General features: G+C 29.2%; 13 protein-coding genes across 23 annotated transcripts in view; 9 read left to right on the plus strand and 4 right to left on the minus strand.

Annotated features, from left to right (window-relative positions):
• The window catches only part of LOC114190962 (secoisolariciresinol dehydrogenase-like), a 1,881-nt gene extending 933 nt beyond the window's left edge, over nt 1-948 (plus strand). Inside the window, exon 3 of the mRNA XM_028080062.1 lies at nt 1-948. This exon is cut by the window's left edge and continues 77 nt beyond it. Within this exon, the coding sequence (XP_027935863.1) occupies nt 1-755 (755 nt within the window). The 3' untranslated portion in view covers nt 756-948.
• A 5,814-nt stretch (nt 949-6,762) lies between these two features.
• On the minus strand, nt 6,763-11,329 carry LOC114177641 (TLD domain-containing protein 1). 2 transcript variants are annotated; one of them, XM_028063109.1, is made up of 8 exons: nt 11,110-11,329; nt 10,934-11,036; nt 10,734-10,838; nt 10,537-10,622; nt 9,934-10,175; nt 8,470-8,659; nt 7,692-7,875; nt 6,763-7,185 (listed from the first exon to the last, which is right to left on the minus strand). In XM_028063109.1, the coding sequence occupies exons 1-8, from the start codon at nt 11,163-11,165 to the stop codon at nt 6,883-6,885; spliced, it is 1,269 nt and encodes a 422-aa protein (XP_027918910.1). In that variant the 5' UTR covers nt 11,166-11,329; the 3' UTR covers nt 6,763-6,882. The 2 variants fall into 2 exon arrangements, with proteins under 2 accessions (XP_027918910.1, XP_027918981.1); XM_028063180.1 differs by having other exon boundaries at nt 10,934-11,020; nt 11,110-11,239.
• Nucleotides 11,330-29,727: 18,398 nt separating this feature from the next.
• On the plus strand, nt 29,728-31,105 carry LOC114179755. Its single transcript, XM_028066200.1, has 2 exons — nt 29,728-30,164; nt 30,288-31,105. Exon 2 carries the CDS (start codon nt 30,297-30,299, stop codon nt 30,624-30,626), a length of 330 nt encoding a protein of 109 aa, XP_027922001.1. The 5' UTR covers nt 29,728-30,164; nt 30,288-30,296; the 3' UTR covers nt 30,627-31,105.
• Nucleotides 31,106-41,025: 9,920 nt separating this feature from the next.
• On the plus strand, nt 41,026-44,990 carry LOC114192113 (ubiquitin-conjugating enzyme E2 variant 1D-like). 2 transcript variants are annotated; one of them, XM_028082741.1, is made up of 5 exons: nt 41,026-41,107; nt 41,224-41,299; nt 42,666-42,805; nt 43,468-43,593; nt 44,610-44,990. In XM_028082741.1, the coding sequence occupies exons 2-5, from the start codon at nt 41,266-41,268 to the stop codon at nt 44,748-44,750; spliced, it is 441 nt and encodes a 146-aa protein (XP_027938542.1). In that variant the 5' UTR covers nt 41,026-41,107; nt 41,224-41,265; the 3' UTR covers nt 44,751-44,990. The 2 variants fall into 2 exon arrangements, with proteins under 2 accessions (XP_027938542.1, XP_027937895.1); XM_028082094.1 differs by having other exon boundaries at nt 41,085-41,107; nt 41,207-41,299.
• A 7,176-nt stretch (nt 44,991-52,166) lies between these two features.
• On the plus strand, nt 52,167-53,439 carry LOC114181817 (probable CCR4-associated factor 1 homolog 9). The gene has a single exon (XM_028068431.1). It carries the CDS (start codon nt 52,340-52,342, stop codon nt 53,162-53,164), a length of 825 nt encoding a protein of 274 aa, XP_027924232.1. The 5' UTR covers nt 52,167-52,339; the 3' UTR covers nt 53,165-53,439.
• Nucleotides 53,440-61,695: 8,256 nt separating this feature from the next.
• On the plus strand, nt 61,696-63,074 carry LOC114179778 (transcription repressor OFP13-like). The gene has a single exon (XM_028066236.1). It carries the CDS (start codon nt 61,877-61,879, stop codon nt 62,720-62,722), a length of 846 nt encoding a protein of 281 aa, XP_027922037.1. The 5' UTR covers nt 61,696-61,876; the 3' UTR covers nt 62,723-63,074.
• A 15,364-nt stretch (nt 63,075-78,438) lies between these two features.
• On the minus strand, nt 78,439-83,066 carry LOC114174928 (lipid droplet-associated hydrolase). 6 transcript variants are annotated; one of them, XM_028059695.1, is made up of 14 exons: nt 82,962-82,993; nt 82,822-82,880; nt 82,553-82,660; nt 82,395-82,468; nt 82,233-82,304; nt 82,106-82,137; nt 81,981-82,031; nt 81,333-81,383; nt 80,601-80,660; nt 80,419-80,501; nt 79,980-80,127; nt 79,708-79,758; nt 79,288-79,395; nt 78,439-78,851 (listed from the first exon to the last, which is right to left on the minus strand). In XM_028059695.1, coding segments are annotated over exons 2-14 (987 nt in total). In that variant the 5' UTR covers nt 82,824-82,880; nt 82,962-82,993; the 3' UTR covers nt 78,439-78,704. The 6 variants fall into 6 exon arrangements, with proteins under 6 accessions (XP_027915496.1, XP_027915472.1, XP_027915465.1 ...); XM_028059671.1 differs by lacking the exon at nt 82,822-82,880 and having other exon boundaries at nt 82,106-82,134; nt 82,962-83,066; XM_028059664.1 differs by lacking the exon at nt 82,822-82,880 and having other exon boundaries at nt 82,962-83,066.
• A 6,182-nt stretch (nt 83,067-89,248) lies between these two features.
• Nucleotides 89,249-91,830, plus strand: LOC114165316 (HVA22-like protein i). Its single transcript, XM_028049967.1, has 7 exons — nt 89,249-89,483; nt 89,635-89,698; nt 89,784-89,882; nt 90,413-90,469; nt 90,593-90,656; nt 91,007-91,222; nt 91,560-91,830. The coding sequence occupies exons 2-7, from the start codon at nt 89,667-89,669 to the stop codon at nt 91,674-91,676; spliced, it is 585 nt and encodes a 194-aa protein (XP_027905768.1). The 5' UTR covers nt 89,249-89,483; nt 89,635-89,666; the 3' UTR covers nt 91,677-91,830.
• On the minus strand, nt 91,802-92,780 carry LOC114165322. The gene has a single exon (XM_028049972.1). The coding sequence runs from the start codon at nt 92,502-92,504 to the stop codon at nt 92,022-92,024; it is 483 nt and encodes a 160-aa protein (XP_027905773.1). The 5' UTR covers nt 92,505-92,780; the 3' UTR covers nt 91,802-92,021.
• A 5,622-nt stretch (nt 92,781-98,402) lies between these two features.
• Nucleotides 98,403-101,350, plus strand: LOC114186082 (2-Cys peroxiredoxin BAS1, chloroplastic-like). The gene is made up of 7 exons (XM_028074100.1): nt 98,403-98,699; nt 99,271-99,345; nt 99,444-99,525; nt 99,602-99,681; nt 100,381-100,506; nt 100,729-100,842; nt 100,982-101,350. The coding sequence occupies exons 1-7, from the start codon at nt 98,508-98,510 to the stop codon at nt 101,096-101,098; spliced, it is 786 nt and encodes a 261-aa protein (XP_027929901.1). The 5' UTR covers nt 98,403-98,507; the 3' UTR covers nt 101,099-101,350.
• A 1,088-nt stretch (nt 101,351-102,438) lies between these two features.
• Nucleotides 102,439-105,279, plus strand: LOC114186091 (2-Cys peroxiredoxin BAS1, chloroplastic). Its single transcript, XM_028074112.1, has 7 exons — nt 102,439-102,707; nt 103,321-103,395; nt 103,469-103,550; nt 103,634-103,713; nt 104,382-104,507; nt 104,731-104,844; nt 104,984-105,279. Exons 1-7 carry the CDS (start codon nt 102,519-102,521, stop codon nt 105,098-105,100), a joined length of 783 nt encoding a protein of 260 aa, XP_027929913.1. The 5' UTR covers nt 102,439-102,518; the 3' UTR covers nt 105,101-105,279.
• Nucleotides 105,280-106,167: 888 nt separating this feature from the next.
• On the plus strand, nt 106,168-109,627 carry LOC114177504. 3 transcript variants are annotated; one of them, XR_003603138.1, is made up of 5 exons: nt 106,180-106,638; nt 106,727-106,848; nt 106,962-107,025; nt 107,814-107,971; nt 108,833-109,627. XR_003603138.1 is itself a non-coding variant. In XM_028062894.1 (4 exons), exons 1-3 carry the CDS (start codon nt 106,338-106,340, stop codon nt 106,981-106,983), a joined length of 399 nt encoding a protein of 132 aa, XP_027918695.1. In that variant the 5' UTR covers nt 106,168-106,337; the 3' UTR covers nt 106,984-107,025; nt 107,814-108,039. The 3 variants fall into 3 exon arrangements, 2 of the variants coding, with proteins under 2 accessions (XP_027918695.1, XP_027918683.1); XM_028062894.1 differs by lacking the exon at nt 108,833-109,627 and having other exon boundaries at nt 106,168-106,638; nt 106,773-106,848; nt 107,814-108,039; XM_028062882.1 differs by lacking the exon at nt 108,833-109,627 and having other exon boundaries at nt 107,814-108,076.
• A 6,912-nt stretch (nt 109,628-116,539) lies between these two features.
• On the minus strand, nt 116,540-120,640 carry LOC114195870 (cytokinin riboside 5'-monophosphate phosphoribohydrolase LOG7-like). Of its 2 annotated transcripts, XM_028086292.1 has the most exons (8): nt 120,432-120,507; nt 119,577-119,693; nt 119,275-119,372; nt 118,188-118,218; nt 117,984-118,083; nt 117,569-117,639; nt 116,811-116,954; nt 116,553-116,642 (listed from the first exon to the last, which is right to left on the minus strand). In XM_028086292.1, exons 2-8 carry the CDS (start codon nt 119,577-119,579, stop codon nt 116,553-116,555), a joined length of 537 nt encoding a protein of 178 aa, XP_027942093.1. In that variant the 5' UTR covers nt 119,580-119,693; nt 120,432-120,507. The 2 variants fall into 2 exon arrangements, with proteins under 2 accessions (XP_027942103.1, XP_027942093.1); XM_028086302.1 differs by lacking the exon at nt 119,577-119,693 and having other exon boundaries at nt 116,540-116,642; nt 120,432-120,640.
• Between the last annotated feature and the right edge of the window lie 1,256 nt (nt 120,641-121,896).

Below are 121,896 nucleotides of genomic sequence, written 5' to 3' on the forward strand. Positions count from 1 at the left end.
ACGGTGCCATAGTGATCATTGCAGACGTGCAAGACGCGTTAGGTCACTCCCTCTGCAAAACCTTCAGCACGAACACTCCCATTCACTACCTTCACTGCGACGTAACAAGCGATTCAGACGTAAAAAACGTGGTCGAAGTCGCCATAACGAAATACGGAAAACTCGACATAATGTTCAACAATGCCGGAATCTCGGGAGACTCGAACAGATCCATAGCAGAATCCGACGAGGAAGATTTCAAAAGAGTTTTCGACGTTAATGTGTACGGAGCTTTCTTGGGCTCCAAGCATGCGGCGAGGTTCATGGTTCCAGCGAAGAGAGGGGTGATTCTCTTCACTTCGAGCATTGCTTCGCTTCTGGGAGGCGAAACGGCGCATGCTTACGCCGTTTCAAAGCACGCGGTGGTGGGGCTGATGAAGAACCTGTGCGTTGAACTGGGGCAGCATGGGATCAGAGTGAATTGCGTTTGTCCAGGTGGCATTCCCACTCCGATGCTGAACAAGGCGTTGAAGATGAACAAGAAGGAGACGCAGGAACTGCTGTGCAAGGTTGCGGTGTTGAAAGGGACGGTTCTTGAAGCTGAAGACATAGCAAAAGCTGCGTTATTTTTGTGCAGCGACGAGGCGAAGTTCGTGAATGGAGTTAACCTTGTTCTGGACGGTGGTTACAGCACCACCAACATGTCATTCACTTCAGTGCTGGATGGTGTTATGGATAACTACACCGACAACATCAACAGCAACAACCATGCTTAATCATGGCTACCAGAATCACTTTCTGCATTTTCTGCTTCTACTGATATATATGATGAAATAATTAAGCTATAGTTTATCTATTTTCTCAGTGCTTTCTGGTTTTTCTACTAGATCATGAACACAGTTTCCTCTCTAACGCAACAATGTAGTACTGGCTAGCTAGGCCTTTTCTTAAATGGAAATGTGTGTTGTACTGTTGGGTGTAAAGCTACATTTTTTAAATTTGAGAATTGATGATGGAACAATTGTCCAAAAGGACACAGACCGTTCAAATAAGAAAAAAATCTTTCAAAATAATTTTATTTTTAAAACACGTAATAATATATTTATTTTAATTAAAATAACAACATTCTTAATTAAACTATAATAGTTAATTAACATTTTAAATGTATGTTGGTGATCAATACTACCAATAAATATATTCTCGTAGGAAATATAAGTGTCATAAAAGATATATGAAGTTGCTACATACATTTTTTTTAAAATATTTTTCTTATTTACGTTAAAATTATGTATGGCTTTGATTTTTTAATAAGGTTTTAATTGAAAAATAAAAACTACAGTTACTTTTTAATTGTAAAATAAAATTTAAACATTTTCTTAATCTCTCGAAATAAAATATTCACTTTTAGTCTTGAAAGTTTAAAATGTGCTTTGTTTTTCTAGAAGTTAACTTATCTCAGCCTAACATGCATTGGGTTAGATGATGTAGCTACCATTTTAAGACATTATTGTTTCAATACACAACAAGACCTAATGGTACCACGTCATATATGTAAGAGATATTAAAATCAAACTTTTACATGTTTATGAGTATTAACTAAATTAAGCTATACATATATAGCAATATATTTTTATTAATCTTCCAATTTGTTTTGTAAAGTAAGATTTTTTTATTCTGGACAATTTTATAAAAAATTGTAAAGATTAGTAGTTGAAGAAATTATAAAAGGACATAATATTACCCTAACAAAATATTTTAATGAATTACTCAAACTCAATTCTCCAAATCAAATGTCACGAGCAAGATTTATGCATTCAAAGTGACATTATTGCATACAGCAATAGTTAGCTAAATGGGTATGTTCCTTGTCTTTTTCTTTATAATTAATAAATGAAAGGTTAAATGAAGAATAATAAATATATTTGAACAATTGTTAATCTGTTGTCGAATTTTCGAAATTCTTTAAGAAAATAATAAAAGCTACATTTATTAGTTTTGCATCATTAATTAATTGTATTCCGACCTTATCTACTTCAGCGAACAATGACAAGATTGACATAAATAGTTCCCATTTAAATACAATGTTTTAAATTAAAAAAAATAAAATGAGTAGTACAATATATAATTGTCATTTTTTTATCAGATAAAAAAAATTTATAAATATAATAACACAAAAATATTCTTACAAAATATCATTTTAAAAAACTTTAAATCTAACTTAATCCTAAAAAATCAATTTGTAAGGTTAGATTTGCACTCACCTATATTCTAAATTTGTCTTATATTCAATCAATGTGGAATTTTAGCATACCTCCTCACGTCAGGCTGAGGTATATACATCTCGTACGTGACACTAGATATGATTAGGTAACCCCAATAGCAGTGGAATAACATTTAAAAAAATTCGCTAAAATAGATTCTAACAATAGTCTTGATACCATATTGAATATAATGAAAATTGGTCTTATCTGTAATCAATGTAAGACTTCCAACATATCTCTTCACGTCACGTTGAGGTATATACATTTCGTACGTGAGACTAAATATTATTAGGTGATCCCAATAACAGATGGTATAACAAATCTAAAAAATTTCGTTAAGATAGATTCTAATAATGGTCTTCATACCATATTAAATATAATAAAAATATGTTTGAAATTAATCTTTCGTGTAAAAAATACACATAAGATATTTCATTTATAATAAAGGAAACGCGAGTTAAGTCCAATACACAAAATAAAAAATAATAACAAATAAAACTAGAAATAAAAGATAATGATAATTAATATATTTGCTCCTATAAATACTAATATATATCGACCATTACATTGTTTTTAGTTTTTTGAAAGCATTATACCCCTTTTAAAGTTACAAAGAATAAGTTTTAGATATTTTTATTTGAAGCTAGAGCAAGCAGAGACGTTATTGTCAATTATATATTTATTTAAATAAAAATATGTATTATATATATATATATATATATATATATATATATATATATATATATATATATATATATATATATATTGATGTCTAGTATATGATTTAATGAAGTGGTATTTTTCATTACGTTTTCTTATTACTATATGTATAATACGATGGTGATTTTGAAATTTAAAATGTTGACATTTTAAAATATAATAAAAAAATGAATTGTATAAATCCAATCCAAAAATCCATTATATGTTGACATAGATTATAAGTAGACATGTAATGAGGATAGAAGCAAAGCAAAAATAAATTCCAAAATAATCTTCCTAAAATGTATTTTCCATTTAAAATTGCATAGTCCTATCTCAAATCTATAAAAAAATTCATGATGAGATTGGTCTATTTAATCTTTTAAGAGTATAAGATATTTTAATTCGTTTACTTATTAACTTCCACTTTCATTTTCTTTATACATTCTCTTTCTTTTATTTATTTTTTCTCTTAAACAAATAAAATTCACAAAACTGGAAAAAGTATTAGATACTGACTGGGCATATTTCTATATTTATTTTTGGAAAAAATAGATTACAATGCATAAAAAAAATTAATGCTATTATCAATTATAGTGCTATCATACATAAAAAGTTTGTTGATTTTTACCGATATTTGCCTAGAATATTAAAAATGTTTTCTAATTAATTGGAAATATCAAAGTTTTCATAGTGCTGGTGTATACATCCATTAAATTATTTGTTCGATGACAATTTTTTTAAATCATTTCAGAAAAAGAGTTTATACGAATTCTCTTAGTTAACATTTATGGAGTTATTTTGAGGTTAATTAATGCGCTGTATTTTAACTCTTGCATGTTTTAATTTATTATTACCGTCAACTACGGGATTATGTAGGCCCAAAGGATTAAGATATCACGTGATTGTGTTGGGCCTTTTAAAGAGCCCATTTTGTTAGGTATAATTAAGGAAGATGTGTACAACGAAAATAGCAAAATAAGGACTTTCTTTTATCATTATAAAATAAACCCATATATTCCATATCCATCAAATATAAGTTGGTGTTCCCTCTCCTGCAAATGATACTTTTTTTATACAGTATAATAAATCATATGTATAGCTTTTTTCAATTTATCTTTTTCTATAATGAAATTGTAGATAACTTACATTTAAATTATTGATGATTAAAAATCAAATGTACGGTTTGGTATTGATCTTAATCATTGCTATTGTTACCATAAATAAATTTAATTCTCTGAAAGTTTAAACTATTAAAATTAAGAAAATAATAGTGTAAAAGGAAACTTCATTCATGGTTTGCTTAATATTTTCTAGAATTTATTTAATATCTCTTTTATTAAGGAATTTGAAATTCCACAAGTTGTGATGAAAAATGTCCACAAGTTTGTTCATATCGATTTTCAGTTCTGGCTGAATCATCTTGACATTAAGTCTCAGCCGACTTGACTCAATTATGAGTTTGGATTAACTTTATTTGACCTTTATTAAAGTAAAAAGTCAAGTCGACTAGGCTTGGGCCAATAGTTGGGCATGATGAACCCGAGCCTAAGGTTGAGTCAAGCCGACCTCGACCCAAGATTGAGTCAAGCCCTTCAGAGCTCATGCCAAAGGTTGAGCCGAGTCAATCTGAACTGAAGGTTGAGCTAACCTAGGCGAAAGGTCAAGCTGAGTCACATAGATTAAAGGTGGAGCTGATTTGGCCTGGACTGAATTTGAGATCAATTGTCCCGGATCAAAGGTTGAGCTAACTCAACTCGGGTTTAGGGATGAAGTTGAGTCTGGTTTAAAATAGAAATTAAATTGCTTTATCCAAACAAGAAGGTTAAAATCTAAAATATTTAATTATTTCATCTACACAAACTATTTAAGAAACGAAGATAATTCAATTATAAATAATTCAAATATTATATATTTTACTTTCTTTAAATTATCGAAATCTCTTGTTTAAACGCAAGTTAAACTTAAATATATTTAAATATAAAAAAGTTAACTTTTTTAAATTATAATAATCTTTTAGGCTACTCATTGTGTGTCGATTTTAGTGATCCATGTACAAAATGATAGGATGTTGAGCATATGAATGAAGGGGCAGTGTTATCGTCACATACCCTCTTTATCTCCACCCATTTCACATTTTCATATAGGAACAACATTTTTAAAATATGAATTTATAAATTGAAATTAATTTGTACTTAACTCAAAAATTAAAATTACAGAAATTATACCAAATATTTTTAATGTGAAAAAATTGTGATAGATAAAACTCCAATATTTAAATAAAATCTAAGACAATTTTTTTCCTGTTATTATTCTTTAATAGTCAAGAACTATTAAAAATTCAGAAATAAATGGATCTACCCAAAGTTATAATTTAAAAAATGTTTCAATAATTTTTGTTCTTACTTTTGTTATCAACAAGAAATAATAATATTTAAATAAAATATTTGGAATTAGGATTGTTAAAATGGAATTGATTCTGCATATGATTCAAATTAGATTAGAATTTTTTTAAATGACTTAGATAAAAATGTGGAAGTGTTTGAAAATTTGATAAAATTATTTAAATTTGTAGTTGTATTTTGATGAGATTATGTTTTGGTGTGAATAGTTGATAGTTAACTGTATACTACGCTTTAATTCGTTAATTTAGATAGAAATGAATGAAGCATCGCTTTAATTGGTTATTTTAGATAGAAATTAATGGAGCATAATGTAAGTAATGAATAGTTGGATTTGATTCTTTTAAGATTGTGTATAATGTTGTTAGTTTGAATTAATTTAATCTTTATTGGGTTAACAAATTGTTGGCTTACTTATAACATGTTAGTTTTGGATAGAGCTTTCAAGATGGGTTGGAATCTGTGAGCCAATCCGGCTCACCACGAGTTCAGGTCGGATTTGGTTGAAATTTTTTTACAAATTTTAACACGGGTTAATTTTTGACTTGACTCACCTAGAACCCGACTCAAGTATTTTTTGTTAAGTTAAATTTTGTATTTGGGTTAGGTTGTCTTGTTTATCCAACACATAAATAATTTGTATTTTTGTGATTTTGGTTTGTATTTGGATTGTATTAAAATTTATTTAGATTTTAATTAGAATTATAATCTTGTTTTGACTCAAAAAAAAATTTAAAAAAATTGTATTTTTTTAATTAAGTGAGTTTGTGAGTCAACCCTTTTAACCCACAAACCCGCATTGGGCCGGGTGGGGTTGAAAATTTTTTGACTTGCTAATAAGTAATCCAGATTGGGTTGGCTCACTAAGTGATCAACCTGTGGTGGATTGAGTCAGGTCGGACTGGATTAACAGCTCTAGTTTTGGATATATCAATTTGACACAAATCTTGCATATTTACATATATTTAGCTAACCTTGTCTATCATAAATAAATGGACTTAAAAACATAGGTGTATATTAATATTTCAAAGGTTTGGATCCTATGAAATTAGTTGTTTGCATATGAGCTTGTTTTTCTTATAGGATTACAAACAATATGCTTTTCAAAACCATGGGCCTCACGAGGGCTGCAGTGCAGTTTTTCTTGATTCATCTATTTTCAAAACCATGGTATTGCTAAGCCTCTCAATTCTGCAATACACTTTGTTTATTAGTTAAAATTTACTAAAAATTATAAAATCATGAGTGTTTCTCATGTGATATTAATAAAACTTATGATTTTCAATAAAATTCAGTTATTGTTAAAAGTGTGTAATAATAGGTAAGTTACTCCCATTTCTCATTACAAATTGTTAGCATCATTAATTTTTAATTAGCAAAGAGAGGGTGAAGAAAGTTTAGAGGCAAGTGACAGAGGTATCTACTGCGGGTACAAAAAAGAATAACAAAAGAACAAATTCACAATATGTTATTTAACAAAGATTTGGTGCATAAATTTGTTTTTGTGATGACATGAACAATGATGACAGTGATGCAATAATCTACTCGCTGGAATTTGCAAGGCCAACCATTTTAAGCATATTGCGATCTTCCTTGAACCTCTCGAGAACAGTGCCTTTGACAGCATCGTGCTTGTCTTGTGTTGCAACTTGAGTCACTCCCCAGCATTCTATTACTTCTGGCAATATACGATTAGTCTTGGAGAGGCAAGGGCTACCAAACGTTGTACAAGAAAATGTATGTCCTTGATCAAAGTTTGCTGATACAAACAAACCAAAGTGATTCACTCGTCCCCCAAAACCAATGCCATTTGGAATGTCCTCTGAACTGAAGTTCATAGCACACTACAATACAGTGTCATTAAGAGTTAAATAAGAATATATAAACTGTTTTAAATACACTACCAATTAGCTATCTAAACTCAACTCAATAAAATCCAATGGTGTGATCACTGTTCTGCCTTGGAGTGAATGGAATATGTTCAAGCCTTTTATAAGTCATGTAGAATTCAGGACTTATTTCCCTTGTTCAAATTGCAGCATCAATGTTACTTAGAGTTTTATTAGATAGATTTCATAAGTTTAGTATATATTGTAATGCTTTTGAAGAAGTTAGATGAATGAACTCTTATAAAAATTGGACCAAATAAGTTTGTTTTAACTTATAAATACCTTCTTATTTTCTTTTCCTTTTAATATTTGCTGAAAATTTTAACCAGAAACAGAACCTTAACCAAATTTTTAATGCCAATAAAAAATACAGACACAGTTTAACAATTAGAGTTCAAATATAATAAAGGGACGTTAAGACTATGATTCTAGAATCTTTGATTCAAGTAGACAATAGTTACCCATTGTAGATTATTGTTTGCTCCAGTCGGCCTGAATATAGAAGCCACTGGATTTAGTTGAAAAAGGTAACATTTCATGTCTCCATAAAAATCAGCATGTCGCTCCCATGGTTGAGAAGCATACCCTCCATATATATAACCCTCTGTGTCCTTAATAATTAACACAGTTGGGCCTGCATGATTTCTGCAATTAAAATTAAAAGTCAAATATGGATTTCAAATTTCCAATCCTACATAGTGATTAGTTCGACTAGCACAGAAACTGAAATGAATCTAACTGGAATTTTTAGCATTAACAACCTCAGAAAACAACAGAAATCAGTAAATTGATAAACTATGCCTCTTTTTGTTCATTCTTATATTTATAATAAAAGTTTAGCTATAAGTTAATTCGGACCCTTTAACTTTATATTGTAATAACAAAGCTACTTTTTAATACTAAAACCTATACATAACTATTGGCTTGTAAATCTAATAATAAACCAATTATATAGTCCATTAGTAGTACCGAATGCTTGCAGTATTTTAGATATCTCAAATGAACACTTTCTTAGGAATATACTGCATGAAAAGCACTAAACGAAGTAGAAGTACAACCAGCACACAGCCCGTAACACTTCAATATTTAAAGATACTGGAGATGTTATTATAGTGAAAAAGCCAAGCCATTCACAATCCGCTCTGGCAAATTTCCACATTTTTTTTATGTGCTAAGTGTCTAGGAATCTACTAATTTAGAGCAGTAGGATGCTTCAAAGGCAAAAAACGATATACTTACGAAATGTTGCCCAAGAATGTATTAAAACTAAGACCATTAACAGAACTATGATACAAAAGATTCCAATCTTCCAGGTCATGCTGAGAGAGTGCGCCTCCAATATGCCAAGCATATTCCTTTCTTAAAAGTATAATGTTAGAATCAATAGCCGTTGAAGTTAATAGTTTGGGAATCTGAGAACCAGGCCGTCCTAGAAAAAAGAAAAACATTGGAATAAGATATGCTAATCATACACGTTGAACTTTACTGAAAACTAATTCAGTAGCATTTGATCTTAGAAAATGGTAATGAAATGAATACAGTCTAAATGTGAAGCCAATAGTTTAATGAAATTGCATGTGTCTGTATAACAGTCTAACAGATACATTTGAGTTGTGCAAACAGTTAGCAAAATAAGATTTACAAGTTACATAAAAGTGTTTTTGGAAACTATCAGAACATTTTCCAAAATTACATATCAGGCAAAGAATTGTTCTTAGGTCACCAGTAGCCATTTAGCCAAGCTTCTCAAGTATGCTGCACAGATCATCACCATTAATTGCTATTTATATCTAACATTACTCAATAGCTATTCTAACAGAAGAAAGATCATTATTTTAGTCAAAACGTTTCGTTTGAGGTAGGCCAAATAATTTGCACTGAAAAAATGGCAGATAATGAGAAGACTATCACAACTACAATTACAATATAAATAACATCAACTAAGCTTTATCCCACCAAATGGGGTTTGTCAGATGAATCAATAAATAGCATTGGGCTCTACAAACACCAAAATTCTAGTGAATCGTTATAACCTTTGCAATAGTTTCTCCCCCTTACATTCCCCACACCATTCTGTCAAATCTTAATCAACAATGCTACCCACCCTATTTCTTCTTCTAACTTTACCTTACCTATGAACCAGATATAGATCTTGACATCTAATATGCAGCATTTTTTTAGTCCCACATGATTTTTGAAGGTATATGTAGTTAATCCTCATAATCATGGTGTCAACTACTTCACCTATAGGAGTTCCAGTATTTCAAGTTCTGAAACAAATCATATTTTATGACACATCAAGGAAAAAAAACACACTATTTAAATCTGGATGCTACATGGCTAACATTTAACAAAACTTTAGCTTAATCCATACAAAGCATACTTAAAAGTAACAACCTAACACTACATTAGTTGTATCATTGACCCATGACACAAATGGTTAGACAAAGTATTACATTGGGTGTTGACTGCCCAGCACAGCTTCCTCTTTTGTCCCATCTTCAGGACTGACATTGTACAATTTGGGGGAGGGAAAATCATAAACAACGGGAAAGTTCAATTTGCATGAAACATACAACCCAACCAGTCTGCCGTCCATCTTCTCATAACTCCGTGATAATGATCTCGTTATGTCATTTTTCAGATAAAATTGTAAGAAAATAAGCCAATAACAAAAAAGTTGGAAATTAAGTGCTGCAATACCTGAACCAGGTGGCAATAGTAGGCTTCCAAGAAGCTTCTTCACAGACGGGAGATGAGTACACCAGTTTCTGAAATCTTCAAAAGACATGGTTTCCTCAGTGCCCCCTTCATTATGCATGGAGAATTTTGCAGCATTCAGAAATATGTTAACAATATCTTCATGTGAACTTGATCTATCCTGAGAATCTTTTATGCATAATATATTGTTAAAAATGGCGATCATAACAGTTTTCAAATCAGACCTGCATATCGAATGTATATACATGAATTTAAGGGTGGATAGCAAAAGCAAAATAACTTTTAAAATCGAATTTCAAATGGATGAACCCTATCCTTAAACATAAAATTCACACATTTTATAATCTATTGTCCGTAGTTATAAACATAAACAGAACACCAACCAGGCTGAAAAAATAACTTCAAAAGAAATATCAATTGTAGAACTGAATCAAAACGAGAGATGTCTATATATAAAGTGACTAAAGTTTACTTACCCGCGAAGAAAAATATGTGAATTTAAACTAGCAGATAGGCAAACTAGCTTCAATACATAATTATTTTGAACTAAATGGAGGTTTGTATATGATCAGACCTGCATCCTACCTCGTTATAAAACTATCTCCAGATACATCTAATAGGCGATAGATGAATTCTTCAATTTCATCTTTTGTCCCTTTCTCATAAGTAGCCTGCAACATGAAAAACCAACCCAACATATATTGGATGCATGACACCACGATAAATGTGTCCTAGTTTTGAGACAACACCAACAAAAAACGATGATGAAAACCAGAACTCACTTTAGCAACAACGAGGTCCTCAAAGGTTAACCTCTGATCCTTGCGCTCTTGAGTAACTAAATCAAACATCCTCTCCCCAATAGGTCCATGAAGTCCAAAATATGACTGCAACCCCCAAAAACAAAACTTTTATGGGTTTTAGGGATAATATAACAAGTGGGCTATTACAAAGAAATTAATCATTGGATTGCAAAAGGAACCTGAAAAACGGAGGGAGAGATGCATTTGGCGTTAGTCTGTGATTGAGCTGCCAGATGATTGAACAGAGACCTCAAGTCTTCAAGTTCCTTTTTAGTAAAAGCTCTGCAAAGCTTTTGGAGATCAATCTATGGAAATGAATTTGTGTAATTAAGTGTGGTGAAAGAAAAAGAGGAACCTGGCTGCTGAAACATATCGAGGATCATTGTTGGAAGGTGATTGAGCGTTGCCCATTGCTGCCTTTGCCACCAAAATTGTTGCAATTTCAGTCCAAAACTCGTGGGTTCTGCAAAGTTTCTTAGTTCCACCTTCCCCTTTCACGCTATTTTTCTCTACGGAATCCTCGTCATCAAGTTTCTAGATTTCTGAGAATAATAAACTGCTGTATACGTAATTTTCCATTATTGGTATTGTTGTGTTCCTGTGCATATAAAGTGGGAAGAGGACATTTTCATTCAAAGTTTAATATTTTAAGAATTTGTAATGTTAATTGTAAATAATTATTTGGTATGAGTATTTGAGATGATAATTGTACAAACAAATAAAGACATTATTCACAATAGATTTGTAAATAAAATGTAGACTAAAAATTATTAATACTGTGAGTATACGTACTATTTTTCAATATTTAATACTATTAATATAACTTTATTAACAAACTTGATTTACTCATTTTTAGTTATTATCATTTTACAAATATTTAATTATCATCTTAAAGGAAATAGACACTGTAAAAGTATATTATATTCAATAAGTTTGATATTCATTTAATCATTAATATAACTAAATTTAACAAATGAAATTCATACACGAATAAAACATAATTAGGTGCTATAATATTATAGGCTGTATAACATCTCAATTTTTTAAGCATTTTGGCTTTCTTATTAGTTGCAACAATAATTAAGTTTGGGGTCATTTATTAAGTTTAGAAAGATTACTTTTCGATGCAACTTTTATTTTATATTTATAAATTATGTTTTAATTTTAAATTTTTTATGTTTTTAGATACAATTTTAAAACACTGTTAAATATTTTTCTTCAAAAATAAATTTCAAATATATGGACTTGAGAGGGGTTAATCTCACTAAAAGTCACTTTGAATCCCGGCAACTCTTCCCTTTTGTTGTTGTGTATTATGTGACTTTATGTTTCTTAATGAATTTAAGTTGTTTATCAGTTAATTTTGTATTGTTTGAAATAAGACTAAAATAGAATAGTGTAAATTTGGTAAATTTGAATAAGGAAAAAGAAAAGAACCAAAGAGGGAAATCAAGGAGGATAGAAGAAACTTTATGAAATTATCATTTTGTAGAGACTAGAGTCTAAATTCATGGAATGTGTCTAATTTTATATCATTATGTCCTTTTTAGACAGTGATATAATTTTAGCTCTACTTAGACTGATTTTTTGTTAAATTTTTGTAAAAAAATATATTTGTATAAATTAAGAAACTAAATAAGTTATATGAGAAAAGCATAAATTAATTTTAGTTTATCAAAAAATTGAATTTTTAAATTATGGGTATAACAGTTCTATTTTACTAAGTATTCACTTAATAATTATATATCATAGTTTAACACTAGTAATATCAATAACTATAATTAAATTTAGCTTCATTATAGTTCTCAAACCAAAAAACATTACATTTTAAAAATACGATCAACATAACTCGAAACTCAAAAATGTGAACCAAGAGGTTAATATAATTTTTTAAAAGACAATAAAAACAACATCTAACATATTTCAATACTACTCCTTTAGTGACTCGTTCTAATTTTAATGCTATTATCATCATCAACTCTTATATTTAGGTTAATCATTGACTAATAATAGATCCAAAATATTTTTCAAATTCAAACTCACTAATCTTAATCACTAACATCTGTATCCCCTAATGGTTTTAAACATTTATATCAACAATTATTTTCTCAAGATGATCCATTATTTTCTAAGATAATCTAGATTTTCTTTTAGAGGTGGAGAAGTTTCTTCTGTTATAAAAAAACTAAAATTTACTTTTTAATGGAATAAAAAAAAATATTTATAATATATATATATATATATATATATATATTTGGGTGCTCATAATGGGAAGTATTATTTAATATATAATTAATAAAAAAAACCTAATACAAAATTATTTATAGTATGTACACAATCTTAATACCATCAACAAATTAAAAACCTAGAAGCTATTGTAGGAGATGTGATTTTCAAGGAGTTCATTGTGTGTTTGGTAATTCATTTTAGATATAATTTTTTACGTACCAAAGTCATGTCGGTAAATCATGATTAGAATTTTATACTACAGATAAGATTAATTTTACAATATATAAGTGTGTACAAATATCGTGTTATAAGTCAGTTTTATAAGTTTAAAGTTCATTCTTTTAACATGATATTATGATTAGAGCGTATTTGGCAAAGTTCATTGTTTATTATGTCTATTGTATATCAGATCACTTATTAATATTTAACCTTAAATTCAAGATATATATACCTCGACGTGAAAAAATGTATTAAAATTCATATTGATTAAAGACAAAGTCAAATTACTCCGGGAATCATGATCAGCAACAAATCAGAAAATATATATTCTCTTTTAAAATTATTAATCTAGATTCATAGAAGTTCATAATCTAGGTTACTTAAGGAGTAGCTTAGTTTTGGTTGAGAGTTTTAAAAGAGCGATATATAGAGATAGAAAAATAGAATTGCATATGCATATAGATACGTAGTGACATAATAGAGGACACAGTGGAGCAACATTAATTGAATGTACTAAAAAACTTGAAGCATCTTAAAATGCGAGTTAATGTTTTAGGCGTAGGCTAAGTTGTCTATAATAATATCTGCAAGGTGGAGAATCTAATGTCACGTGAAAGGGTGGATCTCGGAATCTGTCAAAACAATTTTATGCTTACTGCGTTTAATGTTGGCATTGAAGAAATGGTCATTGAAAAGTGCGACTTGAATTAAAGTTGAATGTGATGAAGGTATTTGATTTTGATGAGAGGTTTCTGGTGAGTTTGGTTGGCACATGAAATGGATCTGTTAATGGCGTTTCAATGCTGCACTCTGTTCCGTAAGAGTAATCAAAGAAAAGTGGGAACAGATACCTTCTCTCTCTTTCTCTGGCTCCATATTTAGAGGCTAATCTGTAGCTATGCAACTAAATGCTTCGCATGCATTTCAATGAGGGGTTGAGAATTCAATTCACACTTTCATCAATAGGGTATTAAAATTTATGGCTTCGATCTGCTTCGATTGTACTATACTATATCTGTGTAAATGCACCAATTTTGATTCCATTTCATTCTTCTTAATCCACACTAATTTTGCATTTCAGTTTTCCACCTATGCACAAATCAACTCTTCTTCCTTCAATTTTTCATCCACCAAATTCTTCACACTCATTATTCTTTTTATTATTTTTTATTTTCTATAATTAATATTTACTGTCACCTGTAGTTACAAAATCTTCTTCTTATTTATGACATAAACAAAAAAATACCAAATATGGTAAGTTCAGTTTTAATTTTTCATCTACCAGCAATACAGAAATGATGGAAGAGATAAAGTAAATGCCTGAACGAGTGTGCAGAAATATTAGTTAATAAAATCAAATGTAGACTGCGACGCTCATATCTTTGACTTTCATTCATGAAGGTTTTGGTGTGTCGTTTTATGGTTTATTTACATAAGAGAAAACCAAAATGTTTAAATTTTCATTTTAAATCATATTTTCAAAGTTTTAGAAATGCTTCAGAAAAATTTTCATTATGGAAATAAATGAATAAACAACACTAGTAATGACACTATATTAAATTTGCTCGGTGGTGTTTGTTAATAAATAATGATGTAATAACTAACTTAAAATTTAAATCTGACATGAGCATTTGTCTAAGGTATTTCTTCTTTTAATCTGAATTTTTGTACTAACTAACGAAAATATTTAATATAATTTTGCTTTAGTAATTATATTTAAAAAAAATTAAAAAGTATTATTCATTTAAATTTGAAATTAGAAAATTTGTTAAAACATGATAACTGATAATATTTTCATAACATAGTATTAAACAGAATGTAAATAATTACATTTTCTTTATATATTTTTTTTTAAGTTTTTCTTCTTCTTAAAACTCAATCCATAAAAATATATTATATTTGAATGAAACAACAATGATCTATACAAATAGTAGAAAATTGTGTTTTTTAACTAAAATATGTAAAGATAGATTATTGGTGATGTCACTTTGGCTTGTTGAATAAATCATATTGAAACAAAATGATTTTTTTTTTGCTAAATTTGCAATATTTTGACATTGATTAAGGAATTTCGAGTTAAATTTATCTATATATATATATATATATATATATATATATATATATATATATATATATATATATATATATATATATATATATATATATATATATATATGATACCACTTTAAAAAAAAAAAGGTATGAATATAATTTTCTCACGGTTTTACCTTTATTATTATAATGATTATAATAATTGATATGTTATTTGTGGTAACTATTTTCTTAAGTAATATTACTTATATTTTTCTAATTGTATAACAAAAAATGTAAACTCACGTGGCACATATATTTTCACTTTTAAAATTAAAAAAAAATATTAAAAAATAATCAATTAAAATTCTGTATTATTTATATCCATATATAGAAAAAAATCATTTTGGTGTCCCACTCCTTTTTTTTCATTTTCACTCTTTAAGTTATTATTTTATTTAAATTTAACTATTTTTTTTAAACTTAACCATTTTCTTTAAATTTAAATATTCTTTTAAATTGAATAAATAAAAATTATTTAATTGTAAAATTTATTTATAATTATTTTTATAATTATAATTTTATTATTTTTTGTTATAAAAGAAAATGAAAACGTACATGTATATATAAAACGAATATGGAAGTGAAATATAAGAAAAAAAGTAAAGAAATAATAAATTTGTCATCCTATTTTTGTGGTGCATAGACATGTGTATAGATTATATAAGTGAGTAGTTTGAGATGTTACATATTGCGGAAGTGTAAGTGTGAAAATAATTTATCAGCGAAAGAGTTGTGACAGATACATTTGAGTTGTCAGAGTTCCAAAACGCAAAGATACTGGGACATACGTACATACATAAGATTAAATGTGAGTAATAAAAGAGGTATTGTATGAAAGTGAATACTGTGAAACCCATCTTCGATCTTGTTTCTCTACTGCATTCAATAAGCCCTAAATTCTCCTTTAAAAGCTGCCACCCAATCTCCTTTATCCACAACACAACATTGGACTTTCAATTAATTATACCAACAACTTCTAAATTAATTCAATTATTTATTTCGCTTTAAACATACTATATATTTTTCATAAAATATTAATTGAACAAGATACATGCAGAGATGACAAAAATATGTGTTTAAAAGTTATGCTGATAAAATCTACGACAAATAATTGATATTTATTATTTGTAGATTGTTGATAACAAAACTTTTAATACTCAAATATATTGGGTATGAGTGTCATATTATTTGTATCGTGAGTATTTATTATTCACAAAAATTAGAATTAAATTAAATTAATATTTTATTAAATTAAATTTAATTAAAATTAAAATTTAATCTATATTTTTTTAAATTAAATTTAATTAAAATGAAATTTTTATTTATATTTTTTATAATTTTATTTAAATTTTAATATAACAAGTTATAAAATATTTTTTTTAAATATCTGTATGCATTTATAAATATTCATGAGTTTTAAAAATCTATATATATTTTTTAAATGAATATCCGATAAGTAATAAAATGAGTAATAGATGAATTCTTTTTATTATAATTCAGATTATGGATAAAAACTATCCATATCCGACGGATCTTTTATTATAATTATCATCTTTATTAACAAGAGGCTTTTACAAAATTTCATCTCGCACAAATAGTTAATTTTTAATACACTTTTCAATTTTTTTATTATTCTCATATACATTTATATGTCATTATAATTTTCTTTATATTATTAATTAGTCTTTAAATCTTTATACTAACTAATTTAAAAGTATAATTATAAAGATAATGTAATCTTGAAAATGAAAAGAATTGAATATAAAGAAAAACCGATCATTAAAAACAGCGGAGTAAATTTAAAAAAAAAATTGAAAATAATTTAAAACATGTTTTCCTTGATTTTCTAATGTATAAAATATTTTGGAAAAGATTTAAAAGGATCGGAAGGACAGAATATATGAGGCAGATAAGGTACGTGATTTTTCATTATCAGTATAAAGCTGGATACGCATGCATGTGTTATATATTTATTTCACGTTCTTTTGCTGGTACATATTTATGAGTCGTGTGAAAATTAGACACAAACTTGCAGCAATGAATCAAGAAGCCGGATACAAATAATTAACATGAATTAATATTTAAATGATCATGATACTGTTTGAGTTCGAGTTTTAATAAAAATAATTTTTTTTCAGAACTTATTCATCTTCAATATTGTTCTTATATTGTTCTTATAGATCAAGTTGTACTCTACAAGTCTGAATAACTCTAGTACCTGGTTATTGGCTTGATGTCTTCCTACCCCGATGTAGTTTTGATGACGGTGCATGAGTGTTTGTAAAAGACACTTTAATGCTTAAGTTAGCACTAGACCACGGGTGATGTCAGGATTCAGGTGTTGCTTATTAAGTGTATTTGAAATGTTTTTGATGATGTCCATAATAGCATGACAATGGCTAACATGACATGTGTGTGATAATCTGAAAATGTTAATTTGCTGCCCCGATAGTCGACTAGCCAATTAATGTAGTCGACTATGTTCGTGCCTGATAGCAGCTGTTATATAAAAATAGTTTTTGCACTTCCCGATAGTCGACTAGCCAACTAATGTAGTCGACTAGGTTCGTGCCTGATTGCAACTGTTATATAAAAACAGATTTTGCACTTTCTCAAGAATACCTTGTTGAATCAAAAGAAAGAAATAGAAGTGTGAAATAGGTTCTTGGAGCTATCTTGGAAGGTCTTCTTGAAGAATTCTATCAAGACACATTCAATTTTGACTTGGCAAGAAGAAGAAATTTCAGTCTTGGAAAAGGTGTACTCAATCCATTTTGTAGGCTTTGTTCTTGTGTTTTGATACAGTTTGAAACTGTTTGTTTTTGTTGTTTTCTGTCTAAAGCAAGTGTGTGTGATAGCCTTGCTGTTGTGTGGTTGTGCAAGTGTGTGGATGTCTTGCGTTTGTGTTCCTTTATCTTAGAATTTAGATTTATCAAGTATATTTGTAAATCTTGAAATTCTTGTGATATAGTGAATATATCTAGTTGTGGTTTGCTAGATGAACTGGATGTAGATTCTTAAGAATCGAACCAGTATAAAAATTATGTGTGCTTTATCTCTTTCTCTCTTTCTCTTGTCATAGTATAAATGCTTCATACATTAAGCATCAAACCATACTATTTCAATTGATTCAAAAGCAAAGGTTATTATCAAAACAATTTCAAAAGTGTTAAAACTGGGCAAAATTTGTTAATACCAATTTACCCCCCTCTTGGTTGTGAAATATTGGAGCATCAATTCTAACAAGTGGCACCAGAGCTGGTTAGTCGAATACATAGTCGACTAGATCCTGACAGATGGCCAATATTTCACAAATGTTTTCTGAAGGGCCTTCAATCGATAGACCACCACTGTTTGCTGGAGAAAACTATCTTTTCTGGAAAATAAGAATGAAAATCTTTTTAGAATCCATTGACATGGGTGTTTGGGATGCTATTGTAAATGGACCATTTATTCCTATGCATACTATTAATAATGTGCAGGTTGAGAAAGACTTCAATTTGTGGACTGCGGATGAGAACAAGAAAGTGCAATATGATGTTAGAGCTAGATACATCATCTCCTCAGCATTCACCATGGAAGAATTCTACAAATTTTCTACATGTAAGAATGCAAAAGAAATGTGGGAAACCTTGGAGAAAGCTCAAGAGAGCATTGAAGAACATGGTCATAACAATTCAAAAAGCAACATCAGGAAATATTTTAATGCGTAATCAATGCATAGAACAATGTGTTATTTATACCTTTTTTACTTGTGGTCCTACCTAGAATGGGCTTTTGGCCCAAAATACCTCTTTTAATTATTTCAGGACCTAGTGTAGTGAATGAAATTACAAGAAGAACCCTCAATAATTGTTGGTAGACAGCTTGTGAGTCAATAAGGACGGATTCCGCATACTTTATGGGAGATCCTAAGTATGCAGTATCCGGTAAACGGACATGCAGGTTCGGAGGGCTGGGCACTCTTGGGCCGCTTAGTTGAGGTTGCCTACTGTGTACTGGTGTCTTCCCCAATGTATGGTAAATATAAGTGTTGATGGTTGCTTACTCTGTATTAAGGGGTTCCTTAGTACTATGCGATCTTGAAGGTTGTTGATGGCCGCTTACTCTGTACCAAGGGATTCTTTAGTACAGAGTAATCGGCATTGAAGGTTGTTGATGACCACTTACTGTGTACTAAGGGATTCCTTAGTACAAAGTAAGTAGCCTTGAGGATTGTTGATGGTCTCTTATTGTGCACTAAGGAATTCTTTAGTACAAAGTAAGCGGCCTTGAAGATTGTCGATAGCCGCTTACTGTGTGATGTGTACCTGATTCATGGTATAGTTGGGACAAACATCACTAGTACAATATATGTAAAATGATTAGACAGATAAATTGTAGTTATTAAAAAATCTATATTAAAACAATGGCATTTTAAAAATTAATATTAAAAATAAACTATAATTCAACTAAAATCATAATCTATCTCATTATAAAGTACAATCTCTTAAACGGTAGTCTACACTATCTTGAATAATTTAAATTTCTTAATTTACTCTATTCATGAAAGTTCTTCATCTCTTCTTCTTCTTCTTGCTTTAGCTTGGCATCCCCAATTGTTCACCGTTCAAATTTAATTTTACTCCTCATTTTTTTCCTTCTTCATTTGTTTTTTTCTTCTCTTGATCCTATATAAACCCATTCAAGTTTGGTTATTTGTGTTACAGTGACCACCCACATTATGGTTACCCTTACGTGTAACTTTGTTGCTACCCATATTAGTGTTACTCACATTCTCTTCAAACATGCTTATTGATTTGCATTCTTTTCTTCACTATTTTAATGCCTCTACAAAATTTGTATATGATAATAATTTTTATTTATTTTTTAATTATAATATGTTATTGAGATTATTTATTGTTTGAATATTTTTTAGTATAATTTTTCTATAATTGATGTATGGTACATATTAATTCGGTTTCTTTGATGTTGAGATTAAGTTGTTGTTGTATAAAGTGAATCTTAATTTTCCGTTTCACATCCAAAACAAAATTTATGTAATTTCATTTTTGTATAAATGGACCCTAACAAGTGTCTTCTTTTAATTTATAGTTCGAACATAATAAGTTGACAAACCAACTAAGATCCACCGATTATAGTTCTATCTCTGTCGAGTTTACTTGATTAGGAATATAGAAACTATAAAGAAATAAATATTAAAAAAAACTCCAAAATAATTATGGTTTATAAGTGATAATAGACTACGATTATTAAAAGAATTTTAGTCTATAAATGATAATAGACTAGTAAACTATGATTATTAGGAGAATCGTATTCTAAGTAAAAATAGACTACAGTTTCAATTGTAATATAACATGCTTGTTTAGACTATGTGATAGACTATGATTTTATAAGTATCGAGAAAACCATAAAATAACTGCACTTTATGACCTTTATTGCACCGGTACCAGTAATATTAGTACTAAACAATATTAAGATTTAAATAACGTCTCAACAATTGTCTATTGAATTTGATGGAAAAACATATTTTAATTATTTACACTTTGTTTCCAAAGCTTACGATGAATGTCTCTCTTCTTTGATCTCACACAATCTTGTTAAAGAATATCTCAAACTTAGTACAACAAAAAAATTTTACAAAGGAAAGAAAGCAACGTCCAACCAGAAATATCGCAAATCAAAATATAAATTTATAGAAAAAAATATTTTCAAAAATAGAAAGTTCAAGAATGAGTTTATTCTTAATAGATGCAAGCAAAATGTAGGCAATCTATTAGCAAACTAAATAAATAAAATACTGATGAAATTTATTTCCAAAATTACCATAAAGAATAAAAGACTTGATATTATAAGAATGTAAAAACACCCCCACAAAAAAATGAATTTTGCCTACGAAGAAGAGAAACATCGTTAAAAGGTAAGTCATACATTTTATTTTGCATTGTCTGGTGTCATTCCTAATAAAGAACCACACAAACACACTAATATGAAAGGATTGAAATTCATTTAGGTACCTAAGTAAAAAATAATTATTCTTTTAGATATGATTAACAACTACAAGAAAACACTTATCATGGCACCTAAGCATTGGATACTCACAACATATAACAAAAAAAAATGATTATGTTCTAATACCAAAAGAGCAGGAAAAGAAGAAGAGTCGCATTTGGAGAAAACTAGAAAGAAAGAAAGAATAATTTGAGTTATTAAAATAGGTATGAAACTTTCACTTTCTATCAATAACATTCTTTTAATATAAATTTAAAACATAATTTGTCTAACATATGTCGATTTGACTAGATATACATTTTTTGACAAAATTCAATGTATAGAAAAAAATTATAAAAAAACGATTAGAAATTCAAGTGTGAGTTTAAGTTTCACATTAATTAGAAATGTGGAGGTGTAACACTATATAAGAATAAAAACTCATAAATCTATTGTTTTAAGATTTTTTGTTAAGAATGATATAAATGTCTTAAGTAATCAGATCTCATTGATATTATATCTGGCGATAAACATATTATTGTCTGTCCCTCAGTGTCACTATTCACCGGTCAGCCACCGAGACGTTTACCTAATCACCATCTCTTTTCTTTGCCCATAACCACCAAATTGCAGCTTCTTATTTCTACTCTTTCCTTTTTAGAAGATTACGGGTCAAATCACACCCTGTTTAAGATTTTACCACCCACCCATTTACAGAATAATCTTTCAACTTTGAACATCAAAATTCCTTCATAGATTCCAACAAAATTGAATTCCACCAACCCAAACATATGCATAATGCATCCAATTGAGATTGGTAGATCCACAAAACTAGGGTCAAATTTGAATAATAAACCCCAATTCATGCCCTTGGAAGCGTCAAAAGTCACAGTTTTAATATATTTGGTTTACAAATGTGTGACTTAATTTTTGGTTGCAACTAGAATAACAATTAATAAGAACACATAGAGACGTGGCATTTCTTTAAAACAAAAATGAACTCAGTGTTGGATTAGTTCATCCTCAAAGTACGGCACATTAATTGCAACTTGTGTGATCAAACCGAGTTTAATTCCCACCTAGAAGACTCACATGAATTTTGTAAACAATGCCTCAGGATATTCATTTATTAGTCTAGGTTCACATTTCAACAAATACATGTTCAATTTGCAGACAAATACCTCCTTTTACAGAGGAATAGACTTCTTCCTATAATTTAAATAATTTAAAAAAAATTACTTTAACATTATGTTATTTTCATCATTCAAAATATTTTTGAATGTACATTGCTTTAATGAAATTAAAATTAATTTATAAATATAAGCTATATATAATTATTTGAGATAAATTATATTTTAAATAAATTAGTAAAAATAAAAAATGGAAAAAAAATTAGCAACTTATTATCTCACGCTTTAACATTTTGCTATTTTCACTATTCAAAATATTTTAAAAATATACACTACTTTAATGAAATTAAAGTTAATTTATAAATATAAAATTATCTAACAAGATATATCTATCTATTTGAGGTAAAATTATATTTTAAATAAATTAATGAAAACTAAAATGAAAAAAAAATAGCAACTTATCATCTCACTTACTTATATGAGCCATAAATAGTTTGTAAGTTTATGAATATCTTGTAAAAAAAAATTGGTAACACTAATTTATAACTAAGCTAATAGTTTAAAATTATACATGAATCCGTAAAACTAACTTATATGCTAATTGATAATATACAATAACATAGAAAAATATTTAACTTTTTAGAGAAAAAATAATTCTCTTCTATTAAGAATACAAAATTCACCGACTACAAGTTAATCCTTTTAGTAAGTTAGTATATGTTGAAGAAGTAATTAAAACAAGTCATAAAAGTTATAAATTAGTGAAATAATTTTGTAGGATAAGCTTAATTTGGAAAAAAACAAGCCTATAATAAATTAATGAGTATGAATGATAAATAAATTTGTCCTCGTTTGGTTATGGGGAATCTCCAGACTTTTTCAATTGGGTATGAAGATGTACATATCTGCTCTGTCCCAATCCTTGTACATGTCATAATACATGTCCCGCCATATCTCCATTTAAATTATTAAACTATTCACAATTAATTAAGTAACCATGTATATATAACTATATATATATATATATATATATATATATATATATTATTACACACTTTCTAGTTTTTATTTCTTCTAATGATTTTGATTTGTCATGAAATTCATTTACATTTCTAATACACATTTCATCATACCATAACCTTTATAAAATTATGTTCAAACAGTGTATGTCTATATATATATATATATATATATATATATATATATATATATATATATTATTACACACTTTCTAGTTTTTATTTTTTCTAATGGTTTTGATTTGTCATGAAATTCATTTACAATTCTAATACACATTTCATCATACCATAACCTTTATAAAATTATGTTCAAACAGTGTATGTCAATTATATATTTGTTATGTCTCACATTTAAATATTTATATTCTTTTTTAATATTTTTATTTATTATATATTTTCCTTTCGCATGATAATCTTTAACACTCTATTTTTAATTTTTTAATAGCATAAATCTTTCTTTTATTAGGTAACATAAAATATTTGTATTATTTACTCTATTATTATTAATTTTTATTTCATTTAAAAAAAAATTGTTTGCTAAAACAATTTTCGTTATTTCTCAATTATTGACTATGTTGATATTTGAAAAGTTTTTTTTAGATTTCTAACGTATTTTTTATCTTATCTTACGCTTAATTATACATTTATTTTTCTTTGTGCGATTTCATTGGATAGTCTCTCAAGTTGTTTCTAAAACACACATTTTATAATTTTTTTTTATATTTTTATTTGTTGTTTATTTTTATTACGTAAAATACTATTTTGATATATTTATATAAACTTTTTTTCTAACTCATGATCAATCATATTATAATTTTGTCACTATATTTGTATAAGTAAATTTTTTATTTACTATAAAATAAAAATATAATATAATTGCCATGAATTTTTTTAGCACCATCTAACACATATTGAAGTTATAAGATATTGGATCCATGTTAAAATTTTATAATTATTAGTTCAATATTTGTTCTTTGAGCGATTTTGATTAAGTGATATATTATAACTTTAATTAGTGTATAAAAAACATATTCATTAGAATTTTAAAAATTTAAGTAATCTATGTTAAAATTTTATTATTATTAGTTTAATATTTGTTCTTTGCATAGATTTAATTAAGTGATGTATTATAACTTTTATTAATATATAAAAAAAGATACATTAGAATTTAAAAATGTTAAGTAATTTATGTTAAAGTTTTATTATTATTACATATGGATCTTCGTTATCTTATAGGGGCATGGCCCCTCCAAAATTTTTATTTATTTTTTAAATATGTTTAGTATATATATATATATATATATATATATATATTATATTATATTATATTGATAATTAAATTAGATAATTTTTTTATTTTTTTATAAAATATAATATTTAATGTTAGTAAATAATAAAATTTAAAATTAAATATAATAAGGAATAAAAATATTTATTGAGATTTTTTGTTCTTTCTTATTATCTTTTAAGTTTCTCAAATATTGTAATAATATATTCCTCTTGCTTGTCTTTTTTTGTTTCTAAAAAAAAGTATAAATCTATTCCTCTTACTTGTCTTCTTTTGTTTCTAAAAAAAGTAGAAATTTAAACACAATTTCATTCTTTCTACTCTTATTTCTCATCAATTGTCTTCCACTTTTTAAAATAATAAAAAAAATATCTCTTATCTCTTGATTGTGAAATATTAGTTTAATATTTGGTATTTTTTTTTTCAATCTCATAATTCTTTTTGTATGAATATAAAAGGTAAATTTATGTACTATATGTTTTTTCATAACCATCTTTTAATTAGGACTTGATTATCATCAATTTTTCTCTTTGTAATTAGGTTTCTCAATTTTCAATTACATTTTAATAAGTTATATCTTAGTCTTAATTTTTGTTAAGAAAATAGATATATTGATTAAGAATAAAATAGTAGATTCATTTTTTTAAAGTAATAAAAGGAAAGGTTTCGTGAAGATGAATTACGTACAGATTGAAAGTTTCATATGAATTATTTGGAACTTATTTCAAGAAAACATTCTCAAATATGAAAATATTTAATGAGTGAAAGATAAAAAATTAGACAAACTTATTTAAATGAGTTTCATATAAAATACAACTTCAAAATTATAATTTTTGCTAAGCAGAAACATACAAGAAAATTTCAAAACTAAAATTATATATAATGTTGTTATATTAGTGACAATAATTAAATATATAAATTCTGAGTATATTATTTTGGTCCTTTCACACATTTTTGTCAAGATTTGCCACTGATTATTATTAATTTAATATTTGTTATTTGCCTGAGTTTAATTAAGGGATGTATTATAACTCTTATTATTATATAAAAAAGAGATTCATTAGAATTTAAAAATTTGAATTAAACAAACATTTAAAATATATTTTAATTTGAATATTTGTTTTCTTTTTATATTTTTTTAAAATATTTTAAAATTTTATCAACTAGGTTCCATTAATATTTGCAAATTTAGTAAATCTTTTGGTTCTCATCAAAATTTATTTAGTATTATAATTTGAGATGTATACAATTATAATTTCTTTATAAATATTTGATATCAAAGAAACAATTATGTTCTTAGGATTGAATATTTGATAATATTATGTTTCCTTTACTATAATCTTTTATTATTTTATAAAAAATAATTATATTATTTTATAAAAAATAATTATATTATTTTATAAAAAATAATTAATTAATATTGAAACAATAAAAAAAATAAATATAAATATGGGTAAAAAATATACCCATTTCGGTGAAGATAAAAATGAGACAAAAATTTACTATCATTAAATTTAGAGATGAAAATGAGAATACCTTTCTTCTATAAAAATGTGTATAGAATAACAATAACGTCAGCGTAACCTAGAAAAGTGACTTACCAAACACATTTTTAAACTTCGTAAAACTGTTTTTATGCTTGTGGATATAATGGAATAGCATATCGTACATAAGAAAACAAAAATAAAATATATCTAGATTTTGTGATAAATGGACCCTATAAGAACAAGACCTACAGTAATTAATTAATTATGATTTAATTGAAACAATTTTAAAAAATAATTGAAAATCTACTCAAACAAACCGGTGAATTTGACAAAAATATGTTTTTAATTCGTAAACATTTTTATTAGAAGTTATATATATATATATATATATATGAACCACAAGAGTTAATAAATGATTTGATAATCTTATTACTGATTTAAGTGTTTACCAATCTATATTAAAACATTATATATTTATTATCTAGAGGTTCTAATATTAGTAGTTCTACTTTTCTTCTTTCAGGAAAATGATAATTTAACAAAGTTTATTTATACAAACTTTGACAAACTACCTATTTAAGTAAGATAGTAATATTTTATTACTTTATTTTAATTAACAAATAAAAAATTAATTTATTTTAATTCTATTTATAAAAATTCTGTCAAATTTATTAAAATAAAATTTGTCAAAAAATAAATTTTATTTTTTATCTTATTTATACGCACATGTCGTTTATATTAATTTATCAACTAACTTATTAATTAATTTATTAAATATGTTTAACTTAATTAATTACTTTATAAATTACTTTATAACTTTTTAGCTTTTCAATTCCTAATTTATATTTAAGCGCGTTTAACTAATTTATAACTTACTATTTATTTTTTACAACACACGTTGAGTTAAAAGTTTGTTTACACAACACCTTTTAACATTTTAAAAACATTTTATTATAAACTTGTTCAATGTCTAATATTTGAGTCTATTCCTTAGTTCCAAAGATTGTTTTTTAATTTAAATTAAATTTTATGAATAGCTAAATTTCAGTGAAAACAAATAATTGCAAAGGATACGCAGATATTTGAAAGCAAAAGGGTAAATTTTAACATTGAAAAATAAGTCATTATTTAGCTACAATTTAGCACTTTTAAATGTTAAAGTGAAAAGGAAATTTTAATGTAAAAATTAAAAATACTTACTAATATGAGAATATTGATAAAAATATAAAAGATAATGGTAATTAATTGTTTGACAAAAGAAGAAATAGAGTATGGCATTGCACTTTTAATATTGTTATTTGGTGATTTCACAGGGATGCAGTGAAACTTATAGGTTTTTTTTTTTTTTACAGAATAATAACAAAATGATTTGAAGAAAAAAATATGATATTTATTTTATCAGTAAATACAAAAAGTAAAAGCTATTTTGAATTTTTTTTAGTAACACTTATAAAAAAATTAAGACATATTTTAAAGGGTAAAATTTGTTACCAAAAGAACACGAGAAAGAGAGATAAATTGTTTATAATTTAGTTAGTCAAAACCATCGAAGACTAAGCTTGTCGAGCATTATTCAAGACATTATTAGTAAAAAAATATGAGTATTATTTTTCTTCGTTTCCTTGAATAATTTTCTTAATTAACTTTTTAGAATAATCTTTTTAAGTTTTGTATTTTGATTAAATAAAAAGATAATGTGAATCAAATACTTTAAATAAATATAATATTATAAGTTTTTTTTTTTCGCATTCATTTTTATAATCTTGTTTCGTTTCATTTTTTTCCATGAATATCATGGATCTCCTATTGGTATACTTATGTATTCTATAAACGTTAGCTCTTTTTTCAATAGTTTAGTTTTTCCTACTATTTCTATCAATTATTTTATTAGAAATAATTGATCATTAAGCGTTAGTGCTTATTTATCTCAATTATAATCATGTTTTAATCTTACATATATATTACAGGTAAAACACTTGTGTTATCTAATTAATTTGTTATTTGTGTATTAGTTATTGGATTATTGTCATGGCTTAACTTTCTCCTCTATTATAAAGTGATTGAGATGATTTTGTAAGAACATTTCTATTAATAGTTTATCAAAATTTGTAATTATAAAGCCATTAATTATAATATATATAATTATAAAAATGAAAAACAAGAAGTAATCCAAATGAGTAAAAACAGAAATATTGAAAAGAGTGATACATTATAAAAACTAAAAGTTTATTTAACCCATAAATAAATGAAGAAAGTTATATTGAAAAAAAAGAAGATAATAGGTGAAAATAATGAGACATATATTATTTATCACCGAAAGTGATAAGTGTTTTTGTTTTGAATGATTTGTTGATTTTGAATTGTAATGAAGGAACGATTGGTCAAATGGTTCAATCGTAGATCCACATTCTTGTTATCTATATGTCAAGATGCTGAATTTTAAAGAATGGGAGTGTCTATTTATAGCAAGTAGAAATGCATCATTTAAAGCATGTTTCATGAATATATGCCACGTTGACCACAAAATTCTACATATGGAAAATAATACTGCCCTTTTACAAATCATTTTCTTTCTTCATCACATTTCATCATTTCCTTGACCTAGCACACTTTCTTCTGTTTCCAAATCATGCTGCGATAATAATCAGATCTATTCACATGCAATGCAACCTTTTTACATTCTGTCCTTTTAAGTTTTTAATTAATTAAATAAATCAAACTTTTTATTTTTATCTTTTTTATCCAGCACTACTATTTTTTAAAGCTCATATCATTCATTGCGTAAAATAAAACCATTTCCCTATTTGCCGAAGAATGAGGTCAGAAGCAATTCAAAACTTTACAACATACAGAATATACTGATATAATTAAAAATAGAGTATGAAAAAATATGATTAGTTTTTAGTTTGAGAAACATTTGATATAAAATAATATATGGTGTTTTTATGAATTTAAAAGTGAGAATCTGAAAAATGAAGTTGAAAGTATGGTGGTAGTATATGATGAGTAAATGTTCCACAGGTCTCTTCCCGGCTCTGTGGTTGCATTGTCAAATCACGATCAAGTTGATGACAGAAAGTATTCTTTACTTGGTTTTAATGGTGACAATAATGTCTTCAGAAGAATCAATGGTGGCGTGACAATAACACCACGAGATCCTGTAATGTCTGTTGGACGATGGACATGGATCGTACTTTCCAAGGTATGAATGAGAGAAGAGAAGAAGTTTGTTTCTTAAGAATCTCAGAACATGAGAACAGGGAGGGAACGAAGAGTGAAGAAGAGTGATGAAGATGGAAGATTTAAACATTTTCATTTAATTTGGTTTCCTTTTCTCGGGGCACTGTTGAATGCTACTGGTAATATTTATTTAAAATGGGGTTGGGAGGAATTAATAAAGAAAAAAGGGTTGGGTTTATTACTAGATGGATGGTATTAAATTTTGTTGGTGAGGGGTTGGATTTTTAAATAAGGGGTTTAGCTTTAAAAGCCGTTGGATTTCTCTTGCGCTGTGTTGCTCGGAGACTTAAAACACCGACTCTTCCTCAAGCAATGAATGAAGAAAGGCCCTCCTTCTGCACTTTGTAATTGCAATATTTACTCCAAATTTCCCCTTCCTGCATACTTCTTGGGATTTTTCCAAACAATTAATACATTTCCTGGCCTCAATTTACACTCTCCTTCTACCCAATACTTCAATTCAATTCAATTCAATCCAATCCCATCGCTCTCTTTCTCTCTCCTCTCCTCTCCTCTCTCACTCTTTCTCTCTCTACACCCTACCCCCCTCCACCTCTCTCTCTCAATTAAATTAACCCTTAAATCACTCCCTTCATTTTCCTTATATAAAACGCCCATGAACCTCCACCATTTCTTGCAACAACAAAGATCACCAACACTTTGCTGGTGCCACTCTTTCTCACCACCCCTTTTCCTCTTCCAACAACCTTAAAGTAAACTCACTCCTCCCTCTTCTTCTTCTTCTTCTTCTTTTTCTTCCTCTTCCTCTTTCAATTCTGATTACCTCCTCTTTCTCACCACTGCTATCTTCTTCTTTTTTTCCTTTCTGCTTGCAGAACACAGCCATGAGCCGCAGAAATGGAAGTGGTCCGCAGCTTGACTTGAAGCTCAACCTGTCCCCGCCCAGGGTCGACCGGAGACTCGACTCGCCCACACGATCGGCCACCGCATCGCCGACTTCGCCGCCCAGCTCCTGCGTCTCGTCGGAGCTCAACCAAGAGGACAAGAATTACTCCAACAGCCCTGAAGCCACCTCCATGGTGCTCGTCGGGTGTCCTCGCTGCCTCATGTATGTCATGCTCTCCGAAGATGATCCCAAGTGCCCCAAATGCAAAAGCACCGTTTTGCTAGATTTCCTGCACGACACCAAAAACCCCACCATAAGGAGGAGTTAGAGTCATAGAGTTAGGATCCCCCGTTTCCTAGCTCTGTTTTCTTCGCTTCCTAGCCCTGTTTTTCTCTGTTCCTAATAGTAGGACATATCATTATATTATATTATATCATATTATATTAGCTAGTAATGCTTAGGAATTAATCTTCTTTCTTTCTTTTTTTTACCCTTTTACTGTTTTAACTATTCCCCCTTCTGTGGGTAGTGCTATGTGCGCTCCACTTTTACCCTCTCTCCCAACAATTTTGTCAAAGCAGGGGATGCATATTTGCAGAGACAGAAAGAGACAGAGTGGAGCGTGAATAGCACTACTTGAATCATCTATAGAAAAGAAAAAAAAAGTTACTGGGCAATTCGGGAATGTTAGGTATCTATTATATAGGAGCTGGGTGCTCTTTAGCGGTTAAGAAAGTGTAATAGGGCTTATAACCTCAGGTGCCCTCTTAGTTTGTTTGTTGAAATCCAACCTCGGTTTTCCTTTGACTCTCTTTTTCTCTGCATCATCCACCATGTTAATGTTAATATTAATGTTAAGGTTAAGGTTAATGTTAATGTTAATGTTACTGTTTCATCCAACGGCACACACATGCTGTTATTGTCGACGTTAACCACCACAAAAGGTAAATAAAAGAAGTGAATAAAAATAGGCGCAGCAACGCAACAAAAGCAAACTTGTAAGACAGAATGTAGATCTTCTGTACTTTGTGTTAACAGTTGAAATGGTTGGAAGGATAAGGCCCACCAAACCGGTGTTAACTGCTGCATCATCTACTGCACTCTGTGGAGTTGAACCACTCATGTGCTTAAAAAAAAAAAAAACTGAAAAGAAGGGGGGTGTGTGTTTGTGAGGTTAAATTAAATCTGAGTTGACTTTGTTGTAGATTTTGTTGGAGGAATTGATGATTGAAAAATGAGTTGTGTAATTTTGATTGAGATCCCGTCCTGACACGAGGGAATGGAAAGTTTTGCATGCGATAATGACTTGATTAAAAAAAAGAAGAAAGATGGTTCGAAGTTGCATGTTACAAAATTGAAGTGTCCACGAGTATAATGAGAGCAATGGCGTGAAAGAAAGTCGTATGTCGTGTAGTATAAGAAAATTATGTTGTGGGTTTATGAGGAGATGAAGGATGAGTGAATCAAGGGATGGTAGAGGGTGGGTTGGGTAGTTCCGAGCATTGAAAAAAAAAGGCCATTCTATTAAGGCCATTTAAATCACATAAATGCAAGAGTAATTGAGACGGTTGAGAATAATGTGCGAGATATTACGTCAGATGATAAATGTTCAATTTTCTTTTTCCACCTATTTTATCAAACACTTTCTTCTGTTTCCATTTCTTCTCCTTCTTCATCCTCTCTTCATCTTTCATCTCTGTTCATATCCATTTTCCTATACGCAGAGGCCATAATTGCAGCAACTAAGGCTCTCCTTTTGTCAGTAAATTCACATTCAAGGTGTGACAGAGCATTAATCCCTAATTTATAACCATTACATTCAAAACTTCAAAATCCGAACCATTATGATTCACCCTTAGATATGTAAATTTTGTAGGTTAGATCAGGTGAGAACCGTCGTGGGAAATGGCACAATTAATTGTGTGTGTCATCAATAAAATAAGGGCAACTTGAAGAAGGTGCACAGCTCATGGACAGAAAGAGATCCCTCATCAAGATGAGGGTCCTTACACTCAATTCAAACCCCAGAAAACATCACTGTTAGGGTTGGATAAAGGGTCATCAACCCCTTGATTCGAACAATACAAAGAGAAAAAAAAATGGTAATAAAAGCACATGAAAAGAATACACATAGCATGATAGGAACAAACCAGAGTTAAAAATAAGAAACTTTGAGTGAATCCGATGATCTTAAGACCTAGTGCTATGCATGTCGTCCCTTGTTCTATTACATATACCATATCAAAAGAATTAGTTTAATTAATTACGTTAGACATTTTTAATTGAACTATTTCTTTTTCATTAGTTAAAGTAATTTAATTATCTAGGTTGGGTGTTTATTACACTGAAAAAATACTTATTAATAGAATTAATCATTCTATTTTTTTTAACTATAATTGATACATAAAATTATCTATTAGGAATGTCTAGTTGTCAATCTTTTATGGAGAAATGAATGAAAAATAAACTTTTGTTCTTAAAAACATAAGAGGGTTGTCATTTGTTACATATATGCAATGAAATTGTTAATATAATGAGGCGATACAAGTTTTGAGTATTATTAATTATTATTATTATAATAATAACTTTGGTTATTATCCAACATTTATTGCAATTACCAGTTTTCCTTTTGCTACTTCTCAACACCATCCATGTCTTGCATCACATGGAACAAAGTACTTAATTAATCATTATATTTTTTTTTCTTTTTTTATAGTTGACTATATCTTCATAACAAGGCATCTTCGTTGTCTTAAAAAAATAAAATAAATAAATAAAGTAATATACGAGACACACATCAATCATGTTAATCATAAACCTAATTTGGACCAAGTATTAAAGTCTTAATCACACTTTTTTAAAACCTGGTGGTGGGAAGTATCAAGTTCATCTTAACACGCATGTTAAGTCAAGCAAATTAAGCTTACTTATGCATATTTTAAGTTTAACAAAAAAATCCTAAACATCCTCTTTTAATATAAACATCTTACTCTGTTAAACTTGATTTAATCTCTTTTTAGATTTTCCAATCAGTAACCATAGTAGTTTTTTTTTTTTTTATAACTTGGTCCAGAATAAAAGGTTGTTCCCTCCATGACAATGATTTAGCATAAGACCAAATACTCCATGCATAAAAAACACGTTTTTTTTTTATCTTCATCACTGAATTATTATATTGAATCTTAGACCACAAATGATAAAAATTGCCAGACTCCTAAAAGATTGTTAATAACATTCTACATATAAAATTAGTTCTGACACAAATGACTAAAAACACAATCACATCATATATGAAAAATATTCTCTAATCAATTTTTGCATAGTAGGTGAACAAATGGACCACATACAAAGAAACTCTATCTTATATAACACTTTTAACTTTCGTATTCTCTCCAACTACCTTTCACTCTAGACCTATAAAATCATCGTAGTTATGTGAAAAATAAATATATTTAAAAATAATTATGTATGATTTCTTTTAATTAACTATATTTACTTACTATTTAAATTTTAATGTTTTGCACTAAACTTTAACAATCATTATTATATATCATCTAATTTTATTTTATTTCAATTATTTATTTATTATACTTTATTTTCTAATTATTTGAATCTTATAGTTCTTAATTATTTTATTTTATTTTTATATAAAATAAAAATATATAAAATTTACATTTTATAACGTATATATATTTAATTTAAGGATATATATATATATATATATATATGACTTAAATCACTATATTACAATAATTAAATCCATTTTTATTAATTTTATAATATAATAATTGCTCGAATATGAACTTTCTCTTCCTTCCTCTATGTATAGATATATATTAAAAATACATCTAATTTAATTCATAGATATCATAGTTTTTAATAAAATTTAGTATATAATTACAATTATTAGTTTGTAATAAAATTATATATAATTTAAACACACAAATAAATGAATAATATATGTCAAAGATTATTAGAATGAACAATTAATTTAAAATGGTATTGATATATATTTTATATTTTTATTATAGTATTTTTAATTTCTATGAAATAACTTATATAATTTTTTCAATATTATTTTAAAATAAAGGAATAAATTAAATGAAATTATAAAGTAAATTTTAAATTTTATTTATCAAATAATATATATTACTTATAACATATAAATATTAAAATTATTTTCATATGATAAAATAAAAGCCTTTAAATTCTTTATCAAGAACTTTTTACCGAATAACTTTTCAATTATATACTCTTTTACTGTTCATTACAAATTATCCAATTTATTTTTTTACAAATATAACTTTTAGATAACATTATATTTAATATACTTATATCTATCTATCTATATCTTAAAAATAAAATAAAATAAAATGATAAATATATTATAATTTTTGAAAAAAAAAATGTACACCTAAATGATGACCGAATATTTTACTTCTAATTATATCAATATTTTAATCAATATACCATAATTGAGTGAATATATTTAAAATAAAATGTAAAAAGAAAATCTTAAAAGTATTTTAAAGATAGAAAGGAATATCTCTTTTTGTAAATAATTATATTGTAATGTTAATATAGAAAATAAATTTATATTTTCTAAAAATAAAAGTATAATGACGAAAAAAAAATATTTTGAAAATTGTATATAAAACATGTAAAAATAACTGTTATTTTTTTTAAAAATGAATATATAATTTATTCTAAAGAAATAAAATAAAAATACTAATTGCGGATACAAAAAATACTTTTATATATAGCTATGAATATATATAATTATAGATAATTACTTCAAATTTAAAAAAAAAATTACATATATTTCTATTTTGTAATAACAATAAATAAGAATTATTTTCAGTGTCATATTCATATTCATGTATACATGTGGACAAATAACTATATATAATTATTTTTAAAATAAAAATAGAAAAGTACAAATTATTTTATATTATTTTAAGTGATATCAGTAAAATCAAATTAAATCAAATTTATTCAGTAGAGAAGTTTTAAATTATAAATGTTTAATAACTTGAAAAAGGTGTGTATCATATATTCAATGATAATTTATTTTATTTTTCGTTTTTGTTGAAAAGAAAATTAAGAAGAAGAAAAAGTCACGGTCTTTCAATTATTGCAATTAATTTGGGTCATATAATTGCAAAATAACTATTGCAAAAGACAAAAATACTATTTCAAAATAATACTTTTACACACACAAATAAATAATTATATATATGTGAAAGTTTTTTAATTTGTTAATAATTTATTTTAAATTTGTAGAATTTACTTATTTTCATATATAAAAAATAGAATATTAATTATTCTTAGAAACATGTGAAGTTATTAACCCCATTGCTTCATTTAAATTTAGATTATTTTTTTCTTATTAACTCAATTATCATATGCTATTTTGTGAAATAATTATAAGTTAAAGTACACTTTATTCAAAAATATATAAATAATTTTTTAAAATACATAAATTTAATTAAAAATATATACATAACCCATATACAATAAAATATTTAAAATATTATTATTTAATTTTGCAAAATAAAATATTGATAAAAAATCTTAATTATATTTTTATTAATTGTAATTTGCGTAATAAAGATATCTTTACCACATGTTAAATTGAAATAATAAATCGTATATAAGTTTTCCTAAACTCTCCCAAACTCTAATACTCTATAATATTCTCTTATAAGTTTTGAATGTAATTTAATGCCTGGGTTAAAATAGTAATATGAACAATATATAATTAAAAATACTCATTATCTTCTTGTCTTAAAATATTTTAAATATTTAGTCATACGATATATTTTTATTCTTATGTATTTTTCTTAATTAATTATATTTTAAATATAATTAATTTGGTCTCTTCCTTTAAATAACTATTAAAAATATTTGAAAGTGCTAAAATTATCTTTTGTCCCTAAACTTTAGAGTTGTCAAAACGGGTCATCCGACCCAACCCGGCTCGGCTCACGACGGGTTGGCTACTTAGTGAATCAACCTAATCCAACTTACTTATTAGCGAGCCAGAAAAATTAGAACCTGACCCGACCCACCACGGGTTGGCGAGTTAAACGGGTTGGCTCACTTAATTAAAAAAAAAACACAATTTTTTTTTCTTCAATCCAAGAAAAATAAATTATAATTCCAATTAAAATCTAAATAAACTTTAATACAATCCAAATAAAATCTCAAATTATGTTAAACTACAAATACAAACCAAAATCACACAAATATAAATTACTATCTAACATCAAATCATTATTGTCATTTATCAAACTATAGTATTAGAGTCTTGAATGGATAAATCCACGACATTTTTATCTCTTGAAACATCTTTTTTATCCCCATCTACAATAAAACAAGAAAAAAAGAATATTAACTAATAATATTAAAAGATTAAGTATTAAATAATTAAATTAATTTTACAGTATTAACAATAATGTTATCTATTAGTTCAAAATCATGCAACCAATATAAAAAAATATAAAAGAAAATTCACAAACTGGACCATGTTTATGACAAATATAATACGAAAAAAAATTCTGGAAGGTATTAATAAGTTTGGATCTTCTCCACGTAACTTGACAACTTCATCTCATTAAAATATAATCTTTGAGTGTAAGGATTGATTGCAATATTGATAAGCCTGAATTAGTATTTTCGGCCCCAATCACCACATTTTCAATAATATATCTTTTTATCATGAAACAGGGGCTACAAAAATTGAAACGAACACACGGACCGCAAAAATAGAAACCGGTGGGTTAGGAAAATTTGTTTTCAAAGGGGCTTTAGCCAATTAAAAATATTTTTCAGGTTTCAAAATAAATTATGAAGTGAAAGTGAGGGAGAAAGATGAGAGATAGAAATTAGAACAATGAAAATGATGAACAATCAAATAATGTGAAGTCTAGAAGCAACGGTTTTAATATGACAACAGCAAACAAAAGATGCAATGGTGAATTAAAGAGGATAACATTTAGGTTTAGAGTTTTAATTTTTTAATATTATATATATATATATATATATATATATAAATTTAATATTTAAAATTTATTGGCAGGTTGGCTCACCAATCCGGCTCATCACGGGTTCTACCCGAATGAGCCGGATTCTTAATGGGTTGGGTTCATTTTTAACCCGTACTGAAATTTGTAATTTGTTTTCAACCCAACCCGGCCCGAACCCGTAATGAGTCGGGTTGGCTCACGGGTTATAACCCATTTTGACGGCTCTACTCAACTTTATAGTTTGACATATGTACCGATATTTCAACTTGGGTCACGTATCCGTATCCGATACGTCTTGTGTCCGATACTTTAGGATACTTTAACGATACTTATCAATGAAAAATATATAATTTATAAAGTAGTAGTACACTACAATAAAATTTTTGAATAGTAACTAATTTTAGTGACAAAAAATAATTAGTCACTATATAATGACCAAATTGATAAATAAAGCAGTTCCAAAAAATTATAATCGGTCTCTAAATTGATAATTAAAATAGTTTCAATGATGAATTAATTTTTAAATTAATCACTAACATTAGTTACAAAGTTTTGACTACCAAAATAATTGGTTTCTAATTAAAAAATTTGGATTTACACATTAACAATCATATATTTATTATGTTTGTAAAAATTATTGTATACTTTTAATTATTCATATATCACGTATCTTTCACGTATCATATCCTATTATTTTAAAAATAAATGTATCGACGTATCAGATACGTGTCGTATCCGATACAGTATCTTTACATCATATGATATATCATAAATTTTGACACGTCTTTAAAATTTTAACATATAATTTTAAATATTGTTAACAATAATTTAATACAAATGATCAAATTAACTTTTGACTTTTGTGAATAAATGTTGAGACTCAATCGAGTTAAAAAATATTAGAGCAAAGTCTTGAACCTGAATATAATATAAGATAAATAACTAATTAAGTATATTTAAATTTAGAACCTCGTTTTAGTCTTATAAATATAAATTCATTCATTAATAATCTAAATCAAAAATATGCTATTCATAATACTTTTATTATATTCAATTTTGTTTTCTAAAAAGGTTATATGTAAAAAAATTATTGATCTTAGATTTCAAGCTGAAAATATAAAATATTTTAAAACTTAAAGTGATGAATTGTATATTTTGTAAGTACTATTATTGAAATGACAGTTGTACTTTTTTTTTCTTTATAAATCCAAGTCCTTCGTAAATAGGAGAAAGTTATAACTAATAAGTTAATTTAAGTAAAAGTAGACGCTTGTTTGTAATTTTATTTTTAAAAATTTCTATTATTCGATACTCATGAGAGGAAAAAATGATTTAAAGTTGTCGTTGTTCATGTACTAAGATTATTAATGAATGATATTTTAGTCAACAAATAATAAATTAACAGAATAATTAAAGTGTAATTGTAAAAATTGAAGACCTCTTTATTACGAGAAGAAATATTGTCACTGATTGATTGATAAAGAATTTGTAATAGGAATTTTTTCTTCTTAAGTTGTTTTGATCCCTTGTTTAAGATTGACAATTAATGAAATGAGCCAATTCATTATTGATGGAATTAAATTTTCCGGCGACATGTCAGTTCACATTAAAATGAATGGTGTAAGATTAATAATACTGTCATACAATATTAAAAATGTAATAAATATACTATATAATATAAGCAAAATATTACTTTTTAATAAAATTATTACAAAATAAAAAATAATAAAGTGGATCAATATTATAACCCTCCTATCAATCGCAGACCAGCCTCTCGTTGGACCATAAAGTATACGAGACATGCTCAGCTTTCTTTAAAAAATTGTATATTATATATATGTAGAGTATAAAACAATGAAAATACTATAATTCAAAGATTATAATTTTTGTTGTGTAAAATAAGTTAATTGATTTTTTTTATATTATAAATTTGTTTATAAATTTATGATAGGTAACACAGTGAATATTGACATCTTTTTAGGCTGATATTTCAAAATTTAACAATCATATATTATAACATAATATTTATTTTTATAAAATTTGAACCAATAATCATGGTAATGCATTGTTACAGATTAAGAGTTGGACTAATAAAAATTACTGTCATATATAGACAATTTTTTATCCGCTATTCATTGCTATAATACGATATATATTATTTTGTGTAATTGTATAGGAAATTTCTTTCTGCACCCTTTATTTTCTTCCTGAATTTTCATATTTTATAACATTTTGATCATGTTCCTACAAAATTTAATAGAAAAGGTTAATGTATGATTTTTTGTTTTGTTTTTCAATTATAATTTCTTATTGCAAAATTCGTAGATATTTTAAACTGTACAATCAGTGATACAAATTTACATTTCAAATTAATAATTTGGAATTTAAATTGCATCTAGATTGTATAATATTTAATGTAAATTATCATTTCAAATTGTATAATTTATAATGTAAATTTGAAAGACAATCTGAAATATGAATAATATTTTGAATTTTACGATAACTAATCAAATTCACATTTTGGATCGCAGAATTTGTAATATAAGTTTAAAAGATAGTTTAAAGTGTAAATTAAATTTGAATTGTATAATTCATATTGTAAACTTGAAAAATAAAATAAAAATTTAAAATACATTTCGTATTATATAATCCATAATATAAATTCATAATGCAAACTTACAAGAAAATTCATAATGCAAAATAGATTTGGAACTATAGAATCTGTGATGCAAATTTGGAAGACAACTTATGGCTGAATTTTTTTTAATTAAGGTAGTTAAGTCAATTTACTAAGAATATGGCAGTGCAGGAAAAAAATCATGGGCTGCAGAAAGAAATTTACCTTAAAAATAATAAATTTACTGTATTTGGGCCCATATTTGCACTATAGGCCTACAAGCTGGATACAGACAAACCTGAAATGGACCAAATATATCAATATCTGTGGGGTAACAAAATAAGGTATTAGATATTGATATCTGTTGAAAAAAAACTTGAAATTAGTTGAAGAGAAAAAAAAAATAATAATTTTTAATTGAACGGCAAAGTTAGAATTTAAAAAAATTTTGAAGGTGAAAAAAAAAAGTATTTTGGGATGCAAGGAGAAGCCTTATTTAAATCATATATGACAATTTCTTTCTGCAGCTCCCTGATTTTCATAGTCCTCTCTTACCGTTACCGTTAAATGGCTAATTGGTGTTTGTCTCTCCCTTTATTCTCCCACCGCATGCACCCATCTTCTTACAAATATGTCATCACTAATTACATTATTATAAACAAATAAAATATATATATTTTTACCATCTTTATACATCTTGCACAAACTCGTCAGTTAAAACTCTATTATTTTTTAACAATAATAAAATCTTAAAAAAACTATGCAAAAATTAAATTTAATTCTTCTATGAATTTATTTTAAAGAACAAATTAGTAGTCTAACTTTCCAAAATCAAGTGGATTGACAAGTTACACAAAAAATACAAAAACAAGTTAAATTAAATTATTTAATTTGACTTATTATTCACTGATGCATCTTCAAAAAAATTATTCGAAGTGTAAAAAAAAAATGTATAAGTCCCCCCTTAATTAATTTTGTTGTTGCTACATTCATTAATATTTGCTTAAAATTATAAGGATATTTTAATTACCGTTAAAATGGTAATTAAGATAAGAAAATTATGTATTTTTGATCTTAAACGTGAGAAGATGTTACGTAATACAAACAGTGCGTTTGGTGGTGACAGGAGAAGGGTGGACTGAGAACACGTGTGGTGTAATTGAGGTATTACTTTTCCCTATTCGACCAAATCGCTGTTGTGTCCGTTTCTTTTTCTTTCTTCATTATTAGTCCGAAATTTGCCTTCGATTTTTGCTTACGCAGATTCCCCTTTTCGTCAGACATTTCGATACTTTGATCAGATCCACCACAATTGCTCATCCATGACGCTTGGCTCTGCGGGATCCAGTGTCGTGGGTTAGTTTCTCAGATATCATATTTCTCATCTATTTCTTTTTCATCGAAATTTATTTTCAGGAATACTCGTGCTTTTTCTGTTAGTTTCTTGTTGCCTTGACTTGTCGCCCGTCATGAACTTGAAAATTGCTTGTTTGTTTCATTTTTATTGTGGTTAAAGTTTTGTTGATGGAAACAAGGTGAGGTTTTTAATCCATAACGATGTTTGGAATGGGGAATTTTATTGGTTTTCTTTTTTGTTTGTTTTGGATACCCTAATTATAATTTGAATCAATTTACCTTGTTATCACTCGTGTTTTTCATTCTACGCTTCTTTTGAAATTCATATCTCATTTCTACTGCTTTCTCTTGTTAAAAAGCCCAGGTGAGTGAGTTGGCTTAATAGTCACTGTTTGGCATATTTTTTCCCTTTTCCGTTTATCCAGTCCTCTGTTGTTTCTCAATGAATTGAAGCATGTTCACGATAACTACATGACACACATTTGTATATGTTACCATGAAAGAAGAAAGACTCTTTTTATAATTTTAGGTGTAATATTCTACTAAATTTCTAACATTCAAAGACTTGATTTTAGCTTTGGAAATGTAGGCTAGGACCTTTTATATCACTTCTCTTAGGAAAATTGAGTAATAATTACCAGATTCCTAAGCATAATTTCCTAGAGTGCAACTTACTTGAATCCATTCTCAAAATGCATTTTTTGATACTTACTCCCAACCCAATTCCATTAGTAATCTTAGGGACTTACAAAATTCAACCCTTTAAGTAGTATCATAAATCAGATATAACAAACTCCTTGCAAATACAAACCACAAAATTAGATAAATTATCTTACATTTGTGAAGTTATAAACCAATTATTTGTTATATTTTTTTTCCTGCTCCTGCATGAACATGCCATGTGAACAAAGAAATGTGTCAAGCCATCAGCTGGATGAAGAAATATGGAACATTTTCTCTGGCTCTGATCCTTGTGTTCATGACTATAAAGTAGTGCGTTATGAGCCTAGAATTGATATGGGGAAAAAGAAAATAAATATTTTATTAATTGAATAAATTAGGCAGAACTATAGAGAGAAATCTCTCCTTTAAGGATTTCCCGTTCCACACAAAGTTAATGTTAATGTTTACATTTGATACCTAACAAAATGAACCTCGTCCCTCACATTCTCATATTTATATATAATTAACCCCTTTAACTAATTAACCACTCTAACTATTGCTAAATGTTTTTCCATTCTCTCCTAACTCCAAACATCGTGACTAGTATTTGGTGAAAGGATAACATATATAACTATATTTTACATTTATTGAATATACAATACAATATGAGTGTGTAGTTAAAGGGGTTTGCACCTTAATGTAGTTCCGAGGAACTTCAGATTGCTGGAGGAACTTGAAAAGGGAGAAAAAGGAATTGGAGATGGCACAGTTAGCTACGGAATGGATGATGGTGATGATATTTACATGCGCTCTTGGACTGGCACCATTATTGGCCCCTATAATGTAAATATTTATCCATCGGCACCTTGATTTTCTTTTTACAAATATGTGTTTGTGCAATGAGCTAAATTATATTTGGAGTAGTGAATTTTCATGTAGCAATTGATTTAACTTTATAAGAACCATTTCAATAGTGGAAGTAATGCATTCTAAAATGGACTTTTTACTTTTCGGGTAATAAAAATTGACCATGTTAGTAGTCCTTAAATACATTTTTGTGTCTCAATATGTGTATACTGGTATAGTGTTCACGTTCATGTTCAAACAGTCCAATTTTAAGAATTAAGTTATATAACAGTACGAAGTTCCATATATTTTTACGTATGTACTTTATCATTATACTACTTTACTGGGAATAATATCAACAACTTTTAAAATTAATTTTGAAAATGTTATGCTTCTGAAATTTATCTGATGATTTTAATGAGAACGTTTTTGGCTTTCTATTATGATCTTCTAGTAGTCTTCTGAATCTTTATTTGACTTGATTAATGTAGCTTCCTAGCTTAATTTTCAAAAAATCTGAAGTATGAATCGCTGTACCCTTAAACCAGAGAATTGAGTCATATTATCGTTTTCCCAAATAATGTATTTTTTTATTTACTGTCTAATATAATGGACTATTTTTTGGTTCAGTAATTGTGTTTTTTCTGTTTTTCTGCCAGACTGTACACGAAGGAAGAATTTATCAATTGAAGTTGTTTTGTGATAAAGATTACCCAGAAAAGCCTCCAACTGTTCGGTTTCATTCCCGGATCAATATGACTTGTGTTAATCATGAAACTGGAGTGGTACAATTCATAGTTTTTCTCATGCTGTTTTTTACATGTTTTAATGCAATAGGTGATAGTGTCGGAGAGAGGTAGTATACAAAATGCGAACAAAGTATTTTTTTATTCGATTTGTTAATTGGTGTTGGGAATATATATGAGATGTACGTTAGAGAAATGTATTCAAGAGTGTTGCCAAAATAATGAAAATAAGTGGTGGTAACCCTTACTCCATGAGCTAGCTTTGAAGACTAGTTAGGTTGAAACTCAAATTCTTAGTATTAGAATTTAACGTAATGGTTGTTGTTGGATCTAATGATCTATGGGGTCATTTGTTATCGTGATATTATTGAACCATCTATAATGTCTTGTAAACTCTAATTGTCTAGTTACTGATGTGAAAAGTGTGGGTTGGAGATACGGACTCAAATGGTATATAATATGACCCTATGAGCTAGATTTTGGTGTTGAGTCAAGTTCGAACTGAAATTCTAGGAGAGTGATCTGGGTTCTAAGAAGGGGATATACGTAGAAGAGTGCTAGGAAAACAATTTCTAACACATTCTTTCTAATGCTCTCTGACCATGCCCTGATGAAAAAAATACAGGGTTGTTTCAACTACATATCATTACCATCTCATTTTTCTTATAACAGCATAAAACTTGGTCGATACATCCTTATTCCAAATGTACTGGAAAATTGGAACTTTGAAAGAGTAAGCACGTGTTGAACTTGGATGGGAAGTGGAATGCGGTTGGATCATATACCCAAAAATAAATAAGGTTAGGTGAGAAAGGAGCATAGGGTGAAGAGGTTAGGCAAAACTGCAAGATTCGAGTACTTTGGCATTTGGAACCCTTTCTTTATTTTCTCTTGTTCATTTACTTTGTAGCTATGCATTTTAACAGACCTCCTTTTGTACCCAGGAACTAGTTTTCCAATAGACATCTATGTTTTTACCCTTCATCCTATCATTGGTCCATTTTGCAAACTTGATAAATTACCTAACTAAATTTATGGATTTGCTATTGAAACAGGTTGAATCAAAGAAATTTGGTCTTCTTGCAAACTGGCAACGAAGGTTTACCATGGAAGATATATTGACCCAAATGAAGAAGGAAATGGCAGCTTCACATAACCGCAAGCTTATCCAGCCTCCCGAAGGTACTTGCTATTAGTGTCCAATCCAAGATCATACCAGTATTAGGTCATATTGCACTTGCAGTGTGCAATATACAGTATGTAATACTCTGGATCCTTCTATGTTCAACAACATACAGGGAATGTCCAAATGAGCTTAATCTTTACCTCCGTAGCTTGAGTTGTTTCGTTGCCTTACATTCATACATTATCGACTATGTTGAACTCTTCTATTGATGCTAAATATTGAAAGCAACTCTTTAAGTAGTATTTTCTAATTAGTGCTTCCCATTTTGATCTTTTTTTTCTTCTTTAATTCACTTGCTTTTTAAATTTAGCGGGAAGCTATATTAAAAATGTGACAAATGTTATTTATTTGGGTGTGTGCATTGACTTCAGTTGGTGTTTGATGTGTTCCATATTAGAGTTTGAATTAAATATTGCTGCTAACAGAAGTGTCAAATATGTCGGCGCACTATTTAATAGAGATCGAAGTTGTAAATCGGTCAATCAAGTTAAAATAGATTGAGGGTCTTCTTCATCTCTCTTATTATAAAGAGTAGACTATCCAGTCAGTCTGCTAATTTTTCTAACTTTTAAATATATATATATATATATATATATATATATATATATATATATATATATATATTAAAAGTATTCTTAATTGATTCAAATGTTTTTTAAAGTGTTAAGTAGTTAATTCATACAGATAGACATGAAAAAATTCTTACTTTTATATATTAAATTATTTCATTATAGCTAATATAATTTTAAAAGAATATTTGTTTGATATAAGACCGGATTACAAATCTCTATTATCAGTAAGTTGAAAAAAGATTCATTTTACCATGAATGATTTACAGTGCCTACAAAAATTATGTATGATAATTATTATTAAATTTATCGGGTAAACTCTTTAATCAGTTTAGTTTTGTACTATGTTGTAGACAACATCTGTATGATTTGTTCTCAGACATTTTGTTTAATGGTCTGTTCATGACTACAATGACCAAACTTTTCATGATTAGATATCAAGTAAGTCCCATATTACTCACTTTTTATGGGTTCCATATTCAGAGACATTGTGCATCAACTTGAATGAAATAGACTTATTTCTTATGCAAAAATTTGGATATAATTGGGACCTCTATTTGAGCTTCTTAATGGGTGAACATTTGAATGATTGTTTGAACCTTTAGGATTCTATCAATAGTGTTTTTTTTTTTCTCTATCTTTAAACCACAATGTGCTTGGTAAAATAGAACTATAATGAATTATAGTAAACTTTTAAACACTTTAAACTAAATTTAATGAGTTTACATTTACAAATATGTTTAATGTGTAACGTGGACATATTTGTAATTTTCACAATAGGAATAACTTCTATAACTTTTCTGATTAGATTAACGTGAAATCTCTCTTTTTATATTATTAGTGCGCAGACTACTTCTTTCTATACATTGAGTTTTTCGATTTGATTTAGTATCTTATATTAATTTATGAATATTTTTATACAAAGAAAATATTATATTAATTTAGGAATATTTTTATACAAAGATGAATTAGAAAAAACTGTATCGGCTTAATCAACAACATATTACATAATGTATATCACGATTAAAACATAGATATATTGTCATATAGATATTTATCATGATCGCTTGATGATTTTGATAACAATGATTTATTTATCCTCTTATATATAAAGATGTTATGTGGTTCAACAGTTATAAAAATATTTAAATCATTAATATCTATAATTTATTTATCCCATCTTACTCAAATACTCAAAACTATTTTTTGATGAATCTAAATTTTGAAAGTGTTTATTACATTGAAGATAGAAACACTTCTTGATGGACATTGAATTTAGTCTTTTTAAAGTAGAATTTTAAGTTGAGCGTTATGAATGGTGAAAAGAAAAAATATGATTAGGAAGAGAAATTGGTAGTTTTTTGAAATGATGAAAAGTTAAAGAATGTAAAAGAAAAAATGAAGTTATTTAAATTAGTAAAAAAAATATAGAGTTGTGAATATTTTTTAGGATTGGTTTAATATGAATGAAAAAAAGAATTTAAATGTTTTATTTTTGTAAACTCCAAATTTTTCTCATAGAGGTTTCTTAAAATTGTGAACATGTTTGGAAGAAAATGGTAATGAATAAAATCTGATTTTATACAATGGAAATATTGAACTTTAAATTAATGTTATAATTGTTGATGTATCAGTACACCCACTACCCAATGTTGCTGTCCTAACTATTTCAAACTCATGAGATATGATTATATTTTGCTTATTAAATCTATATAAGAGTCTTCAACGTCTTAATAGAAATTTTTTTCTTGAAAAATAAACCGAAAATTAAATAATAAATGTGTTATATTGACACCATAATATTTCAAAATCCTAAAATGAAATCATTCATAAAATTCTATATCAATTTAAAAAAGTCATCGCACATTCAATTTCATAACCAAAGGCCTTAGTTCAAAAAACAAATTGACTACTTAATTCAAATATTCAATATAATAATAAAACCAACTGCAAGTCTAAAAATTATATAAATCCTATATGTATCTTCCAATATGCTTCCACTATATAAACTTAATGTCATTATAATATATCCACTTGAATTTATCTAAATCCACCATCATTATACTCATTTATCAATAAAATAAATCAATACAACACTAGTATCAATTATCTAATGCCATCACTATTATACTCATTTATCAATTAAAAATAATCAATACGACACCAACAATAATAAATCAGTGCAATTTATTTGTCCCCAAATACAACCGAGTACTATGATGCAAATCCGCACTTTCCTTTTTTACCCCCTTATTTGTCCTCGCAACTTGAACAAACATATAAAATAATGCAATTCAGAGACTCAAGTCTATAAAAAAAAAAAAAACATTGTAGAGGTTTGTTTCAAGGTTCGCATTATTCTTTGATTTCCATGGGCCTAAAAAGTTGAAAAAGTTGAAGAGGAGATAAATGATTAAAAAATATAGGGTTAAATATGTTTTTAATCCCTCAAGTTTCAGCGAAAATTAGAATTAGTCACTCATCAAAATTTTTGACTAATTTAGTCCTTTATCTTTCAAAATGCATGAATTTATTCCTTTTAACCAAATTTTGTTAAGTTTTTTTTGACGTTTCAAGCGCATTTCATTATAGTATTTAAATTATTTACACTGTTTGACACATTTTTGTTTCAATGTTAACTTAAATACTATCATGAAATGCGCTTGAAACGTTCAATAAACTTAACAAAATTTGGTTAAAATGACTAAATTCACGCATTTTGAAATATGAAGGACTAAATTGGTATAAAGTTTTAATGATGGACTAATTCCAAAATTCACTAAAACTTGAGGGACCAAAAACATATTTAACCCAAAAATATATTTTAAATCTAATTCAATCTTACATAACAAACTTGTAAAATGAGATTTGCACTCACATATATAAATTAACCTTAGATATAGTTTAAATATAATCGATGTGAGACTTCCAATATCTTCTTCATGCTAAACTATATATACCTCAAGTGTGAGACTAAACATGAATAGATGATTCGATAACGAGTAAAACAATACACCCAAGAAATATCAAATTTTGTTATGATAGACTCTAAATAACTTTAATATCATGTTAAAAAGTGAATTTTAAGTCTAACTTAACCCTACAAAACTGATAATATGAAACTTAATCTTATCTCTAGTTAATGTGAGACTCCCAACACAAATTTTTATAGTATATTTATAGTATATGCTCGTTTATAGCATGATTTCCGTATTATCTTCAATTTTAACTTTTACTGAACATTTTATATATATATATATATATATATATATATGTATGTATATTATAATTTCGTAAACAAAAATGTTACTGCTTTCATAAGAAAAAAAATTAGAGTGCACATATTACCCTTTTATTAATTTAGGCTGTTAATTTAAAATGAAATAGAAGGTTCAAATTAAAAATAACGCATTCAATGCTTTTTAATAAATTATATTAAAAACAATTCAATTTTTTTTTCATAAAGTTTAATAGGGTGATATTAAGAAATTAATTTGATACTGCTAAAATTATGAAAGATTATTCAATATTTGAAAAAGCATTGAACTTGACTTAGATTTTTTAGAATATATTTTGAAATAGAAAATTTAAAAACATAAATATCTTAAATATTATTATTGTAACATTTAGAAAACGTTTTAAGTCTTCTATTGTGAAGAAGTTGTTCAACTAATAATTGTTTTATTAACTAACTTTGTCTTGTGAATTGGTTGTACACATACATATTTACTTTTCAAATCAAATATATTTGATGAGAATCTATTCTATAACAATAAACGGGATTCCTCTTTTTTATCTATATTTTATAATATCCGTTTTACTTTTAGTTATTTTAAAAATTAATTATCTATCTATAACAATAAAGGGGATTCCTCTTTTTGTGTCCACATTTCATAATACCCGTTTTACCCTTAGTTATTTTAAAAATTAATTATTTTATAAATAATTTATTTTTAATCTATATCTATATCTATATCTATCTTCTATAACAATAAAGGGGATTCCTCTTTTTGTGTTCACATTTCATAATACCCGTTTTACCCTTAGTTATTTTAAAAATTAATTATTTTCTATAACAATAAAGGGGATTCCTCTTTTTGTGTCCACATTTCATAATACCCGTTTTACCCTTAGTTATTTTAAAAATTAATTATTTTATAAATAATTTATTTTTAATCATTTATTCCTCTTTTTGTGTTCACATTTCATAATACCCGTTTTACCCTTAGTTATTTTAAAAATTAATTATTTTATAAATAATTTATTTTTAATCTATATCTATAACAATAAAGGGGATTCCTCTTTTTGTGTCCACATTTCATAATACCCGTTTTACCCTTAGTTATTTTAAAAATTAATTATTTTATAAATAATTTATGTTTAATCATTTTTCTAACAATAAAGGGGATTCCTCTTTTTGTGTCCATATTTCATAATACCCGTTTTACCCTTAGTTATTTTAAAAATTAATTATTTTATAAATAATTTACTTTTAATCATTTTTCTACAAATCTCTTTTGTCTTAAATCATCATTTAAATTTTCTTTTTACATATCTTATTTTTTTTATAATTTTATATCTAATAACTATTTTAAAAATTATATATTTGTTATTGATCTTAACTTTCTTGAAAATTAAAAAATGTAAATACACAGACACGACTTATCGCGCCTGTTTGTTCGCTAGTGATTTGAACGATTTGAGGCCAACAATGTTTAGCATTATCTTAATAATCAATTTAACTAAACAAAATAAATCTTCAATAATTCTTGAAACAAAAACTTTAGTTTTTTTTTTTACCAAATTCATCTATAGAAATATGATTCTTATTAGTGAATTATGCACAAAGGTCTATACCTATAGTTTTATGCATAATTTTGTCTTCATGTATTGAATATATTACATAGGTATATATTTACTTTTTCTGTGAAATTAATTTAAGGAAAATGTTTTCATTTAGTGATTTTAGCTAAGAAAAAAATAAATATGTACTCATTAGACAAATTTCACTCAACAAAATAGTCCTTACTTTGTATGAATTGAGAAATGGTTTCTATAAGATTAAAGATTTTAGAAATTACTATAAATATTGTAAATGAGAATAATTCATATCATTGTAAATTATTAAAGAAAGGAAATTATAAAACATATTTGTTAAAATTTATAGAACTTAAAGAATAGTGAGGTTACCTTAACTAAATAATCTTGTCAGGATGTGAAATTTCTAAAGGTTAAATCCTTTAGAAATTGTAAATATTAAGAGACACATATCAAACTAATATTAAACCATAATGAGAATAAAGGAAAAATTAAAAAGGATTCATATTATTTATAACCTAAATTTATTAAATTTAATAAATAATAATACAGTACAGTTCAATTTACTTTATTTTTTCTGCTTACTAAGCATGTCTAAAGTACACCTACAATTATGGCTTTTTAGGAAAGCATGTTATAGTTAACACAATAAAAGCAAAAGTAAACTTTTTTGCTTTACATATAGCTCTTCAAATGGTTTAATTTTTTATTGCTTCATATAACTTTTGTATGTATATAACTCACTGGTATTAAGTAATTTTTTCATGTAACAAATAATTTACCATTTTTTTTTACTCGTTTATCCTAGAAGCATTAAAGTATAAAAATTGGTTAAATATATTTTTTGTCCTCAAATTTTAATGAATTTTGGAATTAGTCCCTTTTCGAAATTTCATATCAATTTAGTTATTTATCTTGATGCATGAGTTTAATACTCTTTATCAAAATTTGTTAAGTGTCAAGTTTATTTGACATTTTAAACGCATTTTATGATAATATTTGAGTTAACATTGAAACGAAAATGTATAAAATGTATAAACAATTCAAATACTATCATGAAATGTGTTTGAAACGTCAGATAAACTTAACAAAATTTGGTTAAAAGAATTAAATTCACACATTTATAAAGATTAATGACTAAATTAGTTAAAAGTTAGAAGATAGACTAATTCCAAATTTTACTGAAACTTGAGGGATAAAAACATATTTAACCTATAAAAATTACCTACATTATTTTAAATATTTATGTCTTAATTAATTTTATTGTTTATATATTTAATTATATATGTTACAACAAAGTTCTTTCATACGTTCTGTTCATCAAATGAAGTCATTTATTTCTAAAATAAAATGACGAATCAATAATATTTTTAATTTTTATTATAAGTAATTTTTATTTATTTTATAAATAATTTTCTAATTAAAAAAATAATTGAGTTAAAAAATTATCAAATTAAAACATGGTAAAATTAATAAAATAGTTATTTCTATTTAAATAATAAATTTGGAAAATAAATATAAAAAAAGAATTTTTTTTATATATAAGTCTGTCTAAATATTTATTTCATCATTAATTTTATTATTTATATATTTAATTATATTTGTTACAACTATATTCTTTGAGCACATTCGATTCTGGCCATCAAATGAAGTCATTTATTTCTAAAATAAATGGCGAATAAATTAAATTAAAACCTAAAACAGTTATATTATAGATCTACAAGGAGTGAAAAATTACACCAGGAGATAGTAATCTTTTTAATTTAGAATCTGCAGGAATCTCATTCCTTAATATCAAATATTTCTGAATATGTAAAAATACTGTATTAAAAAAACTAATTTAGTAAAATAAATAAATATAGTATTGATTAGCAGCATTGAGATAATGAATTTGTGAAATTCAAAAGCAATCTCACTCCCTCTTCTCTCTCTGTAAAGAGCCAAAATTTAACCTAACTTGCTTTCCAAGTCCAAATCAAATGGCAATTATTCCTGTATTTATGTTATTCTTTTTCATCGTTATCGCCAAAAAAATAAATAAAAAGACGAACGAGAAAACGAAACCTTTCATCACTGTGTTGTATAAAAAGTAGTTGTTAGCAGTGGCTTTTTCTCTCATGCGAATCTTTCTTCTTCTTCTTCTTTTCTTTTCATTCACCCAAACCCTAAATAAGATTCGTAACTGCAAAACCAAAACAAAAACCCTAAAGGAATGGCCCTATCCCGTGGATCCATCGTCACTCGATCAGTGTGGTCCTCTAATTTGGAATCGGAGTTCGAGTTAATCCGATCCGTCATAGACTCTTTCCCTCTTATATCGATGGACACCGAGTTCCCCGGTGTGGTTGTGCGCCCCGACACCGGTGACCCCTCTTTTCGCCACCGAGAACCAGCCGCGCACTACGCCGTGCTTAAAGCCAACGTCGACCGCCTCCACCTGATCCAGATCGGTCTTACTCTCTCCGATCAAGTGGGAAACCTTCCCACACTCGGCACCTCCAACGGCTTCGTCTGGGAGTTCAACTTCCGAGACTTCGACGTCTCGCGTGACGCCCATGCTCACGACTCCGTCGAGTTGCTACGGCGTCAGGGCATCGATTTTGAGAAGAATCGGGAGTTTGGGATCGACTCGGTCCGGTTCGCCGAGCTTATGATGTCCTCTGGTCTGGTCTGTGATGACCCAGTTAGTTGGGTGACGTTTCACAGTGCATATGATTTCGGGTACCTGGTGAAATTGTTGACCCAGCGCGCTCTGCCGGAGGAATTGGCAGAATTTCTCCGCCTGGTGAGGGTTTTTTTCGGTGACAGAGTTTTTGATGTGAAACACTTGATGAAGTTCTGCTCAAATCTTCATGGAGGTTTGGACCGAGTATGCCAATCGCTGAATGTGGAAAGAGTTGTGGGGAAAAGCCACCAGGCTGGTTCCGATAGCTTGCTCACCCTGCACGCTTTTCAGAATATAAGGGAGGTTTATTTTGGCAAGGCTGATGGACTTATTCAGTATGCTGGTGTCTTGTATGGTTTGGAGGTTTTCTAATTTTCTCGTATGAAATAATATATCAGCTTGGTGTAGGTTGCTTTTTCATCGTTAGTTGTAAAGCTTACATATTATGGTTTATCAATGTCATTAGGAGTTATTAATTTTTTTTTTTTGGGTTCTGTTTCACCTGCATGTATTAGTAGGAGGCAACGCATTGTTGACTGAGTGTGTTAACATATAGAATTAGAGTATGGTCTTTGATTAGATAATATATACAAGTCTTAATTTCTGAACGGAGTGATAATTTTGCATCTCCCTCCTTATCTATTTTCTGTTGATAGTAAGTGGTTCTAATATTTACTCGGAATGTTTGTGTTCAAAGTGTGCTTGGTTAATGTTCATTGATTCAGTTGCAAATTGTCAATCATGTGGCTGTCATTCCTATCAAAAGGTATGGATAAGGGATACACCCCTCATGTTTCCTCCATTAGCTTAGACCCTTTTATCATTCCAATGATTTATTTCATTGGGTTGCAAAAAAGTATAGAATGAATGGTAGATCTTAAATGAATCTGTACTGTTTCTACTATTTTTTGTTGTTGTTTCCTGTGTTATATATTTCATTTTAACGGCAGGAAAGCCTTTTCTCTCTCACATACTCACTGGCATTTACTTGGTTGAAATGGATTTGGAATTGTTTTTTGAGTTCGTGTGGAGAAGACTTGTAGTAATCTCAACAAAGATTAGATCAAATAGAGGGTAATTCAATCCTTAACGTAGATTTTGGTTTGAGGGAAGTGAAGGGGAGGAAGAGGGAGGGATCTTTATGAATTTTTGTTGTTTGATTCATTTTTTCAAAGGGATGGAGGCTTAGCAAAACCCCTCATATAATTTGTAGAAATGATTAAAAAACATTTCTACATATGTTTTGAAATTTAAAATTACAAGATAGCTAAGTAGATTAATTTTAAGGTCCCTCTGCATCCCTGTTACAAAAAAAAAATGTTTACTTCCCCTCCATTAAAATACTTCCTCTTCCTTGTCTCAACCAAACATAATGTCTAATCAAAATCACTCTCCTACCTTTCCCCCTCCATTAAAATCCCTCCCTTCTCCATTCTTCCCGTGCATCAAACTGTCGCGAGAGGCAAAGGAGGCCGTAGAAAACTAAGGTGAAACAATCAAGGATTCAAGACCAGTATTTTATCTGTAAACATGATTTACTACAACATACTATTGAATTGCTTGAACCATGTAGTCCACTCCATTTACTGAAAAAGGCTTTGAGGTGGTTGTTGTTCGTATTGCATGCATTTATATTAAGTATTGAAAGGTTGGGGTCAATTTGAGACTTAAACTAAGATGACTATTGCCCTTGATATTACTGGGAGTTGGGTTGTTGAAAATTAATGTTCTGGATAACATTTACTCGTTCTTGTAGGTCATTAGGAATTGGAGTTTATGATATTTGTTAGTTTGCTAGAGGTTTGTGAGTTGGGTAACTTAGAGAATGTAAGGGGGAAGGAGGCATTTTATTTTTTCTATCAGTATAGAGTGAGATTTTGTGATTTGGGAATGAGGAAATCCATTTTGAAGGGGAAATAATATCCCTAGGAGAGGAGTCCTTTTTTGAATTGTGTTCAATTTTACTCAATAAAACAGTATTTTGACTCTTTAACAATTGTCCAACTTGCTGGTTCCAAATTCGGAGTAGAAGGAAAGTAATCCCGAGGATGGAGGATTTGGAGTTGGGAATCAACAGCCCTTGTATATATGGTGGAATTTCTCAACAAGATGATTGATGAAATTCAAGAGATCAAACAAATGCTAGAACAGTTGAAGAAACAAAGCATTATTGTTGAGTCAGGAATGGAGGATAGATGCCTAGCTAATTGGAGTAGACTTTGCAGCTAATGAAAGGAATTCAAAGACAGGATTTGGGGGCTGATACATAAACCTGAGAACATAAAAAGGGATTTTGAGAAAATGTGGTCAAAAAGGGTTTAGGGATGAATGTAGCAGAACACCGAGTCAGGAGAAGAAGACAAATACCCTGCTGATTAGACTTGACTTTGCCACTAATGGAAAGGATTCAAAGAAACGCTTATGAAACTAAGAACATAAAGAAGAATCTTGAGAAAAGGTGATCACAAAGGGTTTAGGGATGAATGTAATAGAACAACAAGATTGTTACTTTTTGTCAAAAGAAGATTCTGTTACCCAATTCCAATAGCGGTTCAGGTAAAATGAAGGGAAGTTCTTGTACCAAGGTTCCTGTTTTTACGCATGGATGGTTGAATTGCTCAATTTCAATGTTAATGATGATTTGGAATATGAGCTGCTGGATTCTTCGTGGTGAAGCTGCCAGAGGAGGTATTAAAACAATCCAATAGATCGTCAAGGCTGAGAACGGGTATCGAATAGAAAAGGTGGAAAGCTAGGTTGAAGTGTTGATGTTTCCACAGCTTTTGAAGGTTATTTGTCTGTAAATTGAGAAAGCAAAAACTGTGGGGAACATATTTGTGAATAAAGGTGGGTGAAGCATGAATGACCTCCCAAATTTGGAGGTTGAAATGGTTGGCCAAGTCTTTTTATCTGGGATGCATGCAAGATTATGAAGCATAATCAGGACTTTGCTACGGGACCTTGGACATCAGGATTATATGAAGTTTGACTGTGCCACAACCACAAGCAGAATCAGGACTTTGCTGCGGTGACCTTGGACATCAGGATTATATAAAGTATGACCGTGCCACGATCACTAGCAGAATCAGGACTTCGCTGTGGTGGTGACCTTGGACATCAGGATTATATGAAGTTTGACTGTACCACGACCACAGTAGCTGCTGGATGCAAGCCCACCACAGTAGTGAAAACATTGCTTTGCCCAGAAATACTTTTGCAGAGAATAAATAATAGGATAAGGGTTGCCTTTGCAATCTTCAGAGTAGGTCAGATTCATGACATGCAGCACGCAACCCAATTGGTCAATTGAATTCATTGAGCAAGGCAGGAATGAAAAGTAGATCCTAAAATGTGAACGGGGTAACCGAACTTTTTTTTGGACTTAATGAATCACATAATAATGCAGAGAATGGAGGACTCATAATCATTCCCTTTGGGTTCTAACAATAGGAAGCATAATATCATATTATTATTGAGTTGCTAGTATTAAAATTGGCCTGTGTTATCAGGATGGGTTTCTGTAAGGGGTTTAGTGTTGTCTTTACTGGGGTCGAGCTATAACCCCATTCAGTATTAGGAGCTTTTGAATACAATTGCTTGTCCTCTTTAAACCAGAAGTATTTGCTATATTTTCTACTTTTCAGATCCCAAACTTGGGAGAATAAGGTTGAAATTTTGAAGGGGATGTTATTGTTAGTATAAAGGAAGGTTGGTTCAGGATATAAGTTAGTTATGGGCTAGTAAGATAAATAGAGTGTGTTAGGGGAAGGAGGTCGTTTATCTTGTTATTCTGCAGTTTCTTTAAAAAGATAAATCCTTCGAGAAAGATAATCAATCCTTTTAAGAGAAGGAATAAGATAAAATTAGTGTTTTGGTTAGTAACAATTGGAATCCTTGTGCTGTTTGTCCACTTTTCCCTTATTTGTATTTATGCCCTGAGTAAACAGTATAGCTCCCCTTCCCAAATATCCAAACAAAGTTCATAATACCTTGTGCTTTTTATTATCTCTATTGTTTTTTCAATAAATCGACGACATTATATTTAAAATTAAATTTCTCGTGTAAGTTCTAACTACTGAAATTGAGCTGTCTGATGCTATCCTCAGACTTCATTTCAATTGGTGATTGATTGATGAATATGGATAGACAACCAACACCTGATCTAAATCTAGATGAAATATGACTAATAAGGAAGGGTTTTTACGTTTAAAATCTGATTGTAATGTTTGAGGATCTAGCAGGTCTATTCTTATGCATATGCTCCGGTTATTGCATGCATATTGATTGGTAAGCTGAGAACAGCAAAGAGGTCATTGTTTGAGAAGGTGTACTTATATGTTGAATTTGACTAACCATGTCTCTATTTGAGTAAAGTTATTGCGATTATAAATCTGACTACAACTTTGATTCAGACAATGTTGTTTTGCATGCTTGAGTGAATGTTAAGATGTATTAGAAATGGATTATGAATTCATACATTCATGTGGTACAATAAAGGAAACTTGAAAATGATATTAGTATGTCACATTCAGAGTGGGTCAGTGTGTCATAATCCTGCATTCATCAATCCTCATGCTCCATGAACTATGACACTGTCAAATATCAATAGCGAGTGGTCCTTCGTCTAGTGCGGTCCACCATTTTATTCTTCCTCCCATTGTATTTGTTTTGACACCCCGACCACGTGATGACATTAGCTTGAGAATGTTTCACGCACTTTCGTTGTTAAGATGGTAAGATCCTTAAAATTATTTATAGCCAACTGGACTCAGAAAACATAATATATAAACTCCAATCCTGCTTCCAATGATGTGACATTCTATTTCAAATGCAGAAGAAAATATTACCAAAGTAATCATCAAAATTTTACTAAAATTAGGGATTGACATTCTTTTTACAAGAGAATCACATTTTATTTAACTACTCAACAACTAAGTACATAATTATTTTATTTTAAAATTACCAAAATACAATGTCATTATTTAAAAAAATGGAAAAAGGTAATCTTGTTTTAGAAGTAGATGAGTGTTAAAATATAATCATTTGTCGTCCAATGGTTGTTTCTGTTTCAATTTATGTCCAAATTTCAACAACTACAATGAGATGTTTCAAAATCCAGTACTAAAAAATATAAACCTTTTGGGTATGTTTCAAATTGTAGGATTGAATAATGAAGAGACAGGAAAAATATAAGTACTCAGAGATGCTAGTACAGTTGCAAATAATAGTATCCATAAAAATTTGTAGGAGGTGGTGGGGACTGGATATACATAAATTTTCTCTTCGCTTTTGTTTCATTGCAGTGTGGATAGGATTCCAGAAAAATAATATGATTCATGCTCTTTCATTTAGAAGTTAAAAAAGAATATGAGGTCCCCACTATTATCTTCTATCGAAACAACATTACAATTTAATCAAAATAGAAGATAGGGTAGGATCATGGTCCAGTACATTGATTACACGTCCACACAAACCATATACATTAACAATTGTTTAACCACAATGGATTCGCATGCATTGGTCAACTCCATAGACATAAACACCATAATTTAAACTGTGTTGGATTTACTGAAAAATAAAAAGTAATGTTTGGATGGTTGAGACAGACCCAAAAATATTAATTGGGAGAGAAACTTTGTTTAGTATCAATCAGTTCATCTATTTGCAGTTCTGTGACTTTGTCTCAAGGGTCTCCATCTACTCTCTGGACCTTTTTCGTGAGACACGTGAATATAGCTCTATCATAACAACTTACATAATATTGTCGATCCCCACATGCATCTTATTATTTATGAACCAACTATCCTTTTCTATATATATATTTTTTAATTTTTTTAAATTTAATTTTATAAATTTTAATACTTATTTATATAATTTTATTGGAAGAGAAATAAATACATTTTTTTTATAAAATCTCATCACGTGAAAATTTAATTCTTAGAACCTGACACGCGTGCAACCATCTTTTTTCTCGCATCAGATTATATAGCGCCGCTGAACAGTTTTATTGATGCGTGTGAGTTTACATTAAATGTGATCATAAATTATATATATAATATTAAAATAGTAATTTGACATTGGAGGAGGAAGGAATTTCTTTTAAGAGGAGAAATGTATATGGGTAGAACTACCTTTTGGAAGTATTTTATTTATGAGAAATTTAGATGTTTTTAATTAGAAAAAACATATAATTTGCATAATACAACTTTTATATTTATTAATATATAATTTTATACTACTTAAGTTAATGGAAAAATTTTAACTGAAAATTTATAGATATATATGTGTATGTAAAATTTATTGTAAAGGATTTAATATTTTTTAGTTAAAAGTATTTGTTAAGATAATTTGTTATCATCCATAAACAAATATTTTACTGATAATTGCTTTTGAGATAATAGTTAGGAAATTAGAATTTAATCAAAATATATTGACAGTATATTTATTTTTTCTCACTACTACATAGATATATAAATAATTGTATGATGTAAAATGATAGTTGATTTTAAAATCATGTTATATGTCTTTTATTTAGTTGATAAAATTTTTAAAAAAATATGTTTAAGTTGTAAAGAATTAATATATTTAAAATTCCCTGTTCTTGGTTTAATTTATATATTATTTGACAATGGCAAAGGATAATCATTCCTGTGAGTTGACAATCTATATTGATGGAAGTCATGATCTGGGAAAAGAAATGATGAAGAATTGAGAAGAGTTTATTATAGTAAATAAAAAATATAATTGGCATACTTTTTTGAAAGTCTACAAGGTTAAATTAGTGTAAGACTTGTTGATATTAATTATAAAGGTGAAACAAGAAGAAGGAGATATTAAATAAATGATTCAAAAATATACCTAGAAAATACATTTGCATAGAAAATATTAGAAACCATATATTCTATTAGCCTTATGTTATTTAGTTTATGAGGAATTTCAGAGATTTTTATATATTATTGAGTGATTAATAAGCTATCATGAAGAAGGTACAAATATCTATAGTTGATATGATTTACAGGTTAATGAGTGATAGAATGATTTACAATATATATATATATATATATGGTAAATCAGGCACAAGTGATGAAGTATTATAATTAAATAATTTTTGTTTGTGCTATGTGTGTGCGAATAGAACGAATCTAGACCTATGTAATTTGGAATGAAGTTTGTCTTTAATACTTATTTATTATAAATTTCTCTTTTATTAGTTGAGTATATTAATAGTAGTCTTCAATTTTTACTCTGTTACCATTGTTTTTTTATTTTTTTACAATTATTCAATCCTATGATTAAAAATTTCAGACTAAATGTTCTCTCCTCATTCATTTATATCTCTTCGCTTAAAAAGTTTTTATAATTATTTTTTTATATATATATATATATATAAAGAGGTGAAATTACATAACTGTAAATAAATGTGACATTGGTACACATCTTTGAATTGAGTAATAATTTTTACAATTGAATGATAATTTCTTTTGATATTTTATGTATATGAATTAAAACTATTGTATTATTTTGAAATGCACTCATTTGTTAAAAATAATAAATAATTTTTAAACTCCATTTGAATGAAACTAAGCATGAGTAAAAATAAAGTATGACGAAAACATGATAAATACATAAAAGTTAAAATAATATTTTAAAATATTATGGCATAAAGAGATTTTCTCTTAAAACTTTGATATCTCGTGTTATCTTATACAAATGATTGAAAAATGATTGTTGTAAATCCTATATATCTTCTTGATAGATGTGAGATAAAAATATCTTCTACAACATAATGAAATAAGCATAATGGTATAAAGTTAGCTTAAATTTATGTTTTTATTGGTTGAGTTAGATTTCACTTAGTGGAGTAAAATCTAACAAATGTTATTACATATCTTGAGAAAAACACTCACTATCCTACTAGATTTATTATTTAAAAAAAAAACTTATCTCTTTTAGACAAAACGCTCTAATGATTTATATTTTGTTATATACTTAGTCAAAATTAATAACAATCTCTTAAACCTTATTCTAATCATTATACTTAAGATATTTATTTTTTCTTAAACTAGTTCCACTAAAAAAGGATTTCAACAAAGTGTACAACTAAGATGATTGGATTCTATCAGAGTTATAAGTTTTCTATAATATGACATAAGTATTTTTAAGAAGAAAAAATATAATATTTATTTTATAAACTATAATTAACTTTTACATAAGTTGAAAATTTGTGTTAAAGAAATTTGCACTTCAAAATTTTTTATTCTTTTTTTTTTAAAAGTTAAAAATATCTGATGTTGAAAAGAACTAGACAAAATAAATAATTTGTATACTGTTTTTTGTGGACTCAGTAATAGCTTATGGTAAAAATATGTTTTTTACTAGAAAACGCATTGTGATGATCCTTGATATAACAACCGGCTACCGAAAAACAAAACAGAACCCTTTTAAAAACATTTAAAAAATTTAGAGCCACAAGAAAAACACTTATTTTAAGTTATAATATTTTAAAGTTTTTATCATTAATCCGGATAAGTTATCTGTATGCAATTCTAAAGTTTTGATGAAGGAAAGATGAATATATGAAAAACGTAATCTCCAAATTTCTCACAAGAAAAAAAGATGTACCTTATTTTTTTTACAAAGGACAGGTGAGTTAGTGAATCAGCATTTTCACAAATAAAGTCAGTTTTGATGATGGCAGAAATGAGAAGAGTTATATACTTGGTTAAGAAAAAATAAAATATATCAGATTTTAAGATTTAAAATAAAATAGAATCGTAATGTTATTGATTTTCTGGTGGAGATTTATTTATGTTTTTCATACATAAAGTAATTGTTTTTATTTGATTAATTGGTGAAGGATTTTAAAAAGTAATAATAATAATAATAATATGAGAAGGGAAGTAGCAGAAAATATTGCTTTCTAAAATTGACCCACCACTCCTTTAAAATCTTCCCACCCAAACCCACACACCACCGAACCACATCTCTGACTTCCCATTAATGCCCTCAACCCAACACAACACCAACCTTCATCTCTGAAAAAACTCCCAAATTCATTTCATTTGAATCTTCATTTCATTTTCCATGGGCAAGAAACTGAAGCTTCCTTCCCTCCTCCCCAAGAACTCACACCCCAAACCTTCTTCCACTTCATGGCCATGGCCTTCTTGCCACCAACCAAGAACCCTCTCTTTTCGAGACCAAAACGACGTCGCTTTCAAAACCATCAACCCCGCCTACTTCGACATGCCCGAGAGCTCCCGCTCCTTCTTCACTGTCTCCCCTGACTCCGGAAGCTTCTCCACCGCTTCAGAAGAAGATTCTAGAAGACCCGATTCCCTCGAGACCCTCATTCGCCCCTTGCGTTCCGACCGTTTCTTCTTCCACCCCGACCAGACAAGTTCCATATTAGAGTCCAAAGCAGGAACAGGAACATCGACATCGACATCAACACCAACACCAACAACAGAAGCAACTACAACACCAACAACAGAAAAACCTACAGCAGCAACAGCAACAACAACAACGTTGTTGCCCTTCAAAGACAGCGTGGTTATGTCTGTGGAGTCTCAGGACCCTTACGTGGACTTCCTCAGGTCCATGGAAGAGATGGTGGAAGCCCAGTGCGTTAAAGACTTTGATGGTCTCCAAGAGCTTCTATGTTGGTATTTGAAAGTCAATGGAAAAAGCAACCATGGTTATATTGTTGGCGCTTTCATTGATTTATTGGTGGCTTTTTCTGATATAAACTCTCATTCTCCTTCTTCCCCTTTATCATTCTACAGCTCCTCTCTTTCCTCCTCTTGCAGCACTCACTGCGTTTCATGTTTCGGAGCTGAGGATGAAATTGATACAACTACCCCTAATTCTTCTTTCTTGTTAGAACAAGTTAGGGAAGACCACACTTCATCTTCATCCTCTTTGAATTAAATACTCATTAGGCCAAAATATTAGTTATTGTATTTGTACCCTATCATACTTGCCACTTTATGTTTATAGTTAGTATTTTTTTTTTTTGTTTGATGGCACCTCCATGGTTCTTTTTCTACTGTATAATCTGTGTTTATGGGAGTCACACTTATGCAGGAAATGCAACCATACCAGGAAAATGGAGCTAGGTTGTCAATTTTTGTTTCCTTAACTGCATAAGAAGCCAAGGATTAGAAATTTCTTAATTTATCTTAAATTATATTATTATGCTTACAAAGATTTGTAATGTCATTATCTTTTATTTTTGCTAAATGACATTAAATCTCTCTATTGCTTTCATTGAGATAGACAATCTTTTTTCTTTTCTCCATCTGAACATAGTTCTTAGTAAAATCTTAAAGTTGTTTATGGTAAGTAATTAATGAATATGGACAAGTATTTTTCAAATCCAGTAAATTGATGACATTATACGGAACGAGGTTAGCGGGTTAGGTTTGCTTCCTTCAAGAGTATTATACGAATTTATTATGTACGACCAACTTATTGTCAAGTGCAAATCAACCTTCCTTAGCTGAACTGCAAAAAGCATAGAAAAATGTTAATATATTGATCAAAATAGGTTCAAAACAAATATTATAAAAAATAGTACTATAATTAAAAATACAAAATAGTACTATATGAATATACTCTCTTCTTCGGTTTAATATTTATCAATTTTGAATTAATATAAAGAACTTCTTACACATATGTGAACCAATAATTGAATTTGGCGGAAAAAGTAATGTTGAGTAGAGACAATTCTCAGATACCAAAACAAAAAAGAAATTCTATATAAATCACTTAATTCCCCGTCTTGAAAAATAATTGATGTGTTCAACAATCTTACACAATGAAGGTGTCCTTAATATTCTAATGACATCACTTAATATATGTTTAAAAGAAAGTATGTATGAATTAATTTATGTAACATGACATTAAAAATATAATATAATATAATATGAGTGATGAAAACCTACATGTGTATAGTTGTTCCTCTAGTGAGATATGGACCCTTAGATATGTTGCAGTTGAGTTGATCAGAGAACTGACACAGTTAGGGAGATCAGAGCCGTTAGTTTTTGAATTAGGCAGTCATTATCAAATGATGGGTACAAATCCAGCGCAGAATTTTGGCGTGGTCCTGCTGAACTTATATCCTGTGTGCCTGCACCAAGCTGCATTATCATGGTGTTTTTTGGCCAGAGAACTGAAAACATTAATACATGTAAGTTTATCTATCTACATATCATATGTTTGTGTTGGAAAATATTGTCTTTATAGCCATTTTTCTATAATAGCTCTAAAATTGGAATGTTATTCGTGTTTTCGAATCCAATATTAGCTGTATGCAAAAGATTCTACTACAGTACAAAAAAAAATCACTTTAACTTTGCAATTGCTAAAATTAATAAATTATTCACATTCGATCTTTACAAAACTCATGTTCTCACAATAAATGTTTGTGTTTTTTTCTTCATCTATAAGAGATCTTAATCTCTTGTAAACCACCAAACCTAACCGTACAAAAGAACTTAGATCGTTGTCACTCACTTTCAACGATACCCATGGTTGTTGAAAAAAACAAGAGGTGACATGAAGACATGTTGAGGACGAAGAGAATGTTAAAAATGCACCACAATTTATAGTTCCTAACAAATCAAGAGTAACAAATGAAAAATTTTATCTTGAATCCGGCACTACACATGTTCCTATCCTTAACATTGGTCCCAACCACCTCGAAATGGTAAAATAATAAAGTAGGAAATATGAACATTGTTGAACATCAGAAAATGGAAAAATGGAAAAGTAGTTCGGCAACATATAATCAATTCAACTTTCTGTTACTTATTAAAAAATAGTTACTACTAGAAACATTAAAAAATATTTAAAAAATATATAACTATTATGAGTATATTTCAATTTGTAAATATAATAATAAACTTTTGTCCTTTGAAAAAAAATTTAAAATAGATAACATTTTTCTGACTTTAAAACTAATGTAATTATAGACTGTAACATCAGAAATTAACATGATACATTATTCTTACTTAACTAAACTAATATGTTGTTTCTATAATTCATTAAAATGTCACTTAAAAAACCTACACAGAATTGGGCTGGACAACCTTCTCAATACCTCCATTGCAGCATGTTACAAAGAAGTGGTTATGATTTTTATTTAGGGTTTTGATTATCTCCACTTGTTTCATTAAAAAAAAAAAAAAAAAAACCAGAAACCTTTGTCTCGAAGTACTAGATAATGAAGAGGGTTGGGACCAATTTGGGAAGAGTCAAACTTTATAATAGTAGGTTGCTAGCTGTAACTACTGATATCAGTAATAGGTTGCTAAATTCAAACACTCATGGAAGCTTGAAGGAGCTGCCTTAAACTTGCTTTGTTTTGAAGTAAAAAAACACACTTTACAAAGATAGAGTTTGATAACAATGAAGCATAGATTCCTCCCCTATGACTCTTTTTTGTCTAGAGAAGCTTCTAAACCTGACTCATTTTAAATTTTCATTTCCCGGATAACCAAGTAAACATAGGTTTTTAGCATGGTAGATTCTGGTATCCCGTGAGAGAGACACAACTTTAAATATTTCATGTTCAGTGTTATATATTATTATTGAGTTGTTAGATAGGATAAGTTAATCACCCTCACTAGGTTAGCCTAATACAAACCTATAGAAGTTTGAAACATTTTTCAAATATATTATTCATCTTAAAACTCATTAATTACTCCTCCTAATGTTTGAATCTTGCCATATATATATATATATATATATATATATATATTATAAAATACTCAAATTTAATTAGTCTCCAAGAACTAGGAAATAAAAATTCACCCCCTACAACTCTATTATTGGTATGGGACTTGTGTAAATTAATAATTAGATTTATTATCACCTTAAACCCTAATCCCAAAAAGTTTATTTTTAAACATACATGCCATTTTTTAAAGTAATTTTGATGGATTTTTTTTTTAAATTAGGATTAAAGTTATATCCTGCTATCTCCTCTTTTCTAGCTTTTTTCTTTTATAATTTATTGAACTTAATAAAATATTTATAAACTTATTTTTATTTATCTGTTTCTACATCATAATAAATGTGTATATTCAAATTAATTAAAAAAATGATGAATAAGTGTCTGATTAAAAAATCATATTATTTTTGAATTGGAAACAGAAAACTTTAAACAATATACCAGTTAACAAGTGATTGAAAGAGTAATAATTTATATTAACCTCTTTATCCTTGACAAAACCAATAAACAGACACACTGGTTTTTACTTCCCTGCGAAAGAGGGAAAAAAACATGAAGATGCAAACTTTAAGAAGAAAATCAATGTTGGGTGAGTATTTAGTGAGATAATGACCTCACAGTGATTAATTAATTACCTTCATTTTCCGAGAAATTAAATGTGCATAAGAAATGTGAAAATGGTTAAAGAAACAGAAATGTTTGAGAAGTTGGTGTTCATTGCTTTCTGTGGCATTGCATTAAATGCAGGTCAGAAGTGTTGAGGAGGATCGCCATTTTCTGGGTTTTGGAAAACGTGCAGCAGAACTTGGCTCCTCAAGTTGCAGTGCATTACTTCTTCTTCAAATATGCATATAACAACACGAAACAACATATGTTAGAAGACAAGTCTCGAGGCTACAATTTACTTCTGTGTTATAAAAAGAGTATGGCACTTTTCTAGAAAAGGTATTTCAAATTTTTTGCTTTTGAGATTTTTTGCAGTTACTTTTTCTATTTTTAAGATAGTGCCACTGATTGGAGTTAGAAAAAAATATTGTAATTTTCTTTTTTTAGTAAAATTATATTATTCTTTATTATTTGATTTGTTATTTTCTTAAGTTTGGGTTTCTGTATTTTACTTTGATATCTAATGATAGTACTTGGCTTCTCACTATATTAGAATAGTGGTATAGAAAAAATATTATTTGTGATTAGAGTTAGAATGATTTCCTATTATAAAATAATTATTCTTGTTAGTAAATCCAGTATGCTGGTTGAAAGACTTGATATTTAACTTTATTTATTAGTTAGTGATTTACTTTTCTTTTTTTTTTGGTAATTTACTTAGTGCATTAGTTTATGGTCTATTTTTCCTCTTCAGGTAGATAATATTATTCATAATGAAAAATGCTTTGATTTTAAAGCCATCATGACAAAATATGAAACAAATAAGTTTAATGAGAATATTTTGTATATACAATTCGAGAAAGATTTTCAAGTGGAAGAATATGAGAAGAGAAAAATCTCAAATTGGGAGAGAATTTACTTTTATTCTTTGTTCTCGTTTATAAAAGAGCACAAAGTTTGTTTAGGAAATCCCCCAACATCTCTTCATTTTATTTTCTAACACTTTAGTGCTTGAGAGATTAAATTAAGAATTTACTTCAAATGATGAGTTTGAGAATAAGTGAATCGATGAATTTGAGAAAACAGAAAGGGAATTATGATGTTGTTTGTTTTAGATTTAATTACTCCATTAATTATTGTTTTTGGTTAAGAAGTGTCAGTCACTCTTTTAATTTATTTTTTTGTCTTAAATTAGTCATAACTTTTTTAATAGGAATCAATTTGGTTATGATTATTTTAAAAGTTATTTTATTTGGTCTTTGTTATTCATTTTTCACAAAATGATATTAAAGTCAGTGTCTCGTGTCAATTTGTAGTGTTTTTTAAATTTTATTTTTACATATGTCATTTCACAAGTGTAGCACATGATATGGTCAGTATGATACGAGGATAAAGTTCAATTTGATTCTTACATTTATTCTTTTTTTTATTCAATTTAATCATAATTTTTGTAAAAATAAAATAATATTATTTCTCTTTAAATTAAAACATTTTTTTTATAAATTTTATGCTGATATTTTTATTAAAATTAATATTTTATTAAATATTTTAAAATTTATACAAGATATTTAAGACAATCGACATGAATTATATAAAATTAATACTTAAATCTTAAAAAATTATATTATTAACAAAAAAGATTTAAAAAAACTACATATCGACACATATCAATAACTTAAATTTTAAAAATATATCTACATTTGTTTAATTTTGTAAGTTTCCGCTGAGTCAAGTAATTACTGTTCATTTAAAAATGGACTTCACTAAACAAACTAATATAAATTTTTAAGTTGTGAATAATAGATGTTGACGATCCAACTCTTTTAACCATTGTAATTCAACAATTTAAACAAAACATAGATACGGAGAGATTGCAGAAAGTAAGAACAAAGAATGCCCTTATTAGCATCTATTAAGAATCTGTTTTCAATAAAAAGACAATGATCTATGCATCAAAAAACTTTCTGAAAAAGAAAAAAACATCGATGGTGATCTTTCAAGTCATGCTGACGGTGACTTTCTCACTTCCCAAACCAAATTTTATATATCTTCCTCAATTGCTTTATAAAGAAATTTCTGATTTTCTAAACAACAATTTTCTATACGGAATAAAGTGCCTTTTGCTTTTAAATGCACTGTCAGAATCATACTTAACCTTATGTGATATATGAACACGACTTCAAATTTTTTGAGTTTTTTTACTTTATTATCATTCTCTTGTATTAAAATTTTCTTTAATATATTTTAAAATAATAAAATTAATATTTATCACCATATTTTAATTATTTCTGTCACTTATAACATCATAGCAGGAGTTTGAAATGCATAAATGATGCCAAGTTTCAGAACTGATATAATTTGGACATGTCATAGTTCATATCTTAAAATTCCAATTTTACCAGTAACATTCTTAAGATAAGATTTGGGTAAATTAAAATGTTGCAGGAAAGACAATTTCACGAGAGACTTACTTAATACTCTGTCATCACATTTAAGATATTTGTGTACATGAAAATAAAATTCACTGATAACGCAGAAGAAGAAAAACAAGTTCCTTCATCAGGAACTCAATTCGTCTATAACTTTTTTTGGGCTTGTTCGTTGTACGGCAGCCCAAAACAGATTAAATTGGCCCGCTTAAAGTCTCACACTGGACAATGGGACGTAAGTCTTTGTCAAATTGGCCCATAATTTTTTTCACTCTACCCATCAAATCAATATTATTTTTTTAAATAGTTAGTAAGAAATTCAAGCTAGCATTTGGACGACATTGTACGACATTGTAAAAAGATTTTGATGATTAAGAATGATGTGAGCACGAGAGTCCGAAAGCATTAGTGTGGGTATGATTAAAGATTGTGATGATAGTCTTGACCAATAAAAAGGATAATAAAGTATTGTGGTAACACAACTTAACATATCTCCATGCCTACAACCTTCATTGTTTCCCATATATTCCACATAAGACATCAAATCTCTCATTCATACTTCACAACCACACTGAAGAAGGACCAGGTTCCAAATATTTAATTCACGTGTAATTATTTAATTTGTTTTATCAAATCAGTGGTCATTAATTAAAACATTTAACTCATTCTTGAAAAATAAAATACTTCAAGATGTGAACACTTTCCTTATCGCATAATGAGACATTTGTTGATGCTTATTCTAAAACCATGTTTGTTTAGTAAAATAAACACATTTCAATTTTTTTAGATGTTTGTGTATTTACTTATTTTTAAAATAAGTAATTTTCTGTTTTTTCTTGATAAACAAATGTTATCTACTTCTTAGCTAAATAACTTTTCCCTTAAAAAAAATATTTATTTTATGTTTAAACAATCTAGTCAATATTTGTATTAAAGCGGTTAGATATAACTTGCACCACATAAATCATAGTTGTGTTTCAACTTTATTTAAAATATAGCATTAATGCAAAGAAGAGTATTAGATCATACAAAAAGTGGTAAAATTCATTAGAATGGCCATAATAATATTAATTATTAATGACTAATTCTAACATGTACCTAGGTCTTTCTTGATTATTTGTCCAAATTGTTTTGACTCATCTTGGTTATTGACTCTGGAAGACCCATTTGGATATTTGACTTGGACCGGTTTGTCTCGATCTTTGGTTTGGTTTAGCCCAATCGGTTTGAGATGGCTTGACTCCATCTTTGACTCAGATTCAAAATATTATTTTTAAGAATTAGTTAAAGTATTTTAGTCGACCAAACTCACATTTACTCTAACCATAATCTAACCTAATCCACTTAAGAGAAAATTTCGAGATTGAGACTTTTTTTAAACCCTCATTTGGGATTTCTCAAAAAAACTTAGCAAAATGTGGTTAAAGTGGACCATGAATCATTAGTCCAATTAACGCCTCTATATATTATTAGTGATATTACTTAGTTGAGTTGCCAACATTTTCTACTTGTCTTTCTTAGATTGGCCCTCGTGCAAAATGCCAATTCGTATAATGGGAATTATAAGAATAGAGTTGGCATTTTTTGAAGTGTGTCCAACTATACTTTCTTTGTTGGATTATAAATAAATAGAAACCAAGGACCAATTTCAAAATTAACTGTACGGAAACCTTTCACTTGCATACTTACCAAACTATTTCACGGAAAAATCATCAAACACACAATTCATTACCAAACATAACTTCTTTTGGTCCATGAAATACGAGCTTAACATAACTGTTAAACTAATTATTGTTATGTATAACAAGACAAATCTGACATAATTATATTAATAAAATTTACTTAAGGAGCTAGTATTTATAGTTAATAGTAAACCAACTTTATGAACCAACATCTATTCAAATAATTCTCATCTAATTAAAATTTCTTTACGTAATGGAATTACTAACGTTTGAAGTTAATAAATCTACTTTTCAATACTGATTTCTTAAAAATTTTCTTTTACTTGATGAATCATGCATAATCATTATTTTCTCTTTGCCAAGTTACTCTTTATCAAATTGAAGTTTATTTTTAACTCTGTATAACTCAATATTCCTTTCTTAGTTTACTGTAAATCCAAAGTTACACGTTAACGAGCTTATCTTACTTAAGCAAAAGACCTTTTTCTCTTTTTGTATTACAAACTATTTCTTACATCATGACTCACAGAAGTAACCATGAAATGTGAAAAAGGATTAGGTAGGAAATTCCTTGAAATCGTATTTTATGATAGAAAAGGACTACTTAGAATTGTTCTCTACTCAAAATACCTAGGTGTTTGTGGAAGAGATTCAACGTAATGTTTATTGAATAAATTTATATAAAAATTAAAAATATCACGTTTAATTCAAAATCTAATAAATTTATTGGTCTTTTATTTGTTATTTTTATTTAATACGAGACTTCTATGTCAAGTTAAAATTTTATCAATTATATTGGAAGTGTCATATCAACTAAAGAGATAAAATAAATTTACAGTAAATAAGTGAGTGCAAATCTCACCTCACAAACCCATTCTGTAAGGTTGTATTAGTTTTAGGCTCTGTTCTTTTGAGAGGAAGGATTAGAAGGAGAGGGAGAGGAAGAGATAGGAAGGATTAAAGGGTGAAGTTGATGTTGTTCTTTTTAAGGGATTAGAAGGTGATTTTAAAGTAGATTAGAGAGTGAAATTTGTGAAAGTTTGTGATTGAATTGAGTGATGTGACATATTAAAAAAATTAATCGATAAAAAAATGAGATTACCAAAATATCCCTAATGTTAAAAGTAATATAAAATGCTATATAAATCATTTAGAATAATTTATTTAATTTCTATTAATTGTGTGAAATAATATAAATATATAAATAAAAAAATGAATAATCAAATTTATTTGGTATGAAATTAAATTTAACATTTATCAATTTAATATTTACATGAAAAATAATTTATTTATGTTATATATATTTCTTGTTTTTAAGTCTTTGAAATATAATTTTTTTTGTTTATTTGATATGAACATATTTTTTTTAATTTGATTATGTTTGTTAATAATATAGGTAACATTTTTAATAAATTTTTTTCTTTTTTTCAAATTTTATAGAATTATATATTGTTTATATATTTTTAACTTTTAGATTTTTAGATGTTTATTAATAATAAAATTTTATTTATTTTTATTAATAAATTAAAAATAAAAATAAAATATAAATTTATGTAAAGAAATAAGAAAGAAGACAGCACTGTGTGAACACGTGTCAAAAAATTACAAGGATAAGAGAGGTAAAAAATAAATATGACGAGGATAAAATGGTAATTTTGTATCCATCACCTTCTAATCTCTTCCATAGTAGAGGGATGAAATTTTTTAGCCATCCCTCTAATCTATCATTGTCATTCCCTTACATCACTCCAAAAAGAACAAGGTGATCACTCTCTATGCCTTTCTCTCCAATCCTCTTAAAGAGTACATTCCCTCAAAAGAATATGGCCTTAAAGTCCACGTTTTAACATTAACATGGTATCACTACAAAATTAGATGTTTGTTAGGTCTATTAGATCTATTGTTGTACCCGCTATCGGGCTGATATTGGACCATCCATTAGTCTTTAGCGTGAGGGGTGTGTTTAGTGACAGACTTACGCGTACATGAAAGTGTGCAAGTGCACTCCCTGATTTTGTTAAAATTATTATCAAATATCTAAAAAATAATTATTTTGCCACCCCTCATCTTATATATTTGTCCTCCTAATTTTTTATTTTTACTTTTTTAAAAGGTTGTTGGATTGAGATCCAAATTATTTCTTGTTTTTCCAACTGATTTAAGATCTTAGATCTGCTAGTGGATTTGTTGGAAGTCGAAGATAAGATTAATTCACAATATTTAAGTGAGTGCAAATTCACCATATAAATTGGTTTTGTTAGTCTAACTTAAGTCTAGGTCTTTAACTATTCAAGACAACAAATAAGATAATAAAATGATGAATTTGTAATTCAGATAGAACTGTGTATGCTTTCTCTGGTAGAAATTTCTTTTATTTAAATTTTACTATCACGAAAATGCTGTTATGTCATGAGTCCCTCTAAAAAATTCCAGCATTTCATGTTTCACCAGCAGATATAACTGTTCGTGTAGTTCTCACCCCTATGCTACTTTCAACTCTCAACATAGTTTTTGTTTTCTTGCTCTCTTTCTTCAAGAGAGGAAGAGTCTGTATATTATTTTTTCTGTTCTATGTGAATATAAGTAAAATTTTCTTTAATGACAGTAGTAGAGTTTTTACTCGAAAAAACAAACCAAAACAAAACATCTTAAATGATGATGTTGACCAGGTATTGCAATGCTATCGATAGCTGATAGTAAATGTTAGTAATTTTTTGTCAGCAAACGAAGTGTAATAATAGCTTCACATTGATACCACCTGCCTAGTACTAAGTAGCAATCTTTGCTCCTAGCCCTGGGACCAATTCAAATACGTAAAAGCCACAAAATATAGTTAAAAAATTAGAGTAATCTTCATTAGTCTATTCTTACACAAGAACGAACTACACATTTGATATTTTTCTTTTCAAACTGTTACATTGAGGAACAAATATTTTTCAGTTTCTTTTTCTTTTCTGTCATAATCCAAATGCCAACTCATTTGGCACATACATTGCTCTTTATGTATGGACAAGACCAACGTCTTTTTGAAACTTTTTTTCAACTCTGACTGTTGTGATAAGATATAACACAAATTGAAGTTCCGGTTAGAAATCATGTCAACTCTGGCCTATCCAAGGACAGAGATGTTCCCCATTATCAGAAACAAGATAATCTTATTAGCTTTGTGATTATGTCTGCTAAACGATGCTGTGTCTCCACCTTATCAGAGATCAAACATGACACTGTTGATAGGATAAAGATGGTAATTTGTTTTTCTATTCTGCAGTTCCTTCCCTTCACACTATCTACTTCTGTCATGTTAGGTTTTTAGAAAAAAAAGGATGATTTTTTAGGTTGCTTGATAAAGAATGAAAGAAAGGAAGTCTTGAAAAATGTATATGGTAGTAGATAAGCATAATTTGATTGAACATGAGGGAAACACTTGCCTTAAAAGCAACAAACATGTTGTTTATCTTCACATCTCAATTATTTGAAGACTGAGTTGGACAGCATGCTAACTTAGTTACAAACCTTTAACCCAGTGTGAGGTATGGTCTGGTGCTTGCTTTCAATTTGCCACCAAGATATCATCACCTCAAAATGCACACATTTTTTAATCCATATCTGTTAATCACCGGTTTAATTGTAGAAGGTGCAATTAAAGCTTCAAAAAAAGAAAAAGTTATTATTTTGAACTGAGAATAGTGCTTCTAAAAAATCTGTATCTATGCCGCTCTGAAACAACTCAGAACAAGCAATGAAATGTATTATCATCAACTTTATGTTTATGATAATCACATTCTTGATTAACTCCTGAAAAGTAATTTCTGCAAGCCCTCATTCTGTGGGGGATGGAAAGAAATTTTGTTAAAGTTTTAATTAATGGAATCTCATCGTTAATTAATGAAGAAATGATTATTTTTCTCTACCAGGTTTAAATGCAAAGGTGACTTTTAATGCCCATAGGAGCCTAGCTCCATAGAGAGGTTTAAATAAAATTAAAACAGCCTGCAACCATGTTATCAATGCATAAGTAAATACAAAGCCAATCTCAATGCATGCTCAACATTAATGAGACCTGAGACCTGCGCCAAAAAAAATAAATGAGAAACGTTGTTTCATTTCATCGTCAATATTGCAACAACTAAGAGCATTGAATAAGATAAACATCACCTCAAATAAAAATGAAATCATTTCCAAAAAAAAAAAAAATTAAAGTAAGTAACTTTCTTTTCTTCTATTTCTAAAAAATGTAACGGGTATCGCGCCAACAGGCAAATTTGATCCTAATGAAAACAGAGTAGAAACTTTAATAGCAACCTTGGAAAAAGCACAGGAGTTAGCCACACAAGTTTCTATTCTCTTCCCTCAAACCACTCGAATTATTACTAAACGGTTCAAATCCCAATACCTCTTTTATTTCACCACCATAATCCCACTCAAAGCACGGGAGCCATTTGACCAAATCCCTCAAACTCTAGGGAGGGACCAACCAAGCGTTTCAGGTTCTCCATTGTGATTTCTGCTTTCTACTACAACACAACATTGTCCATTACTGATGCTAATTAACACAGCAATTATTTCTTATGACCAGTCCCTTTCTGGGGAAATTCAATCCATCTTTGTCTTATGCTGAAACTCTATCCAACTTTGTATGCGAACAACAACAACAAAAACAAGAACGAGAATTAATCCAACTCAGAACTCGGATATAATCTGATTATATTATACTGCATAATACTACTATAGTAGTACCCTCTTTACAAATTGTTGATCAAAATGTTGTAGTACAATCTAATTAGCATAGTTGCTCTGAGTTGGAGTAGACAGAACATAGCACACATAAAGTATAGAACTCGTTAACGTTAGCAACCGAGGATCACGTGCAGAGCTTAGAACTGACGTGGCTTACGGGTGATGTGTGAAGTGGACCTGCCAGAGAAAACGCCATTCCAGATCTCAGTGAAAGCTCTGACTATAACCCCATGATGGTGCGGCGAATTGAGCTGAAGGAAGCAACTAAGAAGGTCTCTGAGATCTTGCTTGGAGTATATCTCGTTCTCCAATATCATTTGCAGCATGGAATGTCTGAAGTCCAGATAAGGGTCATCGGAGTCTTTCTCCACCGCCACCCCTTCTTTCCCGGCTCTTCCCAAACCCCCACCGTTCTTGCGGCCTTGACGCATGACTCTGAGTCGGAAAAGTGGGAGGAATCAACGTAGGGAGAGAATGTGGTGTTGGTGGGGGTGGGGGTGGTGCTGGTGCTGTCACCACCACCCCATTGGGCTGAAGAAGAGGAAGAAGAGAAATGGTTGTAACGGTTTTTGTGGTTTTGGTGAGTGGTGAAGTTCTTGGGTTTAGGTTTTGGATGGAATATGCGATAGAGTCTTGGCCCTCTGCAGGTGCCGCAGCCAAGTTTCACGGACACTGTGTTCAAAAGAAGCTTCTTTCTGGAGGCAGACATTGGTGTGTTTGCTACGAGAAAGTGAACAAAACAAGAAGCTTGGTTACCTTAGTCAAAGGAAGGTGTGAGGTTTGTGTGTGTGTGTGGATAGTGGTTTTTTATTTATGGTGATGGTTTGCCACGTGACTTTGAGTTAAGAGGTCCCTACATCCACACTATACTCTAACTTCTCATCATCAATTTTCATTTTATATTTTTAAAATGAAGATTCTACGAAATGTTTTAGAGTTGATAAATATTTTATATTAATAGTAGTAATGTGACTCTTGAAAATATTGAAGCACTTTTTTATGTGATTAGGATTTGAATGGGAAAGAGATAATTTGGGTAGAATGTGATCTGGGCCGCAGATTTGTTTTGGGTGGTGGAGGTATCTGGAAGATTGGTCATCTATCTGATCACATGCATCGAGAATGAGAGGAAATTGAGGGTTTGATAATTGGATATGAAGTTGCTGGTTTGTCTACTTCTGAAATGAAGATGGGTATGAATTGAAGAGACAAAAACCCTACTTAACTATGCTTTAAATAATAGATTTGATATCGATCATCAGGGACAAGTAGGAGCTCCCATCATAGGAATCAAGAATATAACATTTTTATACTTTTTTCCTTTCTATGTATATAAATATGTTTTGTTTTTTTTTTTTTTTGACATAAAAACATTTGCGTAAGGGGACATAATGTAAAATGTAATCATTTAGAGAAATTAATTCTATTTGGGTAAATATACCTTACTTTTATCTTCGAATGAAGATTAATTTAATCTCCAGATGATAAATTAATACAAAATTATAGTCAAAGTGCCATATACTCTTGAATAATGAATTTGAAAATTAAGAATATTACATGGGTACCAAACTGTAGTTGACATGGATTTTCAACAAAGATTAAGGTTAAAATAGACGGAAAAAGGTAAGAAAAACTAATAACAGTATACGCCTTTGATTAGAAGTGTTCAGGTTGGACTCTGACGTATTTAATTTGGTTTTAAATTGACCTAAAAATTTAATAAGATTATTTCTTTGGATTCAAACTAAACATATAACATGGACTCGATAATACACAAGACAAGACCAGCTCAATCTAATTCATTGAATATCATATAAATTTTAATATTGTGTATAGTAAAATAATAAAACTAAATTTTAATTTATATTTTTAATATATATAAATATATTATCATGATAGATTGACTACTGTTAAGTGTAGAAGTATTATTGATGTAACACTTATTTGTCAACTTTGACAGTCCTTTTTTCTTTTTGTTGTGATTTACAATTTTCAATGTGCAGTTTCAAACCGTAGTAGCTGGAGAGAGTAGAAAGCAGCTACCATTTCTCAAAGGTTTAAGTTTTTGAAATTTTATTGATCAATTAACCAAAGCAACGTAAACTACACTTGTCGTGAAGAACTGACAAAGAAATAAATACTAGTTACTTCTGAATCTAAACTCGATTCACCCTTTAAGACACTATACATTGTCACAATATTGTTGCCAATAGCATAGCATGCACAATCTGAAGAGAATCCTCTTTCAAAGAAAAGTCTTAAAAACCGCGTATTCACGGGGGCAGTTACAAGCTTATTTAGACTAACGTTTCTGATAGACACTCGTGATTTTGGTCGTACTTTTCCTAATTTTTTTTTTCCTTTGTGGTTCTCCACATTATGTTCGTCATTATTATAATATATAATAAAAATCATATTAAGTCATACTTTGTAAGTTTGGTTCTTAGGTGCTAAAATATTGATTGAAATTGAATTGGTTTCTAAACCTCACTTTAATTAAACAAAAAGTGTTCGTCCCATTATAGTTCTAAGCATAGAACATTACAAAATTCAATCCCTCACTTTAACAGGGATTGAGCACACGTTGAGTCTAAATTCAATCGTACCCCTAATGTGATGCATCCATTAATTCTCATATTCAACTCTTCTTTTTTCTTAGTTCACTCATTGTTGATAAATCAAAATGTACAATTTTCTTATTCTCTTTTCCACTTAAAACGTCTCAAATATATGTTGCTACGACGCGTTCCATCACATATATCGAAGAACAGAAAAGAAAAATGTTCATTGTCAGGCCAGCCCAAACCAAATAGTAAGAACTATAGTTTTATTGGTTTCATATTACTCTTAAAAGTGTCTTAATTCCTCTAATAAAAGAATAACTAAAACTATATCATTTCAATATAATAATAAATAACTATATCAGAAATACTTGTATAAATCGATATTTTTATTCAAATCAGATGTGATTAATATTAGCAGGTAAGCGCATTCGGGAAACGTAACGGGATGGTCGATGTTCGACGATATTCTTGGGAAATGATATAAACAGGTTCAACTACCTTCATCAACATATCCAATGGAAGAGCTTCAAGGTTAATTACCCCATTTAGTGTTAGTTTGGTAATGATGGCTTGGTTAGAGATTCATATATTTCTGGAAGTTGATGCTTGTCACCAATTTGGAATTTGGATTCTTTATTGAGTTCTTTTATAATGTTTCTCTACTGTACTTTCATAATACACTATACTGATTACCACTAATTTTAATATTTTAACATATATTAAAAGGATATTTAAAATACCAACATAGTGTATTTTTAATGTTTAACAGATAACAGTATCAAAAAAACCACTAAAGAATTTGAACTCACCAATTTGACAAACGAAACGATAAAAAACTAAGGTTTTTCAGAAACGTGTACTAAATTTCTTGAAAAAAAGACCGGGAGGGTTCACAAATGCAGTTGGCAATTGTTCTTACTTCTGTTAACAGAGATGAGTGATACAGCGTCAGAGGATGCAGTTGGCGATAGTTTACTTTGTACAACTGGAGGACGGTGTTACTAAGTCATAAAATACTGATGAATGAAAGAAACTACGCTTTTTTTTAGCATGAACTATAAGCATTGTTTCAAATTTATTTGTGGTTCGGTCTTTTCTTCTGAGACTAACATAGAAAACTCACACAACACAAGCGAATAGCAAAAGAATCAGACCTCATTGGTTTGTACAAGCTGTCTGCTTCTTGATACAGTTTGCCACATGCTGAGCAACCCATAATGAACCGGCCTCAGTGCAACAGAAACCATGGGTGTGGTTTTCTCGTTCAATAGATACGCCAATCCCGGGAACCTGCTTTGAAATCTATAACCAGAAGAAACCATAACTTAAGCCAGAATAATCATTCAACATTTGATTTATCTGGAAAAGAAAAGATCAGCAATGAAAATTATAAAAATAAAACAAAGATAATATTCTATCTTGCTTTATTTTTTGTTTATGGAGAAATCTTCTTCAAATTTTGATACATGATCTTTCATTAAGATAAACGGAGGGAAATAAACTTGTTAGTAAAGTTTGGAAATCTATTTAATAATTACATTGCACCATTTTGATACCATGAATGAGATCACATTAGTTAGGATAAAATCACAAGCATATAATCACCCTACACATGCTCTCCCGTGGAGACTAAATCTTTTTAAGATGCTTGAGGTACAAATCTTTGTCTCATACCTTTTAGACGATGAAAAAGCTTTCCAGATAATAAAAACAGTGATTAAAATAAATAAAAGCAAACCTCTTCAAGCAAATCAAGTGGGCCCCAGTGATCGTCGACACCAAATAAAAACGTCAACTGAGCCTTCCTTTCTCTCATAAATGTCCAATCTGGTGGTGCCTCTGAAAACTAGCAGGTTAAGCACACGGTTAGCAATGCAGTTTTGGATATTTTACCTTTTTGAGACACATGAAAATTGCCCTCTATTCCAGTCAATTTACCCGTTCATTTTTAAATTCTCAATTCAACTTATTTTATCATTGGATATTGTATCCTTGTGCAATTTTCTGTGGCATGCATGCCATCTTCCACATCAATGGAACAAGTCCCTGGTGCCATATATGTAAATGAAAAAATTGCTAAAGAGTAAAATAAAGCGAAACAGCTTTACTATAATTTAAAAAACTTGATAGGTATATTGTAGATAGGAAGCATTGCTACCTCTCTGAATTCTGTCATGGCCATATACAGGACATTCCGCATGGTATGGTACTGTGAATTATTAAGGTTGGAATTAATACCCAAAAAAAAAAGTGTAGACCAATCCACAATAAAAAGCTGCAACTCAGTGTCAATTAAATGTAGAATATGTTGCATTGCCACTACTAATATAAATAAAGGGATCGATAAGAAGAATGACCAAAACAAAATGAACTAAATTACAAGTTTAATGTGACTTATCATTGAAGCCTTCTTTGAACAGAAAAGCTAACCTGTGACAAGTGGGAGCATGCAGCCTCAACTGCATTGACCGACCATGACTTCCCAAGGGATTTTCTGACCACAAACCTTAAAGCCTGGACAGGTAGCCATCCTAATGATGCTATCAGGTAACTAAGAGCAGCAGCTAGAACTTGGGATCTGAAACCCCATGTAACATCATTTAGTCATTTGGCATAAACTAATCTAACATTTTCAAAAGAAAATATGTAGAAGCAAATTTTCATGCTTAATATTTGCCAATAATAAATAGATAATTACCACCATTTAATTTATATATCTGAAGTTTAGTTTCAGATCAAATGATTAAAATTCTTTCTATGCGTAAAGTGATATCTAAGCTCATAATGTCACTAAAAGTTCATGTCATCTGTAACAAAGAAGGTAATGTCAAGGTGTTTGACTTGGGGAAGGGGTTGAGTTGAGACTTACTTTGCAATTTTTCCAATAAACAACTGTTTTGTCGATTGCAGGTTTAACGTCAAAAATGGATAAAGTCCAATACAATATTTCACCTACAGAGCCCAGGAGATAATGCAAGTAGACAGTTTACGAAAATCAGAAGTGATGGATGATGGGATGAAGATTAATTTAATATGCATCGTTCCTATCACCTTCTCTGGAGACTTCTTGAACATTTCAATAGATATGTATGAACCAATAGAGTGCCCAACCTGGAGAGAAATTTCTAATTAGCTACCAATTTTCATTTCAGAATGAACTTAAACTTTTCTATGTGTTTTGAAAACACAGATAACAATTATTTACAAATTACTTTAGCTAAGAACTATACTCAAGGTGATCCTTTTAAGGTCTTCCAAAATTGTCCCATTTTAGTGAATAAAAGGATGTTTGGCGTTGCATCCAACAAGTTTTGAACTCGGTAGTCACATATCACAACAAGAAATATATTCTGATATTAATTAGACTATAATATCATGGATGTCTACAGCAATATAACAAATTATTTCTACGCGCACATCAAAATCTCTATTACCCTTTCTCCACTTTAAGCTGTACATTAATGTCACTCCTTATATGTCGTGGTCAACAAAAATTATGTGTCTAAGATGTTAACACAGTTGCTCTGACATCTGTTGCATTGCAGCACAGGTATGGTGGCAGGCGAACACAAGATAACCATAGTATTGGCTCAAAATTTTAAAAATCACCATCATTAAAGTAGGAGAAAAGAATTTCATGTTGTATTATTACATGACTACCATTTTTCATATACAGATTTTTTGTCACTAGGCAGCATTTTGGTATTTTATTAGCACCAACAACTCTTCAAATCAACATGACTTCGGAAAGGAATAATGGACATGAGATATAGAAGAACCCACCAGTAATATAGGAATCTCAATATTTTGCAATTCCTGTCTGATGAAGTCAATCTACAAACACACAAGGAAAGTGAAGACTTTGACTACTATCACTAATTAGCACTGCTAAAATCAAATTATTTAAATCAAGAATGACGAATGTCAATCATAAAAGCATGGAAGGTTATAAAATGACAGAAAAGTGTAATGATCAAAAGAGAGGGAGTGGGAGGGAGGAATGCATATGGCATAAATATGACAAATTCTCAATATGCCAATACAAAAGCCAGCACATGACATAGTAGAAACAATTCCACGATGACAATTCGTCTTTCTTTTCAACAGTTGAGGACAGTACAATCTGAAATGAAAGTTTAAATATTCAATTCTACCAAAGCTTTCATACTATTCAACAATAGATTAGATAAATCTATAACATTTCATAGAATTTCTAAAAAAGAATGGAAAACTTCAAAAGGTATTCTGATTCACTAATTTAATCTATTTTTTTGTAGAAATGAAAGGGTCAAGGCAGGGTTGGACTTCCCGCTGTACAGCACACTAAGTCTAACCAATTTATAAGTTAACATTGAAATAAACCATTGATAAGTTTCTCTAACCAAAAACAGCCAACGATTACTAAGATAAAAATAGTAAGCCTTATATTACCTTGTGATCAATTTGTTCTTGTAAAGAAAACATGCGTCCATGTTCCAAGTCCTGGAAACAAAACTCTGTGTAAGAGACGTTCTAATGCCACGCAACCAAATCAATCGAAACAAAAATGTATGAACCTTTCTTGAGTGAGAAACATGGCCGATAGCTGCTAATTCACACAGAAACATTACTAGTGAGCCTAATGGTCATCAAATATCCAATAATAAGAAGCATGAAAGAAAGAGCTTCCATTATTTTACTTACCAGTCACAGACGCAGTTCCCTCCAGCAGCTCATATAGAAATTCCACAAAGTCTTTGTAGAATAAAACAACACCTGCAACAATCAAAAACACCAAAAGCCTCAAACAAATAAACAAACTTAACATGGAAACATAAGCACGCAAGTACACAATCAAGGCCACACCTGGGTTTCCAGGAACAAGCAGAACATGCAGTTTAGGAGCCTCAGCCCGAATCTCAAATACTTCAGAAATGTGACTAGACAAAAGGGCATATTAATGATGGAATGAATAAATAAATGAAATTGTATACAAATTCAAGGTTCGATATTCCAATACATACCCTGACACATTGCATAATCGAAAATTAGCACGTCTTATAGGTTTGGAAAGCAAGTTATCGTTCACAGTCATGCTGTAATTAACCAAACACTTGGCCCTAAACCTTGTCCTGGAAGAAAAAAATTTACAAATGAATTGGTTATAAAAAAAAATGTATTAAATTAATTTAGGGAATCGTTATAGCCGAAAATCTTATAGTGTAAAATTGGGGATAAAATGATAAATGAAGTTTGCATATGCTATCCAAATGAAAATGTAACAGAAATTCACATCTGAGAGACAGCACTTGTGAGGTTGATGCAGTGCCAAATTTGTATATGCACTTAGAACTGTAGAGAGAAGAAATGAAAACAAACACTGCTATTGAAAAGCAAAGAAAAAAGGGTAATGGAAGAAGGAAGAGAAGGTACCTGGAGGAAGCGAGGGAAGGCAACAGCACGGAGTGTGCGAAAGATCGAGCAGTCCAACCACCTAGGCCAGCAAACATTTGCTTTTAATGACTTAGTTTAGTTACAACACACACAGTTAACAATTGGGTCCTGTTTTTTGGAAAATTTTTTTATTTATCCTTTTTTTTTTCCTCTTCTTATAAAATTTGAACACAAGTAGTGAAAATAATATAAATAAATGAAGAAAATATGACAATTTATAAATGGAATACAGGTTAAACGTTTAGTATAATTAAAAACTTCATGGTGTTCCATTTTGTTCCTCTATACAGATTTTTGTTATTGCTAATAAACATTAAATGAATGAATACTGAATACTGAACTTTTCTAGTTTTTTTTTTTTTTCATGATCACATGTATTTTCATATATGCATATTTAGATATACAGTGTTCGTGGTCTCGGTAATTCAATGCAACTATTACTCAAACATAAATCTTCAACCAAGAGTGAAAATGCAGTAAAGTAAATGAAAAACTATAAAATGTTGAAGGAAATTAATATTTTTCTGTCTTTGTGCATCTCATTTTCTTGCTTCACACCCATTGGTCCCTGTATGCAAAATAATGCGTTTTTCTAAATCATTTAATATATACTGTAAATTATTAATCGTTTTTTAGTGTTATTAATTAGGGAAGACAATCGGGTAGTAACGAGAATCTTTGTTTCATTTATATATTTAGAGACAAAATTCATTTTCATTTTTATATTTAAAGATAATGAATATCAAATTATTGTCTGATTTATAGATAACGAGTATATATTTATATTCGTAGTTCTTTTTTACTATTTCAATATAATTAATTAATTTTTATAAAATAAATTAATAAAAAATTATGGTAAGAAAACGTAATATTATTAAATATTTAGTTTATCTAATATTAAAGAGAGAGTATTATTGTTTTTTCAATATCAAATATTTAAAAAGAAATTATAATGATGTATATTTCAAATTAAAATACCAAATAAATTTTCATGAAAGTCAAAATATTAATTAAATTTGTAAACATTAATATTATTTTGTTGATAAATCTATAAATATTTCAAAAAAATATAAAAGAAAAAATATTTAAATTTAAAAATAGTTTAAATGTATGCTTATTTCAATTTTTTAAATTCCAATGACATTTATATCTTTTTACACATTAATAAAATTACAATACACCACTTGATGAAATATGTTAGATGGTGATAAAAAAATCATGACAATTATATTAAATTATTATATTATAATAAATAAATTTATTTATACAATTATAGTAATAAAATTATACTATGATAATAAGGTAGAAAATCATAAATAATTATATAAAAAAACATCAAAACAACATTCTACATAACAAAAATAAACAACTAATAAAATATTAAGAAATGATCAAATGGAAACAATTTGATAGACCATCACACACACACACGCACGCACGCACGCACGTACGCACGCGCACACACACACACACAGAGACAGTTAAGGATATGATAAAATGATAAAAAAATAGAAATCTAAAAAAACTTTTCAAATATCAACCTAGTTGAACTGTTGAAAAGTAATAAAAATTATTTTAACAAAACAAACAAATTATTCAAATGAATCTATTAATAATAGAATCAAGAAGATAAGTTTTTTATATTACCCAAAAAATGAAAAATTTATGTTAAATTGACATTGTTAAACATCCTCGTGTGAAAAAATATATATAATAAATAAAATATTAAAAAGGAGAAGAAAAATTCAAGTATGAGAAATAAAAAATATTTAATTGACATACATCATTTGAACATACTTACACAAAGATTGTGATAAGAGGAAAAAAATATCTTAGAAATGTGAATGAATGTCATGACAAACCAAAAGTAGAATGTATGTAGTATAAAAAATAGAAAGTGTTATATATATATATATATATATATATATATATATATATATATATATATATATATATATATATATATATATATATATATATATATATATATATATATATATATAAGGTTACCTGTTTGTATTTTAATAATTTAAATGAGGATGATGATATGATAGGTATGAGTATTATGACAGTTATAAGGACGGATACCGAACGAATATGTACATTCTCATTTCATTTTCATATACAATGAAAAAGTCAAATATTCTCCATATTTATACATATATCTAGGCAATACAAGAATTCTTCGTCAAAACATAAACAAATTCGAACGGGACGAATTTGTTTGTAATCGTGTTCATGTGTCAAAAACATGTTTTAGATGATAAATCTATTTTATCTTTAGATCATCTACTATGCATTTATATTAAGGCAGTTGGTTTTGTATTTAAATTGTTATAATCATATGTTAGTTTCTCATAAGTTTTCTCAGCTAATTTTTATATAGCAGTGTAATGGGTAAGAATAATAAAATTTTGAAAGTGTAGTTAGTGCATTGAGCGTAGATAATAGCTTATGTGAGTATCGGTGATTATTAAATAAACTACTTTAAATATTAAAAAAAATTATTTTTTATATTTTTTTGTCGATGACGAATTATTGAACAGAATATAATTAAGAAATTTTGGGTATAAATAGGTAAGATATTTTTTATGCATTAAAAATTTATATTTATATTTAGAATATTGTGTTAACTAAATAATGTACTCTAATTTAGTTGATTTAATTTTCTTTGATCAACTTCACACATGATTAAACCTTGATAATTTTTATGTAGTTTAATATATTTTTAATGTATTTAAATAAATATCGATATTTATATAGAATTTTGATACTTATTAATTTGGACAAATAATATTTTAATTTTTCTAATATAGTATATAATTAAATTTATTTATAATTGAATGTATTTTAGAGTGTTATCTTTATTGAGATGTAAAAATGTATAATAATATCTAACATAGTCTTATTTGAAATATAATTATAAGTTGACAAAAACATGTAACTTATAGTTTAAAAAAACAAAATTATTATCAAGCTTATTGGTCATAATATTTTTATAATATTTCTCGTACATAATATTATCAAGCTTATTGTTCACATCATTTTCACTTAATTTTTTATAGTTAATTGTTACACTATATTCATAGGTATAATAACATAAAATTTTAAACTACATGGTTTCATTTTCCATCAAACAATATTGAATGAAAATTATTGATTCATAGATTAGAGTTGCTTTGGACGTTTAAAATTGCTTAATTGGTATATTTCGTGTAAGGGTGGCATTCCATAAACCCAATGTCCAGTCAAAAGGATGAGTGCAATCCAAAGACAATATCAATTAAACTTCCACGTTATCCATTTTATTTTTTCACTTTCCTCACTCATAATTTATTATTTGAAAGCTGCCTGCAAGACTTGCAATCTACGACATTTACTTGTAAAAGAAACACTAATTCTTAGAAAGATAATTAATATTTTTAAAAAGATATATGTCAGAATATTAACAATTATAAATATAATTTTCTTTCAAGCTCCTTTACGTCAACAAAATGCATTCTAAGATACTTTAAGAAATTAAACTTAATGCAACAAATTAAAAGCAATTTAATTGGTGGACAATAATGGTTTAATATATACAAGTTACAACCATGATTGTTGTTGATTAATCTGAATTGTTTTAATTAAAAGCAGAAAATTTTCCATTTGTCACACTGTTATAATTATCCATTACATGAAATAGGCAATGACGTAAATACACAGAGTAATATATTATGAGTGTTTTGGTGGGATTGCGTTGAATTGGTCATATTCATAAATTCAGTATAGTTTGGAACCTACTATATTTTTAAAACCAAAAAAAAAAAAAAAAAACAAACTATTTCATCCCATTTGACAAACACTTACCTGCTCATAGAGTAATCTACAAAATTAAACTAGTTTAGCTTTAAAGAAGAAAATCATCAATGCAATACGAGATAAGTTTTCTGAATACAACAAGTTACAACATTAGTATAAAATAACAATAAAAAAGTAATCAAAACTTTTTTGAATTATTTTAATTAGTATATATATATATATATATATATATATATATATATATATATATATATATATATATATAAATATTCTGCACCTAAAATTAGGTGTAATTAGAGATAACGGGGCGGATAGTAGCTCCTCTGTACCCTACCCGCTGGATAAATATATGTTCCGTACCCGTACCCATATCCGTCGTGTATCCATTATGCGGGTACGCGCTTATTTTTTTCATATCCACGGGTATCCATGGGTACCCGCGGGTATTTGCAAAATTATTTAAAAAATAAATATTTAATCATAAATTTAAATAAAATAAAATAAAATACATCACTGTCATAAATTTTAAATAAAGTTCAAATAAACTCAAGTTGACAGTAAAAGTAAATATAAAATGACGTTGAACACAATGAAAATTTTTTAATTAGTGTTTTGATCAACAAACTCACTCTCTCATCTGATGGATTCCTGAAAAATAAACAAAATAAACAAATAATAAACTTCAATTGCCACGTGTCAAATATTCTTATTTTAATTCCATCATTTGACAACAAGCATACCATAAAAGTCATTGTCTATATAAGGTTTGATGTATATGCAAAATTTCAAAGAAATATAAGAGAATAATGTAAAGGGATGTAAGTTTAGCGGGTACGGGTATCCGCAGATACAGATACTATGATACCCGTACCCGCCCGTTAACATGCGGGTATCAAAAATACCCGTACTCAAGAATAACAGATATCCATTTTTAATATTCATTTTCTATCCATTACGGATTTATTCACGAGAACCGCGGTCACGGATTTTTTTGGGTAATTCAATCTTTTTCTAAGATGGAGTTTCATCTCGCGTCATATCCAAATTATTCATTCTGCAGAAGGTTTCTAGAATTATATGTCTGTGTTCTATTGTCTATAAATGGGAGGGTAATACATTTTCACTAAATGGAAACTACACAGTTCAACGAATATTTTGGTCAACTTTGAATTTCAACTAACTACGGAGGCAATTTCTTGTTTTTGACACCCTAAGACTTTTAAACTATTAACCAAGTTCTTTATTTTTTTGCATAAAATATATATTTTCAAAAAAAATTATACGATTAATTTTATCAACCTAGATGTTCCCTTAACAGAGCTATGTATAAGTCATAGGTATTTTATTTCGTACTTATTATGACCACAATCTAATAGAAGTTACCCATAAAACTTTCTGAATTCACGGTGAATATACTAATATAATATTAAAAAAATGGTTTATTAAAAAAAATGCCATGATTGGTAATGCTCACAAGTTACTCAGACTTAATGAGTCAAATGAATAACTTTTCAAATTAATATTATTTTAATGAAGGTTATAAGTTATCATTAAATATTAAAAAAATATCTGTCACCATTAAATTAATCACAGACGAAAAGACTTTACCTTGCTTGTGCTGAAGAATATACATGACATGCATGGATGCGCGTATCGTATATTTAAAAGAAAATTTGAGAAAGTTAATTAATGCTTCAGCTGGTCAAATCACTCATTGAACTTTGATATTTATCACATTATTCCCTCATTTTTTCGTCATTTTAGTGATCCAGATAGGATAAAAGTATCAATGAAAAATAAATACTTAGCATAATATAACAGTTCAACGAATCTGTTGCATCTCAGCATTGGGAAGAGTCCCAATTGCATGGCGTGAGTGATGACAAGCATGTAAAGATAAGAACCAGTGAACAGTTTTGTTTTTTGAATACGATGTAGTTGGGTCAACAACCATCATTCATGGCATTACATTTTCTACAACTAAAGATTAACTAATCTATCTAATTTCCTCTTTTTGCTTCTGCCATATTAATTATACATCTACTCTATTTTTTGTACATAAACGACAAAGAATCATTTAGTCTTGATTGACCTAATCAACTACTAAGGTAGTGGTCACTTCCTAACAAACATCAACCGAGAAAACAAATGGTAACACAAATATACTTCAGTGACTTTGTTTGTTGACTTTTATTTAAAAGTCTAGAATAGCCTAATTGTGCATGAAAATTAATTTCATCTTACAATGCATTCGAAATTACGTGAAAGGACTTATATGGGTGCGTGCCTTAACTGCCAAACGGTGAATCAGTTTTACTTTTGATAGAATCCTCGTGAGTTTGCGTATGTGACAAGAAATCACGTTTAATATTTCTCTCTCCTATGATTATTTTAATTTATTTCTTTTTTCCACTTCTGCGATTGTTCCTTCTCATGACTGCGATCATCCCTATATATATTCTTTTTTTCGGAAGGCTTGTTCTCCAATTCAGTTTTTCATAAAGAAACAGGGTCTTTGTTCAAGAGGATTAAACCTTACGTTTTCCAAATTTTGTATAGTCTCAAGTCTGCACTGGTTCGTTTTCCTTAGCGATTAAGGGTACCCCAACCGGTCTGAAGCTTGAACTTTGGTTGTCTCTGACCTTGTCAAACGCGGGGACTCAACCCAGGCGCAGGTTTATTGGATTCTCCTAAAAACAGGTGAATGCTGGACAAAGGTTTCTTGTTTTGGTTTTTTTTTTAAGGGGAAAGAAAGACATTGTGTCACGCTACTGTAACTGCAACTGCGCCAAATCCCCAGCAAAGCTTTTTAACGGCTCATAATTTTGATGGGTTGTTTGTTTCGTTTCAGAGTTTGTGATTGTCGTAGAGTAAGGATCGGGAATGTTGGGGGATTTCATCACTCGATGTCTTATGTAAGTGTGGCCTTTTATGATTCTTTCATGTTCGAAGGTTTAATTAATATTCTGTTCGATGTTCTTATACCATCTTAAATTTCAGATTGCTTCTTGGGTACGCGTACCCTGGATTTGAATGCTACAAAACTGTGGAAAACAGCAGGGCCGGTAACGATGAACTTCGATTCTGGTGTCAATACTGGTACGAAAATCCATCTTCCATTTGGCTATATGGTTCTGAAATGTCCTATTTGGTTTTTGAGTGCTATAGTTTCAGTCATATGATTACAATTTTAATTATTCAAGATATGAAATGTGGGGGAAGAATGAGCATAGATCTTACTAAGGATTAAGAATTAAAATCTTAGTGGTTGAGTTTTGGTCAAGAAAGAGATCTTCTTTAGGAATATCCAAAGGAGGTCAATACCTTGAAGGGTGGAGTAAACAGAGAACCATGTGCACCTTTATGAACGTGAGTAATATTTTAAGCACAGAAGCAGTTGTATAGATAAGAATAGGATACTGGTGTCGGGTATGTGTAATCATCCCCCCAGAAGTTTAATGGGTCTCATTTTTCTTTCAAATGGAGTTGAGAATTATTACACATAAAGTGGATTTCAAAGGAAGAAAAATTAAAGTTAGCAATGGTAATAAATTGCTATGCAGAGCTTGCAATATCCGGTTATACGGTATTTCCTCTGAATAATTTATTTGTGCATCATATATCTGCAGGATCATTGTAGCACTTTTCACAGTAGTGGAGAATTTTGCAGATGTTGTTGTTGGATGGTGAGTGTTTGACATTTTAGCCATTTTTTGTGTAATGCTGAATTTGATTTGGACATTTTTGGTTTGTAAACGTGTGGCTGAATTAGACTTAAGCAAAAAAAATTAACGCTGAAAATTCTGTAGGTTTCCCTTATACGGAGAGTTGAAGCTTGCACTCTTCATCTACTTGTGGTATCCGAAAACTAAGGTAAGAATATAAAAGCGAGGAGGATGCCTCTTTGGTTCTTTTTAGCTTGCTTTTCTTTAGACTGTATTTTGTTTGTTGCTTTTAATTTGTGTTGTTTACTAAAGAAGGTTATTAGGATTTGCGTGCAAGTCTTGCTTTAAGAGTTTGTGGAAAGGTTATTAGAATTTGTGAGTGTTGCTTCAATAGTGTGGAAGAGTGAATTAGAAGAATATTTGAACAGTTTGGAATAGTGATGTTCTTATATTTCATTTTGTTTGTTTATAAGTAGCCAATTTGGAACTTTTTCTGCAGCAGAAGGGAAAAACATGTTTCGATTTCTAATTGGTTGGTAATGATATTGCTTAATGCAGGGAACCGGATATGTTTATAATGCAATTTTGCGTCCTTATGTGTCAAGCCATGAAAATGACATTGAGAAAAAGTTCCGAGAGTGGCGAGCTAGAGCCTGGGATTTAGCCATTTTTTACTGGCAAAACTGCACAGAGTTGGGGCAAGCTACAACTTTCCAGATTCTAGACTTCTTGGCTGGACAATCTAAAAAGTTTTCCAGCAAATCCTTCGCTAAGGTAAATTTCCCTTTTTCATAGTAACATTTCAACTTCAGAAATATAAATGCAAGTTGCATGCATCTAGAAAAGAAAAAGGAAAAATATAAATGAAACCATTCTTTTACTGTGAACTAAAAATAATTTATTTGAGTTCTAAATAATGTGTGGCATGGAGGAGAGAACCTGGAATGTCAGCAATAAATAATAGTAGGTGAAAAAAATGATGCATTGATATTGATTGCGGTCATCTTCAGAGAAGGAACGAACTTGTGATCTATTCCTATATTTACTTGAAATAAACTAAAGTGAATTTTACGTATAGATTGGGTTACTGAAGATAAATGTTACATTGCAGAAAAAAGACAAGATGGGTCCAACTCCGAGTGCCCCACCACTGTCTTCAATTCGAGACTCTCTCTTTGAAAACAATCATAGCAATTTCCCAGGCCGCAAGAACAAGAAAGGGGAATAAAGCGAAGCTCTCTACAGAACTATGTAACATTTTTTTGTACATACTTACGTCAACCCCATAACCACTCTCACTCTGCTTGTAACATAAAGAATGCTTTGCTTTTGTCCCATCTCTTTTGAAAACACTTTAATTCAAGATTCATTCTTTCATTCATTCGTATATAAGTTTGAGGTCACAACCATCGAAGGCAAACTCAAAGCTATGGAAATCCTATACAGTAATTCAAAAAATTAAAATAAAAAAATACGACTCCTATTCTTGAATTTCTTGAATCAAACACAAAGCAAAGGACTTGCAGTTGCACTAAATTCTAAATACCAATCATTCATATGATTCTGTCGGTTGTCAAGAGTAGCATCGTGTGCACACGTGGACCCTGATAGCGTGGAACATTCCACGGAAAAATCGGGAAACGGCGGGGACCAAGTGGTGGAAGATGAAGTCGAGGGAGGCGGCGGAGAGGCGGCGGAGGAAGTGGGGGGTGGAAGCGCCGCCGGGGGAGGCGGACATGGGCTGCAGGTAGGCCCAAGCAGCCTGCTTTACCAGGCGGTTGCGGATGGAAATTTCTTGGCCGGAGTACGCGGAGGCGGTGGGGGAGTTCACGGCGAAGTTGGGGGAAGGGAGCACGTCTCGGAGGGACGTGTAGGAGGCGGAGAAGGGGGATTTCAAGGACACAAGTTCCAAGCTCGTGGTGCGTTGCGGCGGCGTAGTGGCGGGGAGGGAGAGTTTGGTGACCGGTGATGCGGCGGCGATGGAGTTGTGGCGGCGGAGGGCTGAGGACTCTGTCGGAAGGTGGATGGTAGTGACGGCGGTGGTGGAGTCTGGCATGGTGGCAGTAAAGCAGAGCGTGTTGTATTGTGTTGAGTTGTGGTGGACTAGTAGCGAGAAACACGCGGTGGAAAAACCGGGAGCCTAGGACCAAACAGAAAGTGAGAGAAAAATAACAACACGCGATTCAATGTGCACCAAAAAATACTATTAAAATAAAACAAATTAGTTAGAAATGGTCCAACAATATTGCAATTATTGATTGCTTATGTTTTTCTTTTGGTTTGTCTTTATCTTTTCCCTAATTCAGATCATCTTTTCTTCTTCAACAACTTGGACCAATCCACTCTTCAGTGTCTATGAATCTTACTCATCCATTGTCTTTTTAATCTAATTTACTAGTTTTACTTTAATACTAGAACACACGGTTATCTTTTTCCATGTCATTATTTCTTCTCAACTTCCCTTCATTGCGCTTTTTTAGTAGAACTGGTTTTTGCAAATAGTAAACATCTTTTAAGATTAATGTATGAGCTAAAAATAAAATGATGAGGTCAAGAAAAAGGATATTGGGAATTCATAATTACTGGAAGAAATAATTAAATTGAGGTCATAAATTTCATATTAAACGCACAAGAATTCTACCAAACTTTCCAAATGGGATAAATAAATAAACCATGAACAGACTTTAAATGGTACATTTCAAAATAAAAACTTTAAAGTGTACCAATTAATAAACGCATAGTTATGTTACATTTAATATACTATTGTTATCATTTCAAGATTGGCAAAGGGACATATACTATATTCTCCCTATAGCAACATTAAGAAACAAAAGTAATAACTTGTTATAGTTTACAAGAGCACGTATTGTGTAGTAATATACTACTTTGCCTTAAAATGAAGAAAACAAAAACGCAAAAACGCGTTATTTTTATAATTATGAATTCAAATAGATTATACACATTGAAGTAAAAAAAAAATCATTGAATTTTATTAAGTAAAATCATCACACATGGATTAAGAGGTTTAATATTTTTTATTTAAAATAAAAAATGGTAAAATAATAATTTTTATATAGTTTTTATTCAATTTAGTTTCATTATTGTTAAATCTAATATTATTTTTAAGATCATATTTTTATTTAATTATTTAACCCTTATTTATTTGTTATCTGGTACTCTTATTTAATATTTATATAATTTATTTAATGTTGGAGAAAATAAAATAAACATTCTTTAATATTAATACTTGATAATATCATATTTTATTTGTTGTGTTTTTCTGAAAACATTATTTAATTAATATTTATCATAATGAAGAAATTTCATATCCATAGTTTTCTAACAAAAATGTTATTTTGGAAAGTATCAGATATTGTTATTTATCCAATTATATTATATTTTAGGTTTTCTGTTCATAAATAAATTTTACATTTCCATTAAAAAGTGAGAAAAAGTATTGTATATAATAATTATGTATGTAATGGTTATTTTTCGTTGATAATAATTTTTTGGTAGAAATGGATTATATAAGAAAAAAAAAGGCACAAGTTTAATATATCTTGTTTCTTTGTGTGTAATACAGTGATATTATACGTTAATTTATAATACTGTCAAAATTATTAATTTGAACGACACATAATATTTCTTATATAAATAGTATTGATTTTTAATTAAAAACAATACCAAAATAATAACTTATTGTTTAAAGTTCCTTTAACAAGTTCAATTTATTCCGATTCTGCACAATTTAATTTCCTTATATTAATAGTTTTTGGCATTGCAAGAAAGAGTGAGACCATAAGGTAAATTTTAAAAAAAATTATACCTTATTTAAATAAGTAGAAGATAACTGAATTTCAGGTTTTCCACGAGTTTAAATGTTAGGTTAAACCATCTACATATCGATTAAGAATGCAAAACAAAAACTTCTTCAGGTAATATGGTATCTTTCTCTCTCTTAACACAGATTTGAGAGAGATGTATATAAATCACAGCAAATTAGTATATAGAAAAAAACAAACAATTTCTCCAGATAACATAGCATTTAGCACTGGCAAAAATCACAGAGGCTGTTAAAAACTATATCAAGCATGTGATATAAAGCCATTTTTAGGAAAATACCGATTTTACTTTAATGATGAAATATGTACTTTTTTATTGTTCACAAAAGTTGTAAAAAAATTTCGTCATATTTAGATCATAAATTTATGAACGTTGGTAGATGAAGTGGTCCAGTGTTTGCCAAAGCCACACAATTTCCATAACAGTGACTTCTCATGGAAATAATATAATACAAATCATGAGTCAATTCAATTCTGGTTTTCAACGTGTTTGTTTGGCAGGGGCTATGTTATGTGTGTGATTTTCGATTCCTAGTTTATTTAATTATTTTACTTTAATTTATTATTTAACTTGATTTTTTTTAAATGTTAGATTTGACGTTTATTTTTTTAAAATGTGAAATAAGTTAAAGATTTAGATGATTCAAATATTCACTTCAATTCATTGAGAGAAGAGAAAATAAACTAAGAAGAGGATTATTTTATATTCTCTCATCTCTATTTTCTGCGAGTAAAGGTAATATTGATCACATAATCTCCTAAAACTTTTTATTTTTTTAATTGAAGTTAATTTACATTAATGTTTTGTGTTGTTGCCATCTAATCTGTCACACACAGATTCTTTCTCAACAGGATGTCTGACATTGATTATTGTTATAAAAAAATAAAATTGAAAAAGTAATTATTAATTCTAACTTTTTTAATATAATATTTTTATAAATATTTTTTTATTAAAATATATTATTTTAATTTATTTATTTCAATATCTTTTCTAAAATAAATTTAATTCATCTAATTAGAATTTTACATTACTTTTAAAATTGAAGACAATTTGATAAAAAAAATTGTATTAAAATTAATATTTAATTTATCAAATTAATCAAATCACTCGTAAATTTTATTTATAAAAATGTGTTAATATATTATACTATTATTTTTAAAATTTTAGAGGTGTTGTAAAATTTGAATTATTTAAAAAAATAATATTTAAAAATCATAATTATTAAATAAATTTGAAAGTCAGCATAATAATAAATAAAAATGTTAATTATCAAATTAATCTAAGACTTAACGTAATAGTCATTAAATATTATTATAAAAATTTTAATTATCAAAGTTCGAGATTCAATATTATAATCAATATTATTCAAAATTGTATAAAAAAACAAAAGAAATAGTTTATTGTTGTTGTAAGATATTATATATAATATAGATGATCTCTTTTAGAAAATAATGGCATAAAACAAAAATAAAATAAATTATTCTCATAAATAATAAATAATAAAGGGTTAATACTTAGATAATATTTATTATTCCAATATCTATCTTAAAATTCTTCATTCCTGTATATTCGTGTTGAGTGCACATCTTATGCATTATTTATAACATCAAATATAGGCATTAATTACATTATTATGTCACCCATTAAAATCAACATTCAGCATTACAATAAGAGAAGTTAAGGGAAAAAAAGGACTTTTATAAAAGCATTTGGTGAATAACTCACTTAAAAAAACAAAAGTATATATATATATATATATATATATATATATATATATATATATATATATATATATATATATATATATATATATATATATATATAAGAATATCTAAATATGTCATGAAAATATTAACTATGTAATTTTCTGAAATATTTTAATATGTTAAAGGGGTCAAATTAGAAATATTGACTTTTAGAAACAATAACTGATAGATCAGACATGGATAATGTTTATCCACAACCCGACTAACAATAAAAAAATTCAGTCACCATCCACACCATTACTTGGTATCCGTGAATACTCGTAGATATATAAACAAAATATTTTATAAATTGTTAAAATAAAAAATGAAGTAAAATATAAATTACTTTTTTATTTTAATTAAATTTAATCTAATAAAATATAAATTTAATTTTAATTTTAATTAAATTTAACTTAATAAAAAATTATTTTATTTTTTTGTGAGTAATGGATACCCGTGAATACAAATAGTATGATACATGTAACCAACCTATTTATAAATGATATAAAAATAATTGCTACTCGCAAATACTAATTATCTGCTGTGAATTTTATTTGTGGATACCTAATGACGAATTCTATCTTGAAGTATTGGGAACAAACTTAATTCATTGTAGGGTTTATTGTTATTTTATGTCTTCATGATTTAACAAAAAGTAGACGTTATAAGAAAACAATTTGTATGAATGTTAACCCCTTCTCTTATGAATAAGGGTTATAACTAGGTTTGGGATCAACTCACAACCTTTCTCTCGGTTGGCCTACTATCCACTATCAGATCGACCTATAATTTTGCAGATAACTTGTTTGCATCATTGACCTATACATATCTCAAGGATTGTCCTAAATTAATTGAAATTAGAATCCATATGAACATTTTTAAAATAGAAACATCTAAAGTGTTGTTTCTATTATCACACACTTAATCACCATACAAGCGTCACAAGACCCTTAAGTAGGGGTGGCAATGCGGGCCGGCTCGTCCCGCCCCGCCCCGCCCCGCCCCGCACATTTTATGCGGGCCGCATACTTTGGCCCGCCCCGCATATACATTGGCCCGCGGGCTGGCTCGCTTTTTTTTTAATTTATTTATTTATTTTTTATGACAAAACTTTCAATGTTTAAAAATTGGGAAACTTTAAGAAGTTCACAAAATTAAGTAAAGACTTTGGGGAATTAGATGATAAATTGATAATTCAACATTTTCATCATATTCATACTATGACATACACAATGTATTCTTTAAATTTTAGCACATTAAAAGTTACATAATACTTGTATTTTTCAGTTATACAATAATTTGAAATGTTAATGCAAGAGTCCATAAAAGAAGTAATTAATATACACAGGTGCAAGTTTTTTTTTTTGTTTAATTTTATGCGAGCTTGCGGGCCGGCCCGCGCAGGCCGCGGGCTAGCCTGTGTGGGTCGTGGGCCTGCGGGCCGAGCCCGCACGGGCTCACTATCCTGACCTGCCTCGCGTTTTTTCTACGGGTCTGCGGACCGGACCGGCGGACGAGGCCCTAATTGCCATCCCTACCCTTAAGTATATAAGAGTCAAACTTATTATTTTGTATTATTTAAAAAATAAAGTAAATTCACTTTTTTCTTGCAAACTAATTTTTTTTTTCACTTGTCCTTGCAAAAGACATTATAGACTTTGAAAATGGTTTAATATGTTTATTGACACCAATTCTATAAATGGTGATATGGTAATTAAGATTTGATCAGCTAAATCTTTCTTAATTCTAAAAAAAAAACATAAAGTTACTTAAGTGACAAATTTTTGTTATAAACTATTTTTTCAAGTTTTGACACGTCAATTACACAATTATGCAAAACAATTACAGGCATAAAAAACACATTATTAAATTTTGTTGTCATTAATACTACTAAGAAGAATAAAGTTGTGAACAAATCAAGTTTTCTATAATTGAGGAAAAAACTTAGTAAGTTATCTAATGATAAAATTTCCCATAATCCTGATTTTTGTTAGTTTTAATTTTAGTTCAGAGGTTCATGCACAAAAAGTCGTGGGCCCAAATTTATCGACATACATACTTCATAAAGCAAATAATGTTCAAATAAATTAAGTTGTTCATATAGCATATAATTACATCTCATTATTATTTGATATTTGATAAAAAAACATATATTCATTTATATTAAACTTTTTATATCATCATATTTTCTTTATTTATTTAAAAAATATTTAAATAAATATAAGCCCGAGTAAGAGTATACCATATACATATAACCCAGAAATGAGAAACGAACATTTTTTAATTAAATTGAAAGAAAAAAGATAGCAGTAAAAATTATGAAGGGCATCAGGTAGGTGGGAGTAGCATATAAAATGAATCTGATTTGGTAGGTCATTATTGGATAGATACTGCTTTCTCCGTCGTCCATTCTTTTCTATCTTACTTTCTCTGCCTCTCACTCACACACACACACTCTCTCTCACTCTCCCATGGCTTCCTCCGCTCCTTCTGCTTCTCTCATCTCATCAAACCCTAACATTCTCTTTTCTCCCAAATTCCCTTCTTCTTCTTCATTTTCTTCCATCTCCTTCCCCAATTCCTCCAATTCTCTTTTCAAACCTTTACGCACTTCTCTTAATCCATCGTCTCGCGCTCTCAAACCCTTCGTTGCCAAGGCTTCGGTACTTTTTTTCGCCTTCAACTTACTATCCTTTTACAAATTCTTACATTCCTCTGCAATAATTTGTCCATTTTTTGTCTTTCAATTGATTTTACTGTTACCTGTTTGTTTTCTTGTTGGCATTTATTTTTGTGCACTTTTCTCTCTTCCCGTCAATGTATGTTTTCATGTCCAACTCTCTAGTTTGGGGTCCTAGCTAGTTTCGATCACCTGCGATTTTTATACACATTTGTGAATGAACTGTGGAGTTGGTGATTGTGAAGGTTCTGTTTCTGCTTCTGCATTTCTGAACATATTAGTTCATAGATGTTACATGTTGTCCTGTGTACACAAATTCATTGCAACTTGTAATTAGTCGAACAATGTTTTAAAATAATATGGTAATTATACGCTCTTCCTCTTCAAGGTTGTGAGTTTTGTATTGGAATTTGGAGAATCTTTTTCTGCAATCCTTGACAGCTGTAACTTGCTTGATGAAGCTGAAAACTCATAATTTTTTTAGAGTGTAATATTTCTCTTGCCTGACTTTTGGATCAATTTATTTATACTTTTCTGTTTGCTTATTTTGAAAGAGTGAACTTCCATTAGTCGGGAACACAGCACCGGATTTTGAAGCAGAGGCTGTTTTTGATCAGGAGTTCATCAAGGTATTTGTTACATTTCTGATTGGTAAATTTTGTGATACAATTCTGATTGGTACATTTTGTGATTACAAGTTATGTTGAATGAAACGCTGTCTTGTCAGGTCAAACTATCTGAATATATTGGGAAAAAATATGTTATCCTCTTTTTCTACCCATTGGACTTCACATTCGTTTGTCCGACAGGTTAGTAGACTTCCGATTGAGATTGTTGTGGATCCTGTGTTTTCTCCTTTTTAACTGTAATATTACTTGTGTACAGAAATCACCGCCTTCAGTGACCGTCATGCAGAGTTTGAGGAACTAAATACAGAGATTTTGGGTGTTTCAGTTGACAGTGTGGTGAGTTTGTTTTGACCCCTTTTTTAACTATTTCGTCAGATGGTAGCTCTTGTAAATTGTTTTCCCGTACTTTTTTCCAAGGCATTGTCTGATCCATGTAACTGACGGTACCAATTGAGGAAAAAGACTTTGTTTGTTATACTTTTCTCGATTCTTGAAATGACTTGCTTCTTGGCTGTATACAAGATGCTGAGGAAATAAAACGTGTGCGATGACTTGGCCCACTTACCACATAGTTTAAGGTTTTAATGATTTATCTGTCAGGAAAAAGCTATGACCGGGAGAGTTCTTAGCATAGTTGGCAAAACTGTATGAATTCTGCATTTTTATTTTCTACGAAACTTGATGCAAAGAATTAGGACGTATATGAGAGAACTGTAAGAGGAAATTACTTCATAAATAATGGAAAGTCAAATCTTGGACAATGAGTCATTCGAACCTTGATAATTAAAATGTCTTTTTCTTGACCTACAGATGTAATGTTATTCTCAATATTTGTGAAGGATGTGTGACATTGTGGAATGGGACGCGATATTCCCACTTGTTCATGCGGCGTGCCCAAGAAAACAGACAGCTTTATATGTTGCGATCTATTACTATTCCTTCTCTAAATGCACAATCATCTTTTGGTAGCCTTATCCTTATGCACTTCTTAAGTTTGCTTCTTCTTGATTAGTGGTGCTTTTGTTATCATTGTAGTTTTCACACCTTGCATGGGTTCAAACTGATAGAAAGTCGGGTGGTCTTGGCGACTTGAAGTATCCTTTGATTTCTGATGTCACCAAATCCATCTCAAAATCTTATGGTGTTCTCATTCCCGATCAGGTATTTTAAATGATGGCTATTCATAATCCCCTGCTTTCACCAACCCCGATGTATTTTGTGCTTTAGTTTCAAATTCTCTGGAAAGAAATGTAGGATTTAGTGACATACCTTTAGGCGTTTTTGTGCCAAGGGTTGAAATGTTAGTTGTGAAACTATTGCTTTTCATTTAACCTTATTTATTAGCACTTTTCGGAACAATTTTGAATGTTTCCAATGATTTAGGGGATTGCATTGAGAGGATTGTTCATTATTGACAAGGAAGGGGTTATTCAGCATTCTACCATTAACAACCTGGCCATTGGTAGAAGTGTTGATGAGACAAAGAGAACACTCCAGGTAATTAATTATACGACAAATCAGGACAAGACCAGGATTGAGAATTTTTTAGTGTATCTTCAACTTTTTATCTGTTTCTTCCACACAGCTATCATTTATATAAATTCTTTGCATCCATTTATGTGCATTGGTCTTGCAGGCCTTGCAGTATGTGCAGCAGAACCCAGATGAAGTTTGCCCAGCTGGGTGGAAGCCTGGTGAGAAGTCCATGAAACCAGACCCTAAACTTAGCAAAGAGTACTTCTCTGCTATTTAGGGAGGATAATAGTTAAAGAGTATCAATTGCTCATCTGTATCAGTCAATGGTAATCTGTATTATGCAACGCAAGTTTATAAAGTTTTGATGTCTGTTTCATGATTATATAAATGCATACTGTTGTGCAATGATTTTGGAATGAATAATGTATCAATTTTTACCTTTACGGTTTATGATGTATGGAACAAAAGATGATCATGGTTTTGTAGTCTTTATTATAGCATTTCCCCATTCAAAAGTATGATTCTTCCATTCGAAGTGTTGACTTTATTTGGCATGAGTCTTCCATTTGAACGGTTCAGTTTATTATGGTTTTGAAATCAGAAGTCGTATCTGTTCATTTTTCTGAAGGTGACTATATCATAATTTTCTTTTAAGTGGAACACGTCTTACTTCTATTTCATAAAATTGCAATAAAATGCTGGTTATCATATTTCGCATTATAATCACATATGTTCTATAGTAAATGTTATCTTATTCTAATAATTTCAGAATAAGAATAGTTGGAGATAAAAGCATAGTGAAATTCAATTATTCAACAGTGTGATATATTTCTTTTAAAAATAATTTTATTTTGAAATTTACCAATTTTGAGTTGGTTATCTCGTTACTTTTTACTGGTCTATTAATTTTAACACTTTTTTCTTATATTTTAATACTTATATATTTTTTATCGGTAAGGAATTTTTTTTTTTGAAATTGTGTCCTTGGACGTTTGTCTAAACTTTCTATTTACTTTTGTAAAAGAAAAAATGGATTAAATATATTTATGATTTTTTAATCTTGTAAAAATTGAAATTAGAATTAGGTTTTTTTGAAAGATTGAATTAATTTAATTTTTTATATTTAAAAATGTGTAAATTTAATTATTTTAGTCAAATTTTATAAAATTTATTTAATATTTTAAATGTATATTTTTATTAACATTGAGAAGAAAATTTATTAAATGGTGTAAACAATAATTATGCAAACTTGAAATAGAGATTTATTTAAATAAAAAGCAAATAATTATTATTAATATACGTAATGTGATGTGAATAGTGTCGTGCAAAAAAAAAAATAAAATCAAACTCGATCAAAACAGAAATTAAAATAAAATTTAAACAAGGTTGATCATAGAAACTAACAACATATTTAATACTATTATTTAGTAATTAATGACATGTTAACTATTTTATATTGAAAATACGTGAACAAACCAAATTTTAATAACTTGTGAAATTTGAAATTTGTAAGATATAAAATTTTTTATTTGAATTTAATATAAATTTACTTAAATATATTTCAAAGGATGATGTTTTTTGACACTAAAAATAAGAAAACTTATTTATAAGAGTAGGTTATTGGATAGGTACTGCTTTCTCCGTCGTTCGTTCTGTTCTATCTTACTTCCTCTGCCTCACACACAACTCACTCTCCCATGGCTTCTTTGGCTCCCTCTGCTTCTCTCATCTCCTCCAACCCTAACATTCTCTTCTCTCCCAAATTCCCTTCTTCCTCCTTTTCCTCTCTCTCCTTCCCCAATTCCTCCCATTCACTTTTCAAACCTTTACGCACTTCTCTTAATCCTTCATCTCCCGCTCGCAAAACCTTCGTTGCCAGGGCTTCGGTACTTCTTTTCTCCTTCTTCTTACTCTCCTCCCCCCTCAAAACTTTTACATTGCTCTTTGTTCATTTGTTATGTTTCTGTTGATTTTACTGCTACCTGTTCGTTTGCCTGTTTGGCCGTTGGCCTCTATCTTTGTACATTTTTCTCTCTTCCCGTCAATGTATGTTTTCATGTCCAACTCTCTAGTTTGAGGTCCTCGCTAGTTTGGCTCACCTGCTAATTTTATACACCTTTGTGACTGAACTGTGGACACACGTACTACGTCAGTGATTGTGAAGGTTCTGTTTCTGTTTCTGTTTGCTGCATTTCTGAGCATATTAGTTCATAGATATGTTACATGTTGTCCATTGTAGCACAAATTCATTGTAATTTCTAATTATTTGAACAGTGTTTTAAATAATATGGTAATTCTAGACTCTTCCTCCTTCAAGGTTGTGAGTTTTTTTATTGGAATTTCTTTTCGTTTTTGGGAGAATCTTTTTCTGCAACCTCTGAAACAATTTATTTATTCTCTTTTTATCCTTCAAGCCGAAAACTCCAATATTTTAGTGTAATATTTCTCTGTCCGGACCTCTGAAACAATTTATTTATTTATTTTTGCTTATTTTGAAAGAGTGAACTTCCATTGGTTGGGAACATAGCTCCGGACTTTGAAGCAGAGGCTGTTTTTGATCAGGAGTTCATCAAGGTATTTATGATACAATGCTGATTGGTAAATTTTGTGATTACAAATTATGTTGAATGAAACACTGTCTTGTCAGGTCAAACTATCTGATTATATTGGAAAAAAATATGTTATCCTCTTTTTCTACCCATTGGATTTCACATTCGTTTGTCCGACAGGTTAGTAGACTTTCGATTGAGATTGTTGTGGGTCCCGAGTCCTGAGTTTTCTCCATTTTAACTGTAATATTACTTGTGTACAGAAATCACTGCTTTCAGTGATCGGCATGCAGAGTTTGAGGAACTAAATACAGAGATTTTGGGTGTTTCAGTTGACAGTGTGGTGAGTTTGTTTTGATCCCATTTTTAACTGTTTCGTCAGATTCTAGCTCTTGTATAAATTTTCCCTGTACGTTTTTCTATGGCATTTTAAGATCCATGTAAGTGACGGTACAAGTTGGGGAAAAAGGCTTTGTTTGTTCGTTATACTTTTCTCTATTCTTGAAATGACATGCTTCCTGGATGTGTACAAGCTACTGAGAAAATGAAAGGTGTGCAATGACTTGGCCCACTTACCATATCCGACAGGAAGAAGCTATGACTGGGAGTTCTTAGCATAATCTGCAAAACTATGTGATTTCCGCATTTTTTTTTCTCTTAAACATAATGCAGTGAATTTGGACGGAGAGTATTGTCAGAGGAAATTACTTCATAAATACTGGAATGTAAAATATTGAACAACGAGTTCATCCTGATAATTGGAATGTCTTTCTCTTGACCTACAGATGTACTGTTATTCTCAATATTTGTGAATGATGTGTGACACAGTGGAGTGGGACGCAATATTCCCACTTGTTCATGCGGCATGCCCAAAAAACCAGACAGCTTTATATGTTGTGATCTATTACTATTCCTTTTTCTAAAAGCACAGTTATCTTTTTGTAGCCTTATCTGTAGGCACTTCTTAAATTTGCTTCTTCTTGATTAGTGGTGCTGTTGTTATCATTGTAGTTTTCACACCTTGCATGGGTTCAAACTGATAGAAAGTCGGGTGGTCTTGGCGACTTGAAGTATCCTTTGATTTCTGATATCACCAAATCCATCTCGAAATCTTTTGGTGTTCTCATTCCCGATCAGGTATTTTTAAATGACGGCTATTCATCTTACCCGAATGTGTGTGCTTTATTTCAATTTCCCTGGAAAGATTTGTAGGATGCTGTCTAGGTATGTTGAAATGGTGTTCTCATTACCTTTAGCTTTTTGTGTCAAGTGTTGAAATGTTGGCTGTGAAACTATTGCTTTTTTCATTAAACCTTTTTAGCACTTTTCCGAACAATTCTAAATGTTTTCAATGATTCAGGGGATTGCATTGAGAGGATTGTTCATTATTGACAAGGAAGGTGTTATTCAGCATTCTACCATTAACAACCTGGCCATCGGTAGAAGTGTTGATGAGACAAAGAGAACACTCCAGGTAATTAATTATACCACAAATTAGGACAACACCAGGATTGACCATTTTTTAGTATATCTCCAAAATTTTTGTTTGTTTCTTCCACTTATTTGTCATTGAAATAAATTATTTGCATCCATTATGTGCATTGGTCTTGCAGGCCTTGCAATATGTGCAGGAAAACCCGGATGAAGTTTGCCCAGCTGGGTGGAAGCCTGGTGAGAAGTCCATGAAACCAGACCCTAAACTTAGCAAAGAGTTCTTCTCTGCTATTTAGGGAGGATTATAGATAACAGTAGCAATTGCTCATCTGTATCAATTAATGGTGTAAAAGGAATTTTTTGTTTTGCAACGCAAGTTTATGAAGTTTTGATTGACAGTATCTACTTCATGCTTATCTAAATGATTGTGCGTGCTGTTCAATGATTTTAAGAAATTACGTATCAGTTTTTATCATTACGGCGGTTTTTGATGCATTTACAATCTATATATAGACCGCTTTTATTTATGATGGAGAGAACGGTTATGGTTATGTAGTGAAGTAAGGAGGTATGTGTAATAATTAACTGGATTTATATGAACACTTGTAACGCCAATAAAATTATAATAAACTACGGATCTTTTTAACACTTACGTGTTGTTGATTTTTGGTTATAATACCAGTGATCAATTTTACTAAAACCATAATTCAATTCGAAACGATTATAATTATTTGAGTAATGACACTGGTCTTAGATAAAATGAGTCTTTTAGTAGGTAACTTTGGATGTAATGTCTGTATGTCTTTGCCAACTTGCTCCTTTCCAAAGTACTCGAAATTAACATTCGGTTGTACGGACTGCAGGGATGAAATTTAGCAATGGCCAGAAAAACACAGGCCAAGGGAGTGAATTATAAGTGTATTAAAGCCGTAGTTAATTTCCAGATGAGAAAGTAAATAATACTTTACATCGTCAATTTAATAAATAAATAATGCACATTTTCATTGACGTTTTATCTGCTAGATATCAACAATACTGTTAGCAAATGTTTATTCAAACTGCTGTACATGCTTCAGTTGTGAAGGCAAAATCATTACTGCCATTGGCCATTACAAACTCGGCCCATTGGTTGGACTTGTGAGAACTTTTGAGGAAACAAATGTGTGTTTTTTTTCTGTCAAAAAATATGAAAAGTGTTTTTAGAATACAGTAATACTTTTGTAATTTCGAAAAAATAAAATTAACTTTAAATATATTTCTTAATTAAGGAATATTTTTTCTTAAGAAAAGAAAGGGTCCAGGCCATGTCAAAAGATCTCTTTATTTTAAGCATATAATATATTACCTTACAGAAAACATGTTTGGATTAAGTTGTCCATAATTTTTATTTCAAGAAACTTATATTTTGAGTTCTATCCATCCATAACCGATGATATACACTCACTTCACTGTGTTGCATTATCCTGAAGTTAGAAATTCTAGCAATTGAATTTGAGTTAGAAATTCAGGAAAAGAAGAACCAGAGAAAGGAGTATGTCCTTATTACAGAAGGGCCTGTGTTGTGTCTTTCACATCCGTAACCACAATGTAAGTTCTCTCAACCTCTCATCAGCGGTGGTATGCACCGCCACCAATTTCCATGCCCCAAATCCCCCATCCAAAACAAACCTTCAATCAATGACACGTGGCAAAGCAAGGAGGATCTTGAAACCTCTACCGGCGGCTCTTCCCGTTCCACCGCCGCTTGACCTCACCGAAGACAACGTGAGACAGGCTTTGGAGGACGCTCGACAGGAGCTGGGTCAAATCTTTGACACCTCTGTTGGTATGACAGGTAAGGTAAGCGTTATGTTGATTGGTACTAGGTAGTTTCTGGTGTGATGATAACTGTAATGGAGCAACACAACATAATCCAATTTTAGGAGTGGTTGAACTAGCTGACTTGGATGGACCTTTTGTGAAGCTTAGCCTTAGGGGTCGCTTTTGGCACAAGCGTTCCACGGTCGTTGCCAGAATCGCCAATTATCTCAAACAGAGGATTCCTGTGAGTCTCTTATGTTTCTTTTCTAAAACGCCAAAATAACTACTCAAGTAAACTGTTATAGTGCAAAGCTAAATAGTTACATAACTTGTGCCCTTTTAACGCATTGGTTTCAGGAGATTTTGGAGGTTGATATAGAAGACGAGAAACAATTGGATGATAGTCCTGAGAATTTTTAAGGTACTGTGCACAGTTCGCGCCCTTTAGATTTTGCTCTATTCTTTCTTTTGATTCAGTTGTTCTTCACTCGACAAAGAAAATTTGTTTGGTGCCAATGAGAAACCATTGGGAAAATGTTGCTCTGGGAATATCTGTATAATTGTGCTATCTTTGTTAGATGTTATTGTTACATGCACATCAAAGCTTCCTGCACAATCCTCATTGTAATCCCCTTTCTCTCCTTTCCTTTTTGTTTCAAAATCAAATGGTGCACATTCTGTATGGCAGATTATGTGCTCAAAATTATACAAGCAACATTTGGTTTTGGGAATCTGCCTTGTTGTTGTCATTGGTCAGGTTCACCAGACCACATTATCTCTTATCATGTTGAAATCATTGAGCCAGTAGTCACCAATCAATATAAAACATTTGGAGCAAATTTTAGTAGAATTGTCCATATCTTCATCATTGGCTAAATTTCCATTTTGTTTCGATCGAGGTATCAGTTATGAACAATAAGATGGTGTGGTAGATGAATCAAAGAGAATTTGATTTCTGACTAAACTCAATGATGCCATGATATTTATTGATCTATATAGACAAGATTATTGCTTTTGTTGTTGGTGGCTAAATTGAGGTAAGGGCGTAGAAGTTCTGGATTTTATTTGCTTAATAACAGTAACTTGTAGAACTGTAATGTTGGTTTACAAAACTGCAATGCCCATTGATTTGTTTGATCTTATTGTTTTCGACTGCATTTAGCTGTCATTACCATCTGTGGCTAAAATTTTCTGTACTATGTTGCACAGGCTCGTTCATTGACTGATTAAGGTACTTCTAGGTGTCACTATGTTCGCAGAACTACAAGGCTTTTGTTTTGGTGGCCTATAATTGTTCGATTAACTTAGTTTTGGTTTCTTGGGATATGCCAATGCCTTTCCCTCTATGTTTGACTAAATTAGACATGGTAAGAACTTCACTATGTCCAAATTTGCACGGTCTAAGTAAAATTTCTTTTGTTTCTTTCTCTACTTATGACCTTTTATGATATGAATCCATAGTAGTCGTTCCAGAAACTCATGTCATGTTATTTACTTACCTACTTTACTATGTTTCGGATGGGCTATGCAGTTGAGAATCGAATAAAACTACAATGATCTCTAGCAGCTAAACTAGGTCTTGACCTGCCACCAGTTATGAATACTCTAGTTTCTGGTTGAATGATGACTTTCTTTTTTTGGTTTTAATTCTCGTTGTAGTCTGAGTGGAGCTTGTGAATCCATTTAGCCAGGTTCTTAGAGTTACTTTTTGTTGCGAACTATTTTATCTTATGGATTATTGAACTTTGAAAACATTGTTTAGAGAAAAAGGGAATTAATTTCTCAGTTATCCAGTGAAAAGTTTAGTAGATTAAACTTAAACTAATTTCATTCTTTACCTAACACGTGGCTGAGTAACTAACTAACTAATTGTTAGTACTATCAGTTGTAATACCCCCCAAGGTCGAAAATAAAGACCAAGGATGGTTTGAAAAGTAAGGTCTGAAAATAAGAAGAGTCTTAGAAGTGGGTTTAAAATCTAATTCAATTCCACAGAACAGGTTTGTAAACTAAGATTTACATCCCATTTATATACTATAAAATTGTCTTATTTTTAATTAATACGAAACTTTCAACAAACGGTTAATGACTTAGATAACAAATCAATATTCTGATGGGCAGATTTGCCATTAACTGATTGGACTAATTCTCTTATAAAGTGAATGTCATTGTGGATGTGTTTGAAGTCAAATGAGTAGTTGATTGGTTGTAATATTAAATAATGTTAGATGAAATCTCAAAGTGAGAGACTTGGAGCCACTCAACTTCACTAGCAACAAGGAAATGCTTTACACTCGGTGTCTATTGATGATCTTGAAACAGTAGAGCTTCACCGAAGATCACACAAAAACTAGTACTACATTGCCTAGTGTCAGTAAAACTCTGCTGGAATATACCCTAAAAGCTACCATTAAAGCCTTTGCCATGAGCTATCTTTATATATTACAGTAAATGATGCATTATTGCTTGTATATGGCGAGTCCTGCTAGGTGAAGCAATGTATTAGCTTAATTTGTGTACGTTTTAAGAATATCTGGTCAAGAGACAGTGAAGTAAGTACACTCTTTGAGCAATTAGCCTTCTATGCAGAAAATACTCATGCAATATCTTGTCGTTTATGGCTAACAACTTCAAACGAAGATCCATAGGTTGTTGGTGTTTTTGGGCCAAGGAACCAGCATCTTTCAATAAGGACCAAACATACTTTCTTTGATGTAGTAACTCCTTTTTGAGGATCTTGTCATTTCTGAGGCCAAGAAATATTTGAGAGCACCCAGGACTTGGAGTTTGAACAATTTATGTATATATTCTTGAATCTGAGATACAACTATGAGATTTGGTTAAAGTACTATTATGTCATCTAAACTAAACTAACATGATATAACAAGAGAAGTGCCAAGCCTTTTGTTGAATAAAGAGTAGTCATTCTTAGGTTGAATGAAGGTAGGAGCAACCAAGGTAGTTGAGATGAAGCTCGGACACACTTCTTTATGGCGCGTTCCTATGTTCGATGCATTTGACACATGTTTAATACCATTCTGACACAACGTTGAAGACAGATGCATCATTTTTATTTTTTATTTTTAATTAAAAACTTCAGATTTATCATGTAAATTTATATTATAATTATATAATACATAGCGAATCCTATATAATGAGAATATTTATATTATATTATATATTATATAATATATTATTAAAAATGTTTTTTTTATTTGTCAATAGTTTGTTATGATTATTTTTCAAATGTTAACTATCATAAGAAAATTTTCAGACAATATTAACCAAGTTTGTTTTCTTGGTAATGTGGATCAAGAAATTCTTCAACCGAAATTGATTCGAAAGTTAGCAAAATAAACTACTACAACATCAAGTTGTAAAATAAATCCAGATCAATATAAACTTATAAATAATTGTGGTTAACATAAAGGAAAAACTGTCAATATCAATTAAAAAAAACATTAACAAATTTTGATCGAAAAATTAATATCAACGAATATTGACTGAAAAAGATAATCAATGTTAATATATTTTTTTAATTATTAACAATTGTTTCATGTTTAAATATTTTTTTTTTAGTTTAATAATAATTAAATTGTTTCATCTAAATAAAAAAAATAAATTCAATAAACTTGAATTGTTTTTATCGAAATAAAGTATTTAAAAGAATAAAAATTTAAAATTATTAAATTAAATCAAATTCAATATATTTTAATATTTAAAAATTGTGAAATTGTTTATCCAACCACAAGTTTAAGGAATTACTATTTACAGTTTTTTTTTCTCTTTTATCAAACCTTATGTTATGGGGTACTTCATCATCACTGAATGGTTTAGAATTTACATCACTTTAAAATTTTGAGGAATACCTCTTCATCCACTTATTTCCCCTCTTAGCTTGTCTCGTTAGGTGATTTGGAAGATATGTTACTTTAAATCATTATACCGATACTTTAATTTGGATTAATATTCGTGTTCGATAATTTATGATATTTTATTGATACTTATTAATGAAGTATGTAATCTACAAATATTATTTTTATGATAAAAATAATTTATAGTTTTTTTATGTTTACAACTTTAATATATATGATTTTATTTTAGATTCACATAATAACAATCATATATTTATATATTTTTAAAATAATTATCACATTTAATCGTATATTTATCATGTTTTTGAAATAATTATCACATTTATTATTTTTAAAATAAATATATGGATGTGTCTTATACATTATTGTATCCGTTGTTATTTGTATTATATCAGTGCGTTCATTATTTATTTATTTATTTGTCACCGGTAGCCTTTTTAAAATTTTGGATTATACTTAGTGTGTGTTTGATAGATTTTTTGTCTAAGAAAAATAGAAGAATAAAACAAAATAAGGTTTTTCTTAAATTAAAATTAGTTTGTATATAAATTAAAAAATAAATTTTGGAAAAGTTAATATAAAATAAAATTTATTTACTCTGTGTATAAATTAGTTTTAACTTATTTTATTTCTCCCGACATGCTTTTAGTGGATTGTTTATTTGTTTCGACTTTATGTTTTGGATGTTCAGTTTTTGTTTTTATGTATTTATTTATTTATTTTTTTTACAGAAGTAGTGTAATTTTTTATCAAAACATTTTACAGAGTCCAACCTTCTCACCCAACATATTTTGGGTCATTTCCTCTTCATTTTGTAATGAATTTTGCTGAATATAATTGGAGGTGACCCAGAGGAAACAATTTTATTTTACCACATTATTATTGTTGCCAGTGTGTGTTTGCATTTTACTAGAATAAAATGATGCAGTTTTCCTTTTTTCTTTTTTAAAAAAAAACCTTTAATAAAATAATTATTTATTCTAATCGCTAATGAAAACTTTAAGTTAGGAAATTTTAAGTAAGAGTAAGTAGAAAAACATTTTTCTTAATTTCTTTTACTTAACTTGATGTATGTGAATTATTTTCATATAAATATTTTTTTATTATTACCTAGATTCATTATATTTATTAATAGTATATTCTTTCAATATTAGTAGAATTAATTTAAATATTTAGATAATAATTCACTCATTAAATTAAGGGTGGCAAAAAATTCAATTTTTATGATCCAATCCATTTTTTCTATGATCCAATCCATTTAATATCCATTCTATTAAAAATCCAATCCATTTAAAATCCATTTTATTGGATCTGGATATCAATCTAATCTACATTTTATATATTTTATGGATTGGATATCCATTATCAAAATCTAGATTTTCAAAATGGATAATCCAAAATATCCAATCAAAATTTTCACTTTATATTTTTTGTTAGGTTAGGCTAAAGGTTGCGACGGACTAGCCCAAATTTAGTCGTATTTGATTGAGTTGGCGTGACCCTGTACAAAATTTGACTGAATTAGGCCAAATTTTGTCAAGTCGGTCATGATCGAGATTTGACCCAGTTGGTCTTTGGACAAAATTTGGAAGTATTCGACCAAATCAGTCAAATTATTTGGTGTCAGCCCTATGGACACAAATTTGGATCCACATCCATTATTTGAATCCAAAATAGATGTGGATTAGATTTTCGATAGGGTTGACACCATAAAATTTGACAGATTTTTTGTCGAGGCCAACGAGGCCAAATTTCAGCATGGGATGAACTTGGATGACTTTCGAACGAATTTCGGTCGGGACGACGTGACCAAATTTGGGCTAAGGTCGACTCGACAAAATTTTGGCCAAAGTCGACTTGGCCAAATATGGTCACATTTGGGTCAGGTCCTGATCAGTCAAATTTCGGTCAGGGTTGACTCCACTAAATTCGTCGGTCGAGACCGACTTGACTATATATGGCCAATTTTCGATCACAACCGACTAAGTTGAATATAGTCAAATTTCGTTCGGGACTTAGTCGATCGAATACAGCTAAATATGGGCAAGTGTCGACTTAACCAAATTTTGATCATGACCAACTCAATTGAATTTGACCAAATTTAGGTTATGACCGACTCGCCTAAATATGACCAAATTTCGGTTGCGGTCGACTCTGCCGAATACGACCAAATTCAAGCCAGGACCAATTCGCTCGGTCAAATTTTGGTCGAGGCCAACACGATCGAACTTTGACCGGAGCATACTTGATTGAATTCGACCAAATTTCGGTTGTGGCCGACTTAGTTGAATACAACCAAATTTCGATCATGACCGACCCATTTAAATATGACCAAATTTCACCCTAGGCCGTCTCAGCCAAATACGTCCAAATTTGGGTCAGGGCCGACTCGGCCAAATCTCAATCGGGGCCAACTCGATTGAATTCGACCAAATTTTGACTGAAGCCAACTAGGCTGAATACAACCAAATTTTGGTTGCAATTGTCTCGGCCGAATACGGTCAAATTTTGTTTAGGTCGACTCAGGCCAATGCGGTCAAATTTGGGTCGGGGTGAACTCAACCGAATACTTCTAAATTTTGTTCAGGATCAGCTGGGCCAAATTTCGATCGAGACCGACTTGACAGAATTCGGCCAAATTTTGTATAGAGTCACGCCAACTCATTCAAATACGACTAAATTTGGACTAATCGGTCTCAACTTTTAGCCTAACTAACCAAATCATAAACTGAAAATTTGAATTGGATATTCAAATGAAAGAATATTGTAAGAAAGGGCTAAAAGAATTATGTCCTAAAGACATGAAAAAATTATGTTAAGAAATAAAATATTTATTAGTGTGAGAGAATAGTATTCACCTTTTTGAATTATTCAACATTTGCATATGTTAGGATTATACTATAACTGTTACTTAGAGATTGTGCTGTATTTTTATAAATGATGAAATTATTTGTGTATAGGATAAATAGTCTAATTCAAAAATAACACAAAGAAGTTATAGAAAATGTATCTTCTTTATTATATTATTTTATGATAATAAAATATAATAAAATTACTATTAATATTATTTATAAAATTAAAATAATTTTTATAACTTTGTAAATAGTTTTTATTTATTTTGTAGGTACTTTTATAATTAAAATATTATTAAATTGAAAAAAATAGTCAAATTTAAAAATATTAAATTTAAAGAATAAAACAATTATCTTGATTTTTAATATATAAGTATATATAATAATATAATATTATATAATGATATGATATAATAATAAATAATAATATATATTATTATTATTATTATTATTTATTTGAAGGAAAAGTAGAATTAACATGCAATTGAATCTTCTAAACAATTTGGATATTTTGCTTGGATATAGGTCTTTCTTGTGTATTTAGTATAATAACTAAACCTCTCTTTGTGAAAAATTGCATCTAAGGGTTATCTCCAATGGACACCTTAAATATAAGTAATAAATATAAGATGTTTCTAAAATGTTAAGATGTATTATTGTGGCATCGTTATTCTTTAGGATATTTCTAATGCAACAACCATATAATAATAACATTTTATTTTCTTTATTATATGAATTTTACTATATATTCTTCATCATTTTTAATATAATTTTATAATTTTTCGTTTAAATATAAGAGTTCGATAAGACTAGTGTTTTAATAATTTTTATATATATATATATATATATATATATATATATATATATATATATATATATATATATATATATATAATATGGCAGAATATCATAGTGACGTAGGGGAGCCACGGCTCCCCCAAATTCTTTTTGAAATTCCTTTTTTATATATATTTATATTTTTAAATTATAATTATATATTTATATTAAATTTATATTATAGAAAATAATAATAAAAATAAAATAAAAATTTAATGGAAATATTGATTTATAAAAGAGATTAGAATTTTATTTTTACTATAAGATCTTTATGTCATGTAAGTTATTATGAAAGTGTATGAAGAGAAAAAAAAAACAAAGAGATAGATTGGGAAACAGAAGTTGAAGAACACATAGATTGAAATATACATCTTTGCCTAATCTTTCAGATATCAAGGTTAGTATCTTATAATGATGTATGTATGTTAGATTTATGATTCTTCTAAGTATGTTTATCCCAAATTAGTATAAATTTTAATTATGATTTCATGGATTCTTTTATGAAATTGGTATGAACCCTAATTATGATTTTTCCCAAATTAGTATAACCATTAATTATGAAATTTAGAGATTTTGTGTTTTCCTGCCTATGGTTTTTAAGTTTTGAAGTTATACAGTGTTGTTTATTTAATTAAAGTGGTATGGGTTTTGTTATATTTTGCAATGTGATAATTATGAGTTGTGAATATAAATTTTATCATTTTCTTAATAGGTAAAAGGTGCTAAATTTATATTAGAAAGATTATAATAAAAAGTAAAATAATTGATTCTTTTTTTAAGGAGGAAAGTTTGTGATAAAGATGAAAAAAATGCATTTACGTTTACTAAACTTAAAAGTTTTCATGAGAACCAAGAATTCAAGACAATGAAAAAACAAATCTATAAAGTTTTTAGAGTTATATATAATGAATTTAAAAATTCATTAGAATGCGATCCGGGATAAACGTCTTCAAATTTCTCAATACCCACCAAATCAAATTGATGAGATACGAATGACTTATCTAAAATGGGTATTCATGATTTGGTATCATGATATAATAGCTAATGATAAACATTTTTTTTATACTATTATGTGTGTTTGTTTTAAGTAAAAGGAATGAAGAGAGAAGATGAAGAGCTTTTTTTTTTAACTAGAAAAATTTTTATATAAAAAAATATAATTTGGTACCCCTAAACTTTTTGTCCAAGTTCTACCACTATATATATATATATACATATATATGTATATATACATATATATATATATACATATATATATGTATATGTATATATATATATATATGTATATGTATATATATATATATATGTATATATATATATATATATTTATATATATATATATATGTATACATACACATATATGTATATACATATATCGAGAAATTTGTTTTATAAGAGTCAAGATTTAAATTTAGTTATTATTCATAATAATATTTATTACTTCAATACTGTTTTATTATGAAGTTGTTATGAATGAAACAATTCAAAACATGTTATAACTATAGTAAAAACGTTGTTTCAAACAATTCAAAACATCTCATGTTTTAACACAATTACACATTTATAGTAGGAAAATGTTTTATTAGTATCAGTGTAATCTAATCTTAGAGTCTGAACATAATTTTGATTTTCAACGATCAATTGTGATTATTTATTTGAAGTACTCATTCGATCATTCTTGAAACAGAAAAACTGGACCACTTGGATAAATTTTATTATCATCCTACCAACACCAACCAACAGCAGGTACTAAATTTGAAAGACACTTGAACAAGTACAATGCCAAACTACTTTTATATGCAAAGGAAAATTACTTCCATTAATTCTATACTATTGTGTAATTAAGAACCTACCCCAAGAACAACACAAGATTGCTTGTAGACAGCTGTGCATTATGGATGAACACGTATTAATCAGTTTATTAAATCCAGAAAAATAAATTCAGGAATAACATATATAATTCTGGTATATATACTTTTATATATCCCTTTGTCCCTTGAGGGAGTTAGATGGTTACATATTTGATTAAGAGTACATATTCTGTAATGTTTTTCAACTGGCAATTATTATGATCAACTTGTTATTAAAGAATTTATCTAAAAGCAATGGTTAGTTCAAAGAGACAAGACTGAAAAGGTTGCCCAATGGAAACATGAATTTTCAATTAGGATTTTCCACATTTTGAACAACCCTCGTTCCCATGTAACACTAAAAAAGGATGGTAAAAAAAAAATGCTGTATTGATTCTACGGTTCCTATGCCCGTATAATGATTAATGAGTCATTGAGTCCTAATCCTATGTACCCAAAAAGCTATAAAACGTAGAAACCCAAAAAAAAAAAAACCATGGATCATTAATCTTCCACAAAAGAGGATTGATCACATCACATGGCCACTTCTGATTCAGTCACGAAATTTAGTCTTTCCTCCCACACCAACTTGGATGCAAACTCATCTTGCTCAGGGACATGTTCCTGCTTCCATAAAATATTTGACGATATGATTAAAAGTACGAGCAAAGACATCGAATATGAAGAACAAGTTGTATTATAACTAGTACTATTGCTAAGTTGAAACCTTCCTTGAAGCACGTAACATGGGTCATTTTTGTATTTTTAAAGTGGGAGACAGTATTCTCGTACCTCTAGTTCTACCATCAATTCTTTGGCTGTGGGTGCTGACACGATAATGCGTCGTGCCTTGGGAGATATAAAGCCTTCATCAACGGCTTTGTCAATAAAAGACAACAAGGAATTGTAAAATCCATCCACATTCAAAAGCCCCACCTGCATCTCACAAAATTCACAGATCAACACTTCTTCGATCTTCATCTGTTTTATATTGCTGCTCATTCACATACTTAGTTTTACTCCCATTCAAATGGAGAACTTTCCTATGATGTAACGTGGCAATGATTAACTAAGAACAATCAGAGACTACACTCTCTCATGTGAATTCCAATTAAATACCCCACATTTATCGGATTCTGTGTGTTTGAAGCTTCCTGGTGGTTAATCATTTTTATATTTATATAATGCATCGAATATAATGGATCCGAATTGCAAGTTGTTGAGAAGCATTCTCTTTCACTGAGTCATATATGGTCAAGTAATCAACTTGGCTAATTAATCAACCACAAAAATATTATAGTATCTAGTAACATGACAACAGTGCTAAAACAAGAGTTGCTTAAGGCAAAAAACAGCATATATATAATACAGGGGTTTGATTAGTCTTAAACAATATACTTATTTTTCAGCATCTCACTTAAACACTGCTTAATTATAACTATGTATTAAAAAAACATTTGGATGAATAACACATTATTTGATTAGAATATTTTTCTTTAAGACAGATAGAATATAGATAGATGTTAACAAGGCATTAAAATTGAGCTTACGGGTTTGCTGTGAATCCCAAGCTGAGCCCATGTAATGACTTCCAGCAATTCTTCAAGGGTTCCATATCCTCCTGTTAATTCATTCATTGCTTAAAAATGTTAATAAGCAGCGGCTCAAAATATGTGGAAAATAATTCAATAGCGAGTCAAAATTCTGTATTGGATAAAATAGACAAAATTAAACACTATATATGAAGATTTGTAACTCCATTATTTTTAAGATTTTGAGATAAAAGTAGTGTCAAATATCTTATATATGTAAAACTAAAACTAATATATATATATATATATATATATATATATATATATATATATAACATAACCCAACAAAAAAAAAATTATATGCATGTTGCTGAAAAAACAACAAATGCAACAATTAATAAAGATTATGGATGTTGTGATTTTGTTATGTTACCTGGGAGGGCAATAAAGGCATCGGCTTGACGAGCCATCTCAGCTTTCCTTTGGTGCATATTAGATACGGCTCTCACTTCCCCGATAGGTTCACCTGTTATCTGCATTTGCAACATATATGCTTCAACTATATCACTATTCCATATTTCACCTTTAAATTTACTAAAAATTAAATAGTTATTCACGAGGGTATTTATATATGTACCTCTCTTGGCATAAGACTTGTTGGGATAACCCTGCACCAAACAAACCCATGGTCAGAAGAAACTAGAATCAAAAACTATGATTTCCCAATTTCAATGTCCAACAATTTGGCAAGGAGAAACATTTTAAACTTTTTGGTGATTGATACTGATCTATGAACTTAATATATCTATTATTATTTTTTAAAAAGCAACGAATCTATTATATATGTAGTAAGAATAATGTAAATAGAAGGCCTTAATTTATAGTATTAATATACGTATTATTTATTATCTGATGTATATATTTATAAGAGAGAAAAAATGGAAACTTAACCATATTGACTTACGATAAAGATATATTATAATTGAGAATGTTAAACTAAATGAATGTGGAAGAAGGAATCAATGTTTTCTTGGGAGTGCAAGAAAGAAAAGAATCAATAAAATACTGAAAGAAGGAAACATGATGTTGGCTCCAATCTCATTGTACCACTTACGTGGTTAGTATTATTTTATATATGATTATATAAAATGAGTTCTTTGTTATTGAAAAAAAAAAATTATGTTGGCTCCAATTGTTGCGCAAAAACGCTCTAGCGTCCCTTTCTGGAAGAGGCAACAAAAGGGATTAAACTTTATCCAATACACCAAACCTGCCAAGAAGCTTCTAACTACCGGTAAAGGTCACTTTTCTTCTATTTTTTCTTTTTCCTTTTTTTAAATCCCAACAACGGTGCAGAATGCCCCCACTTACTATTAGTCCCTGTGAAGTTTTTCATTATTATTCTGTATCCAAGATGCTCCCTTTGAACCTACATTCGGAACCTCAATTTGATTAAGAAAAGAACGTCCCACATCGCCAGCATTTGATCCCGTGATGTTCTACCATTTCTCACAGAACATGGGAAACACGCATGAGTCAGTGAGTACATGCTTTGTCTTACCTAATTCACTAATTCCAAAATCACTTTTACCTTGAACGGAAAAAGGGAAATACAAATGTTGTATCTTGGAAGTAAGAAAAAACCATAAAAAATGATTAAGGTGGCCTATTACATGGACACACACACATGTACAACAAAAAATGGGAGAGTGAGAATCACAAACCCTAGAACATGGCGCCCACCATCATGAACAGCCTGAGAAACGAGACCCATCAGCCCCACGCTGCCACCTCCATACACCAAATCAATCCTTCTCTCCACCTTCAAAAAACATCGAAAACCAAACCACGTAAACGCGTGTCACAACATTCATCATGAAACAAACGAAACCAATTAAGTTTGGACATGGCCAAAATAATAAAATTTTATTAGTGGAGGGAGCATATACTATACTAAGATGCCATTTTTTTTTACTATTGTATATTTTAACACTAAGACAATGAATAGAGTAGTGGGAGTTTTTACCATATATTAGGGTGACAACTACCGGGCATATGGAAAAATCATGGAAGCCTGTGGGAAATGGCTAAGGCTAATAACACGCTTCACAGAGTAATGATACCTAGGAAGCACGTTTGTTCCCTATAACAGAAAAAAAATATGTGTTTATTTATTTATTTATTTATTTCACTTCTATTCCTTATAACAGAAAAAAAAAAGTGTTTATTTATTTATTTATTTTGATTTAAAGATGAAAAGGTTTTCGAATGTTATAAAAAACAGTATTGTAGAGGGAAACAAAGATCATGCAAGAAGGCTGCTTAACTGACAGCATATTACAGCTAGCATCCTTGCAATCTCTCTGCGTGTATATGTGCGCGCGTCTCTCTCTCATGCCAAACTTAAACCCTAAACCATATTTCCACCACACAATCACAAGCACCACTTGCCACTCCAGAGCTTTTTTCTTTTTTTACATAAAAACAGAAGAAAATACGATGAGGGAGAAGAGAGAGGCGTAACCAAAGGAAGATGAGGAACACCAGAGTGAGAAATCAAAATGAATCATTAAAATTTGTACAAAATTTATAGAAGGAAAAGGTTAGTTGTGGAAGAAAAGAAACGTTATGTAGCCATTAATGCGGCTGAAGGGACAAAAAGAAGCAAGAGAAAAAGGAAAAGTTGATTCAATCTAACCATATGATATCAAAACAAAAAATTCCCTGGGTTCAGATTCAAACCTCTCCATCAATCCTAGATTTCAATTCACCTTTTTGTATACCAAATCTTGAACAGAAGATAGAAAAGAAAACAAAATTTGATAAACGGAAGAAGAAAACTGGCCTGTGTAACATTAACTAAAAAAAAGGAGTATGTTACCAGTTCCTTGCCGAGTTGAACAGCAGCTTCTTGATAGGTAGGTTTTTTTCCTGAACTGCTGCCACAGAAAACGCAAATCCTCTTGAACCTGGATTTGGTGTCTTCCATTTTTGTGGGTTTTGTGTCTCTGTGTGTGTGGGGACTATATATAGAAGCTAGAGAGAGGGATGAAAGAAAAAAAAGAGGGTTAAGAATGAGAAGAAGGTGAGTATTTGTTTAATGTATATTGATCCATGTGGATATCATATATAGCTACCTACATACTATCATATACCAAGTTCCCTCAAACTCACTCCAATCATTCATTTATACCATAATAAATATCATATTTTAACTCCCATATATTACATGCATGCCTTTTTTTTTTCTAATTTATATACCTGAAGTTTTAATAAAAGCATATTTATTTATATTAAAAATAGCACATGTCATGTATAAAAAATAAAGCATAATAAAAACTGCTTCTTTTATATTAATATACTCACACTAATGTGATTCTTAAATATTTTATACTTATAATAGACAAATGATAATAAATTTCACATTCAAAGTTAAACATTTTATTATAATTATACATATTTTTCTGTAGAACGATTTATTTGAGATGCCGGTAAACCTTAAATACGAATATTTCTTTTAGCAAAGCCTTTAATTTTAGTCAATCGTTTTCGATTGAATTAACATTTGCTAGAAAGGAGCTAATATATTGAGAAGTTGTTTGAATCGTTGTTAATTTTGAGTTTTTGTTTATTTTTAATTAGAATAAGTTTAAAGTTTTGTACATTTTGCTTCCGTTGCAAATGGTGAAGTAGAGACAACAATAAAACAAAATACCAATGACAAAAGTTAACTATAATACTTTTATATCTATACATGCCAATAAGGTGGTTCAAGAAGACTCATTAAGTCTCCATAGTACGAAAATATTGTAAGATTCGCTAAGAGTAAATATTCTCATATTTATCGTAATTATGGCAAACTTCACTAATTTAATTATGTTATGATATTCTTTAATACTATATTTACAGAATATTCAAATATTTAATATACAAGATATGTAGGTATGTTAAAACATAATTATTATTTAATTTAAGTAAGTTATTATATCACTAATGTTACTTGATATCATATTACTAATTTTATCACTTGGACTTCTAAGTCCAAAAGATCTTATCTTGAATGTTAGAGTCGTTTACAGGTGAATCTTTCCCTTTGCTTCAACCATTAATAATATCACGTTAAGATATATGAAAACCATTAAGAACTTGTCACATGTCCAAAGGGTTTGTCTCATGTTAAAAACAATTTCTTTGAATAAGAAGTAGGGGTCTCAAGTCGCTCAACTTATCATACGCATTGAATCAAGTCAGACTTCTTAATTTTTGTGATTTATAAATTTTTTAATATGATTCGATTAATCTAGAGTTAATTGGTTAAATAAATTGACTCGTTTATAAATCTTTGA

Source organism: Vigna unguiculata, chromosome 1, assembly GCF_004118075.2.
Source record: "Vigna unguiculata cultivar IT97K-499-35 chromosome 1, ASM411807v1, whole genome shotgun sequence".
Taxonomy (NCBI): Eukaryota; Viridiplantae; Streptophyta; class Magnoliopsida; order Fabales; family Fabaceae; genus Vigna; species Vigna unguiculata.

Excerpts from the sequence above, each read along its gene's own strand:
- LOC114177641 (XM_028063109.1), bottom strand. The coding sequence starts at position 11,165 with ATGGGCAACGCTCAATCACCTTCCAACAATGATCCTCGATATGTTTCA. Across the intron at positions 11,037-11,109 it reads CGATATGTTTCAGCAGCCAG|AGCTTTTACTAAAAAGGAAC; the intron begins GTTCCTCTTTTT and ends AAAGCTTTGCAG. Across the intron at positions 7,186-7,691 it reads CAAACAATAATCTACAATGG|TGTGCTATGAACTTCAGTTC; the intron begins GTAACTATTGTC and ends ACTGTATTGTAG.
- LOC114179755 (XM_028066200.1), top strand. The coding sequence starts at position 30,297 with ATGAGCCGCAGAAATGGAAGTGGTCCGCAGCTTGACTTGAAGCTCAAC.
- LOC114192113 (XM_028082741.1), top strand. The coding sequence starts at position 41,266 with ATGACGCTTGGCTCTGCGGGATCCAGTGTCGTGG. Across the intron at positions 41,300-42,665 it reads TGCGGGATCCAGTGTCGTGG|TTCCGAGGAACTTCAGATTG; the intron begins GTTAGTTTCTCA and ends ACCTTAATGTAG. Across the intron at positions 42,806-43,467 it reads CCATTATTGGCCCCTATAAT|ACTGTACACGAAGGAAGAAT; the intron begins GTAAATATTTAT and ends TTTTTCTGCCAG.
- LOC114181817 (XM_028068431.1), top strand. The coding sequence starts at position 52,340 with ATGGCCCTATCCCGTGGATCCATCGTCACTCGATCAGTGTGGTCCTCT.
- LOC114179778 (XM_028066236.1), top strand. The coding sequence starts at position 61,877 with ATGGGCAAGAAACTGAAGCTTCCTTCCCTCCTCCCCAAGAACTCACAC.
- LOC114174928 (XM_028059664.1), bottom strand. The coding sequence starts at position 83,038 with ATGTTTGCTGGCCTAGGTGGTTGGACTGCTCGATCTTTCGCACACTCC. Across the intron at positions 82,661-82,961 it reads CCTTCCCTCGCTTCCTCCAG|GACAAGGTTTAGGGCCAAGT; the intron begins GTACCTTCTCTT and ends TTTTTCTTCCAG. Across the intron at positions 79,759-79,979 it reads CATGCTCCCACTTGTCACAG|TACCATACCATGCGGAATGT; the intron begins GTTAGCTTTTCT and ends AATAATTCACAG.
- LOC114165316 (XM_028049967.1), top strand. The coding sequence starts at position 89,667 with ATGTTGGGGGATTTCATCACTCGATGTCTTAT. Across the intron at positions 89,883-90,412 it reads CGATTCTGGTGTCAATACTG|GATCATTGTAGCACTTTTCA; the intron begins GTACGAAAATCC and ends ATATATCTGCAG. Across the intron at positions 90,657-91,006 it reads TGTGGTATCCGAAAACTAAG|GGAACCGGATATGTTTATAA; the intron begins GTAAGAATATAA and ends TGCTTAATGCAG.
- LOC114165322 (XM_028049972.1), bottom strand. The coding sequence starts at position 92,504 with ATGCCAGACTCCACCACCGCCGTCACTACCATCCACCTTCCGACAGAG.
- LOC114186082 (XM_028074100.1), top strand. The coding sequence starts at position 98,508 with ATGGCTTCCTCCGCTCCTTCTGCTTCTCTCATCTCATCAAACCCTAAC. Across the intron at positions 99,346-99,443 it reads TTGATCAGGAGTTCATCAAG|GTCAAACTATCTGAATATAT; the intron begins GTATTTGTTACA and ends CTGTCTTGTCAG. Across the intron at positions 99,526-99,601 it reads CACATTCGTTTGTCCGACAG|AAATCACCGCCTTCAGTGAC; the intron begins GTTAGTAGACTT and ends ACTTGTGTACAG.
- LOC114186091 (XM_028074112.1), top strand. The coding sequence starts at position 102,519 with ATGGCTTCTTTGGCTCCCTCTGCTTCTCTCATCTCCTCCAACCCTAAC. Across the intron at positions 102,708-103,320 it reads CCTTCGTTGCCAGGGCTTCG|AGTGAACTTCCATTGGTTGG; the intron begins GTACTTCTTTTC and ends TTATTTTGAAAG. Across the intron at positions 104,508-104,730 it reads GTGTTCTCATTCCCGATCAG|GGGATTGCATTGAGAGGATT; the intron begins GTATTTTTAAAT and ends TCAATGATTCAG.
- LOC114177504 (XM_028062882.1), top strand. The coding sequence starts at position 106,338 with ATGTCCTTATTACAGAAGGGCCTGTGTTGTGTCTTTCACATCCGTAAC. Across the intron at positions 106,639-106,726 it reads CACCTCTGTTGGTATGACAG|GAGTGGTTGAACTAGCTGAC; the intron begins GTAAGGTAAGCG and ends ATCCAATTTTAG. Across the intron at positions 106,849-106,961 it reads ATCTCAAACAGAGGATTCCT|GAGATTTTGGAGGTTGATAT; the intron begins GTGAGTCTCTTA and ends CATTGGTTTCAG.
- LOC114195870 (XM_028086302.1), bottom strand. The coding sequence starts at position 120,539 with ATGGAAGACACCAAATCCAGGTTCAAGAGGATTTGCGTTTTCTGTGGC. Across the intron at positions 119,373-120,431 it reads TTCAACTCGGCAAGGAACTG|GTGGAGAGAAGGATTGATTT; the intron begins GTAACATACTCC and ends TGTTTTTTGAAG. Across the intron at positions 116,955-117,568 it reads TTGGGATTCACAGCAAACCC|GTGGGGCTTTTGAATGTGGA; the intron begins GTAAGCTCAATT and ends TGTGAGATGCAG.